General features: G+C 40.5%; 1 protein-coding gene across 11 annotated transcripts; it reads right to left on the bottom strand.

Annotated features, from left to right (window-relative positions):
* Positions 1–7,070: 7,070 nt before the first annotated feature.
* On the bottom strand, positions 7,071–73,339 carry MAP7D3 (MAP7 domain containing 3). Of its 11 annotated transcripts, none has more exons than XM_063432009.1 (22): positions 73,243–73,339; positions 37,607–37,705; positions 37,402–37,482; positions 35,019–35,182; positions 32,981–33,086; positions 32,301–32,351; positions 30,475–30,579; positions 29,729–29,827; positions 25,442–25,531; positions 23,377–23,397; positions 22,697–22,822; positions 20,801–20,949; positions 17,555–17,679; positions 15,279–15,532; positions 15,047–15,182; positions 13,429–13,609; positions 12,347–12,451; positions 11,934–11,987; positions 11,612–11,684; positions 11,270–11,465; positions 9,637–9,908; positions 7,071–8,227 (listed from the first exon to the last, which is right to left on the bottom strand). In XM_063432009.1, the coding sequence occupies exons 1-22, from the start codon at positions 73,337–73,339 to the stop codon at positions 8,220–8,222; spliced, it is 2,592 nt and encodes an 863-aa protein (XP_063288079.1). In that variant the 3' UTR covers positions 7,071–8,219. The 11 variants fall into 11 exon arrangements, with proteins under 11 accessions (XP_063288079.1, XP_063288081.1, XP_063288080.1 ...); XM_063432011.1 differs by having other exon boundaries at positions 20,801–20,925; XM_063432010.1 differs by lacking the exon at positions 23,377–23,397.
* Between the last annotated feature and the right edge of the window lie 28,851 nt (positions 73,340–102,190).

Raw genomic sequence — 102,190 nt, 5'->3', positions numbered from 1 at the left:
CAAAAAACCCTGCTGCAAGAAATCCAAATGACCGCTCAAGAAGACAGGCACCGACGAAACAATCTCAAGCTCAGAGGGGTTACGGACTCCATACCAGAGGCTGAACTACCGCACTTTGTCAGGCGACTCCTCACGGAACTACGGACATCAAAGGCGGCTAAAACTATCACCCTGGAGGACCTATTTCGGCTACCACGACCAGCAAAGGCACCTCAGGCTGCCACAGGGGACTTAATACTAAAATTTCATTCAGTCAGAGAAAAGAAGATGGTCCTAGATGCCACAAAAGGACAGTCCTCTTACCCCGGAACGCTGGCGTGGAGGAGATCCCTGAGCGCATTTACAGCCCTCCTGCGCCTCCACCAAATCCCAAGAGGCCGCAGGGGTGATGGGGCTACTGAACATCCCCACAGGCTCTCAGAATCAGGCAACGCACCTTGCAGGCCGTAGCCACCCACTAGACAGACGCACCGTACATGCTGCGGAGTTTGTATCCAGGAAGACACCCGCAGACACATACGCTACAGCCACGACATGAACAGGGCTGCGGACTACCCAACCAACCAAGGCCTACCCTGCCGCCGACAGAGATTGGCTGATCGCTGCAAAGGTGGCCAGACACAAAAGGCTAAACCACCAACTGACTGACACCACCTGCCTGGCGCAACATCAACCAACGGGACTGTCCAAAATATATGTTTAACCCCATGTTCTGAGTTTTGAGTTCACACTCAATAAGTTTAAGTAGAACTGAATTATTTTTATTTTTTGCATAGGTCTCAGCTTTACCAGCCTATCTTACTTCAGGGCTGGACACATAACCCACATGACCCCCAGGCGGCATCTCCCTGAGCCTTAACGCAGTTATTACACAAAAGCATCAACAATATATTGCAAGCGGTAGTTGCCCCCGATTACCACTATCTTTTGAACTTAAACTAACCTTGAGCAGGTCAAGAATCTCCTGCCCAGATACTCACCGCGCAGAACGTGTCCTTATTGTACTGTGACCAACATGACTTCTCCTGACAGGTTTATAAAATAAAAAGGTGAACAGTGCTAACAATATAAAAAAATGTATTACATACGTAGTTGAAGATACTTGTCAATGGTATAGCTTCAAAGAGAAAAACAGAATAAAATAATAGTGCAATATATTATAACAGTGAAGTGAATATTGAAAGAATATATGATCCACACTCACACTTTGGAGAGCTATACAAGCTCAATTGTAGGGGCCTGGACGGAATAATCCCCGTCTAAGGATTTCTTGATATGTGGTCTTCCTGGTAGACTTATAGATATGGGTATTCGTAATATATAAGACAAAAATATAATATAATAATAATATATAACCTCGAGGACCCCCTGCAGCAAGCATTCACTTTTGAAAAAGCCACGGCGAAAAGAGTCTAGTGAGGAAGAAATACGGACTTTTTTATTCTGACTGGTATTTTAGAATTTTATTTGTTATTTCACTTTTGAATATTTGTTAAAATAAAGTTTATGGTAGCGGAGCTCCCGACAAATTGAGCAACCGAACCCCTTATACAACGAGCAAACAGCTCACAACACCGCTCCAGATACCCATCGAGACCCACACAACCTCAATGTGTCGAAAAACTAAAAAGGTGAAAGCCGAAAAACCCCGACAGAGCATGGATATCGGTGCTCTGTGGAGGCAAGCACAGGCCGCGACCGAAGCGCACGTGGCAGCCATGCATGGCGGATGCTCCGATTTTTCCGATGAGACCTCTGAAGGAGAGGATGGGGACCCCCCACGGCCTGAGACCACACAGGTACAAACGCTGATACAGACACAGCCACCCATGAAAGCCCCCACCCCAGTGACAATGGAGGCTATAGGGGAACTCATGGCAGACCACCACAGAAAGATAGCAGCGGATGTGGCCCTGCTTAGAGGGGATCTTAAACTTATGACAACCAGGCTGGGAGCTGTGGAGGGCACCGTTAATACTCACACTACACAGATTGCTGAACTACAAGCGGCAATACATAGCCTACAGCAGCAAACCTTGCTCCACGAGCAACAACTGGCCTCCCAGGAGGATAAACTTCGCCGCAACAACCTAAAACTTAGGGGAGTCCTGGACTCCATCCCAGAGGCGGAACTACCACACCTGGCAAGGAGGCTTCTCACCACGCTAGTGACCCCGAAGTCAGCCAAAGCGATCACCCTCGATGGCATATTCCGCCTGCCAAAGTCTGCGAGAGCCCCAACTACCGCCACAAGAGACCTCATAATACGGTTCCAGTCCATCAGTGACAAGCAGGCAATCTTGACAGCTGTTAGAGGCCAACCAACACTTACCTTTGAGGGTATGACACTTTCCTTCTTTGCTGATCTCTCGGGGGGGACATTGGCGTGGAGGAGATCCCTGAGCCCATTTACGTCCCTCCTGAGACTACACCAAGTCCGGTACCGCTGGGGACCAGGACGCACCCTTCAGTTTGACCGAGAAGGCAACTCTTACACAGTTCATACCATGCAGGAGGCCACGGAGGCACTAGAACTACTGAACCTACCCACGACTGCACCCGCCACAGTGACAAGCAAGACCGGACCCACGCGCCCATTGGGGAGGAACGCAGCCGCTGCACCGGAGTTTGTCCCCCGACGACCCACTGCCAACTCTTATGCGACAGCCACTGCATGAACTTGGGCTCAGCAAGATTGGACCCACTTTCGGGCATACCATACTTCCCCTGTCGACCGTCCACATAGGACTCTACACAGGTAGCAGAGGAGAACTTCTCCAGTGATGATGTTGCATCACGGGAATAGTTTATTCTTATTTTCCTTATTTTTATTTTTTATTACTGTTACGTGACTCTCTACCCACACGGGCGGACTCAGTCTCTTCAGCGATCCGCACCCGATAGTTTTTCAGACTTACTTACAAACTCGAGGGATGCCCGGTATCCAATGACTCTACCTAATACCTTAGCTAACGCATCTTTTCATATTTTTAATGTAAATAAGTTTGTTATGATTTTTCTTTTGAAGTCCAGGCAATCGCAGCAAACCAGTACACGGTGCTGAGTGCGCCATGGGGTGGATATCAGCCTGTTGAATTACTCTATAATTGCATTTTGGTCACATACTTGTTTTTACATGTTAAGGTTCATAATGAAAAATATACAAAAATGTGCACAATTCTAAAACCTACGCAATATATCCACAAAGTTGCTTCGTATTAAATTGCTATTTAGCCTCAGGTCCAATAGCAGGTGACCAGAGAATACAGGGGCACAACCTCATACTGCACTCAGCCTAACATTGATACGGCGAACACACACTCTCATGCTGCCTACAAGAGAACCACTACCTGAGGCTTACTCAGTATGCTGTACACTCTTTATGCTCACACACAGTTGAGACATACCAATATAGTATATCCCTAAACACGCAACTCTTAAATAATCCAATTGCATTAACTTACCGCGACAAATAACATGATTATATCTACATCACTCATTAGGCTCCAAGAGCAGCATAATTTTTATGTTAACTACCTAACAATACAGTTACACGCAGGCCTTAACACACATTATTCATATAAAATGAGGCTGACAATGCTCGGAGATGATGTATCGTGAATTGTGATAACTGCATGTCGATTTATTGTCTCCCCATCTTTATTCTGTACCCATGCAATATTATGCCTCAATAAAAAGAAAGATTGACAAAAAAAAAAAAAAAAAAAAAGTTTATACATTTTATGTAAACCCAGTCTTTCTCAGTCCTACTTCCTAGTTCATCTTGCTGCTGCTACATTTGGGTCCACTATATCCCTAGGTGGGGATTATTCCACCTGAAGCTGTCTACACTAGAGCAGGTTCATTGCTCTAGTATATGTAAGTAGGATTACTTTTATCTGTGCTACACCTATACTTACAATATATACCATTGGTGTTCCTTTTCTTTTCCTTTTTGTCTTATATATTACGAATACCCATATCTATAAGTCTACCAGGAAGACCACATATCAAGAAATCCTTAGACGGGGATTATTCCATCCAGGCCCCTACAATTGAGCTTATATAGCTCTCCAAAGTGTGAGTGTGGATCATATATTCTTTCAATATTCACATCACTGTTATAATATATTGCACTATTATTTTATTCTGTTTTTCTCTTTGAAGCTATACCATTGACAAGTATCTTCAACTACGTATGTAATACATTTTTTTATATTGTTAGCACTGTTCACCTTTTTATTTTATAAACCTGTCTTGTTTTTCACAAGGTTGGGGGAACACCTTGTTGGTGAATTGCAGCTCATCTATAGATAGAGAGCACTTATTTCTGTTTTTTACATTTATAACTTCTCCTGCACTGCATAGACCTGCCTGTTAGTAGTTACACTCAGCATGTTTAGCCTGTGACCAGCTATTTATTTTATTTTATTAATTTATTATTTACTCTCTGACTACAGGCAACTATAATTGTAAGCGCTTCACCAGAGACTGGCACTGCGCAATCTCACCGGCGTTACCTACCTTAACTTTACATAATAGGTCTACACCTAAGCCATGAGACAGCCGAACAGGAAAATACCTCACAGTCTGTAACAAACCTGTTCCACATATATTATACTTCTGAAATACGAAAGCATGTTATTCCATTATAATTACATTAATATAGCTAACCTAGCACTGTTAAACATCAATTGTCCTCACCTGTTTAATTTACTTTTATTACGACAATATAACCGTTTAGCTAAGCGAGATAAAACTTTAAAAATGTGCAAATTTTCATGCCACTGCCTAACGTGTATTAATCTTGCAATAGGCTGTTGTGGCGTCTGTTGAAACCATGTAACCACCTGCACAACAAAAATAAAGAATTAAAAAAAAAATTATAATTTCAGGAAGTATTACTTTACTGAGAGGGTAGTGGACACGTGGAATAGCCTTCCAGTTGAAGTGGTAGAGGTTAACACAATGAGGAGGTTTATGCATGCGTGGGATAGGCATAAGGTTATCCTAGACTTAAGATAAGGCCAGGGACTAATGAAAGTATTTAGAAAATTTGGCATACTACATGGGTTGAATGGTTCTTATCTGCCGTCACATTCTATGTACACTGGTAACCACCTCTTCAGGCAGAAAATTCTACATAAATCATGTTCTTACTCTAAAAACTTTTCTTTTACCTTAGACTAAATCTCCTTTCTTCCAGTCCAAATGTGTGACCTTGTGTCTTGGTTTATAAAGAGATTTAAAGACAATGGTTTGTACGGAGCTCAAACAGATTATGAGTACGATGTTAGGAAATTCCCTTCTGAAGTGCCATTTTTCTAAACTAAAGAGATTTAAATTTGTTAAAGGATCACTACAGTCAACATATAAAAGCAAGAAAGACAGGTCCCCCGGCCTTCTTTCTTGCTTTTATATGAACTTGCCATAAAAAAAAAAAAAAAAAAATCCGAGCCCTTTTTAATAATAAAACTTACCTCCGTTCCAGCGCCGAGCTCCTGCTAGGCCACGCCCCCTTTTCCGTAAAAATGAAGAAATCGCAGGGCCCAATAGGACGCTTCTCTTTGAGAAGCGTCATCGCTATGTGGTGCGCATGCGCAATTTCGCGCTGCACCAATCGCATTCTTCATAGAGCGGCATTGAATGCCGCCCTATGAAGAAACTCAGCACTCAATTGCGCATGTGCGAGTAATGCACGTTCGCGAGCTGAGCTGTCTGACTGAGCTCAGCTCGCTTTCTATACCCGCCCCCTCTCTTCAGCCAAACTGTGTGTTTGCATAGAAACACTATATATAGATATCTCTATATATAGTGTTTCTATGCAAACACACAAGTAGTAAAAATTAAAGACATACACACACTCTCTCTCCATCCATCCACATTATCCATATCCATCCCCATCATCCATATCCAACCAGTCACCCACTCACCCTCCCTCAGTCACTCACCCTCACTAAATAAGTTTACTTACAGTTTGAATCCTCCCCTCCTGCTCTGTCTCCGGTCAGCTCAAGCCGACTTTATTACTTTGTACCCCACTTCTGCACTTTTTTTTTTTTGTTTCAGAATAGGTGCCCAAAATTGCACATCATATTCAAGGAGTAATCTTACTAGTGATTTATAAAGTGGCAAAATGATATTTTCATAATGGAAATTAATGCCCCCTTTTATACAGGACAATTATATATATATATATATATATATATGTCCTTATAAAACTTGATTAAAGATTATATTAAAAAAAACAATTTTTTTTGAGGTGATACTTGTCCTTTGAGTGACCTGGAAGGCTTAGTAACAACTGATGCGAACAACTGGGGTTTAATCTCCATTGAAGTTTCCTTAGTTGAATACCAGAACTTATGTATTTTGCTTCATGTAAATGTTTTAATATTCATTGACACAATATATAGCCAGTTTAAAAAAAAAAAAAAAAAAAAAAAAAAAAGGCCCCCTCTCCCCCCTTGATAATTTTAGTATTTCCCTGCCATAAATAGGTATTTTTTCATTTTGAGTTAAAAATTAAATGAAATATTAATTTACTCACAAGTATGCAAACAATATGCATCAAGAATGCGTGCTCTTGAATTTGCAAAGTTTATTTAACATCTCATATTTACATAAATAGCTGTAACTAGGCATTTAACAAGTAACAGTTGCACACAAAATATAAGCAATTTTATTGGTTAGATTGTCTGTGCTAGAGTTAAACATTATTTATACAAAAATACGTTTTTTGTGTGTGTTTTTAATTGATTACCTAAGGCACTGCTCTTAACAAGTTTACTAATGCTAAACAGATAACCTTTGAAATATTTTATTATGGAATGGAGCATCATGAAACAGATCTCAACTCCACAAATCTGAGAAAGGTACCAAGATAAAATGATCTTACTTGGCTCATGCCAATCCTCCAAATCTCTACCAGTTGTGAGTGTACAGGGAGTTTCATTGGTTAATTTGTAGTACACATCTATGGTTCTGATTAAACTCAAAAACCATAATGATCATGGAATTCAAGAAAGTTTAGCAAATATGCCAAATCAGCTCACCTTTGTAGTATGCACAGTTTGGTTGTCACAAGCTTCTAGTTTCTGCTCTATGATGAAATACACGTTCCATCATATGAAATACACTAAGTTTGGATAATATTCATTCTCCCTTTTTCCATGAAAACGTTTTTCTGTCTGTTATCATTTAGTATGTGACAACACTGCAAATAATTTAACAAAACTTTCTAAACAAATCTGCGTGGACACAAACATTTTAGGTCTACGTTTCGTCAACAAAATCAGAAATGAATAAGTTAATTAGGTTGCTGAATTGTTGTAGTTTTTTTTTTTTTTTTTTAAGGAAAGTAATCCTTTGCACACGAGAGGACGTAGAAGACTGTTCGATTTAGCAGGATAGAATGTAAAGTAAGTGGGTAACTTAAGTAATTATAAAACTGCTTACAATATAGAAAAAAAAAGTTAACGTCTAATACTGCTTATTTTTTTTATATACACCATAAAATAATACTTACATATGCAACTTAAATACACGTAACAAAAAAATATTTTTTATAATAAAATAAAAAAAATCAATACTAAAGCAAACATTGTGATAAACACATACTTGTAATGAACGTTTTTCTCCACGTACTATTAGTCACAGTGAACTTTTACTGTAAGCATGTTTTTTGCTTTTGAAGACCGTTTCTAAGCATTATTCTATTCCCTTCTCCCCAAGAAACTAAATTCTGCCTGTCATTGTTATGTATTATCGTGAAGCTTCATAACCAGAAAGGAACAAAGACTTGTATTACAATAGCCCGTAACTCGTTTTGTAAAAACTCTTAAAATGCTTTTGCTAGTCCTCTTTGCACTCAACAGTTAATCATATTAATTATAGTCCTATGGCATACCAGAGTACACTTAACTAATAGGTTAAGAAAATTGCTCCATAAACAATAACAAAGACAACATATTCTAAAAACATTGAGACCTTGCAAAACTGCTTGCTGCTCCAAAGCAAAATGTTATCCCACCATCATGCTCTCCCTGAAGAAATGACAAAAGTGTGATCTTGATTCCTTCTCCTGGATGGTGAATTACACAAACATATATATAGTTTGTTAAGTAACATGTTGAAATAGCAGCTTTTCACAACAAGGCTTCAGCGTTTCATTAAATACTGTAGAGCGAAGTGCAATCAGGATTTTCAGTGCTGAAAAATCACATTTCTGGAAAAAGAAAGGTGAATGTTTGGTTAATACATACTGGCAATATTAAAATAAAAATACTATATTCAGTGTGGATAGAACTGCACTGTTTCAATGGCCATACGGTGGGAGGATATACACAAAGGAAAGATATGGTTTTATTTTCGTCTAAAAACCACACACCAAATATACCATATAGTCAAAATTTATTTTAAAGGAACACTCTCTAAAGTGGAAAAATAAATACATTTGTTGTTAATGTTGGATTGTTCCTCTTAATGTTTAGGCTCAGGCTGTCCTCTCTTTCTCCATTTAAAAAAAACAAACAACAAAAAACCTCACCTGTATTGCAGCACCAAGTCAGTCTCTTCCTAGCAGCCGCTCCTAACCCTGGATAATCATTAGTAATAATGACTTGTCAAATTCAAGCATTTAGGCGGCTTGGCATCAACATGCTGTGCAAGTTGTTGCTGAATATGAATACCGTCTATTTTAAAATGTATCCATTACGAAAAGCCTAGAGTGGCTGTCAGTTACTAGAGTCATGACATCGGACAAATGTGAACATTGCGGTTTCTCTGAAATTGGCAATGTATCACACTGTCTGACAAAAAAGGTACTGATCTAACCACTAAAATAATTTCAGTAAAGGAACCATAGCAATGTCATGCTAATAAAGTTGTGTTATGGTTCCAGGAGGATTTGGGCACCATCAAACCATAATCAGTTAAACAATTTATGAATGGTTGTAAACCCAAAGTGTTTAAGCCGTCCACTTTACTTCCTGGTTTAAAGCAAGCTCTGAGGCTTCAATGAGGTGAACTTAGAGAAGGAGAAGACAGGACGTCACTCTATGTAAATGCATATGTGGGCATTCTCACACAAACCAGACTATTCAAAAAGTGTGAATTGAAAGAGAAAATTTATAGGTTAGGCTAAAACAGCAATTAAATACAGAATTGAATTGAATTGGGGGGAAAAAAATTCAAATAACGATTTTGGACTATAATTTTGAATTTACTTTTTAAATCCTGACACTTTGCAACTTTGTAAATCTTTGTAACAGACAGCCTTCCTCCTCCCACCTATTTCTGTATAGAATTAGGACAGTTCCTTAAAAAAACACACACAAAAAACAAAAAAACACAAAACCTGAAAACGTCAGGTTGCTTCTCAATACTTTTGCAAAAGATCGAGAAACAAGGAAGATCTAAACAAAAGATGAAACTAAAAGGAAACAAGTTTACATACGGCAGACCATCAACTTTGATACTCCAATTGCTTTCAAGTCTTATGGTTCTGACAATATATTTTCAAAGAGAATCTTTGAAATCTTAGCTAGGAAAAGGTTTACTGTAAAACATGTAGTTGATGTAATCATATAATCTGCAGTTTAAAAGTTCTACCCTAGTCGTACACATGAAACTTGCCTGCAGCAGAGTCAATGACCGTGGACAAAGAATTGACTTGCCCATCTTCAAAGGCCAACTTTGGGGTAGAAGCTTCTATAAGGGCCTGATTACACGTGTCTGTGGAAATGGAATCGGAGGACAAACTTGTTGTTTTGGAATGGATTCCCAGATCAATAATTTCCTCAAATGTCCACATGCTGGATTTTCCATTTATACTCTGCACCAGCTCCGTAGTTTCATGGTCCTCATTAAGCGTCATGCAATCTTGGCTTGTTCCATTAGTCACAAGGCTAAAATTGAATCAAAGATTTGCAGTAAGTAAATTGTTTGGCTTTTTACATTTTTTTATTTAGCTCAATTTTTTATGAAGGGGAACGGCCACATCTCTGGAAATTACGCCAATAAATGTAATTTTGAACATCATCATCTAGAACTAACATTAACCATTTTTTCACGTAATCCTTCATTTTCTTTTAAGTGTATATACATTTTTTTTTAAACAAATAACACAGTCAGGGAGCACATTGCATTGGAGAAGGAGAAAGAGAAACAAGGTGGGAGATTTATTAAAGTATTGATGATTAATCGGCACCATTCCTGAGATGCTTTTTTGGAGTGACTAATTTTTTGGCAGGCTTTTCAACTATATTACTTTGGTGACTTTTCAGACATAATTTTTTGTTACTTTTTCTGTAGCTCATTCTATTTATTCATAATACTGCCTATTCTACTATTACTTCAGTTTTATTCAGGAGTAGAAAAAAAACACAAAATACACACTGTATTCACATAATTCCAATAAAGACTTTTATAGATTTCATATCTCACAAATACTTGTTAAATATAAGCCATAAGTAAACACAGTATTACAATACTGAGAAGTTATGATTTCCCCTTTAAACAATTGTTAAACATAAGAAAAGGACTAATACAATGCAGTCTCACGAGAATGTGTAATGCTTTTATATACTTATATGTTGGTATACGGTAAAGTTGTTTGCGTGTCCTTTTTTTTGACTGATTACCTGTATTTATTGGTATTGAAAAACCACCAGTTTATTTTTATTTTTCATTTTTTGAAACTTGAAATCTTGATATTCTCTCAGTTTCTATTTTTTTATCAACATATAAGTGCCCATTAGCTATCCAATTTTAAAGTTTTCTTCCCTTTTTTTCCCCCACTTAATTCACTTCGTTATGTCTGTTATGCCAAATTGGGATTCGATCGAGTAATCATGTTTTACTCCTTATTATTATTTTCTTTACTATTATTACTTTTTGTTTTTGAGCTTTTGTTGAATATTTACTCTTCTATGGGTAATATTATTGGTATCGTGCCCTCACTTTTAAAACTTGATCCAATCTATTTATTAACACCCAGTATTACATCCGGTGATAGAATTACTCAAAAACAAAAAACAAATAGGGAAATTTTAAAATGGTCAAGCAACCAATGCTGGATCACTACACATTGAGTAAACACAAGCGTGGGATTATTTTTTTTGGAGGGAGGAGGGAGATTTAAAAAAAAAAAAAAAAAAAAAAAAAAGGAAAATGAGAAAAAAGAAGCAAGAAACAATATCTTCTATTAAAGAAAGAAAAGCAAAACAAAACACACACACAATGTAGATAGGAGTAAGCAGTTACTGACCATGGTTCTTCTGGTGTTTTTGTTTCTGAAGATTGCCCATTAAGCTTCTGATCAGTGGCTGGGCTATAACCAATAATAAATAATTCATTTTCCTTCTGCACTGAATCATCTGGTAATAAAGGACCCAGAGGAGTTAAAGACCTTGTACATTCTTGATCATCAGGATCCTCCCCGGAATCCAGTCCATTCAGATCTTCTAGAATAGAATAAAATATACATATTACATGGATTGTTTTTCTCTTTTATTATTGACGATTTTTGGTTTCATAACATATTTAGGGAAAAAAAAAAACCAAAAAATGCAACGTGGAAACACTCAAAATCAACGATGTCACTACTTACCATGTTGGTTATCTTCAAGACTGTTCATTTCTTCATCATCTTCTTCTGTGCCCAGGTCAGATCTATCAACATGCTGGAATTTAAAGAAGTAACTTGAAAAATCCATTACAGAAACAGAGTAAGACAACCCATGCAACTTTAACAAGTGTAGCAATACTAGATAAGGATCATGTTACCCTAAACCTTTTATCTGTATAAGGGTTACATTGCTTAACACTAGGATTTACTGAAACAAAAACTCCAATTTATATACACTTTGATTATCTTACCAGGGGATCTTAATAGGAAAAATAAAAAAACAATTTTAAAAAAAAAAACCTACTTTTGAATCCATTTGGTCGGTCTTTCTGGTTCTTTTCATGATTTCTTCAATTCTCTAAAACATATGAAAAAGCACTTAACTAAAACACACATTTAAAATAGAGAGTATGAACAATGTGCTTTATATTCGTGATCAAACTGTATGTGTAATATCTGCCTTACTAAGGAAGGCAAACAACTACAAACCTCCCTCCCCTCTGCTCCCCCCCCCCCCCCCCCAAAAAAAAATTGTGTGCAAATCTGTGTGTAAAGTCCCTCACAATAAAATTCTGTGACATTTTAAAAGCTTTGTGTTGTTGCGTAAGTGAATGAATCTGGTCTAAAAATGTGCGTTATTCTTTAGCTTAAACGTACAGCAGATTCTCGATAACACCAGCCAAAAGGTATAATATTTATTTATATTGCTAATAATACCTTCTTCCTTTCAAGTCTTTCTTGCATATTCTGCTGCATAATTTTCTCACGCTCTTGTCTTTGCTTTTCAGCTTCTTCAAGGGCTTTTGCTTCTGCTTCTTCCCTCTTAAAAACAAATACCAACTTTGTAGGACTTCATACAAATTCTGATCAGGTTTATTTAAGGTACCTTTTTTTGTAGAAATAAGAATGGGTACTTTGGCACACACACAGCTTCTAACTAAATAAGTAATTGCTAACTTTTGCCACCACAGCTGTTGGGGACTATGCTATACCAAAAGATTAAACAGCTTAGACAGAATATGTGTAAATGTACACACAACCCTTAATGCCGGTCATGTAATCCAGAGTTTCAAAACTGCAGTATGAGCATTTGAACTAAGCACTATAGGATTTAAGTCTCATCTAATGAGTTGGATTTATAATTGGACAGAGAAGATGACAGGGATGCAGTAGGTGCCGACTCTGCGTGTTAAAAACCAACCACCTCATGGCTGCCAGAGTCTGTGCGGAGATCACTGTTAAGTCTGTGGGAGCAGGGATATCTCAATGGCAATTCCACCTTTGGCTTAAAACAGTGATCTCAGAGCCTGGAAGCCGAGATGTGGAGAGAATGAGAATACTATGCATGGCAGGTATATACACACTGTTATACACAAACACTGACTATACAGAATTAAATAATAACCGATATAATAGACCACCAAAAGGATAGCAATTAAATATAAGTAGATGCAATATAAAACGACACATTATAGAAATGGCAGTATAAATGTAAACATTATGGACTTTGCATATTTATATTGTTATTGCACCAGATTTTTTTTTTAAATAGACAGAGGGCTACTATTGGTCCATTCTAATTATTGCATGGGATTTGAACTCTAGTTGGATTCTGATTAAACCAAACCATTCAGAATAAACTACTGATCACCAGAAAGTCATCTAGGTGTATTTTTTTGTCTTCCATGAACTGCTTTCATTAATTTACAATAAAAGAAAAAAAGAAAAGTTCCATAACCACTACACACACTTCTTCTATGGAACATCCAAAGTTAACATTTATTACATTACTGCCTTACTTGGAGCTGAAGCTCAGCAAGACGCTCCTGTTCTTCTTGCTCTTTACGGACCCTTTCTTCTTCTTCTTTTCGCTCATCTTCTTCCCTTTGCAGTTTTTGCTGTTCTTTTAAAAGCTCTGCTTCTACTTTCTGCTTTATTCTGTCTTCTTCTGCTTTGCGAGCCATCTCCTCTTGTTTGATCCTGATGAGTGCAGCAAATAAATTTAATTAATACGGATAATCTACTCCCTTAAACATATTGGATTTCATTGGAATTACAACCTATGTTTAATGTCCACAGGACATACTTGCAAATTAAAGGAATACTGCAAGCACAATAACCAATATAGCTGGCTACAGTAGTTCTGTTGCAGAAAGTGCCTTACCATAGTAAAAAATTAAACCATTTGAGAGCAGTTTAAAAAATTACCTGGGGTCCTGCAGTGCCACATACAGTCTTAGAAGCTGAATACTTACATTGGCTCCATTAAGCAAAACAATGCCACGCAGTTTCCATTTTCTGGTCATAAGGTAAGCCCTTTCAGTTAATCGTTTCTGAGTTAAACTACTTAACCTGTGCATTATTGGCACCATAACCACTACAGCAGGCTTGGAGTGTTATTTTAAGTACCAGGAATTTTTAATGATGTTTTATTTATTTATTACTGCCATTTATGGAGCGCCAACATATTCCACAATGCTTTTTTGGTGTCAAGACTCTGTACTGCACTCTAAAATTTAAGCATTTCTGTTTTTAAGATCAACATACCCAGCATAATGATGCCCAATGCAGTTGAATTTCCCCATAAAGATACATTTTATATGAGGAGAATAAGATTGGCTAGTTTGGCAATTACTGCCAGTGATCATTCATCTAAATGGCCAATGACCATTCAGCGGGATGAGGAGGAGGAACTTCAGTCCTGAAGAGACTGGGAAGCTGATGAATGACAGGTGCATTTAAACATTCTGTTTTTTACTATTACAGGGAGGAGGAATGATAATATAATCCCTTGTAGTAAACTGTAATGTTACAAATAAAAAGGCTTACAATGTCAGAGTTTTCCTTTAATAGTTTCATTTAATCAGACTTGATGTCTACTGAGAACTACTTAAAGGGACACTATAGTCATTTGACCAACTACAGCTTAATGCAGGCCTTTTAATCTAAACACTGACTTTTCAGAGAAAAGGCAGTGTTAACATTGCTCCCTAGGGACACTCCTCAGATGGCCACTGGAGGTGCTTCCTGGAGCAGTGCTGCACAATTTCAGCACTAACTTTCAGCATCCCCATGCTCAGCATGGATTCGCTGAACTTTCCACTGGCATTTGGCCCCAACCCCGCCCTCCTGGACAATTTCAGCCAATCCAATGCTTTTTCTATGGGAAAGCATTGGATTTGCTGAGATCATCAATTCTGATTATGTCAGTCAAGGAGGCGGAGCAAGGGCAGGGCCAGGAAATAAGGTACGTTTCATTACCTTTTAAGAGGGGCTAGAGGGTGTAGGGGGTGCAAGCCATCTAATACAGTGTCAGAAATACACATTTGCTTTCCTGACCCTAGAGTGTTCCTTTAACTATTACTATATATGTTCGTACAAAAATCTATAATAATATGAATGAAAACAATTCTTTACTTTTCTTCTTGCTGCCTTTGTATCCGTTCCTGCTCCTCACGCTCTCTTTGCTCTCGTGCAAGCCGACGCTTCTCAGCCAAGATTTTGGCAGCTTCTTCGGCAGTTGTGCTCCCTGAAATATTTTTACTAATGGGTTCTGCAAATAAAAATGTTAAAGAAAGAATAATAATAAGCTGTTTAAGTAGGGAGGGAGAAATCATTTATGAGCAACAAGGTAAGTTGCTGATTTTACCATCTTTGGTCTTTGTAGAAGTCACAGATGTCTCCTTCTCTGAGGTTTGTAAAGGTTTGGGTTCCAAGCCAGTCCCTTCGTGCACTTTTTCCTTTGGTTTAGCTTCTGGCTCAGTATTCTTTTTGGTAGCACTTAAGACACTTGGTGTAAGAGACGGACGTTGGATGGGAACAGGTTTGTGGGTCACAGTAGGTGAAGGAGGTCTCTGTTTTAGCACACTTGGTGATTGAGGCCGATTTTTTTGTATTTTTTTACTAGGAAAAAAGAAAAATGAAATGAACTTTAAACAAACTACACAAAACTCCCAAAAATAGTAACTGCAAAATGTTGGTTATGTTTTCCCCATTTCTTGTTTTATGCACCTAAGAATGTTTTGCTGCTGTGCTTAGTCTGTACAAGGACAAATATGAAATGCATGCTTGCATTCCATACATGAATCAATATTCTGATTTCCGTACTTTTAAAGGGACACTATAAGCATAAGCATTAAAAATTCTGTACTTTTAAAGGGACACTATAAGCATAAGCATTAAAATTTCTGTACTTTTAAAGGGACACTATAAGCATAAGCATTAAAATTTCTGTACTTTTAAAGGGACACTAAAATTTCTGTACTTTTAAAGGGACACTATAAGCATTAAAATCAATTTATCTAAATGAAGTAGCTTTGGTCCAAAGACTGGCTCTTTTTTTCTCACAATGTAATACATTGTCTAAACTAAGTCTCTGGTACCCGTGAGACTGACAGCCACTAGAGGTGATAGTTTGGTAAATACATAAGTCTTAAAATAGGAAATATTGTTGTTACACCAATTCTTGTAAAAAAAAACGTCTGTGATATTGCACTCTATTTGCTGAAATAACCTTACAGATTTTATCAAATTCGTATGATTTTAAAGATTGTAATAAGTGTTCACTCATACTCATGTTAGACAGTATAGCAAGACCAGGATCGTATAGAACGATGCTGGACTCTTGAATTAATTCCTAAGTGGAACGCGCGCGTCATGTGCCATGCGTTCCGATGATGTCAGCTATGCGCCCGAGTCGACGCAAGTGACGCGACCCGGAAATGAAAAGCATGGCGCCTGAATTGGAACGCACTGTGCGTTCCAATGTGAAACAGCGAAACCCGGAAGTAGACAGAAGAAACAATTTAAAAGGATGCCAAGAAGCCTCTGCATACTACTACCACCGAGGAAGCCCCTGGTACGGGGCGAAACGCGTTACGGACTACAACAGACACTATCAGCCATTTGGCTACACTGGTCTTTGGACTGATTCAGCCCTACAGTCTGTGTTTGATTATTTTTACTCGTATTCTTTTTTTATTGGTTTTATTGTATACTTTGGATTAATAAAGCTCTTAAACTTGATTCCTATGCTGCTTGACAATACAAGAAAATCCAGAAGACAGACGGGGACATTTAAGAGTCCCACTGCACTATTCATGATAGCCATATGATACTATTTGGCTCCAGGCTTGTGAGTACATGATCTCCACGTAATCCTACCTATATATTTATAGACAATATTGCACTATATGGTTTTATGTTTCTTTTTAGACGCATCAAGATGTGTGATCCACCATTGTATGCATTATACTTTTGTATTTGTCAGAGTGGTCTAAGGGGTCCCCACTCAGGTGGTCTATAGCATCCCTTGCTATCACACACATTCATCTCTGTTCACTGTATATATCTTGTTTTTATTATTACTAGAGGTGATATCTCATTAAATTTAGATTTTTCAAGGTTGTTATGTTCTGTGTCACCAACAAACAACACGACAACACTGAACACCGCTAATGTTTTCAATAGAGGAGCCCTGAACTGATAGAGTGCAGAGACTGCCGTGCATTTGCCATGGGTCTCTTATGCTTTCCTATGAGAAGCACTGGAGGGGGCCCGAGATCAAAGTGGAGCAGCTGCTGTAAGGAGCATGTCCCAGTGATGAATTATGGATGAGGACTTTCTGACTTCTGAATAAGTACTACTGCTGACGGCTGGCTCCTGATCAAATGCGAACTGAAAGTAAACCTAAAAAAAATAAGTTTAAACAGTTTTTTGCCCGGGCATCTTTAAACAGCACATTTCAGAGAAGCTTTCTTGGAGTGCACCTGTGATATAGCGGTCCACGTAAAGAGAGGGACTGTGGGTACTTTTAAAAATGCAACATTCCTTCTGAAAGCAGTCATCTGCTAGCAACATGACATTTATTTTAGTTTCACACAGGTTTCCAAGATTTCTTTTTATTTCAATATCAGATGAACTTACCTTTCAAGTGTTGGTGATGGGGCCCGTTTTGGAGTAAGGACAGGGGATGGAGATCTCCTACGTGAACCTGTTGTAGGAGATGGAGGGCGTTTTTCAAGAGAAGCAGGTGATTTTTCAGCATCTTTCTGGCAGAGACAGAAACATATCCCAATTCATAATGCAAGCACACATTCTCTGGGCATTACTGCAGCTGTGCAACTAGACATTTTATAGATTGCCTGTCTGGTTTATTAGGTTTGGGCCCCTAATAAACCAACATTTCCTTTTACAGGTTTGTGCTGGATCACTTTTGTACTTTGTCAGACTACTCTGTTATACTACTGGTGGAACAAAGATCAGAACAAATTCTTTGAACCTCTTGTTTTACAAAACAGTATACGAACATCAAATGCATTTGATTAACATAATACCAGTAATAAATACTAAATTAGCAAAGTATAAGTGGGCATGGTTATACACATGTAATTTTACAGTTATTTATGATATCATAACACAGTTCTAGAGATAAAAACTGGTTCCCATATATTTTGCAAAATTGATGGCTTTAGTTCTTGTTGTTCTTCATGGAAACTGCCAGAGAAATATCTGGCTGTGTGTTCACCCGATTAATAAGGAAAACTTACAGCAAACTATCTAGTACAATAAGAGAGATTGCAACATCACAGAACAGATGTTCTACTTAACCAGGGGTGCGCAACTCCAGAACTTAAAGGCAGAATAGAGACCAGAACTTCTGAAAATACATGTTACATAATGAAATTTAGGCCTTTATATGGCTCAATGGGAACAAAAATAAAGTGGCACAATCAGGGCAGGCCTGTCCATTGTCCACCCGGTGGCACTGTGACAGTGGCGGCATTTTGACACCCCTGTACCGTTAGAAATTTGGAGCAGGACACGATGGTGTGTATAGTGAAGAGAGAGCCCTAAGAGTAATCTTACATTCCCAGAAACAGCAGCAGGTATTCTTCTCTCACAAAGCCCATCATGCATTGCATGCTGCGAGGAGCGCTGCCATGGCAACCTGTGGTAAAGCTCTCGCGAGAGAAGAGTACTTGCTGCTGCTGCTGGCAATGTAAGATTACGCTCAGGGCTCCCTCTTCACTGTCCTCCAGCTCCACTGGACCACTATGGAATCATGTATCCCACTCCCCCGCCCACAGGTAAGAGGCAGAGAGGGGGGAATAAGTAAGTGCAGGGAGGGGCGTAACAAGTAAGTGCAGGGAGGGGCGTAACAAGTAAGTGCAGGGAGGGGCGTAACAAGTAAGTGCAGGGAGGGGCGTAACAAGTAAGTGCAGGGAGGGGCGTAACAAGTAAGTGCAGGGAGGGGCGTAACAAGTAAGTGCAGGGAGGGGCGTAACAAGTAAGTGCAGGGAGGGGCGTAACAAGTAAGTGCAGGGAGGGGCGTAACAAGTAAGTGCAGGGAGGGGCGCAACAAGTAAGTGCAGGGAGGGGCGTAACAAGTAAGTGCAGCGAGGGGCGTAACAAGTAAGTGCAGCGAGGGGCGTAACAAGTAAGTGCAGCGAGGGGCGTAACAAGTAAGTGCAGGGAGGGGCGTAACAAGTAAGTGCAGCGAGGGGCGTAACAAGTAAGTGCAGGGAGGGGCGTAACAAGTAAGTGCAGGGAGGGGCGTAACAAGTAAGTGCAGGGAGGGGCGTAACAAGTAAGTGCAGGGAGGGGTGGTAACAAGTAAGTGCAGGGAGGGGGGTAACAAGTAAGTGCAGGGAGGGGGGTAACAAGTAAGTGCAGGGAGGGGGGTAACAAGTAAGTGCAGGGAGGGGGGTAACACGTAAGTGCAGGGAGGGGGGTAACACGTAAGTGCAGGGAGGGGGGTAACACGTAAGTGCAGGGAGGGGGGTAACACGTAAGTGCAGGGAGGGGGGTAACAAGTAAGTGCAGGGAGGGGGGTAACAAGTAAGTGCAGGGAGGGGGGTAACAAGTAAGTGCAGGGAGGGGGGTAACAAGTAAGTGCAGGGAGGGGGGTAACAAGTAAGTGCAGGGAGGGGGGTAACAAGTAAGTGCAGGGAGGGGGGTAACAAGTAAGTGCAGGGAGGGGGGTAACAAGTAAGTGCGGGGAAGGGGGTAACAAGTAAGTGCAGGGAGGGGGGTAACAAGTAAGTGCAGGGAGGGGGGTAACAAGTAAGTGCAGTGCAATTTTTAAACTTTTTTTTTTCCAACTTAAGGTTAATGAAGCAGTTTTAGTATATAGGTCAGCCTCTGCAGTCTCACTGCTCAATAGGCAGTTAAGCATTAGATCTCTCTTTACAGGAAGTGTTTAGGGAGGCTGTGTAAATCATGAAGGGAGGTGTGAGTAGGCCTGCATAAACAAAGTGTTTTTACTCAAATGGCAGATAATTGAGCAGTGAGACTGCAAGATGTCTATACGCCATACATGCATGATCTACACACCAAAACTGTCATGTGACAGTTATTTTGGAGACTATAGTATCCCTTTAAGTTGCCATTTGATAGCCAACAGCAAGAAAAGAAAAATGCACATAAAATATATATCCCTTTACCAGAAAGAAGAAAAATAAACCTCACTACTGAAAGGAAAACTCCAAGCACCATAACCACTACAACCCACTATATGTGTTATGGTGCCAGGCAGCTCTCGAGCAGTCCAGGAGAAGGCATTCGGCAGACCCCAGGTAAATTGTCAAACTGTTCTTAAACAATTTGAGTACTTGCACTGGGAGGGTACCAGAGTACTACTGGCACCATAATCACTACAGTGGGTGGTAGTGGTTATGGTGCTATAAGTGCTCCTTTAATCATTTTGTTCACTTTTAAGTTCCCCCCCCCCCCCCAAGTTTCTTTTTTTTTTATATATTATTTAATATTTTTCATAATCACTTTTACATATACAATAATACTTTTGTTACAACCTCTTCAATCATATAACTAAACGAATGATACAACAAAAAACATAAAATAATCATATATCACTTTTTATATCAACGTAACCATTATATACTCTACTAAGTTCCTAAAGTGACGTATTACCAATCTATTTATGAACACACAGTAAAAGAAGAACAACTTGGGTATTACAAGTCAAAAATATTTGAAGAATAAAAGCCATTATGTTAGAAACTTGTTGTTGTTAAGTTTCTAACATAATGGCTTTTATTCTTCAAATATATTTACCTTGAACAAGTTTTTTCATGCTTGTACACAGTTAACTCTTTGGATAGTCAAATAATTTCAGAGTACAATAAATGGAAAAGATTAACATAGATCTACCTGGACAGGTTCGGTGGAGCCAACTCCAGAAGATGAGCTCTGAGGTGATTTCATTCTATCAATGCTACGGCTACGCATGGGGCCTTTAGAGACGGAGGGTGGGGTACTGATGGTAGTGGCTGAAGCTGAACGAGGACAGAGGTGAGATTCTATAAAGTTAAGAATTTGACCGGACAAAACAGAGAGCCAAGTGCAGAGCATAACAAGGGAAAGAGGAGAAAAAGAAAGAGAGAGATTGTGTGTTAGATGCTGCAGTAGAAGGCTCCCGGAGGAAGTGCAGCAGGTCAGACAGAACACCACCACCACATATTTAGTGTACAAAAGCAACAGTATCAGGAAGAAAGACCCCTTCAGAAGCCAACATTAAAATTACGTAAAAAATATATATTAAAAAAAAACAACAACAAAAAAAAAAACACGGGATTTCAGTTGGGATTTATTATACTTATGGAATTAATTTATCTAATCATTCTTCCCATGACTGACAGGGAACCATGAGTTATTGGTTCTTTATTATTACAGGTTCTGAAGATATCAGACCCCATTTTATTTATGTATTTATTTTTTTACAATTAATTAGGTGGCATAAAGCTATTTTGGGTGTGCTGCAGGAATTATGCTACTTACTTGCAATCCTTAAACTAGAGGACCTTCCCATGTGAATGTTTCATCATAACTTTTGCTAAAGGCATATTTGTGTTATTGGAACTGATATAGGGCCAACTTGTTCTGTTGTGTTTTAAAATATTATTAAGGGGACAAACAACAAATATGCATGATTTACATGCACACACAAACAACTCATTCAGTTTGTGGATTTCTATAGTGTTGAGTTGTTGAAAATGTTTATACAAAAGAGTTTGTATTTTTTTTTAGTTTGTGCTATTGCATAAAATGGGGTTATGTGTCTGGTTCACACAGTCATAGCGTATCTAAGGAGCAACAGAAAAGCAAAAATCTAGTAAATATAACATTTATAAAACCATCTACAGGATTAAATATCTGTTAGCCTGTAGATGGTTTTATAAATTTTCTTTTTAAACAAATGAACATGGTCAGTTAACTGTTTTGTGATTTATTTGTTTTTTTGCGTTTTCAGCTTAGCAGAAAATTTCTTAATTGAACATCTAGAGTTTTAAAAGCCATGGATAGTTTGCAGAAGGTCTAGCTGTTACTGCTGCAGTTGGAAAAACTATAGAGATTTATCAGTTACATGGTCTTTTAATAAAGGATGACCGTGCATCTGAATAGATTCTCCCCTGGCACTGAGCAAGAGAAAGACCTTTAGCAACATCTCCAGCTGACACCATGAAGCATGTTCATGTAGAAATAAATTAAAAGGAACAAGGAAAACAAATGTTTGCTCTTCTTGGATACGGTAAATTTTGTCTCTGGAGAGCATCACCAATAATCTCTCACAATCAGCAATGAAAGCTGGAGACATAATTGAAAAATAGGTGATTGGAAGCCATGTTACTTTAGATTTAGGTTTCATAAGAAGCAATGGGTTTATAATTAAGATCTTCATTAATGATTTCAATTACTCTTGCAAAGTAAGAATAAAAAAACAGGAATAGCAATATGTAGACGTAATACTCCATTTTCATTACAGTCTCACATGATTGGAAAAAAAGGTGGGAAAAAACTATGTTATCCAGGCTCTAGATGACAGCCCAGAATGCTCTGTGGATAGGCAATGCATTGCGTTTATGTAAGCATGGAGAAACAATGCATTTGCTCAGGCATGCAAAAGTTCTGGTTTATGAAGTAAGAGGGGGTGATTCTCCCTGATGCTGCTTGTCACGGAACACAGAATTTCAAACAGCTCCAGTACTGCAAAAGGCTTACTACTGGACTGAGGCAGTGCAAGTCACATTTTCAGGCTCTGACTGTTACCTGGAGAATCCTTTCCATCAGCTGATAATGTGGCTGCACTCTTACTCCTAGCTATGGAGGACTGAGTGGGGGCGAGGAGGCGACTGATTATATTACTGTCCAAAGGACTGCCCTGGGGGCGATGAGCTAAATGAACAAACCAAATGGGATTTGTCAACAAAATATACAAATGTAATAAATAAAAAAAATAAAAAAATTGTTAAAACAGACAAAGAATAGCAAATGTGCCCAAACACCATTAAGTGATAAGAATTAAGAAACCTTAGAGAAGAATATTAAAATAAACCGAGTATTAGAATTAATAAAGAAGCATTGTTTTTAGTGAGGACATTTAGATATTTAGAGCAAAAGGCTGAATGAAAATATGAATTATTTGTCAGAAAAACATTTCACGTTATTCAAAGCTGCAAACTGAGATGCTGGTTAGTAACACTTGACAAAAATAATTTCAGTGCTAATTGAACATGCATAAAAAGACCATATTAATAAACATGTGCACGCTTGCCAGGAGGTAGCTGAAAGGAAAGATCTGATTTTAAGAGTTGCAGGGAAATGCAATATTACGATATTATTTTACTAATCAATGTATTAAAAAAATAAAAATAAAGCAAATATTAGTTTGGGACATAACAAAACACTAAAGTGCAACACAGCCATTCTGGAAAATTATTTATAGTTACCATATGTCCACTCAAATGTTTCTAAATGAAAAGATAATTTAGGCTGCGAAGAGCAGAAAATGACTAACTACTTCTTATTAAATTCATAGTCTACTGCACACACACACGCGCATTATATCGATAAAAGTACTGGGACACACCTTTTAATTATTGTATTCAGGCGTTTAAATCAGACCCATTGCCACAGGTGTATAAAATAAAGCACATGCATTTACAAACATTTGTGATAAAAATAGGTCGTTCTGAAGATCTTAATAAAATCAAGCGTGGTACTGTGATAGGACCTTTGTAATACGTTTGTGAAATTTTATCTCTGCTAGATATTTCATGGTTAACTGCAAGTGGTATTACTGGAAAGTGGAAGCTATAGGGACAGCAACAACTCAGCCATGAAGCGGAAGACCACATAAAGTCATAGAGCATGGTCACCGGGTGCTGAGGCACATGGTGCGTAAATGTAGCCAACGCTCTACTGGCATTAACATCAGCACAAACACTGTATGGGAGGAGTTCTATGGAATGGATTCCCATGTCCAAGCAGCTGCATGCAAGCCTCACATCAAGTAAAATGGCAAGATCGAGTTGTGTAAAGGATGCAGACTCTGGAGCAGTGGAAATGTGTTCTGTAGAGTGACCAGTCACGCTTCTCTGCTTGCAGTCTGATGGGCGAGTCTGGGTTTGACAAATGCCAGGGGAACATTATCTGACTGACTGCATTATGTCAACTGTAAGCTTTGGTGGAGGAGAGATAATGGTATGGGGCTGTTTTTCAGAGGTTGGGGTAGGCTCACTACTTCCAGGGAAGGGGAATCTTAATGCCTCTGCATATCCAGACGTTTGGACAACTGGGAACAGTTTGGGGAAGGCCCTTTTCTATTCAAGCATGACTGTGCCCCAGTGCACAATGCAAGGCCCATAAAGACATGGATGGATGACTTAAGTGTGGAAGAACTTGACTGGCCTGCACAGAGCAATGACCTCAACCCCATCGAACACCTTTGGGATGATCTAAAACTGAGATTGTGAGCCAGACCATCTCGTCCAACATCTTGCCTGACCTCACAAATGCTCTACAGCATGAATGGGCAAATATTCCCCCTGAAACACCCCCAAAATATTGTGAAAAGCTTCCCAGAAGAGTGAAAGCTGTTATAGCTGCAAAGTGAGGACCAACTACATATTCATGTCTATGTATTTAGAATGCAATATCATAAAAGTTCCTGTTGGTGATATGGTCAGGTGTCCCACTACTTTTGTCCATATAGTGTGTGTGTGTATATATACACACACACATATATATATATACATATATACATATATATATATACATACACACACATACACACATACATATATTTATATAGATACACACACACACACTATAATTTGTCACACAATTATCCCTACAATACACACACCTATTTCTCTCTTAAGGAAATGTTGTACTTCCTATGTATTTTCAATGAAATAGGACTTTTCATCCCTAGTTAATAACAAGTTATCTGCTACTTACAAACTAAATGAAAAGTTTGCTCACTTCAGCTTTCCATATTACCCAAAATATCATCTGATCTTTTTCCACAAAATAAATTTGCGAAAGGGAAATATAAGAAAGCTTCTCCTACATAGCTCTGGAATTCCAGTTAATATTTGTGTTTTATTCACTAAAGTGTAAATACAAAGTGAAAATTACAATTCTCAAAACAATTCACATTTTAGTGAACAACCCTATTCTCGGTTTATATGGAGAAAAACATCTGTCCTCCTCTTGGAGTCATCCATCACCGCCTTCCAGTTTGAACCCTGTAGTTGAAAAACTGGTACAATGACCACTTCAGAGGACTGTAGAGGTTACAGTGCTTAGAGTACTCCTTTAAGGCAAATTAAATCTCATTGTGTTATTAAAATATTCCTTCTCATTTGGACAGATTGGCATGAGTTATGCAGGACTACGTGAGAGTATACATTTACAGAAAGAACAAAGTGTTACTCAGGTAAGTTTGTTATTGGCAGCAATAGAAATAAGACTCTGGGTAAGCATACAAAGCACAACTTAAAAAGACACCTGCTTTGTCTTCCTTTTTCACACCCTCTAGATGTGCAGGTTTATTATTCAGTCTATTCAGCGATGAGCTTCGCTTCTGGTCTGCTGAACCTAAATACCAAACCAACAGGATACAGTATAGCAAATTGAGAATTGCACTAGAACACATCACAATTAACAGTATTGCAACACACGGTTAGGCAGAGCAATGTGTTAATAGCCATGTTGGAGCTTTACAAGAATTACACTGTAAACTAAACCTGTATTCCAAAGCATACTCTATCAGAAAAAAAGCACTTGGGGTAATTCGTTTAGTTATTGGTGTAAATATATATATATTTTTTTTAAACAATTTATTTTAACAAACACAAACTACTTGGGAATTACACTACTTTTTTGAGCAAAGAAAGCACAGGCGAAGTGGTAGAGGTTAACACAGTAAAGGAATTTAAGCTTGCATGGGATATGCATAAGGCAATCCTAACTATAAGATAAGGCCAGGGACTAATGAAAGTATTTAAAAAATAATTGGGCAGTCTAGATGGGACGAATGGTTCTTATCTGCTGTCACATTCTATGTTTCTATGTAAAAAAAAAAAAAAAAAAAGGAAAAAAGTATGTAAATATGTAAACTATACTTAACCTAGTAACATTTTACATAAAAATTAAATATGGCAATAAAAGTTGTCATATATGTCTTATATATGAAATACTAAGTAAAAAACAGAGATAAAAGATGGCGCTAAGACTATTAAAATATCATATATAAAACCAGTGCAGCATACAGAAAATCACCAAAGTGTATAGTCACTAGATAACACTTACATACAGAAATAAAACAACAGGAAATATGGTGATTACGCACACGGTAGAGGATATCCTTGTATTAAATGAGATCCCAAGGTTCTGTAGGTACAAAAATAACCATCATAGGGTAATACATCTCAATATAAATACAATAATATAAAACTTGGAAAAACTCACAATATTTAGAGCCTTTCTGAGTTGGCTCTAAACTTTAGAGGCAGGTACATCAATCAGATGTGGGTTTCAGTATTTGGGTCCCTTGGAAATGTCTGGGGTCTTCTCTCTCATAAAAGTCAGGAACCAGGTTGCCAAATGGATAAACGGTAAGTACTTTTATTGAAACAAAATAAGAATAAAGCACAACGCGTTTCGACCTAATGCAATAGGTCTTCCTCAGGTGCATAACATAACCAGTGCCACAACTTTCTTATATAGTATACATAATAAATAAAATTACATTACAAACATTAACGGCTGTGGACTTGATGGTCCGTCCTCTTTGCCATATATGGAGTGTTTCCAGCAATCATCTAAATTTGTCTGCCTCTTCCAAGATGTCCACCGTGCCATTATCCTCTATGGAGGTACATATGACCTTCCAAAGATGGCCGCGCATCTTCGCCGTCTCGCTAGAAATGGTCACTTCCGGTTTTGTCCGGCTCAGATCACGTGGTTAGAGAGGGCGTGGACATGTTGGTTTGTATGTCTCTCATACGGCCATATCATAAAGTGAACACAATCATAGTGTTCCCATAGGAACAGAGTCCGTTTTTCATCCAATGTTTTTAATTGGATGAAAAACGGACTCTGTTCCTATGGGAACACTATGATTGTGTTCACTTTATGATATGGCCGTATGAGAGACATACAAATCTACATGTCCACGCCCTCTCTAACCACGTGATCTGAGCCGGACAAAACCGGAAGTGACAATTTCTAGCGAGACGGCGAAGACGCGCGGCCATCTTTGGAAGGTCATATGTACCTCCATAGAGGATAATGGCACGGTGGACATCTTGGAAGAGGCGGACAAATTTAGATGATTGCTGGAAACACTCCATATATGGCAAAGAGGACGGACCATCAATTCTACAGCTGTTAATGTTTGTAATGTAATTTTATTTATTATGTATACTATATAAGAAGGTTGTGGCACTGGTTATGTTATGCACCTGAGGAAGACCTATTGCATTAGGTCAAAACGCGTTGTGCTTTATTTTATTTTGTTTCAATAAAAGTACTTACCTTTTATCCATTTTGCAACCTGGTTCCTGACTTTTATAAGAAAGAAGACCCCAGACGTTTTCCAAGGGACCCATATACTCAAACCCACATCTGATTGATGTACCTGCCTCTAAAGTTTAGAGCCAACTCAGAAAGGCTCTAAATATTGTGAGTTTTTCAAGTTTTATATTATTGTATTTATATTGAGATGTATTACCCTATGATGTTTTTTTATACCTACAGAAGCTAGGGATCTCATTTAATACAAGGATATCATCTACCGTGTGCGCAATCACCATATTTCCTGTTGTTTTAATTATATATGAAATACTAGTTGCCATACAGGTGCTGTAAATAAAAAAACAAAAACAAATGGTGAATATCTTGCTTTTGCAGCTATTCAAGTTAGAAATGTGGCCATTTAACCCAACTAATCAGAGTGCACTAAGCCAAATTGCACGTACTTGGCACATTAGCGGCAGGCGCCCTAAGTGGGGACCTTGTTACCCCCACAATCCCAGTTAATTAGATTAAGTGGTGCCCCACCATGGGGGACCTGTGTCAGGTTCATTCCCCTTTATGGATGAGGGAGGGGGGTGTCTTATTTTTTTTGCAACAGTAAGCAGCACTGGCAACACTGGCTGCTCATTGTTTAGTATACATGCCCCTACTAGCAGCACAGCGAGTAGGGGCAAGAGGGAGAATTGAACCTCCATTATTTATTTACAAATACCAAAGTAGTTTTTTTCTTAGTATAAGTAAAGTTATGTGATAGCTCCCTAATACTTCTGGGATTGCCAATTTATAGTCCCTATTTATCTTATATTTTAAAGAGAGCTAGATCAGAAATAAAGAAAAGAACAGATTCTGAAAGCAGAAGAAAAGAGGAAGTGATTGGGAAAAGGTACGTTTGGTGTGATCGTGCGGTGGAAACCTTCCTGCATGAAGATTACTTATCCCCCCCCCCCCCCCCACACACTCCCTAGGTATTTGTGTTATTTAGGGCCCCTACCAGATGGTAATTGGTGGTGGCTATGGGGCCTGTTTAGTTCAATTGCACTCACTTGTGAGGCACAGGTGGGAGATGGAGGGGGACACTGTGCCCTTCTCCCTCCCCTTGTTAATTATTTTAAAAGGTGCCCCACCATGCGGGCAAAGGGGACTTAGGCTAGGTTCCCCTTTATTGGATATAGGGGTCTTTTTTTTTTTTTTTTTTTACAACATGAGCAGCCACTGGCACGGCGAGTAGGGACAAGAGGGAGAATTTAAAAATGTTTATGCTAATTATTGGAAGCCTTGGTCAAAGATTCAAATAAATAGGGAAAGTATTCAAAGAAAGTCATTCTGATAGTGCTGCAGTGCATTGATGTATTTTAAGTGCTGCAATATATTTTTAGGTAAAATAATATAAAATAAAACAGACATTTTTCATAAAATTCACACACTCATTTAACTGTACAAACAGACTCTCGTTTGTTTACAGCATAACCAAGTGTTAATATCAATTAAAGAGATTATGCTAATTTTTTGCTTTGTGGTAGGAGTGTAATAACACAATCAGTGGTTGAATGATAACTTTTAAGATTCTAAAGCTTCCACTTATGTACTGTACTAGTCATTGGACTCTTTATTTACTTTGAAGTACCTTCCTGTTCCTGTCTGGAAGCAAGGGCAAGAGTTACTCAAGTGCTTGTATATGCTCAACGTTTGCTCAAAAACAATGGGAGAATAAGGGTGTGTTGAAAACACTAATTTCCTGTGATCTGCAATAAACTGTGGACATTCAGAGGCATTTTTTTTTTTTTTCATTTTCTTTAACATTTAAGCACTTTTTTTTTCTATACTGAATTAAAAGGGATGGGAAACAACTGCAGTCAGGCGTGTCTCTTTCATGGTCATTGGTTTAAGGTGGCTAATATCACAAATGGTTTTAACCCCCCATAAAAAAAACTGTCAATATGATGATAATTTTCAAAGTTCTTTTTTGACTATACAAACATATTTTATAATATTTGTACCAACCCAGACTTCCTGTTGGCCCTCAGCATCAAATACTACATTTTTAGAATGTTGACTTGAATAAAAATAGCCATATGATGTTGCAATTACAGCTATAGTTGCCATAGCATTTTAGCTACAATATTAAATACTGAGTATTTTTAATGGATTTATGAAGAGAAAATTTGTAGTGACGTAGCCACTTTATATTTTCATTTTATGGAATACAAACAAAACAAAAACAGAAAGACAAATATAGAAATCATCAGCATTCTGCACCTTTCTTTTCCAAGCTGGAAACCCTAGACGAGAAGGTTTGAGAATTGGAAGGATTTTTGTTACTCAGTCTGCTTAGTGATGAACTTCTCTGTTTGACACCTGGAAAAGTGCAGAATTGTTGCATTTAAAAGCTTCAAACAAAGATAGTGCAGGTAAAATGGAAAATAACTACAAAGATATAAAGTATTGTTAATGCTTAAAAAGAAATATAACTTTACAGTTAATGAACAGGTAAAGCTGCTGACCAATTACATTTTCCTGTGAACTTATCCCATACAGAGAGAGGGTTCTGTTTCCTGTTTGTTTCGATGATGTCACCAAGTCTCATGCTGGTGATCAACAGTTTAACACACAGTCAGCAGAGGGCAGTGGTAAAGCTTTTTCTTTTCCTAAAGTGCACTTGTGCTAATGCTAGTCTTAAACAGCATTAAACAACATTACAAATCAAGTATGCTATAAAAGGTACAATCAATATTTAGCATTGTATGCTAGCAGGGTGTAAATCAAATAATACTGAGTGACAGAGAAGATCAAGACTCCCCCAAGCAGTTCTCTGCATCCTGTGTTAATGCCTAGCAAGCGTTTCTTATGATTGCAGAGGACTTTCTGATGTTTATTTACTAGCAGTGAAGGCAGTCAGTAGGGAAGTGTCCTCAAGCATTGACAATGCATATCTCCCTCGACAGACGCACCTAAAGATTTCAAGTAAAATCAGGTAAATAACTTCAATCGATAAATATATTCACCTTTTTCAGAAGAGCTCTGAAGGGTTGCAGAGGAGGATGAAAAACGTTTGTGAATGGCAGTATCTGTATTCTTCAGATTGGTTGCTGAAGAAGAAAGTTTGCTGACTGCAGATATCAGGACATATGAAAGAAAAAAAAAACGAAATCTTACATTATACAAATTTACATTTCTATGTATTGAACTTTTTAAAGTCTTTTTTTCAGTGGACAGTTTTTGTGCTTTAAGACGATAGTGTTAGACAAAAGCAGAACGTACATTTGTAAGTTATAAAAGATCATCTACAGTCATTTTTTACATGTTGTATAGAAGCAAGTGTGTGTTAAAAATACACATGCATCCATGCAGGGAGTATTGACAATAATTAGAATATGACTTGAGAAAAAAGAAAAAAAACACAACAAATTGAAATAGATAGGAATCAGGTAACGACCATAACATCTTTAATTGGAAAACAACGGAACGAAGATTTGTATATGTAACTAAGGCTTTATTAGTGGCAGAAACTGCATAAAAGAAGATTATGAGACACAAGGATTGAAAAGACACTGAACATAATTTACAAAAAGACCCATTAGTAAAAACTTGGGAGGGGAGGAAATATGCATTTAAACTATGCTTACTAAGGTTAACAACGAGTTTAAAAGAGGATCATGGGAGTTGAAACTCAACAACAGCTGTAGAGCTACAAGCTGCCAATCCCAGGGGTCACATAAACAAACCAGAACACCATAGGGAAGTGGCTTCCTGCTGCTAAAATGTCCAAACATAATATTATATACTCCTACTACGTTGTAAAACCAACTAACAAAATGGGACAGGAATATTATTCAAAATATTAAAACGTATATTCTCAGAAATACACATAATTCAATAGTGAGAACTACAGGCTGTAAGTAAGGCAGATTAACAAATACATCTACTATATTAGGATTTACGAATACTGTGGAACGGTTGGGCCGAGAACAATACGGCTACATGTAAAATGTGCTGTGTGTGCATGGATTTATTTCCTATATCTTATGTACCAAAGTGGTGTCACAATAACAAACTTAAACAAAATTGGAAACCTTTATAAAACAGTTGAACATAACCATTAAAGGGGAACTGACACTTCTGGGTATTTACACCACTGGATAATATGATTACATCACAATCCAGCTCAGAAAAGGCCAAGCAAGGGCAAACATTGCACATGAGCAGGAAAAATAGAAACATTGGTTCATATCTCCTCTACTGTATCCTTTCTCTGTGTCCCCTGCTGGGAGCAAAGAACAGACCTTATAACAATGAGGGGCTGAGGGCACTAAGATGGCAGCACCCATTTACAGGATAAAGAAGTGTGGAATTCTGTATTGAGAAATACACACACTTAAAAAAATAAAAAAATAATAATAATAATAATGGTTTTTAAAGTTAGTTATACATTGTGATAATTGTTTTGTATAAAATATCTGTTATTTCACATATCCTATCACTCATTAATGTCCCGTGATTTGTGTGTACATAGCTATCAAATCCACATGGGCGAGAAATGAATGGGAGCATGATGTCAGAGCATCATGGGAAAAGTGATAGCAGGCTCATGCAGAGCATATTGGCAATAGCTTCATGTGTAAATGAATTTGCACTCCCAATGCACATTTCACACCAATAAACAGTGTTACTGACAGAACCTGTCCAAACACTGTACAGATACAACCTATGCTGTTCAGCAACAAATCAAAGCCAATCCTTGTGTACCCAAGATGCAAATTGTTAAAAGTTTAACAAAAAAGGGGTTAGCAAATAAGCACACAGGACAGTAAACACTCTAGTAAACAAATACCGCCAGATCCACTTTTCTCTTCAGGCTGTGGTTCTGTAGCACAAGGTGTACCTATGCAAGAACAAAATTTAAATGTAGCAAGAAAATATTTGGGCACCTTAGGTTGAGGTCTTAGAAACGGTGTGCTTACTTACAACAGTACAACATTTTTTTTTTGTTTGCTTGGACATACCATTCAACTGGGTATAATTGGTGGTCTGTGTAGAAAGTACAGGGAATCTCTCTGTATGCACATGCAATATGTTTTGACAAAGTAAAAAATAGAGATTGTGGGGGAAAATGTTTTCTCAGTCTTATCTTGATGTAGACAATGTATACAGTACACAAAGTGCTTTATTCACTAGATATTGAGCTGTAGTGAGCAGACAACCAGAATTAAGACCAGTGATTCCCACACTGGTCCTCAAGGCCCAGCAATAGCCCCAATTTTGATAATCTCAGCCAAAGAGGCGGATCGAGGGAGTAGCCAGCAACGAGGAGACATGTGCGGAGCTGGAATAAAAGTAGTTTTCACCCTTTTTAACTGGGTGCGGGTGACCTAAATAGTTTTTTTTAACACGATAGTGTCAGGAATACACGTTTATGAGTTTTGTCTTAAGCTATTATAACATGAGATTGATCATTTTTTGAGATTTGTTTTCTTTTGGAAATAAGCAAACATGTAATATTGAAAAGATTACCTGGTTTGTCTCCATCTACCGATCCACCCCAGGACCACCTCTTTTGCCGATTGTCCAACTGGCTACTTCTCTCCTGGGTACGTCGTACATTTGCTTCTCTGCGTTCCTAGAATTAACAATTGTTTGCTATATCAAATTATTACTGTAAGAGAAATCTTACATTTCTGTCTATGTAGAGTAAACCATAATAAATGCATGCATAAGAAACTTAGCATAATTTAATAAACACCATAAAACACAAAACAGTGCTATGGCCAACCCATATTCTAGATTACATGTACTACTACTGGATATATTATAAGAACAGATAAAAAAAAAAAAAAAAAATATTAACCCTTACATTTTGTGTTATATAAAGCTTGCAGTGAGCATTCTAAAACTATGCTGTACATGGTACTAGCTAGTTGTCAAATTTGGTATTGTAGTACCATTTTACTATGGCCATAAGCAATATCTTAGGAAGTCGCAAGTTCTGTATGCTCCTTACACTACACCCTTTGTACGATGTTCTAAAATACTTTGGCTTTGGGACAGAATGGGCAGGATACATCAGGGTGCTTCATGGGAACTTCTGCTATGCATAGCAGACATGTTATATAGGACTACTTATATATAAGCGATTATTAAAGCGGCTCTGTCACCGTCTCGGGTCTTTGCATAATTTGCAAGGACTCTCGACGGGGACACTGCCGCTGGGGTCCATTGGCCATGGGAGGCGGGGAAAGGTAGGTTTTACTTTCTGAACCTGTCCCTTGTTGGTGCCACCTTCCTTTTCTGTCCAGTCCTCTTTAATATTTTTATTAGTCTCTTTAATATTTTTATTAGTGATATTGCAGAAGGTCTTGATGGTAAAATGTATTTTTGCTGATGATACCAAGATATGTAACAGGGTTGATGTTCCAGGAGGGATAAGCCAAATGGCTAATGATTTAGGTAAACTAGAAAAATGGTCAGAGTTGTGGCAACTGACATTTAATGTGGATAAGTGCAAGATAATGCATCTTCCACGTAAAAACCCAAGGGCAGAGTACAGAATATTTGATAGAGTCCTAACCTCAACATCTGAGGAAAGGGATTTAGGGGTGATTATTTCTGAGGACTTAAAGGTAGGCAGACAATGTAATAGAGCAGCAGGAAATGCTAGCAGAATGCTTGGTTGTATAGGGAGAGGTATTAGCAGTAGAAAGAGGGAAGTGCTCATGCCATTGTACAGAACACTGGTGAGACCTCACTTGGAGTACTGTACACAGTACTGGAGACCATATCTTCAGAAGGATATTGATACCTTAGAGAGAGTTCAGAGAAGGGCTACTAAACTGGTTCATGAATTGCAGGATAAAACTTACCAGGAAAGGTTAAAGGATCTTAACATGTATAGCTTGGAGGAAAGACGAGACAGGGGGGATATGATAGAAACATTTAAATACATAAAGGGAATCAACACAGTAAGGGAGGAGACTATATTTAAAAGAATAAAAACTACCACAACAAGAGGACATAGTCTTAAATTAGAGGGACAAAGGTTTAAAAATAATATCAGGAAGTATTACTTTACTGAGAGGGTAGTGGATGCATGGAATAGCCTTCAAGCTGAAGTGGTAGAGGCATAAGGCTATCCTAACTATAAGATAAGGCCAGAGACTAATGAAAGTATTTAGAAAATTGGGCAGACTAGATGGGCCGAATGGTTCTTATCTGCCGTCACATTCTATGTTTCTATGGCGTTTCAGCTTCCAGGAGCCGATGTCAGCGTTTGTCCAAACAAGAAAGTGCAACATTTAGGTCTATGCAGGATTCCACAAGATCCTTCATGGAAAGAGCTTTTTCTTTCCCTGCAGCCATAACTGGTGATGGCTGGGGGGAAAAGACAAGCTTGACCGAAGGTAGCTCTGACGTTTGTCAAACAGAAGAAAAAACTGACATGAAGTAGTCCCTATTTTGTCTCAAAATATCTTCATAAAGATTAAATTTTTATGAAATACTCATTTGATATGGGGATGACCTAGCAGCTTTAAGTATAATGAAAGCAAAGACAAACCTTTTCTTCCATCAGTTTTTGTTTTCTCTTTTCTTCCGCAGCTGCCCTCTTCTGTTCATCTTTCTGTTTTTGCTCTTCCAGCTTTCGTTGCTTTTCCTCCATTTGTTTCTCATACTGGAGTTTTGATTTTTTTTCTTTCTCGATTAGCTGAGATTCTTTAGCAGCTACATTGGAAAGGTAGGGAAAAAACACAATTCATATATAGGAACAGATGCGTGGGAAGTTTAATTTGTTCATGAGAGACTAATAGGAATAATAAAGATAATTAAATGGGATTGTTTTAATGAATGTGAAATCATTATTTTTGTTCATCATGGTTTTAATTAACGTGAAAGTACAATGAGACCAAAGAACAGATTACTGACGCACACAAAGCCTGGCTTATAGTGCTGTGACACTAGTAATTGTTATGATAGAATTTGCAGACTTTAAAAAAAACCAAAACACAAAACCCAAACCCACCCCCCCCCTAAAAAAAAAAAAACAGGACAGTACACTTCAATTGGACATTCTAGACTATTGATGTCCCATTAATGCATTTTATTTATTTATATATAACATAATAAAGACACACATCTCTTTGAGGATATGCTGATTGGCTTGTGCTAGCTCTACCCCTGATCTGCCTTTTTGATAAGCTCAGCCAATCCAATGCATTCCTATGGGAAAGCATTGTGATTGGCTGACATTATCAAATGTTATGATCTGAGCCAAACAGGCAGATCAGGGGTAGAGCCAGCAGCAGCAGACTGGAATAAAAGGCAAGATTTTACTATATTTAGGGGGGGGGGGGGAGGGGACAATGGAGAGCCAGGGAGATTAGATGGTGTTTTTAACACTATACGGTCAGGAATACAGGTTTGTGTCCCTAACCCCATCATGTTCCTATAAAACCACAAATAAAATATCCCAATTTGAGTGTGTAAGTCATATAACTCTATGGTTAGCTTACTTTGCAATGAACACCTTCACAGCCTTCTTTGGTTGTAAGCTAATTGGACTACTTGTACATAAAAAGTATACACTCCTATGAAATCACCTTGCCTTTTGATAGATAGCATTTTCAAGATCACCACAATTATTAACTGCAAAAGTCAAGATTCTGAAGAAACCAGGGACTGACTCAGCCAATCAAATGCTCATATTCAACAGCACTATTGAGCTTATCTTATAAGCAGAGCATTATGGACCTAGCAAGAGTCAGCTTTCTGGCTCGCTGTTGTAGAAATGTTAAGTCTGTTCTCTTGGTCTCTTATGCCTCTATCTGTGCTGCGAAGCCTTAAAGAGAGATACCACTGACAATCATATAACAGAAGCACCCGATCATGAGATCATAATGCACACTGCAATGGGCAGTGACAGGTAACTGAACATTGCAAAGGATCAGATGTCTTCCTCCTTTTCAAACTGCTGGGAAACAGGGGACTCTTAGCTCCCTTGTTTCACTCTGGCTGCTCCTGGGTGTCAATATGATTGGATGGCATGCAAATAGTGCAGGTGTCTCTTATCATTCAAATCAGATGGTGAAAACTGTGGGGATAAGTATCATGTGCTCCCTCTCCAGTCAAACCTTGTAAGCCAGATTCATGAACCTAGTCAGCCTATCTGGCCCACAGACTACATGAAGCGCCCCAAGTTTGTGTTGTCAATTGTCTGCATTTAAGGGACCACTCTAGGCACCCAGACCACTTCAGCTTAATGAAGTGGTATGGGTGCCAGGTCCAGCTAGGGTTAACTAATTTTTTTATAAACATAGCAGTTTCAGAGAAACTGCTATGTTTATCAATTAGTTAAGCCTTCCCCTTTTTCCTCTAGTGGCTGTCTCACTGACAGCCGCTAGAGGCGCTTGCATGATTCTCACTGTGAAAATCACAGTGAGAGCACGCAAGCGTCCATAGGAAAGCATTATGAATGCTTTCCTATGCGACCAACTGAATGCGCGCGCAGCTCTTGCCGCGCGTGCGCATTCAGCCGACGGGGAGGATCGGAGGCGGAGAGGAGGAGGAGAGCTCCCCGCCCAGCGCTGGAAAAAGGTAAGTTTTAACCCTTTTCCCCTTTCCAGAGCCGGGCGGGAGGGGGTCCCTGAGGGTGGGGGCACCCTCAGGGCACTCTAGTGCCAGGAAAACGAGTATGCTTTCCTGGCACTAGAGTGGTCCTTTAAGCCTAAGGCACACAGGTAAAGGCAAAGTAAAAAGAATAAAGGCAAAAAGATACCACAAACTACACACCACATGTAATGCAAAGTTGATTAATTATCTTTTGTTAAAAGGTTTTTATACTGAAATATAATTTCAGCATTCCAATATACATGGGAATGACTTGTATAAGTAATCGTGTATGTACATATGTGTAGTGCAAAATGGCTCTTGAGATGAAAACTTACCATTTTGTCTTTCACGCTCCTCCCTGCGTTCACGGGCTAATCTCTGTCTCTCATCAGTCCTTAAGGCTGAGCCATCAATTACTATAAAAAGCAAAATAAAGGAGGATAAGCTTACTGCAGCATTGTCTAATTGCTTATAAAATGTTTAACAAGACAGAGAGATTTCAGGTTTAGCTTAACAATGTTTAACAAAAAAGAAAGATACCAGGTTTAGTTGTCTTTGTGCTAGCCGCGGAAGGAACAGTAACCGGGCTGGATCCACTTTGGCTTCTTCGTTCATCTGCAAGTGCTTGTGCTACAGCAACTGTGCATAAACAAAAGAGAAAACCAAACTGTAGGTGAATACAATTTCCTAAATTTTTTTAAATCTAGCAAACACCAGAGCAGGGTTGAGGAATAGTTGTGGGACGGTGTCTTCTGAGCCATAGTTAGTGAGCCACAATTGGGTTTATTCAATAAAAATACAAAATTGCAGTTAATTGTAAAGCCTCTTGATTTTTATCTTATTAAAATTCCATAGCTTCACTGCGTTTAAAGGATTACTCAAAGCATCATGACCACTTCAGTGATTGAGAGCTGCCACGGTCCCCAGAGTCTGCATGTGCACCATTTCAATATGAAGTTTTGCACATAGGGGGTTTAACCCTCAGAGGTGTAACTCCACCTCCGGCGTCATTGGGGCATCAATAGCAAGCATGGTACAAAGGATCGAGGCTGGCTAATGTCTGTTTGGTGCATATATCAATGTCCAGTTGCTCATTCAACGGTTGAAAATTGTTAACTTTTCTTCTTACATGGCATCAACCTTGGAACAGCTTCCGCCATAGTAGAGTTGTATGCCACTGTTTAGTATCTTCCGCTAGCTCTCCTAACTGAGTTAATTGAAGAGAATCAGATAATTGTTCTCAGCCTATGAACTAAGCCCTGCAATGCTAGCTTACGTCTCTCTGACGGAGGTATTGTAGGCAGGAAGCGAAGTCTGAAGGACCCAAGATTGGAGGTAATATCTATCTAATATAGATCCTTAAAAGGAGGGGAGTGGGGTTGTAGTGGCTATGGTACCTGGAATGCTACTTTAAGTACAGTCATTCAAACATACACAAGTAAAAAAAAAAATAAAAAAATAAAAAATATATATATATATATATATATATATATACACACACACACACACACACAATATATATATATATATATATATATATACATACACACACACACACACACACACACACACGCAATATATATATACATACATACATACATACATACATACATACATACACACACACTAAAAAAACAAAAAAAACATTTTCAAAACACATCAAAAAGAAACAACCAACAATTACAGAAGTAGATGACTAAAACTTTGGTGACATGACTTGAAAATCCCATCCAACCGCCAATAATATTCCACAGAAGACAGCCAGCCATTAGAATCACAGGTTGGCGAAGAATGAAGAATGATAACAGGAGGAGTATGACAAGAGGAGGAAGAGGACAGACCCTTGCCTACATCTGCAATAAAACATTCCTAGTCTATAAAATATACAAATGCCAATACATATATCGAGCATGGCCCTGGTGTCACGCATCTCAACAACTGGATATACATCATTATCGTGTACATAATGCCAACATATTCCTAAGTCTCAAATCACTGCAATTCCTATACCCTAAAGACAAGTAAATCCTGGAATACAACTAAAATACTGAAGGTGCAATTCTCAAATAAAATAAATATGCATTTCTGTCTCTAAGGGCACTGCTGGAAAAAAGGTTTCAGTTTACTATACCATCATGTTGGTATAGTTGATTGAATTGTTTCTGTCGTCTTAAAGCTGGACAATGAGACAGCCACTAGAGGATTAGGGGGAAGGCTTAACCAATTTATAAACATAGCAGTTTCTCTGAAACTGCTATGTTTATAAAAAAATTGGGTTAACCCTAGCTGGACCTGGCACCCAGACCACTTCATTAAGCTGAAGTGGTCTGGGTGCCTAGAGTGGTCCTTTAAAGGGTCATTATGCCTGTGTAGCATTAAAAAAAATGACACATAAAATAGCAGTATAACATACTGCTTGGCACATGAGGGCAAGGATATAACATGTAAGGTTAGAACATGTGAGGCTAGGTTCCACAGAGATGGTGCGAGCCGTGGTTCTAGGGTGAGTATTAAGACCAGAGTTTAGCCCACGCCCGTCAGAAAATGGGAACTACGTTGACATGCAACCTGACCCACCAGCCCAAGGCCCCCTCAAAGCCCCATACACCAGTCTTATGAGTCCTAGCGTTGGCTACGACCAGGGCTTGTTCTCAAGGCCTCTGAAGAGGTTGCTGCGGTTCGCGTGTTGGAGAGATCCTCTGAGGGAGTGAGTGGTGTCCAGGAGACGGTCCCGGTTTGGGCCATGGCCCAGGAAGGTAGTGGGTTTGTGCCGGTCCAGGTCTTCTGCGACGAAGTGATTGCCGCGTAACCCTGCTGTTTCCCGGCTTTTGCGTGCTGCGCCAGCATGTCGTCTTGGGGTCGCAGTAGTGTGATGTAAAGATGGTGCCAGTGGCACTTCAGCAGGTGTGTGCAGGCGACTGGTCAGCTTGGACCAGAAGATCTCAAATAGGGCGTCTAGCTTCTCCAGGATGGTCAGTTGCGTGCCCTGAGGTGCTGGTGTGCACCTGGCGTCCACCATCTTTGTTGCTGCAGGTTGGCTGCTACAGATGAGTAATCGCAATAGTGATTCCAATGAGGCACGGATAGAATGTGCTGGAATAACATTCACCGGTTGGGGGGGAGGAGTACAAGTTAGGTCTCCGTACGAGGTGTGGGCCATCGAGCTGAGGGATCGGCCGCCTCCCTTGCGGTCACTGTGAGTATGCCTCTAATTGGCCTCAGTTCCTCTGGAGAATGCCGCCGGTCTCTGTCACGAACGTAGGTAGGTGAGATGCAGTGTCTGTCTCTCCACTTACTAAATTCACGGCAGTAATGTGTAATAGTAGCTGTTTTAGAGCCAGTCTGCACGGAGCTCACAAAGTGTGCGACCAGTCGGCTTCAACCCTGTTAGTTTTTACATGTAATCTGGCCACTAAATTGGTATTTTCAGAATACCAATTCAGAACCAAAGCGCTAAGCAGGGTAATTTACAAAAGTTGTAAGTGTCTGGTGTTCAAAATAAGTTTCATATTTAAAGGGAAACTATAGGCACACAGACCACTTGCAGAACAGCAATGTTTTCATTGCAGGATTTAAATGCATCTAGTGGGTGTCACTTCCGATGAAAGAGTAAAACTCTGCTCTATTAGATGGTCTGACAGAAACCACCTTACTGGCGCAGTGTGGTGTTTTTCTACGCATGCTTACCTGCCTCTTAATTATGTCCTGTGGGAAAGTATTAAATTGGCAGATAACATCATTCTTGATGATCTTAGCCAAGGAGGCAGAGTTTTCCTAACTCTTATATACCTTTTTTTTCCTTCTCCCAGCAGGTGGGGTACATGGTCCTAAATGGCCAACAGAGCGCAATTGTATCACTAATGCTATAATTTTTACTTAAAGCCAAAGTAGCTAAACTGGAAGTATAGCAGACTTAGGGAATTTTTCACGTTTAACTATTTTGGCCTTAAAATTGGAATTCGCTTTGCAACCACCATAATGCTCACTTTAGTGCAGGGGTAGGAAACCTTCAGCACTCCAATTGTTGTGGACTACATCCCCTTTGATGTTTTGCCTGCATTAGGCTATAAGAGCATTGTGGGAGATGTAGTTCACAGTATCTGGAGTACCGCAGGTTGCCTACCTCTGTTCTAGTGCGAATACCCCAGAAAATGTTCACTTATTTCACATTAATCCTTATGATCAGTGCTAAATCACAAAACTGAAAATGTCAGCTTGGAAGAAGGATGAAACTAACAGGGGAGTGTCTGTAATTAAATCTCTTCAATCAAACAAAACAAGTATTTCCTTCATTTATACAGATGGAAAGAAAAAAATACTTGCAAACACTTTTAAAGCATTTGAGTTCATTCACTTCTGAGGAAATAGCAGCGAGGAGAATAAAAAATACCTTCGTTATCCAGTTTCCAGAGTTCAAACATGACCCAATACTATTAGATCCCTAAGTGGATTCAATTCTGAGGTTAGTTACACAAACATTGGTAAGACTACAGTGGTAAGCATTCTGGAAGCAGGCATATTCACTTGTGAGTTAGTATATCAGTAAATTAATTTGTGTAAAATAGAATTGTAATAGTGATGCTTAGAAAATAAAATGCTTGGGGGCGTGGCTAGCTGAGCAAGCAACCAGACGTGCTGATGTGGAGCTCCTGTAGGCCCCACCAACAAACACATTATTTAGCCACAAAGAGTGGTCCTGAAAGACCCACAAAGAATACCTGCACAAAGCAGAACCCCCACAGAGAGCAATGGGGAGGAAAAACCGCAAGCTGACCCACTCGAGCGGCTCTAAACAGCCCGACATCCGCGCGTCCTTCGACAGGCCGCAACAACAAGCGCAGACCAAGATGGCGCCCGAGCAGGCCGAGACTCCAGCTACTCTGATGAATCCCCGGAGGAAGATGACCACAGACCTTCGCTGACTCCAAACCGGGTATATGCGAGGGAAGATTCAGACTCAGATACCTCACCCTCCACTAAAGGGGACATAAAAAAACTGCTGGTCGACCTGCGGGAGGTCTGGAAGGCCGACCTGGCGGGAGTGCGGTCTGAAGTGGCGGGCATAACCACGCGGATCAGTGCGGTGGAAAAGAGGGAAGAGAAGAGAGATCTAGAGACGGAAGGAGTGAAAGCCCAAATGGAAGCCATGTCCCAGCAACTCGCTAGACTCACCCGCACGGTCACCTCGCTGGAAGCGAGGCACCGCAAGAAAAACGTTAGGATACGCGGTGTCCCAGAGAGTGTGGGCACAGAGGCCATACTAGGCTTTGCCAACCTGGTTGCGGAAACACTGGGAGTGCGACCCACAACAGGAGCCTCACCCGTTACGGCGGCATTCCGTATTAGAAAGGCCCCGACGGCACCGGCTGACGCCTCAAGGGACGTCATAGCAGTGACACGGGACATTTCCACAAAAAGTGCAATCCTGGCCCGCTCCAGGAACAACCCTACCACCATGGTGCAAGGCAACCCAATCCGGATCTACGATGACCTACCTTTCACGGTGCTACTGGAGAGACGGAGGTTCCTACCTGTAACAAGGGAGCTCCGCGACAAGGGAATACGCTACAGGTGGGGCGCATCAGGCACCCTCATAGTACAACAAGAAGATGTGATACTCACTTTATCAGCGAATGAGGATCCAGCAGCATTTCTAAAGGCGCTCCATCTGCCGACGCAAGTCTCCCCTACAGGGAAAGTAAACGCAAGCCTCACGCCCGAAGGACCCAGCCGGGCAAGAAAACTGACCACTGACGCCGACCAAGCGCAGCGCAAGATGAGAACTGTACACCCACCAAAGAGCGGGACATGAGGCGGTAAGCGGGACTTCTAATGCCCCAGGGGACCTGCAAAACACTCACGCTGCCCCCTGACCGGGTTTTAACCCGTCTCTCACTCCACAGCCTTATCGAGACTCTCCCTACAGCTGTGAACTGTCAGCATGATAACACTCCCGTAATTTTTATTTTTATTATATATTATATACCTTTTACTTTATATTATATACCATTTCTCATACAAGTTACCTTTTCCGAGCCAACTGCTTTCCTAATTTTCAATGTGGAAGGGGGAGCAATTCCTTAATCTATGGATAACTGGCCGAATGGACATTATATTGGACAGCAGTCTTTGTGTAGGGTTTACGTTCCGGCTACCTGCTAATTTGACTCTGAGATACAAGCGGGCACCAATTGGTCTCGGAGCAAATAAGGGATTACACTAACCTGCCTAGCTCTAGACATGATATTTTCCGGTCTGGTTCCTTTTGTGGTCACCATAGAGGGCTTCTTGCCATTTGCACCTATGTTTAGTTTGTGGGAAGTTACCCAAGTGTGCGACGACAAAGTCAATGCATGTCTCGCTGGTCCAACAAATTAGCCCGACAATAGCGATACAAGCCATCGACGGAATTAGGTCCCTCACACATGCACAGTAAGGCACTTCACCACACAGTACATCCAACGGGACCGAGAGGGCCGCGCTGTAAAATTCAATGCTCGCTGCATAATCATAATTTAGGGGCAACCTGGACAATGTAGAATATAGGTAACACATATGCGGACATAGAGGCCTTTAAAACCGCTACCAGATTATAAGATTATTTTACCGATCTCGAGCAATAAGGCCTGCCCGTATAAAATCCAGCCACCTTGGCAGGACAATGGGAGGGATACTACCACACGAATAGGTGATATGCTCCACATGCAGGCTCAATGTCTTTAAGGGACCCTGGCTACCTCAATAAGAGGCCGAACCGAACGTAGTATTGTCTGTAATTGCAGCAAGAAAATATTGAGCGACACAAATGTATGCTATGCCCAGTCGTCCAGACCACACTTATGGCCCAATTGAATCTCACAAAGATAAAGCCCCCAACACACACTATTATCACATCGAAGGTAGAACAGCTAGACTCCTTCACTATAATATGTTTATTTGTAATGTCTACAATGGTGACCATGTTAATTCTTATACCATAATTAAAAGTGCTCTGTTTTTCTTCTGACATGTTATTATATGCTAATGAACGGTTCGCTGCGCTATTGTGGCACAGCGAGACGACCTGTAATTTCATGCACAAACAAAAATAAAGAATTTAAAAAAAAAAAAAAAAAGAAAATAAAATGCTTTTGATGACGTAATTTAAAATAAACTGATTTCAGTCAAACCAGTAATTTAGAATAGCTTTTTTTTATATTAGACTGCACATTGCCATTTCTACAAAGTGTTCAAAATGTAGAATTTCTTCTAACAAAGATGACATCAGAATAAATAAAAGCATTTCTTGCTGATTTAGAAGACTACTTACAAACAGCACAAACAAAAAGACCATTTTAGTCATTGACAGGAAAAGACCCATTAATGCAACAAAATACTGACAAATAACTTTTTATAAATAGAAATCTTCATTTAGACCAGGGGTAGGCAACCGTTCAGCAGCACTGTGCCAATATAAGATTGTGATGTCCCGAAGCTTGCCGGTCCTATTTTTTTTAAATTGAGGTGTGTATACTGCCGTATTCTGCTTGTGTTATTTATACTGTAATTGCTTTGTATCGTTGTATTTGTGCGTATATGAGCCATTATATTGTATATGTTCAGGAGTAGTTTGTGGTATTGTGTAGGATACATTTAAATGTGGGCTGTGTATGGGGGCTGCTTGTGGAATGGTGTGTGTGGATGGATGTGTCACATTGTGTGTTTGGTATTGTGTGTATGTGTGGGAGCTGTTTGGGGTATTGCATGTGAAAGGCTGCATGTGGGGTTGTGTGCATGTATGTGGATTGTTAGCGGGTTACGTTTGTGCAGATTATATGTATGTATGTTCGTTTGTGGGCTGTTCGTATTATTTGTATGAAGGGAGGGTTATTCTGCATTTCTGTGTATATCTAGCGGTGTGGGTGGCTTCCCTGAGCTCCAGGCTGGCCAGGTACAGGTCAAGGACAGGAGCTGCAACAGCAGCTGCAGGCTGCTTTACTACAATGTTGATTCCCATTCATAAGTGCTGGGAAGAAGTGATCTGAGATCACTTACTCTATGTGCTGCAATGCATAAATTGAGGATTGTCCTTCACCACCTTTTCGTATTAGCAGGTATCTGAAGTTTCACTGGGACTCCTGATAGGCCATAGTCTGTTTGGCTCTAGCAGCCTTGAGTGCCGTGCAAAGACACCTTGAGGGCCGTGCATGGCACTAGTGCTGTAGGTTTGCCTACCCCTGATTTAGACAGTAGCATATATAACATATGAATATAACACTTGCCAAAAAAATGTCTTGACATGTTAAATCTTATTTAAGCAATTTAAAAAGTGCATGTAAAGGGTCTAGAACACGCTACAAATAATCAGTAATTGTTATATTAAAGGAACACTATAGTCACCTAAATTACTTTAGCTAAATAAAGCAGTTTTAGTGTATAGATCATTCCCCTGCAATTTCACTGCTCAATTCACTGTCATTTAGGAGTTAAATCACTTTGTTTCTGTTTATGCAGCCCTAGCCACACCTCCCCTGGCTATGATTGACAGAGCCTGCATGAAAAAAAACAACTGGTTTCACTTTCAAACAGATGTAATTTACCTTAAATAATTGTATCTCAATCTCTAAATTGAACTTTAATCACATACAGGGGGCTCTTGCAGGGTCTAGCAAGCTATTAACATAGCAGGGGATAAGAAAATATTAATTAAACAGAACTTGCAATAAAGAAAGCCTAAATAGGGCTCTCTTTACAGGAAGTGTTTATGGAAGGCTGTGCAAGTCACATGCAGGGAGGTGTGACTAGGGTTCATAAACAAAGGGATTTAACTCCTAAATGGCAGAGGATTGAGCAGTGAGGCTGCATGGGCATGTCCTATACACCAAAACTGCTTCATTAAGCTAAAGTTGTTCAGGTGACTATAGTGTCCCTTTAAAGGGACACCATAGTCACCAGAACAACTACAGCTTGTTGAATTTGTTTTTGTGAGTAGAATCATTACCTTCAGGCTTTTCAGATAAAATGCAGTGTTTACATTTACAGCCTAGTGATAACTTCACTGGCCACTCATCAGATGGCTGTTAGAGACCCTTCGTGGGTCATGGCTGCCTAAAATGCATCCAAACATTCAGTGTCTCTTCCCTCTGCGTGCAGACACTGAACTTTCTTCATAGAGATTCATTAATTCAATTCATCTCTATGAGCAGATGCGGATTGGCCAGGGCTGTGTTTGAATCATGCTGGCTCTGCCTCTGATCTGCCTCTTTGTCAGTCTCAGCCAATCCTGTGGAAAAGCATTGTGATTTGATCAGGCTACCACTTCTGCTGATGTCAGCAGGCAGTGGGCAGGTCTAAAGGAAACAGAACCAGAGCTAGCTGCTCTAGACTTGAAAACAAGTAAGATTTCTTAGGGAGGCATGAGGGGATCAGGGTAGCTAGATGGTGGTTTTAACCCTATAGGGTCAGGAATACATGTTTGTGTTTGACTCTATAGTGCTCCTTTAAAATAAAAGATCAAATGTCGACAGTAGGCAGAATTAGGGATCGACAGATAGCATTTTTCTAGAGCCGAAGACGATACAGATCAGTCTCCTTTTGAGTCAATAGCCGATAACCTGTGACGATATTCTGTACATTTAAAATTCCAACAAAAATAATACAGTTTTTACACAGACTGGCATTAAATGAACATGCTGTCAGTAATCACACGCCTATCACTCTCAGACAGCCAGAACGTGTTGGGACCACTGAGATTCCAGCATGTACTGTGCTGTTACTAACAGGAGTGTGATTACAAAGATAAATCACACTCCTGTTACATTCAGGCAGCCAGCTTACTACATTGTAGTACTTATTCACTTCCCTGCCTTCAGCTGAGCTCCACATGATCATATAGCATTTAGTCTAAGTAATTCAGAGAGCCTCAAGATAATAATGTATATTATCATGATTGGTTCTTTTTAAATGAGAGTTGATAAATAGTGGCCCAGCAAGCTGTTATATCACTGTGAAACAATTCGCAAATCCAAACACACCTTTCACTACACACATCTTTAAACTACAACATGATCCGTTCATCAGTTACTGTTCTTTAATATATTTACAAGGCAAATAAAAAATAAAAAATCTCCCTGATAATGAGCTGCAAAAATCGTGTCAATTCTCCAAAGAATGTTGCTCTCAAAGGGCCATAGTCTATTTGAACAAGTCACTAAGCAATAAAGGGAAGGAAGGAAGCATTTCTCCATGGAAACTCACATTACCATGATAATCACCCAACCACATGGCTAAATTGAATGAAGATGCACCTGTATTTGAGGAATAAAATGGCAATTAAACACTATTGTTACATAAGGTGGAATATTTTCAAACAGCTGCAAGGATGCTTCGATTACATTTTTCATGGCAACAAAAACAATTATCTAGCACACAACTTATTGAGAAATTTTGTGCGTTATATAAGAACAATTTGCTACAATAATTAATATTACTTTTATATTTTATCCTGCAATGAGTTGGTTTGAATTAATCGGGACTTCACAGTTCTAAGGGAGTGAAGGCCAAGTTTTAATTCCAATCATTTCAGAGCCCCTCACCAGTAAGTGTTCTAGACAAAACAAGATATACAGGTGATACTCGAAAAATTAGAATATCATGCGAAAGTTCATTTATTTCAGTAATGCAACGTAAAAGATGAAACTAATATAGGAGATAGACACATAATATGCAAAGCAAGATAGTTCAAGCCGTGATTTGTCATAAGTGCGATGATTAAGTCTTACAGCTCATGAAAACCCCAAATCCACAATCTCAGAAAATTAGAATATTGTGAAAAGGTGCAATATTCTAGGCTCACAGTGTCCCACTCTAATCAGCCATAACACCTGCAAAGGGTTTCTGAGCTTTTAAATGATCTCTCAGAGTGATTCAGTAGGAATCACAATCATGGGGAAGACTGCTGACCTGACAGTTGTGCAGAAAATCATCACGGACACCCTCCATAAGGTGAAAAGGCCTCAAAAGGTAATTGCGAAGGAAGTTGGATGTTCCCAAAGTGCTGTATCAAAGCACATTAATAGACATTTGTATGGAAGGGAAAAGTGTGGAAGAAAAAGGTGCACAAGCAGCAGGGATGACCGCAGCCTGGAGAGGATTGTCAGGAAAAGACCATTTAAAAGTGTTGGGGACTTTCACAAGGAGTGGACTGAGGCTGGAGTCAGTGAATCAAGAGCCACCACACACAGACGGATCCTGGACATAGGCTTCAGATGTTGTATTCCTCTTGTCAAGCCGCTCCTGAACAACAAACAATGTCACAAGCGTCTTACCTGGTCTGAAGAAAAACAGACCTGGTCTGTTGCTCGGTGGTCCAAAGTCCTCTTTTCTGATGAGATAAAACTTTTGCATCTTATTTGGAAACCAAGGACCCAGAGTCTGGAGGAAGAATGGAGAGGCACACACTGCACGATGCTTGAAGTCCAGTGTGAATTTTCCACAGTCTGTGTTGATTTGGGGAGCCATGTCATCTGCTGGTGTTGGTCCACTGTGCTTCATTAAGTCCAGGGTCAACGCAGCCGCCTACCAGGAGATTTTGGAGCACTTCATGCTTCCTGACTTCATTTTCCAGCAGGACTTGACACCTGCCCACACTGAACAGATATTGTTCTATGTACACTCCTTGTTTTATTGATTGCATGTAATATTCTAATTTACGGAGATTGTGGATTTGGGGTTTCATGAGCTGTAAGCCATAATCATCGCACTTATGACAAATCACGGCTTGAACTATCTTGCTTTGCATGTAATGCATCTCTCTCATATCTTAGTGTCCCCTTTTACGTTGCATTACTGAAATAAATGAACTTTTGCACAATATTCTAATTTTTCGAATATCACCTGTATCCACCTACCTCAAATCCTCAGAGTGCAAGCTCATTTGAGCATGACCTTCTGCAAAATATCCCCTTTCTACAATTGTAAAGCACTGTGCAATATTGTGGCTTTATTAATGCTAATAAAAATATCACACAAAAAAAAGCACCATTACTACACAAAGCAAATAAACACATACATCACCAGTAGAAAATATATACATTTTCCTCATTACTACACCTATAACCCAAAGAATCCTCAGTAGTAAGCAGCTACAATACAAACTGCACCAATTACAGCCAGATGCAAAAAGCAGAACAAAGATGAAAGCACAGTTTGTTCTCAAATGCAAATTAAAGAGAGAGAAAGAGGAGAAAAGGCATGCCTTGTGTGAAGTATTTAGTATAGACTTTGACACAAAGTTGTGGCAGAATTGGAAGTGATGGTGTTGCTTAAAGGGACACTAGGCGCCTTAACTACTAGTGATTATGGTGCAAGGACTCCCAGAGTGCAGTCTCAGATTCTTAGCCAACGATTTCAGTCTAAACCTCGTACAAATTAGTATGTTCATGTGAAAGTTGTAAATGTTGCTTTATCAGACTAACTTTACAGGCAAAAATTACAGGCACTTTCAGTGCAAATAAAGAATCAGACCATTCATAAATCGTTTGACATATAAGCAACAGACCTTATATGGGGAGCACTGGCACTATAACTACTACAGTGTGTATCTATCTCATTGTTCTGAGTCCCCATCTAATCACTGAACCCTTGTGTTTAGTACTGCTTTGGGTAAAGTTAATATATCATTAAGATGTTCTTATTATAAACAACAAAATGATATAGCAAAAACACTATTTGGCAGTCCTAAAAATACATCACTTACATCTTGCTGAGCAGCACAATTAAATACATTGCAGTGGACAAAGTCCTAGGGAAGTCCTGAATATTTTGGACCCTTCTTTATTTTTAGAGAACTAATTCTGCAAAGTCACTACCCTCAGAAGCAACATCATATGTGAAACAAGTTCATAGAAGGCACCACTTCCTGTTAGAGATCCCATGTTCAGAATCATCAGGAGATATTGCTGCAGAATAGTACTTAGAAACAAATAGGTAAAACAAAACGCTTCTTACCTTAATACTAGTCTACCACTGCACCTTATAGCATTTACAACCATTTCAGAACAATTTTGTTTAGAAGAATAAATTTTTTTTACAAATTAAAAAATGTAAGAGTAAAAATTTTAGAAAAAAAGGGTTAATGTTTAGAACTATTTTTGATGGCAGTGTTCTCAAAACCATTGGACTTAGGTTCTAAGAGGGCACTGTTGGCCATGTCAAACCCAAGGAAGTCAGTGCTTTTTAAAATTATACTGCTGGTTCCCTACATTTGCACTGTTCTTTTCTTGACTATTAAGTAGAATACACACAATTTCGGCTCCTGTTTGCATTTGTCCAGTCCAGGGCACAACAAATCCCAGACGGAAGATCGCCATGGGGACTAGAAAATTTATCCTGGCGCCTGGGGTTTGTCGGCCCATTCAGCGGACGCGTCAAAGGAATGTGCAGGAGTCTGGCAGTCTGTGGGAGAGCAGAAGTGGCCGGCCGGTGTTGTCGGAGAGCAGAGGGTCCCGGTCGGCTTGCTGTGGGAGAGCAGAGATGCCCAGCGGCGACAGAAGGAGCTGTCGTGTTCCTGCTATACTCCCTTTTGTGCCCTACAGTGATTCTGGGAGGCGGAATAGGACGTCACTCCGGACCCAGCATACTAAGCAGTGCACAACAAGGAGCAGGGCATGGAGATGACGGCAGTACCACTGGACACCAGGGAAAGCCTATGTCCAGCTCTCCAACGGTAGGGAGGCTGGGTGGATTTTTTAAATTTATTTTTTGAACACAAAGTAATCAGTTTATTCCCTACAGCCGAGATTCAAACTGAATCTCAAATTTTAGAGCAAAGTATTTGTTTGTTTTTTTCTTTTCATTCCAAGGGTGCTGGGTGGATTTCAATTAAAATATTTATTTGTTTTTTTAAAATCACAACTTCTGAATTTGTGTGTGAGTCAATGTGTGCGTGTCGGTCAGTGAGTGTGACCGGCTCCCCTCTGATTGCATGGGGAAAGTGATATTACTCACCTTTCCACCCCCAAGCCGTGCCACTCTTGCCGTTGCTGGTTCTGTCACCATGTCTGAGATAATGAATCTTGATGATCTCAACCAAACAAATGCTTGATGCTATTGCGCATGCACTAATCTGCATCTCCTCAAATATCCATTGAATCAATGCATCTCTATGGGGAACATTCAGCACCTCTATGCAGAGCGTGGAGACACTCAACATAGGTGCTGCACACTGTGTAGCACTGGACTAGGAAGCACCTCTAGTGCCAGTCTTAGTGATGTTACTCGGCAGTAAAGCCAGTGTTTACATTCAAAAGCCTGAAGGGACAGGCTATAGACATCAGAACAAATACATTACGCTGCAGTGGTTTTGGTGACTGAGGTGTCCTTTTACGAATTGTATTTTTGTTGCTGAAAACGAAGCTTCGTTAGTTAAAAAATCAAGGGGGAAAAAAAAAAAAACTGGCTCCTAACTTTTTTAGCTGGCTCATAGATTCCAAGCAAATTTGTCAAGCCCTGATGTATAGAAAATGTTAAAGGCTGTACAAATTAAATAAATCCATCATCAGTTCACTTTAACATTAAGTGTACCAATATATATATATTCCAATAGACAAATGTTTGGGAACACTATGCAAAAAAATAAATATACAAGTGGAACGAACACGAACAAACACACACACACGAACACACACGCACGAACACACACGCACGAACACACACGCACGAACACACACGCACGAACACACACGCACGAACACACACACACGAACACACACACACGAACACACACACACGAACACACACACACGAACACACACACACGAACACACACACACGAACACACACACACGAACACACACACACGAACACACACACGAACACACACACACCCAAAACCAGCAAGCATGCCCAACCTAAACCATGTCATTTCATTCGGTGATGGTTTTTATGTATCAAAGCTGAATTGCACTTAATAATTAAAACTTATATTTTATTTGTACTTTTAAAAGGACAACTAAAGGTAATCAGACCTCTCAATTAAGTGGTCTGGATGCAGTGGCGGTTTAATTTTATCCCGGCGAACTAAAACATTGCTGTTTAGTAGACACAACAACGTTATGATTGCGGGGTTAAACACACCTCTAGTGTCTGTCTTCCTGGCAGCCCCAAGAGGTGCTTCCGCTAAACAACAGTCAAACTCTGTTATACAAACACTGGTCATAGAGAGCATTTGATTGGCACAGCATTTTACCTCACATGCGCACTAGCCTCCCAATTCTTACCTATGGGAAGATCATAAATCTTAAGGAGCGGGACACATTCATTCAGGGAAAAGGCAGTATTTTCATTGTCCCTAGGGACACCTCCAAATGGCCATTCCTCAGATGGCCAATAGAGGTGCTTCATGGCTCAGTGCTGCACAGTAGGCAGCACTGTCGTTCAGCGTCTCCAAGCTCTGCATGGGGGTGCTTAATTTTCCTCAGAGATGCACTGATTCAATGCATCTCTATGAAGAAGTGGTGATTGGCCAAAACAGTGTTTGGCCTTGCCCCCATGCCAATTTCAGCCTATTAAATGTCATGTGGGAAAGCATTGGACTGGCTAAAAATCGCCAATTCTTATGTGGTCATCAAGGAGGCGGATCGGGGCAGGGCCAGCTCCAGCAGACCCGTGTGGCACTGGAAATAAGGTAAGTTTTAAAAGGGGGAGTGGGTCTCAAGCGTCCTAAATGGTAGGTTTAGTACTATAGGGTCAGGAATACAGTTTTGTGTTCCTGACTCTATAGTGTTCCTTTAATAATGACTTATAATGCATTATAGTAAAAAATATTTGGAAGTTACAGTACCCACTGAAAACTAATATCTGGTTTCTAAATTCTAATAGCTGGCGCATAACTCTGATAATCATAAAACAGTTCTAACAGTCTCCAAAATAAAACAAAATCGTAAAAAAAATAAAAATAAAAAAAATAAACATTCACTATATATGCAAATAGATACCTCTGCTAAATAAGAAGTACAAATGTTTAATCTTAACTCATTGCTAACAGGTGCATAAAATCCAGCACAAATGCATGGAATCTCCATAGACAAACATCAGCAGTACAGTGCTCCGTATTAAAGAGCTTGGGGACTTTAAAGGTCTGCCCTACTAGACCTTCCTCTGTTGATTGTATGTACTCTTATATGTTTCCCTGGCACTGGAGAGTCCCTTTAACTCCTAAATGGCAGAGAATTGAGCAGTGAGACTGCAGGGGAATGAGCTACACACGACAACTGCTTCATTAAGCTAAAGTTGTTTTAGTGACTATCATGCACATTTAAATTAAAGGAAAAAAAACAGGCCTTGTTGAAAGTCCACAGCCATTTCCTTGTCAAAGAGCACATTACTGCATCATGAAAAGAGAAAAGGGGGGGGCGGGGCCGGACCGCCAAGCTGGATGGCAGCATGCAAGCTGAGCTCCTGCAAGCCATCAAACTTTATGCTTTGAATTCAGGTTTTCCAGCTCCAGAACCAATCACCAGCGGCGGTCCACAGAGCTAAAGGGACACTGGATCCAGGGTGAGGCTGGCTCACCGAGCTGCAGTCCCCTGGAGGAGAGGGCACGGATGCCCCAATCGAGGCCTACTCCGGCGGTGAGGGGGGCAGACGGCCGCTGCCCCTCTATCCTGCCCAACAGAACCCAACCTGGGGCCCAAACGAGCGTGAACAAGGCCCCCCCTCCCCCCCCCTCTGGACCGGTGGGGATGATCCCAGTCCTCACCCTGAGGCCCTGACGAAAATATGGCGACTGAAGCTGTGGGGCCTAAGAGCCAGGCCCAAGATGGCAGATGCCATGTGCACAGAAGACATGGGGAGAAACAACTCACTCCCAGTGCTCTCAGCCGACACTGTAACCCCTGCCTTCAGACCCTGCCCAGGGAAGCGAGACAAGCACTCCGCATCACGGCTGCAACACCAGGGAAGCCGGCAAACGGCTCAGAGTGCGGCAGGGCTGGACTGGACTGTGTTTTGCTGCCTGCTCTAGTGGACACTCACCCACTGCCGCATGAAACGGACAGAGCAAGCACCGGACAGCAACAGAACTCCCCCTGTCTTGAAGGCTCAGCAACACCACAACGACGGTTCCCCACAGAGGCAGCACCGGTAGCTTCTAACGGCCGTGGTGAAACCAGCATCAAAGCGACATCACAAGACCCAGCCTGAATATCAAATATGACCAAACTACACTAGCCTGTTTGTAAAACTACTGCTATCTAGATGCATCAAGCAACCTTTCATAACTAGCAAGTATTCTGAGCATAAACTTAACCTTGATAAAGAAATTAGATGTGTATGTTTAGCTTAAGCAAATATGCAAATCTTCTCTATATCACTTTCTTGCCTCCCTCATGTCTCAAACTTGTTTTAAAAAAAAAAAAAATAGTGCAGCATCTCTTGACTATCCGTACTAACTGTTTATGCTGATCCCATGTGTTGTATAAGTCAGTGTTTATGCCTGTAATTTGCTCTGCACTCAAAAATAAAGAATTAAAAAAAAAAAAAAAAAGAGAGAAAGGGCATTCACTTTAGAATCAGAATATTATGCCTGCAATGTCCCTTCAACAAAGACAGGCTTTACATACAGCAAATTAATTTTGAAACCTTAAAGGACCACTCTAGTGCCAGGAAAGCATACTCGTTTTCCTGGCACTAGAGTGCCCTGAGGGTGCCCCCACCCTCAGGGACCCCCTCCCGCCCGGCTCTGGAAAGGGGAAAGGGGAAAGGGGTTAAATCTTACCTTTTTCCAGCGCTGGGCGGAGAGATCTCCTCCTGCTCTCCTCCTCTTCTCCTCCCCGTCGGCTGAATGCGCACGCGCGGCAAGAGCTGCGCGTGCATTCAGCCGGTCACATAGGAAAGCATTCATAATGCTTTCCTATGGACGCTTGCGTGCTCTCACTGTGATTTTCACAGTGAGAATCACGCAAGCGCCTCTAGCGGCTGTCAATGAGACAGCCACTAGAGGACATAGGGGGAAGGCTTAACTCATTCATAAACATAGCAGTTTCTCTGAAACTGCTATGTTTATGAAAAAATGGGTTAACCCTAGAAGGACCTGGCACCCAGACCACCTCATTAAGCTGAAGTGGTCTGGGTGCCTAGAGTGGTCCTTTAATACAAGCTGAATAATGTAGTATAACTTTGCAGTGGTAGGTCGGAGGAAATGCTGGCCTATAGTACCAGTAACATTCAGCTTTGTGAAACTTCCTGCTTATGAGGAAATCAAACCAGATGAAAATAATGGCTCAGCACAATAATCCTGCACTTTAAAACAACGAATATTACAGGAACAGAGGTAATTAAAGGATCACTATAGGGTCAGGAACACAAACATGTATTCCTGACCCTATAGAGCTAAACCCACCATTTAGGTGGCTTGCCCCTCCCCCCCTTAGCCTCCCTATAAATGTTTTTTTTTTGTTTTGTTTTGTTTTTTTTAAACTCGCCTTATTTCCAGAGCTGCATCATCCAAATGGCCGATTTTAGCCAATCCAATGCTTTCCCATAGGCAAAGCATTGGATTGATTAAGATCGGCTCGGGGCTGGGCCAATTGCTGTTTTGGCCAATCAGGACCTACTCACAGAGATGCACTGAATCAATGCATCTCTATGAGGAAAATTCAGTGTCTCTATGCAGAGCGTGGGGACGGTGAACGGCAGGGCTGCTTACTGTGCAGCCCTGAGCCAGGAAGCCCCTCCAGTGGCCATCTGAGCAGTGGCCACTTGGAGGTGTCCCTAGGGGCAATGTAAACACTGCCTTTTTTCTGAAAAGGCAGTGTTTACATGAAAATGCCTGAAAGGAGCTATTATACTCACCAGAACAACTACATTAAGTGTCCCTTTAACATTTGCAATCAAAGATATTTGAGGTTATACAGCTTGATCCCCCTTCAGTGATGACTTTTACCCAATCATATGCTTCTATTACAGAAGCACTGAAGGGAGACGCAATCAGCCTATCCAATGGTTCTCCAGGACAAGCAATGAATTCACACACAAAGTCCGGTGTCAGCATACTGTACAAGACGACACCAGTTGTCAAACAAGTTCAACAATTTAGTCTTATGTGTCCAAATCCCAGGATATTACGTATGCTTAGCCCTATAATTATAAAATATATATTTGAGAGGCAGGAAAAATAAAAGTAAACAGTACAAACACTATAAGCCCTGTAACACTGTTGTTGTTAGGGTACTAGAAGTGCCCTGGTACCCAACTGCGCCCAAAGTTGTCATACTTTTCTACAATGGTTAAACTTTTTACCTGGGGCCTTCTGTGAACTGCTCCCCAACTCCAGTGCCTTAGACAGTAAGCTAGAAGTTCTCGGTCTCAGCTATGCCCATCAATGCAAGGCTCAGCACACTAGCTGAGAGTGAACAGCAGGAGCTTCCAGCTCTCTGGCTGAAGTAGTGTAGGCGGGGAGTGGCACCTAGCAGTTCTAGAGTCTAAAACAGTATGACTCCTTATACTGGGTGTGCGCCATGGCACTCCTTGCACCATAATGACTACAGTGTGCTGTAGTGGTTATGGTGCTTGGGACGTTACTTTAAATGTAGAGATAATGAAAATGGGAGCCACCTCCCTGCCAAACATTATTGTAAGTTCTGTTTGCACCTAGCAGTAAGCACTGAGTAAGCATAAGCATACAGAGAAAAGTAAAAATGAAGCAAGGTTTCTATTTTCTCCTACTCTTTCATAATAAGTGACATGGCTTTCCCTTGTCTGAACGGATTAATTATGTAATTTTCTAAATGTTATTTTTTTTTTTTATTAAAAAACTGAGCATCTCAAGAAAAATATATTAACACAAGCTATAAGTACTTGGCAATGTTTTGATCAATGGTATTATTTTCAGACAAGTGGCCGTTCCCCTTTAAAAACCTGAGAGACGAGAGAGTGTTCATAAAGTTATCTTTAAACATCACAAAAAGCTTTATAAGAAGGAATCTTCAGCTCTGTATTTTTTTTTACTCTGATACATAAAGCATAATGTGTACTCACTCTGGCTCATTGGATCCATTATATGATTATAAATGTCCCATTAGTCTTGGCAGTACCCATTCACTTTACAGATCCAAAGAACAAGGAGTTCAATTAATCCTACATCTGAATGAATTCAGTCACATGCTCTCTTGGAAATCAGTACACAATCAAAGAATACATTGCCCTTTGTCTATTTTATAATAGAAAATTAATCTACAGGATTAGGAAGTGTGTCTGGCATGCAAAAGTAACACATTGGCCCTCTAAAGATAAAAAGTTCATCTATACCAGCCAAACTGCTAGTAAATGTAACTATGTTACAGTAGAAATGTATTTTTAATATTTTAGTTTATCATGTATTAATTAACCCCTTAAAGACTGAGCCAATTGAACAAGTTGTAATCAAAACAAAACCTGGATACACACACACACACACAACCGTAATTCACCTCTTTCATATTAAAGGGACACTATAGCCACCAGAACCACTACATATTAATGTAGTTGTTCTGGTGCCTATAGCCTGTCCCTGTAGCCTTTTCAATGTAAACTCTGCCTTTTTTGAGAAAAGGCAGTGTTTACATTGCTGCCTACGAAAACCTCTAGTTGCAGTCACTCAGACGGCCACTAGAGTCCGGTGTCAGTGCTCTGCATAGAGGCGCTGAATGTTACCCATAGAGGCCATGCGTAATTTCCTCCCAATGCTTTCCTATGGGAAAGCATTAGCTTTGCTGAGATTATTAAGATCGTAGCTATTGAGGCGGGACAAGCCACAGTGGGAAAAAAAGGTGAGCAAAAACACGAATCATGTGATCGGATGGGGGCAGGTACCTAAGCAGACACACTTTCTGACAGACAAACACACACACACGCGCCCACACACACACACACACACACACACACACACACACTTTTTCTAGCACTCACAAATTTATATTTTAAATTCGAATCCACCCAGACTCCCTACCTTTGGGAGAGCTGAGTGGACTTTCCCTGGGGTCCAATGGGGCTGCTATTCCTGTGTGGGAGGGAGCAGTGATCCTCCTGCAGCTTCCCTCTGCTCCCTCTCACTGTCTGCAGTGATGCTGGGCCTGGAATGACGTTATATTCCGGCTCCCGGCATCATTACACAGTGCAAGGGAGCAGAGAAGAGCTGCAGGAAGATCACTGCTTCCTCGCGCGCTGCCCCAGCCTGCCGCCTCCATGCAGGTTAGGGCGGCCAGCTACAAAGCTGCCTGAGCTGGCCAACTCCATGGCGGCCGGCTACAATGCTCCCTCATCAGGCCGCTTCCATGCTCCTGCGGGCGGGCAGCCGGCTCTATTGTTTACCCAGCCGGCCACTTTAGATAAAAGGTTGTCAAATCCCAGGCGCCATGGAAAAATTTTGTCGCCATGGCGACCAGGATTTGTCAAGCCCTGACCCAAGGTATTACAAATGGGGTATGTCCAGTCTTTGGCTGAGCCAAATTCTCTGGACTTTCTGACTGGGTTGTCGGACCGGTCCCTCAGATTGTAATTAATAAAATGACTTAAATATGTAAAAATATTATATAAATATATTTGTAGAATTTAAATATATATACACAAACACTTTTTTAAAATGTATATATAATGTCATTCTAAATGTATTTTAAATTTATGATATGTATATTAATATCAAAATATAGTTAGAACGAATTTAAACCGGTATATAATAAAAAAAAAAAAAATGTATTGATATATATATATATATATATATATATATTATATTATATTTATTAATATATATATATATATATTATATTTATTAAAATACACTTAGACTAACGTTATATATAAAATTAACGTCATTCTAGGTGTATTTTAATATTAATATATATTAATTCATTAATTAATTAAAGGGACTCTATAGTCACCAAGACAACTTTAGCTTAATGAAGCAGTTTTGGTGTATAGATCATACCCTTGCAGTCTCACTGCTCAATTATCTGTAATTTAGGAGTTAAATCACTTTTTTTTCTGTAGCCCTAGTCACACCTCCCTGCATGTGACTTGTACAGCCTTCCTAAACACTTCCTTTAAAAAGGTAATCTAATGTTTTCACTTCCTTTTTTGCAAATTCTGTTTAATTTAGTATTTCTTTTTTTTTGTAAATTTTTATTTTGTCGTGCACGAAAATACATCAGAGTCTGTGTTGCCACAACAACTAACACATACTCTTTCAAGTACATCAAGATATAGCGATGGTGTGGCATGGGTAAAAATGGCACATTTTGGTTTAAAGAGATTCAAGATGCAGCATATCACATAAGTTAACTTGATACCTGGCACTGTTCTGTGAACCGTTGCTATTGCTAGTTGTGTGTGCAGGAGAGACCAAGTCGTAATGAAGTGGCTCAGCGTCGTCTGCTTTACATTACAATAGGGAGCGTGAGTATGCTGGTTAGGGTGAGGGCTGGTTAAAATAAAGGGCTACTCTGTGTGTGTGGCACATCATAAAACGAAAGATATAACTTATGAACATAACAGAGCATAACTGTACATGCTGAAATGTCATAGCGAGTGATGGCTTTAGGGTCGGTGTGTGTCCTCGTGAATTACTAGGGCTATGTGTTAACACTGTTTGTCGGTTTTCTTTTTGTTTTTGTTTATTTAAAAAAAAAAGGGTACATCTATTTCAATCCTGTATAGCGTGGAGCCTAGAGGTACCCGCCGCTAAGTTGCTATAGCATAAGTCGCGGCATGGAATGGGTTATGTATTGGCGGCTCTCTGTGTGTTTGTCCCCATTTCCCAGGGGTGGGGTTTATCACCGGAGCAGTTAAGGTCAACCCTGTAAGGGTGTTGTCTCCACCTACGGTATTTTCTAAAACATAGTGAAATGGAACATTAACTAGTGAAACAAAAGAGAAAAAACAGTTCTGTATGGTCTGAATTAGACCAGCGGGTCGCACAGGTGATGCTGAACAGGTGACACAGTTCATGTCTGTGGCGTCCCCGTCGCTCTGGATCTAAAGACTGTCTCTTTGTCCGCCGACTTCAGTTGAGGGCGAGGATATGGAGCTGTTGCATCGTTTTGACTTGAGAGTCCCAGTATGTCCAGTATAGCGCTGCCGTCTTGGGGGGTCATAGCTTTGTGTTGTTCACCATTGACATTCACCCATAAGGTTCTGGGGGTTGCCCATTTGTAGGGTATTCCAGCTGTGTGAAGCGGTTTGGTTATCGATTGCATGTCCCTGCGCCACAGCAGTGTGGACCTGCTTAAGTCCTGAAAAAATGAGAGTCGGCAGGACTCAAATTCCAGTGGGGTCTTCCCCCGAAGTGCCGCCAGCAGCCCGAGCTTGTCTGACATTGTTTGACATCTGAGTATAATGTCTCTTGGGGCTGCGCTTGGGGCCTGCGGTGATTTGGAGATTCTGTATACCCCATCAAATATAAAAGATTTAGCCTGTCTTGTCGGCAATACCTCTGTCACCAGGCGTCTTATGTAGTGGGGCAGTTCCTCCAGCGGTACGGTCTCCAGTACCCCTCTGATTTTTATATTTTTACGTCGGCTCCTGTCGTCCAGTAGATGGACTTGGTTGGAGAGATTTTCTTGGGCAGTGTGCAGTTGTCGGATCTTGTTGTCCATGGTGTGTATACTGTGTTTTAGGTCTGTTATATCCCCTTCTGTCGTTTGAGTACGTGCTGTCACTGGTTGTACTTGTGTGGTGAGCGCCGCTAAGTCTGCTTCCCACATTTGTTTAAGGTTGCGTTGGAGGCCTGACAGCATATTCTGAATGTCTCCTTTCGTGGCTGGGGTGCTGTCCTCTGGTACCAGTGATGGTTCTGGTCTATAGGGGCCTGGTGGGGGACTGTCATGGATAGATTCCTCATCCGAGGGTGCTGGAGAGGCCTCGTGTGGAGTGGGCGCTTGTCTCACCCTGGGCGTTTGCAGCATTTGGCCAATGTCCTGCCGCGATTTAGTGGTGACTGGGGTCGGTTTTGGGGTTTTCCGTCCCATCTCACCTGCGGTTTGATGGCTGGTCTGTTGGTCCGCTGTGGAAGGTAAGTGCCACGGCCAGTCCCACTACACTGTTTCCGTGCTGTCCGCCCGCGCGGTAGGCCTTAACGCCGCGTTTTCGAGTTTTTACTCCGGGTGTCACAAAAAATGGCATCAGCCTAGCCGGTGAGTCTGCCCGTGGTGCTGCGGTGTCGTTTGAGATCACGGGTGTCGATTTGTGGCCCCGATGTCGGCGGATTGCTGTGGTTTTTCTCGGAGCTCCGGGTAATGGCGTCTGCTCCGGTGCGGTGTTAAGCTCCGCCCCCCTAATTTAGTATTTCTTATCTCCTGCTCTGTTAATAGCTTGCTATACCCCGCAGGAGCCTACTGTGCGTGAATAAAGCTCAATATACAGAGCAGGAGATAAAAACTTAAAGTAAAACCATTTTTTTTTTTTATGCAAGCTGTGTCAGTCACAGCCAGGGGAGGTGTGGCTAGGGCTGCATAAACAAAAACAAAAGTGATTTATCTCCTAAAGCAGTGAGGCTGCAGGGGCATGTTCTATGCACCAAATGGGCTTACGTATACGATAAAAGTACTTAGATATATATATTCTAAGTACTTTTACTTTATTAAACTTTTTAACAACTTATTAACTTTGAAAACTTTTTTCCAGGCACTATGGGGACAGCCTGAGAGCTCAGGCAGTCCCCCTCCAGGCACTGCATAAGCTGGCTATTCCAGCCATGTGATCACATGGCACGGGAGGGTCGGATAATGCAGAGGGCGGCTGCTTGAGCTCCCAGGCAGTCCCTAGGATAGCCACCACCGGTGTGGGATCGGTGGGGACGTTCTATGCCACCTTCTGGTGTTTAGAGCCACCCAAAAAAGGACGGCATAGAATGCCCGCCATCCTTAAGGGATTAATTCCAACACATTCTTTGTAAGTAATTTATAAAAATGATTTCTGTATGTGGACAGGGGGGTATTGACAGAGGCACTTTAATACCTACTTGAAGGGAAGTTACCAGTTTGCACATGTAGGTGCAAGACACACTTTTGACTTTAAAAGATAAAAATATAAACCACCCAGGTGCAGTGTATGTACAATGAATACAAAATCGTAATTACCTTTTTTTTTTTTTTTTTAAATGTAAGATATAGCAAAGGATTCCTCTCAATCCTCAAATACAAGTGGCAAAAAGCAAAATATACCTAAAAACATAAACCGGAAAAGAAAAAAAAAACAAAACTCATAGGGTAATAACAAATAATAGAAAACCCCAGATTTTAAGGTTGCACTCACAAAGTAGCAGAAAATTCAGGCTCATCAATAAGGTAGTTTGCACAATACTGATGTGGATAGAAATAATAATAATAGTTGAGAACTCACATTTACCAGAGCTACTGTCCTAGCTCTGGAATAAAGCGCATACAGCGGTATAATCCCCGCTTATGGGATTTAAATGGGTTCCTCTCTGTGTTCTTGGTGTCCAATTCTCAAAAAGATAAAAAGAAACATCCGATAGTGCTCACTGTTTGGCAAAGTGAATAAAATAATAAAAGGGTATACTCACAAACCAAGAGCAGACCGACTGCTCTGTGTAGACAGCTTTGGTGGATTGATCCCCACCTAGGATTTCTTTAAAATGCAGGAAACTTCCAGGGTTTTTATCAAGGTGTAATAAAACCAATAAAGATTAAAAAGCCAGGGTAAAATAATTAAGTTTCTATAAAAAAGATATTTTGGCACAAACAAATGTCCAAAAAATACTTTAATATATTATAAAAACACAAATATAAATATCCATAACGCGTTTCGTCAGAGACTTTTTCAAATGGATTAACAGAAATTACCTGGCTAATAGATGTTATATAGGAGCATAACTGGTTTAAATTTGGCGCCAAAAATTGGTCTGACCAATCAGAAATAAGAACATATTAAAAAGCTTTAAAACGTGTGTTTAAAATAATCATATGTAGTTTATAATAGTATAACTTATTCCTGATATTTCTGAAGAAAAACGAGGGCAGGAAAGTATAGATTTAATCCTTTAAAGATAGTCATGTGACAAGGTACTTCCGCATTTTCGGAAGTTTTAAAAGTGTATAGTATTTATGTATAGTATTTATGATTTTATTTGCTGCAACACAAAAAATGTGATTTACCTGCTTGAGTGCCCATGTGGCCTCCAATATGTGGGGATGACCACAAGGTGCCTGAAGATAAGACTGAGCGAACATTGCAGGAATATAAAAAATGGATACTTAAATCATACAGTATCCAAACATTTCATTATGCACAATAAAGACCCACGCCTACTAAAATGCATTGGTATAAAAAAATGTTCCACCTCCTGGCGTGGAGGTGATATAAAAAAGCTGCTTGGAAAAACAGAGATGGAATGGGTGTATAATCTTCAGACTCTTATACCCCATGGTCTTAATGCAGATTTTGATTTACACAACTTTTTATGATTTTGTATGTTTAACTATGCCTGTACCTTTAAATGTATATGTTCTTAATGTTTTCCATATAGACTTATAATTTTAAGCTGTTTCCTAACTTCCATTTTACTGCAAAATAACTTGCTCTTATTTTAAAAACTATTTGTTTTTATCCAATTAATTATTTAAGTCCCTATTTCCTTTAATATCTCTTATCATTCATCCAGTTTTTAACTGCAGTGTTTAACTCCCTTAAGCAATTATTATTGGCCAGTTTTTACTGACTCTGGGATTATAACTACATTTCCCATGAGTCAGTTCGGTTTAACTTCCGTTTTGGGAAAAAAAAAAAAAAAAAAAAAAAAAAAAAATTTAACTACAACTCCCATAAGACATTGCGGCTAAAACTTCCGAAAATGCGGAAGTACCTTGTCACATGACTATCTTTAAAGGATTAAATCTATACTTTCCTGCCCTCGTTTTTCTTCAGAAATATCAGGAATAAGTTATACTATTATAAACTACATATGATTATTTTAAACACACGTTTTAAAGCTTTTTAATATGTTCTTATTTCTGATTGGTCAGACCAATTTTTGGCGCCAAATTTAAACCAGTTATGCTCCTATATAACATCTATTAGCCAGGTAATTTCTGTTAATCCATTTGAAAAAGTCTCTGACGAAACGCGTTATGGATATTTATATTTGTGTTTTTATAATATATTAAAGTATTTTTTGGACATTTGTTTGTGCCAAAATATCTTTTTTATAGAAACTTAATTATTTTACCCTGGCTTTTTAATCTTTATTGGTTTTATTACACCTTGATAAAAACCCTGGAAGTTTCCTGCATTTTAAAGAAATCCTAGGTGGGGATCAATCCACCAAAGCTGTCTACACAGAGCAGTCGGTCTGCTCTTGGTTTGTGAGTATACCCTTTTATTATTTTATTCACTTTGCCAAACAGTGAGCACTATCGGATGTTTCTTTTTATCTTTTTGAGAATTGGACACCAAGAACACAGAGAGGAACCCATTTAAATCCCATAAGCGGGGATTATACCGCTGTATGCGCTTTATTCCAGAGCTAGGACAGTAGCTCTGGTAAATGTGAGTTCTCAACTATTATTATTATTTCTATCCACATCAGTATTGTGCAAACTACACTATTGGTTGTCCATCTCTTCCCTTTTGTCTTTCATATGAGAGGAACTACTACATTGGTAGAGGACACCACCAGCAAAGACCTCCTGTAAGGACACACCAGTTGGACTTTTTCCTCCCTTTGGACTTTACACTGTGTCTGCTTTTATCGTAAGCGCAGCCTTTTTATTATTTTTTACTTATCTAGCTCTAAAGGGTTTGAGGGATCCCCTTTTAATAGGTTGCTGCTTTTTAGTTACCTAGCGCTGTCTCATTTTTATTTATTTTTGTTACCATTCTTTAATTTCCCTTTTGGGATAGCTGCTTTCTAACTTTTTTTACAATATGTCTATCTTTGAATATAGGAACAAATATACAATTGATGTTAATAATGTATTTAATACAGAGGTGATTAATTCCATACAAACAATTCCTCATCACTCCAACCAACAAGATTTGTTTATGAAATTAGAAAAAGCCCTATCCACAGAAATTAAGCTCAAATGGGAAATTGCCACTTTTAAAAAATATATAGATGAGCAAATTACCCCCCGTGGCTTAAGGCTTTTAAAATTACCCACCTCTGACCAAGATGACCTTGAGTTCATGGAGGAATGGAACAACAAATTAGAGTTATGCACTTTTGGTTTAATGGAAACGTTAATAATTAAAAAAGTAAAAAATTGTCTATTTTAGATATTGAGATAAACGAACTTAGAGAGAAACTCCTACCATTTACCGAAACCAAGGCTTATAAACAAAATTCCGTACTAATTCAAAATAAAATTGAAAAGGTTGAAGTTGACACAAAGCATCTGAAAATCAAAAAATACATTCGAGACAAAACCGATTATTCAAATAAACAAGTGAGAACTTACCATTTTAAAAAAAAGTACACTTCAGAGAACTATTCCTCTAGACCAAACTACCAAAATTATACGCACAACAATTCCCACTCTTACAACAATACGCTACACCAACCTCCTTCCAAATATCAGAATTACACCACACGGAGATCCTATCCCCAATCCCCACCCGCAAAAAGGCCCCAAACAACTTTCCCTCACCAATCTCATGGTTTTTCAAAATTACCATATCAAAATAAAACCAACACATATCAATTACCCTCACATAAACAAAGAAAATTCCCTCAACAAAATTATAACTCTGCACCCCGATCACCAAGATACCATAATCCCTCTGATTTTAATTTTTCACCGAAACCACAAAGATCTAGGTACACCAATGATCACTCTGCACCCCGATCACCAAGATACCATAATTCCTCTGGTTTTAATTTTTCACCGAAACCACAAAGATCTAGGTACACCAATGATCAAAATGAGTACTTTAATTATTCCAAATCACCCACTATCCCAAATCACACTAATAGGTACCAGTTGCTATCAGTCGATTCAGACCTTGACAACGATGACCATTTTTTAGAAATACGTACTCACCAGCCTGCACTAGCCCAGACACCACACCCATCACGCTCCCAAAAAAGAATTCTAAGCCTAGAGGAAGACGAAGTGGAAGACGGGAGCAAAAGAGAAAGATTGGAAAGACAATAATACCTGTCACCAATTCCCATAATGGCATCTTTAATCTTTCTCAAAAAGTTTTATCAGCTGCACAATTGTCCGTTTTAAGTAAAGGCCTTAAATTTGCCCCTACCTCATCTTTTAATTCATTTCAAGCCTTCCTTGATGTAAATAAATTTGTGAGAAAGGCTACACTAAAAAGATTCTTTATAAGTAAAAATGACAAAGAATCTAATCTACCAACCCCACCCGTCTCACCTCCCCTTCCAAAGACAGACAAAAGTCCTTTTTTAAATACACATCTCAGAACAAAATCTAAGTTTTATCCTTCTCATTTTAAATCGGCTCCTTTGGTTTTATTCGAGAAACTTGTTCACAAAGATTTAGAAAAAATTAAATATAAAAAATATGACACTAATAATCTTACACATGCCGAAAGACAGGCAATTAAAGAACTCCAAAAAGACAGAGATATCGTCATTAAATCAGCCGACAAAGGCGGTGGAGTAGTTATCCAGTCCAGTAAGATGTATATCGATGAAGCCCATAGACAATTGAAAGACAAAAATGTATATGAACAACTTTTAACAGATCCTACCAAAAATATTAAAACTATTTTACTTAATTTTTTAAATAAAGGTTTAAATTCAGAAATTTTAAATAAACATGAATTTAACTTTTTAAATATAGAATTTCCGATCACCCCTGTTATTTATTTTCTTCCCAAAATTCACAAGAATGAACAACACCCCCCAGGTAGACCAATCGTTTCAGGGATTGGTTCACTTTTATGTAACCTTTCCCAATATATTGATATCCTTCTCCAGCCTTCGGTTAAACTCATGAAATCTTATTTAAAAGACTCTATGTCGCTTTTAAAATTTTTAAATGATTTTACTTGGAAAACCAGTTTTATATTAGTCACTTGTGATGTACAGTCTTTGTATACCATTATTCCTCATGACATTGGTTGTCGAGCTATAAAAGAAATTTTAACTAATGAAGCTAGGATTCCTGACACTCAAATAGATTTTATAATAGAAGGTATCAATATTATTTTAAAAAATAATTACTTTTGGTTTTTAGATTCATTTTACTTACAAAAGAGAGGTACTGCTATGGGGACTAGGTTTGCCCCCAGTTATGCCAATTTGTTTATGGCTGACTGGGAATCTATAGCCATTTGGGGCAACCACCAATGGCGGGCAAACCTAGTCTCTTACTTCAGATACATAGACGACCTCTTTTTTATTTGGGATGGACCAGAGCACCATCTTATTGATTTTATTAATCATTTAAACAATAACGATAGGGGTATTATTCTTACACATGAATTTAGCAATAAATCCATTAATTTTTTAGATCTCAATATTTTTATTAACAAGGGACAACTTCAAACAAAAACGTTCTTCAAAAAAGTATGTGTAAATACGGCTATAGACAGATCAAGCTGCCATTATAAGCCTTGGCTCGAGAGTGCCCCTAAAAGTCAGTTTTTACGCCTTCGTAGAAACTGTTCTGAACTCACTGATTTTAATGAGCAAGCAGATTTTTTAAAAAGTAAATTTATGGAAAAAAAATATTTAGAGTCAGATCTAAATACTACAATTAATACAGTTAAACAAAAAGAACGAAAAGAACTTCTGACGTACAAAAATAAAGAAAATATCGAACCAATAGCACTCCCAATTATTTTTAATTTTAATAACAAAAATAATGATGTCAAAAAAATAATAAGAAAACACTGGCATATACTGAAACACGATGAAATACTTAATCCCATCATACCCAATCATCCAAATATTGTTTTCAGAGGAGCACCTAATTTTAAATCTATTTTAACTACAAATTTTACTAAAAAATCTCCTCCCAGAAATCTATCCTTTTTTCCCCAGACGAAAGGTTTCTATAAATGTAAACAATGCATTGTGTGTAAAACTACAGATAATTTTATTCCATCCAAAGTCACAAATTTTATGTCGAATCGGACAAAAAAAGTGTATAGTATTTATGATTTTATTTGCTGCAACACAAAAAATGTGATTTACCTGCTTGAGTGCCCATGTGGCCTCCAATATGTGGGGATGACCACAAGGTGCCTGAAGATAAGACTGAGCGAACAGTGCAGGAATATAAAAAAATGGATACTTAAATCATACAGTATCCAAACATTTCATTATGCACAATAAAGACCCACGCCTACTAAAATGCATTGGTATAAAAAAAATGTTCCACCTCCTGGCGTGGAGGTGATATAAAAAAGCTGCTTGGAAAAACAGAGATGGAATGGGTGTATAATCTTCAGACTCTTATACCCCATGGTCTTAATGCAGATTTTGATTTACACAACTTTTTATGATTTTGTATGTTTAACTATGCCTGTACCTTTAAATGTATATGTTCTTAATGTTTTCCATATAGACTTATAATTTTAAGCTGTTTCCTAACTTCCATTTTACTGCAAAATAACTTGCTCTTATTTTAAAAACTATTTGTTTTTATCCAATTAATTATTTAAGTCCCTATTTCCTTTAATATCTCTTATCATTCATCCAGTTTTTAACTGCAGTGTTTAACTCCCTTAAGCAATTATTATTGGCCAGTTTTTACTGACTCTGGGATTATAACTACATTTCCCATGAGTCAGTTCGGTTTAACTTCCGTTTTGGGAAAAAAAAATAAAAAAAAAATAAAAAAAAAAAATTTAACTACAACTCCCATAAGACATTGCGGCTAAAACTTCCGAAAATGCGGAAGTACCTTGTCACATGACTATCTTTAAAGGATTAAATCTATACTTTCCTGCCCTTGTTTTTCTTCAGAAATATCAGGAATAAGTTATACTATTATAAACTACATATGATTATTTTAAACACACGTTTTAAAGCTTTTTAATATGTTCTTATTTCTGATTGGTCAGACCAATTTTTGGCGCCAAATTTAAACCAGTTATGCTCCTATATAACATCTATTAGCCAGGTAATTTCTGTTAATCCATTTGAAAAAGTCTCTGACGAAACGCGTTATGGATATTTATATTTGTGTTTTTATAATATATTAAAGTATTTTTTGGACATTTGTTTGTGCCAAAATATCTTTTTTATAGAAACTTAATTATTTTACCCTGGCTTTTTAATCTTTATTGGTTTTATTACACCTTGATAAAAACCCTGGAAGTTTCCTGCATTTTAAAGAAATCCTAGGTGGGGATCAATCCACCAAAGCTGTCTACACAGAGCAGTCGGTCTGCTCTTGGTTTGTGAGTATACCCTTTTATTATTTTATTCACTTTGCCAAACAGTGAGCACTATCGGATGTTTCTTTTTATCTTTTTGAGAATTGGACACCAAGAACACAGAGAGGAACCCATTTAAATCCCATAAGCGGGGATTATACCGCTGTATGCGCTTTATTCCAGAGCTAGGACAGTAGCTCTGGTAAATGTGAGTTCTCAACTATTATTATTATTTCTATCCACATCAGTATTGTGCAAACTACCCTATTGGTTGTCCATCTCTTCCCTTTTGTCTTTCATATGAGAGGAACTACTACATTGGTAGAGGACACCACCAGCAAAGACCTCCTGTAAGGACACACCAGTTGGACTTTTTCCTCCCTTTGGACTTTACACTGTGTCTGCTTTTATCGTAAGCGCAGCCTTTTTATTATTTTTTACTTATCTAGCTCTAAAGGGTTTGAGGGATCCCCTTTTAATAGGTTGCTGCTTTTTAGTTACCTAGCGCTGTCTCATTTTTATTTATTTTTGTCATCAATAAGGCTCATCAATAATCGGGCAGTATTCAGGCTTTTGACTTTACATGCATTCTACTGTGCACTGAAACTATGTCAGGCTGTCAATGTGTTTGTTCTCTGTATTGCTCTTCTATACAATATAGAGAGCAATTAGTTCGCCCACGGCTTGACAAATTTGCTTGGAATCTAGCAGCCAGCTAAAAAAAAAAGCTAGGAACTAATTAAACTAACAAAGTTTTAAATACAATTCTTAAAAGGACACAATAATCACCAGAACCACTACAGCTTAATGTAGTGGTTCTGGTGTCTACACTCTGTCCCTGCTTGCCTTTTTAATGTAAGAACTGCCTTTTTTTCAGAGATCCATCGTGTCCCTAAACTATGAAAGGGGTTTATTCAGCAAACCATCAATTGTGGAGAACTTACAATGGAATTGCAAATGTGTGGACAAAATTATTCCCTTGTTACCAAGTTTAAAGGACCACTCTAGGCACCCAGACCACTTCAGCTTAATTAAGTGGTCTGGGTGCCAGGTCCAGCTAGGGTTAACCCATTTTTTTTTTAGAAACATAGCAGTTTCAGAGAAACTGCTATGTTTATAAATGGGTTAAGCCTTCCCCCAAAGCCTCTAGTTGCTGTCTCACTGACAGCCGCTAGAGGTGCTTGCGTGATTCTCACTGTGAAAATCACAGTGAGAGCACGCAAGCGTCCATAGGAAAGCATTGTAAATGCTTTCCTATGCGACTGGCTGAATGCGCGCGCAGCTCTTGCCGCGCGTGCGCATTCAGCCAACGGGGCGGAACGGAGGAGGATCGGAGGCAGAGAGCTCCCCGCCCAGCGCTGGAAAAAGGTACGTTTTACCCCTTTTCCCCTTTCCAGAGCCGGGCGGGAGCACTATAGTGCCAGGAAAACAAGTATGTTTTCCTGGCACTATAGTGGTCCTTTAATGAATAAACCTTTCACAGTTTGACATACACAGACCTCCAAACTAAAATAAGTTTATTAATTGTCGAACAAATGGTGGGCATCGGATATGATAATTTTACAATACAACCCAGTACGGCAGATAAAAGCTTATACAGAAAACATAGCAAAACGGACAGACAGAGCACTTATAAAGTTTTTATGTGAAAATAGTCAATTGTGCCAAGCAGAAAATTGTGATGACACTTTAAGAGGTGATGGTGGCCTTTGTATAAACATGAATAGTAAAATAGATCATATTAACGCAAAATCAATTGTACTAAAAATAAAAAGACATGGGGATGGGTAGGTATCATGAACTTTAGAAAATTTGTCGATGTAATAGAAGAATCCCATTTTACATTTTGGCATGATGAAAAGGAAAAAAAAAAGGTCAAATAAAAACTGAAAATCTGCTGCTGCAAATCTCAATTCAAAAAATTCAATCAAAATTTGACTAATTTACATTCTGTATAGTCTTCTGCACTCCCTATAAGATTTAGCTCCTCTGATGTCTAAGTGACCCATATTACCAGCTGGATTGGGTATTACCCTGCTGTCACAGATGACAGAACAAATAATCAGATTGAGATTCCACTCTTGAGGATAAGGAGGAAGGAAAACAAAAGGGATCAAAACAAGCACATGTTGGCAATGATCTTGAAAAGCTTAACTATCTGTCACAGTTTGAATCCCTTTGGAAAACAACCCCTAGGTGAATGTGAGCAAATTATGTTGACCGCTAGCTAAAAAGATTGAATGAGACTTGTATACAAGGTTACCTCATGCACTTTATAGGGATAACATTTTTTACTTCCGTTTTCTGACCACGCATCCCCTGGTGCCCAGTCTGCTTTTCCCCCCCGGTTGTTTACAATGGAAATGATAATCTTTGGATTGTAAGCTCCTTTGGGTAGGGCCTCTTCACCTACTGTATGTCATACATGTTTTGTTAGAAATAAAATATAGAGCTCAATTTAAAATTCTGGTTCTTGCGTTCAAATCGCTACATAATGCTGCTCCCACCTATCTTTCCTCCCTTATACACAAGTATGTCCCGTCTAGGCCCATACGATCTGCTGAAGACTTACATCTATCTTCTGTCTGTACTCCCACCTCTGATGCTCGCCTTTAAGATTTCTCAAGGGCTGCACTGTTCCTGTGGAACTCACTTCCCTCCTCCGTTAGATGCTCACCTAGTCTCCACTCCTTCAAAAAATCGTTAAAAACCCACTTCTTCATAAAAGCGTATTACTTAAACTGTTAATAGCTCCTGACTGATTCCTCTTCTGCAACTGTCACTAGTCTAATACTATCCTTATCTTTTTGTGTCATTTTACCCCAATCCCTCTAGCATGTAAGCTCATTGAGCAGGGCCCTCAACCCCTCTGTTCCTGTGTGTCCAACTTGTCTGGTAACAACTACATGTCTGTTCGTCCACCCATTGTAAAGCGCTGCGGAATTTGATGGCGCTATATAAATAACATAATAAAATCAAGGTTTGTCTTGTTTCCTGTTATACAGCGCAGTGGAATAGGTTAATGCTACATACATAATTTTAACAGTATACCACATCTTAGGAATTAACAGTTGCATAAACTAATAAAGGAAAGGCTCTGGTCAGTTAATGTCCTAAATTATTACCCAATTATTGAAATCTAAAGTAATCCTGCATTAACCGTTTTAGTGTCAGAATTAATGAAATCACAGTGAATAGTGTTGCCACAAACACCCATCTTTTCCTGTACAAACCACTCCTCCAGGCTATTGGGATGAGCATGAAAAGTGCTGCCTAGGAATATGTAGCATTCACACAGTGTTTTAGTGTGCTAATCAGGTAATCAGGGAGTGGGTTACTGCATGTTAACTGCCCACATTAACCAACTGATGGATCTCCAGCACAGAATGGATAACCCATATTATTACAGTATGTCATAGGGAGGGCTGTGAGGAAAACACCATCAATCTGGCACTCAGTGGGTTACACAGGAGAAAAAAAGGGGCAAATATTCATATTTACAGAGATATAGGACCCCAAAAAAACTTAATGTAAAAAAAAATAAACTCTTCTCTCACAAGGCAGCCTGAGGACAGTGACAGTGACCCCCCCAGCTCCCATCAGGAGAGGCAGCCAGGGGCTTGGTGTGACAGGATGTGAGGGAGGCCCCCGCTGGCCCCCGGGCCAGGCTCTCAATGCAGGGTCAGGACAGCCCCTCCTGAGCCTCCCTCCCTCCATGACAGGCCACGTCTCCCTGCAGCTCCTCTCACCCAGCACACCCTGTCACAGCGGCTGCCTGCTCTATCCCCTCAGTGGGCTCCCACCCGGCCAGCCTCGCCCGGCTCACCCGTTACCCGTGCCCGGCTTACCGATTTGTTCCCGGAGACCCTTCAGTTTGCCGCTACAGTCCGCCATCTTTCCCTGCCCCGGGGTTGCCGCTCTCTGTGTCCGCCCTGCACTGCGCATGCGCCGCCGGCTGGGAATCACGCGCCGGGGCTGCTGTTGCTGCTGCTGTTGCTAGGGAGAAGTGTTTGATTTGGGGTTAACCCCTGCCTTGCCGCGCAGCGCAGTGCACACCCAGCTCTACCTTACTCACTGACCTGTGTGTCTGCAGGCATTGTTATTGTGCTGCTAATGGCCACATAGGATGTCATCTTGTGCAATGACATGTACTCACAGTATAATGGTTTAAATGTGTACCTGAAAGGTTTATTTTTTTTTACATTACTATTCACAGGTGTGTCCAACATTTTTACCTTAGAGTGTGCATCCGGAGAGGGGGGAGAATCCATCTATACTTTACTAAATAATACTAATAAAAAAATGAGGTAAAATTATTTTAGAATACAAAAAACAGTCACCAACAAAGTCACCAATGGACCAGTGACAAGGACTTGTGACGTGAGGGTGACCCAAAATTAAAACACAGACAAAACAAAATAAAAAAGAAAGGAGTATCTAAGAAATAAATCTCTATAAAGATATAAATAAAAGATAATCATTTTAATTCTTTTGATACAATAAAACATATTTTTGCACCTGTCTACAGGTGTACAGAAAATATAAACATATACCTTCTTTAAAAACGTAAACTAACGCAAACTCACAAATGGGAATGAACAGCGAAATCGGCCTTGTATGTACATTTTCCCCCGGTCACCTAGCACCCTCTTACACCATTTATAAATTTTACATTCTGTAAGGCTCAACTCAGTAGTATAAATGTTAAATAACTGTTATTCATTTCTTAGTGCATCTCCTGACTTACCATTGCAATGTGCAGGCAGCCATCTTTAGACTCATTTGATAAGAAGCAACACTTACCTGTTGGACCAAGAACAATTTGCAGTTCTGAAACTGTCCAAACAAGCGTTTTTGTAAATTCCTGAGGTGAGGAGTAGTGAACAATAACTAAGGTTTCACTGCATGGTTGTTAACTGAATAAACTGTGCTTATGACCAAAGGGAACTTAAAAAGACACTAAATTCACCCAGAGCACTTCATCTGAATTAAGTGGTCTGGGTGCAGTACCCCTGTCGTTTAACCCCTGCAGAGGAAAACATTTCCATTTGCTACTCATGCACACTTGCTAAGCAATACTTTGGTGAATAATTATATATATATAATCAATCAATAAAGGATATATAGAAGACTTTTGTGAACAAATATGATCAGTGCATGAATACCTTCCAATAGTCCCTGGTACAGTAGAACTTTAGGGTCCTGTTCCACTGACCCTGATTTGCTTTTTGGTTTCCAACATCTGGGGACACCAAAAACAAATCCCCATAAAGCACAGCATGTGGACATCATTAAACAACTCGCACTGCACAAACTACGGTCAGCTCAAGGACAGAACCCTTTAACTGTCCTCTGTGCATTTGCAGTGTGAGTAGGGCTGTATTTTATCATTCTTGGACAGCCCCTACCCCCTTTTGGATGAGCATGTCCATTTATGGTGTCACCTTGTCAGGGGAACTCGTCTTCGCGATTTGTACCCTTTTTTGGTTCCCTAGCTCCCAAGTTTAGAATATGGCACGTGAATGTCAGGAAAGTAATAAACTATTGAAGGAACAGTACTCTGTGGCTGAGATTATCAATCTTGATGATCTCAGCCAATCCAATGCTTCCCATAGATGTGCCAATCAACATCTCCCCTTAGAGATGCATTGAACGTTTAGCGTCTCTGTGCAGTACTGGACTAAGTTGTACCAGTAGTAGCCATCTGAGTGAAAGCCACTGGAGGTGTTACTAGCCAGCAATGTAAAGAGAAAAGGCAGTGTTTGCAGTGCTAAGGCTGCAGGGACATGACACCAGAACAGCTACATTAATCTTTAATGGTTCTGGTGACTATAGTGTCCATTTAAAGCTTGGTTTAAATAGGCCAAAGTTCTCATCTCTTTATCCTGCATCAATACGTTTGCACAACAACATGCTCCTATGCTGATGCGGATATGAGTTCTCACACTGTGTGAGTAAAATAGATAACCCTCTTGCATCCATAAAAGATGTAGAGTTGCAACATCTTGCGTTTATACCAGCTGGCTGGAGTAGTGACATGGTGGATTTTACAGGTACCATGACAATGACATATACCATACAAAGAAAACTTAACACACAAGATCCATCTGGCAGTATGAAAATATTGATGAGCAGAGCTTAGAAAAAAAAGGAAAGAGTTTAATGTATTTGAAAAGTAAAAAAGATAAGTTACATGTTCAAAAATTCAAATATAAATAGGACATTCCAGATTTATAAAAATTCAAACGACGCCTTCAGGGTATCCAAAGAAAAGAGAGGATATATGCACATACATGCATTAGACCAAATACACTTTTCTAATATGTATAAGTATACAATATATATATATATATTAAGTTTTAAAATGCAAATAAACAGGGCCTCATTTGCAATCTGTTTGTAAACTTTCCCAAAACCAATCCAGGCAACGAAGAAAAAATTTATATTATTGAGGCTATTTATTTATATTTTGTGTGTGTGTTTATGTGTGCGCACCGTTCCATTAATCTGTATTTTGCATATAATTTTGTCTTTACAGGAGCATTGCTACTAAGAAATGCATGTTCTGGGTGTGCCCCCAATTCCCTTTTTACTGTGGGACATTTGGGATTGCACTGGCAGTCTGGCACAGGATCTTTGTATTAGCGTTTACATTTAACAGTGAAAGGGTACCTAAATAAAAAAAAGGGCTTTTAGAACTAAACTCAGAGCTCAATCGCAGATCAGCACTTCCCAGTAAAACCCTTGCATGCACCTCTTCGTATGTTATCAGTTTGTGATCAGTCATGTAGAACATTGTACGTAATAAATCTGATGCATTCTAATGGGTTTTTTTTATACTTGAGCAGAACATTGCATGTGACTATTTGTTTATCTGCAATTTTATTTGATTAGAAATGAGAAGTTTCATATGCCTATACTAACATAGGCTATAATCCATATTTTTTTGGAATGACATGTTTTTATTGAGCAGCTTTATATGGACACCTATATTTTTTTACATGAAACATTGTAATTTTATAACATGACAGGAGGCTTCGTATTTGCTTAAGTCTCTCTTTACTAGAACTCCACAGCAGCACAGAAAAACAACCAATCAGAAAAAAGTTAGGTACTATAAAACTCCCCTCCCCATGCATCATTTCCTCTTTCTTTGCTGCTCCGCATCAGTACAGGTCAGAGTACCACTGCCTCATGCTTATAGTGGGTGGCTTTGGGATTTTATTATGATATATTTATGATTTATATTGATTATATTTAGTTGTCATATTATTTTTTTATATTATCCATATTATATATATATATATATATATATTATTTAGTTATATTTAGTTGTCATATTATGTTTATCTATTTATTTTTTATATTATATAGTTATATCTTATTTCTATCTATTTGTTTCAGTTTGGTATAACTTTCCTATTGCCTCCTCTTTGCTTCCCCTGTTTCTTTGGGGTGTGTGCCTTTCAGGGTGGTGGTTTATGGGGTTTCCCTTGCAGTCAGCTTCCCCCTTTGTATTTTACCCTTCCTCCACCCTCAAGCGCCTGCCTGTTAGCCCTCCGCGGGCTATGGGCGCTCCGCTCGGGTTGTCAGGAGATTAGCCATTTGGCTGCCTCCTCTGACTCCCCGAGCTGCAGTGTGAGCCTGCCGGCGGCCGGATCCACTCACACACGTGGCCGCCTAGCCGCGGCCGGCTTTTCCGCGGACCGCATGTCCGCCGGGGGAGTAGGGAGCACTAACGCTGCCCCACCTCCTTTGGTTCCTTCTCCTCCGGTCGCGGGTGCTACGATACCGCCGACCGGAGGCTCGACACGTGGCTGCCTTCCGCGGACCGCATGTGTCCGCCGGGGGAGGTGAGAACAATCACCTGCTCGCCCCCCCCCAACCCCCTCCTCACCTCACTCCACTGTCAGAGGTGCACCGGGAAGCCGTTAAAGGCAGAGGCAGGCTTCCCCTCCAGGGTGCTGGCAAGTACCTTTGATTTCCACCAGTGACAAGTCTGTCTAGTTTAACAGTCACATAGTTTAGATTCTGCAGTATTTTTATATGTTGTGTCTATTAGAGATAGTTTACATGGCTTGATTTTTTGTATTTATGCTATACTGTGTTTATACTGTACCCTATTTATCTCTGCATCAGCTTTATTTTACTTTCCAAATGACACCACTGGCATTTTATTTTGTGATTTGTTTAGGATCAAGTCACATGTTAAATGAGGTATCCATGCTGGTGCTGGTTAAACGACTTTATGTCATACATTTTAATCTTTATGTCAGATGGAGAAGCTTTGTTCCCACTTCCTTTAGTACTTCTCTGGTGTGAAGGCATACTTACTTACATATAAGTAGTGTTTCATATTTTAAAGGATGTGGGCTGTGAATATACTGTTCCTGCCTTCAGATTAACTGTTGGTTTCTACATGTGGTTGTGCAGGGGTGGACAGTTGTAGTTGTCCCACACAGGGTGCTACACCGTACTTCATGCACTTGCTTCCAGTGGGAGCCTGTAACCTGCATGCACCATAACTACTGTATCAGAGACCTACATCTGCCCCATTTGCGCATGGTGCCCCAGGACCTATTATGACACAGATTTGGAGCACTTCCTTAACAAGGACCCTTGCCGCTGAATGATACACCACCGATAGGTGGCTTGGCCAGCTCTGTCTGTGCCATTTTTGCTAGCCTGCTATGTCCGTGCCCATTGAAACGGCCTGCTATGTCTGTGCCCATTGAAACGGCCTGCTATGTCTGTGCCCATTGAAACGGCCTGCTATGTCTGTGCCCATTGAAACGGCCTGCTATGTGTGTGCCCATTGAAACGGCCTGCTATGTCTGTGCCCATTGAAACGGCCTGCTATGTCTGTGCCCATAAGATTGGCCTGCTATGTCTGTGCCCATAAGATTGGCCTGCTGTGTCTGTGCCCATAAGATTGGCCTGCTGTGTCTGTGCCCATAAGATTGGCCTGCTGTGTCTGTGCCCATAAGATTGGCCTGCTATGTCTGTGCCCATAAGAACGGCCTGCTATGTCTGTGCCCATAAGAACGGCCTGCTATGTCTGTGCCCATAAGAACAGCCTGCTATGTCTGTGCCCCATTGATTGGCCTGCTATGTCTGTGTCCCATTGAATAGCCTGCTATGTCGGTGCCTACTTGAATGGCCTGCTATGTCTGTGTCTATTTGCTTGGCTAACCTTTCTGTGTCCATTCGTTTGGCCTGCTGAGCCTGTGCCCTACTGGCGGGCCTACACTATTGGTACCGAACCCCCTTTTTTGGCCGCAGGCCTGGGGTAATATCACTGAGGAAAGCCCAGTGCCCACCAGTAACATGGAGATAGGCAGGTGTCCAGACAAACACCATTGCCACCGTGTTCAAGAGGACACCAGTATACGGCCATCTGAATTTGGTGGGAAGGGTGAAGGCCCTACACCTCATGCCTGAAGGGCAAGGTTTCTTATGAAGATCCTGGACACATCCGCGGTTTATTCCAAACCGGCGACGGTACGTCTCCAAGGTGAACTTCGCACAGGCAAGGACCGGTACTCAGACTCCTACAGGAGAAAGCGGTGTTTTCCTTGCCTTTACCAACTATTCCGTATCTGCCTCCCGGAAGCCTTATAGGTTCAGTTGTTTTTTCCTGCGTTAGGTTAGCTCCTGGCCCGGTCCAGTGGGATTTACTTTTCTTACCTTCCGGACTGCTGTTTTGCCTTCTATCCGGGATAGAATTGGTGTATTTTCTCTTATCTACGTTAATTGTGGCTTTTTTGTTTTTTCATGACTTCCTTTTCCTTTTCGCTCGGGTCGTCGTGAGGCCTGACTTGACCTCCTCCGACCTCCCAGGCACTCGTGGATCGCGGAGAACGTCTCCAGCTTTCCTCAGACTACCAACGGTCTACCTGGACCCCGCGCGCGCGCACGGGATCCGGATAGTCGGTTGATAGTTTTCCATCGTTGTTTCCGTAGATTGCCCTCAGCCTTATGCTGACATTAATAATAGGTACGCCCTACAGTTTGGTCACCCTGAATCTCTAGGCACTCTAGTTTGCACCACGGGAGGGTGCGGCCCTCCATCACCTCGATCCGAGTATATTTATTTTCAGGAACAGAGGGCGAACCCTCTCATACAGAACCGGATGCTGATTTGTTACTAGTGGGCGCGGCCCGCACTCGTCCTCAACCAGATACTGGGCTGGATACAGAGGACAGGTTGGGAAGACCCATTCTCATTGAGAGAACCGGTCACGGATGTAGACTCTGCTGTTGGTTACTACGGGTTGGCCCGCTCAGGCTAGCAGCCGGACGCTCTCACGGTATGCGATCACAGTAGTAGAGAGCGCGGCTCTCTCATACGCTCGGCGCTCTACAGTACCGGCCATTTGTTCATCACACAGGCTTGTACCTGTGCAAGACATTGACTTCATAGAGGGGCGTCCCTCCTGCATTCAATTAGAGCTGACATCCACGCTACTGACTTCGTTCTAGAGGACTGCCTGGTCATGCAAGAATTACATGTTTAGACTAGATCCCTCTATTCGATCTCCTGTAATGGATCTACTGGATCCAGACCGCTGTAAAACACGCAAGGAATACTCAGTGATATAATGGGGGGAGTCTCCCACTTATTACACACACTCCTGGAGTTGGTACGGCTAACGGATGGCCCTCCGGTATTTGAGAGTGCAGGTTTTTTGGCATATTCTGCACCATATAATACAGTGATTGCTTTCTGTTTTGGATATTCAGACCATTTTGAACAAACTGCGCAGACAGTTTCTCCCATTTCAGGATGTCAGGTGATACGGAGACATTCATGGAGCAAACGGGCACTGCCTTGCTCGGGTAACAAGATTATGGACGGCCTAGCACCCGGTCTGAAGGTATAATCGTACGTATGGATCACATGGTAAGACCGGAAACCCCGTTTGTCTTGACTTCCCCGGTCATTATGATCTTGGGATAAGATGGCAGGACTGCCCCGTCTACTCGGAGCGCGTACCTGGTGAACATGGTTCGAAGATAGAGGATCCTCCGTCCATGCTCTATTTATCCCTCACGAGAGCTGTTTTGTTGGTTTCGCGCTAACCTATTTTTCAACTACCGTCGAGGAGACTATGGAAGTACCTGGTGTGCCCCGACTCCTACACAGAGATCTTTCACTTTTGGACGAGGGCATTTCTGGATGGAAATCTGCGTTCCGGTTTGTTTTTTCCATTCCTTTGTAGATTTCTGTGATTCACTATTCTCAGAGTAGTCGACCACCGTTTCCTCCACACAAGTTCAGTTCGGAACCCTGAATGGACGTCCTTTGGAGTCTTTTCTCTACTGCGTCCGAGGATTACACAGTCCATTTGGTATATTGGTATCACTTAGAATACGGCTGGTTTGGTCACACTCTTGCCTGCATTGTGAATTTATCCTCGGATGAGGCATCTCACCGGGAGGACAGGAGGGAACGGAAGACCCTTCCCCGGTTTTCTATGGCGATTTTGGTGGTGGACTTAGGCGCATTCCTTGAGGTTGTAGATCTACCCGCAAGGTCGCATCGCCGAATGACCCTGGCACAATCGGAGGAGCCGCCTTACGGATCGTGAGTTGAGACATGGTGGCAGTTTCTTCTCGCGACCCTAAGTCCGAGATTGACCTTCGATATTATACAACTACAGGAATATGGCTGATAGGTCAGCTTGCCAGCTCATGGACCGACTGCTAGGAAACGGGTCGCAACATCACGTTCAATGGATTTAACAGCGGATGGTACTTTTTTCCGTAATTGAGATGCTTCGTCGGCTGGCATTTTCTTTGATTCGTCTGCTGTCATTTATCGTACATGGAATGTCCAATTAGGTTTACTCTGATATTTCCTGGAATAGATACCAGCGACACAAACAGCGTTGGATTTGTTGTCTGAGCGTTGAAACAGCAAATACGAAGCCTCCTGTCATGTTATAAAATTGTAGATTATGCTAGCTTTAGTGTACCTATAATCTTAATTTTATTAATGACAGGAGGCGAGTATTTCCCACCCATTCTTGTCCCTCCCTTGTTTAATGTTATAGTTTAGATTATCAGGTACGTATGCAACTCTGTTTGTTGTCTCTGCTACCTGTCGCTTGTTCCTTATGTCTGTGTTTTTTCATAAGTAGGGTTGGGATATCTACATATTAAGGTACTTTTGGTTGCTACATTGGGTACCTACATGTTTATTCAGAGTACACTTCATTGGATAATCAACCTGTTCGATTCTGTTTTTCTCTCGTTTCAGTTTACAGTCCATCAACACTATCTAGTTTGACGGTTACTCTCGGATGGTGGACATCGTTATATTCATCGTATCTAGGACTTCGTTTCTTCCCCATGATGTTCGCTGCCTTTTATTCTGTTCTTGTCGCAGCTTGAAAGAGGAAATGATGCATGGGGAGGGGAGTTTTATAGTACCTAACTTTTTTCTGATTGGTTGTTTTTCTGTGCTGCTGTGGAGTTCTAGTAAAGAGAGACTTAAGCAAATACTTGCCTCCTGTCATTAATAAAATTAAGATTATAGGTACACTAAAGCTAGCATAATCTACAATTTACTAGTAAAAGAAACTTCTGTATCCCTGAGTCTTGCAGGCAGAATGGAGGTTTAATATATATAAATGTATGAAAACTAAATTGAGCCTGCAGGCCTTCAGCTCGACAACAATGCACAAAATTACATTATGTAAATTTGATTGTGTTTTTTAATTAGAGAGCTGTTTGATTTTAATTCAACATTGTTTGTTGTAGAATTGTTTTACCTGTTTAATGCATGAATGCTTTCAGGGGCTGTTAATGTATTGTAAAACAGGTGTATTCAATATACTCATAGCTTTTATAATAATGTGTGCAAAAATATCTCAGGGCCACAGGCTGTGACCTCTGACCGAGCCAAGTTAAGCCAATGGGACCAATATGGCTCAGCAAAAAACACACATGGCTGACATACCCTAGCAGTTCATTCCTGTCCCATTAGCACCCAACAAGGAGAAACCATTCTAAATGTGGTACAAGACACGTATGAAGACTCTCTATGTCTACACTGGTTGGGGTATCTATGACACTGCAAATACATACTGATGGATACCTGACACACAATGAATTGACAAATACTGCTTGATATCTGATATACTGATCAGCCACAGAATTAAAACCACCTGTCTAATATTGTGTAAGTACACTCGTAATGCCAAAACAGCTCTGATGCGTGGACTCCACAAGACCTCTGAACATATCCTTTGGTATCTGGCACCAAGACATTAGCAGCAGATCCTTCAAGTCCTGCAAGTTGCAAAGTGGAATCTCCATAGATCTGATTTGTTTTTCTAGCACATCCTACATTGAAGGCACTTTTCGGGAATGGACAGGGGTCATTAAAGGCACTATGACCAGTCTGTGGCTATGCAGCCCCATATGCAGCAAACTGTGATGCACTTTGTGTTCTGACACCTTTCTATCACAGCGAGCATTAAGTTTTTCAGCAATTTGAAACCGGACCAGACTGGATAGCCTTAATTTCCGACGTGCATCAATGAGCCTTGGGTGCCCATGTCCCTGACTCTGGTTCATCACTTGTCCTTTCTTGCACCACATATGGTAGGTACCAACTACTGCATATCTGGAACACCCCACAAGACTTGCCACTTGCTATTAGCAGTCATCTAGCTATCACTATTTGGCCCTTGTCACTCAGAGATTTTCACTTGCCCATTTTTCCTGCTTTCAACACATGAAATTCAAGAACTGACTGTTCACTTGCTGCCTAATATATCCCACCCCTTGAAAGGTCCCATTGCAACAAAATAATCCATGTTAGTCACTTCACCTGTCAGTGGCTTTAATGTTGCAGCAGATCAGTGTATGTAAAATAGAGGATATCTCAAACTGGATATACATTATGGAGGATCTCTGGCACACACTGCATATACATACTAGAGGATTACAAATTAGCGATGCTGTGAGATGTTAGAGATTTATGCCAAGTGATCCATTTAGCTGAAATCTCGCAATTTGGTTTATGATCAACTCCAATTCACAATTTGTTGAATAAAATCTTGTGTACTGAATGACCTCAATGAATATTGCTTTAGGTCAGGGTTCTCCAAATTTTGGCCCTACCGATGTTGCTGAACTTGAAATCCCATGATTCCACTGAAAAATACCTGCAAAAATAAAATTCTTGTGTATATCAAAATGGCTCACTAATTAACGGAATATTCCTTAACATATGAGAAAGTAGCTTTGCTCTAGAATTGTGCATGTTTAGTTAATCATATAACGTTCTTTGGTATCATTGTTAATCTATTATATATATTGTTTCGGCTGCACCAATTACTATATAAAAAAATGTTTTTTTTTACCCCTTTAAGCTAATCAATTTTTTTCCAGTTTGCATGGCAACGTCTTCCGAGTTCCAGTATGTGCTCTGCATTTACAGCATATTAGCAGCTGCATGTCTATAAGGACATGTATATTTATATTCTGGGCTGCTACTCATATCTTTGTATTATTTAAAGTAGATTGCAGCCACTCTTGTTATCGTCTGGGCGGTTTCTTATCCTCTGTAAACATGATTAGCTTGGAAACCAGGGCAGTGTAGCTGCTGAGTGAAATGTCTTTATGATTGCCATTTAACTGATATTGCTCACAGCCATACGCCATTTCCTTGTTGACCTAGCTTTTATTTAAATTTCTGATCATACCAAGAATGAAAAGTACAAACTCCACTCCTGAAACTGTCTTAATGCTGTGCATCTACTGCATGCAAATACATCACTTCCTCAGGCTACGATTTCTTTACTCTATGGATTCCTATTAAGTGTTTCCATATGTAGTCCTAGTTAACCCACTCATTGCTAAACATTTCAGAAAAATAATGGATTTTGAGGCCAAAGGGATTGCGTAGTGTCTACATATAATGAATGTTGACACATTTCAAATTAAAGGCTATGAGTGAGATACATTAAAGACCCATTAATAGAAAAAGTGGAGCAATTACCATGGCAACCAGAAGATTTAGAACTAAAGTTTTGTTTAAATATTTTCTACACTTCAGAGCTGATCAGTACATATTTGATCCAACTACAGTAAGCATATCCCGATCCCTGCTCCAAAAATCCAAACATTCTTAAACCAGCACTAGATTAGTGAGCTGACATGCTGAATTAAAGATTTTTTTTATTTTTTTTTTGCTATATTTTATTGTCTGCTTTCCACAATACAACGTTTAGTAAATTGTCCCACTGGAGATCTATTTTCCATACATACTGGTTGCAGTTTACAGTACATTAAAGGAAGGATTTTATATAGATACTAATATAAATCATAAATAAAATGCAATGTACAGTCTTCATAAAGATTGGGTCCGCAGTGTTGTACTATACTATAATTTATACGAGAGAGCGTGTTCAGCAACTACATGCATGGGTTAGATTTGTTCATTAAAAAATATAAGCTGCACTGTAGTTTGAAATCCCAGTCACTTCCTGAGAGAGCTGCAGATTTGTGGTAAACAAGGGAAATTCAAAGATAATATTGTTTAATCTTGATATATTTTAGCATTTATTTCTGCAATTAGCAGAACTGCAGTTTAAAAATGAGGTTGAAATTCTGCCTGAAGTGTCCCATTAGTCTAAGCACCATAACCACTAAAGTCCTTTGTAATGGGTTATGGTATTAGGAGTCCCCTGGGCCCTGGCACTGACCCACAGTAAGGAATCAAACCATTTTTGAATAGTTTGACACTTATTTGGGTCCCGCAGGCTCCTGTGGTCCTTCTGTCTTCTGGATATGGCTAATTTAGAAGTTCCCATTCTGCTATAACAATGAGAGTTTTGAAAAATTGTTCTATGCTATTGAAACTTACAGTGAAACTCAAACTGAAACCCTTTTCTTATATATTAGCAACATCTGGCCTCATGTCATCACTGTGACTTACCGTACATATCATACCATCCACTACATATATTATCAACCTCTGAATAATTTTTCATAGCCCTTCATTCATCACCACACCAAAAATAAATAATAAAAAAAAAAAAAAAAAAACACCAGAAATTAGTCTCTTATGGACATATTAAGGGTAAAATAAGTTTGTAATTTTGGAAATATTGGTCCAAGGTAATAGGTGACATCCACATCTGATCATTTCTCGGTATAGTTCAGGTATCTCAAACTGTGCCTCCACCCCTAAGAGACCCAGAATTCTTTCAATGCAATGGATGGCAGAGGATCAAGAGTTGTAGTTTGAGTAACACTTTATGTGCCAATATTTGAGATGCTTGGTATTGTGTGCCAAGAGAGCATTCTAGCAGTAGAATTATATTTCTGGTACTTGTAGCATGTGGTTTCTGGGTTTCTGTGGCTGAAGTCATGAATCATATTGAGCATGTCATACTGTCCCTCTTTCCTGCCCTGTGTACCTTTTTTCTAGAAGTTTAGAATCTTATATGATTAAACAGCAAATAAAACTTACAGAAATATGTGTTTAAACTGCAGTAAACATGTATCAAATTACATTTTCCCCCAAAACAAAAGCAACCTTCTTTGGCTGTTGGGTTGTTGGGAAGCATTAATGGAGGGAATGCTTCCTGTTTCAGTTGGTGAATTTTGTCCCTCATTTAATACTTTCAGGATAATCACTATCATGAGAATTCAAAGGGAATTTACTTTCAAATTTAATAGGACACTATAGTCACCAGAACTACTACAGCTTAATGTAAAGTATGTTCCTGCGGGTTTTTTTTAGGAAAAAGGCAGTGTTTACATCTAGTGCCTAGGAACACCTCTAGTGGCAGTCATTCAAACTGCCAATAGTGGTGCTTCCTGGGTCAGTGCTGCACAATATGCAGCACTGACGATCAGCGGCTCCACGCTCTGCATGGAGGCGCTGAACGTACCTCATAGAGATTCATTAATTCGATGCATTTCTATGAGGAGATGCTGATTGGCACAACAGCGTCCAAATGCTATCCTACGGGAAAGCATTTTGGTTGAGATTGTCAAGTTTGCCAAGGAGGAGGAGCGGGAACGGGGTCAGCTGCAACGAGATCCGTGTGTCACTGTAAGAAAGATGAGTAAACACACCTTTTACTCATCTGACAGGTGGAACAGGGGCCTAAATATCGCTATTAGAACTATAGAGTCAGGAATACATGTTAAACCCAGAGTAGCCAAATTGAAAGCATAGCTGACTTGTTTCCAGTTCTGCTATTTTGATCTTAAATTTGAAATTCACTTTGAATACACTTTGAAGTCTCACTTTAGTGAATAATCCTGCCTGAGATTGCAATTATTTGCAATTCCAAATATAACCACAGGAGGCATTATCTATAAACTAGTCTAATTGGTTTTCTACACATTATTATTTATTGGGTTGGCTTTGTAGTCCCCTTGGGAGCCAGCTATATGTATTTACAGGTTGTTACAAAAATGTCCACTTTATGATATACTAGGAATGATACGGATATGGAAAAATTTGTAATGCTATTTTTTTTTTCAAAGAGAACTATTTATATAAATGTATGGCATTTTCTAATTGTATCTGGAATTAGTTTTTTTTTATATATAATGAACTCAATTCTCATTTATTTCTTCATTATCTTCATTTTTCATTTTCGGTTTCAAGTCCTATTCTTGGATTTCTTTTTTTTAAATAATTCTTTATTTTTTGTTGTGCATTGCAAAATCGAGAGCCATTAAAGCTCGTATAGATATATCCTGTAGCATGTAACATTATACAACAGCGAACTTAGGACAGGCATTGCGTATATGTACTTTTCACAGTTATGTTGGAAATAAACAATATAAACATTTGCGTCAGGCATCACAGCTCCGATCATCTGTAATACAATACTTACAGCAGGACTGATTCGTAATCTCCGCACATTAGTACAATTTCTGCAGTACCCACATGCCTCTGTCATTTACCAATGTGCTTTCTTTATATTTGTCGTGTACGGCAGTAATGCAAGTCAAGAAGGCCAAGACACACTCCCTATAACTTGTAACAAGAATAATAGTATAGATAACTTTTCGTGGACTGTCAAATATGACTGTGCATTATTAAATAGTGTGTCCAGACCGTAACATAGATTCTCAGTTAGCTATAGAAATTCTGCAGAGGTAACCGGACACATGGGCACCTCGCAAGTCTTATTTCCTAGTGGTTACGACTAAAGGTCCCTGTATCAGTAATCTATTCTTGGATTTCTGTGGAGTTACTGCCACCTAATGGCCAAACTAAATAATTTAGTTCTTCTGGCAAAATGAATCATTAATATAAATTGCAAGATTTTTTAATACACTGGCAAAGTCGGAACAAATCTGTCTACATAAAATACTAAATAAAACATGAAGTAATTATTAGATGACAGGTACATAGATGGAATCTAAATAAGTTAAGTCTAAGCTTCCTATAAGAAACATCCTTAGCTGTAAGTGTTAGTGAGGACAGCGTATCAATCAGTGCTGTTGATATATACTGTATATTATATACATCCTTACTGAAGCCATAATGTATTTAAGGACTTGGTAAGTTATTTAATTAACTTAAAAGTTAATATTGTGTTTTAACCCCGAAGTGTATCCTAATCTTACTGCCAATTTTCCCACGCTGTGTAATTTGACTCATAACTCTCTGATTGGTGGATTAAGTAACCAATCAGAGAGTTATGAGTCAAATTACACAGCGTCGGAAAATTCCAAAGAACTTTCCCACGCTGTGTAAAATGACACAGAGCACTCTGATTGGTGGATTTCCAACCAACCAATCAGAGTGCTGTGACAGGTAAATGTAGAGACTTACCTGTCAGTCTCTTCATTTACCTGTCAGAGCACTCTGATTGGATGGCTTAAACCCACCAATCAGAGTGCTCTGAGCCTAATTGCAGGGCGGGGCAAGGCTTTAGAAGCCTTCCCCCGCCCTGCAGAGCTCAGTCTGCGCGGAGCCCTCCATGAGTGAAGATGTTTTTTTTTTGGTTTTTTTTATAATTGCGTCGGTTATTATGGTTTTTTTTATTTGGCCTTTTTGGGGGCTGAAAAAAGAAGATTTAAGAAGAAAGAAAACATTGAATGGTAAGTTTTTTCTTTTTTTTTTTTTTACAGGTACTTAGTTAAAGGCCCCCCTCATTAGTTTTTAAGGTAAAGTGGGTAGGTAGGGGGATAATTTTTATTGGGGGGGGAGGGGGTGACTAGGGGATTGGGGACCCCTAGTCACCTGGGGGGGACATTTATTTTAGGGCCCCCACCCGCCGCTCAGGGGTGGGGGCCAGGGGGGAGGAAACTAGGTCCCCCCTTATTACAATTTAGGGCCCCCACCCGCTGCACAGGGGTGGGGGCCAGGGGGCAGGACATTAGGTCACCCCCCTTATTACAATTTAGGGCCCCCACCCGCCGCTCAGGGGTGGGGGCCTGGGGGAAGGACATTAGGTCCCCCCCTTATTAATATATAGGGCCCCCACCCGCCGCTCAGGGGTGGGGGCCAGGGGGAGGACCTTGGGTCCCCCCCCTTATTTTACTGTAGGGCCCCCACCCACCGCTCAGGGGTGGGGGCTGGGGGGAGGATATTATGGCCCCCCCTTATTAGTATTTAGGGCCCCCACCCACCGCTCAGGGGTGGGGGCCAGGGGGGAGGACATTAGGTCCCCCCCTTATTTTACTGTAAGGCCCACACCCACCGCTCAGGGGTGGGGGGCAAGGAGGGAGGACATTAGGTCCCCCCCTTATTCTGATTTAGGGCCCACACCCGCCGCTCAGGGGTGGGACCCGGGGGGTGCTATTTTTTTTTTTAAACGGTGAGCAGCCACAGGCAGCTCACTGTTTACTAGACATGCCCCTACTCGCGGTATAGCGAGTAGGGGCAAAATTTACTAATACTAAGTAATTTTTACTTAGTATTAGTAAATTTGGCTGAAAGACCAATTTAGGTCTTTCAGCCTTTTGGTAGATAACTCCCTAATACCGTGGGAATTAGGGAGTTATCTACCAAGCGGCTGCAAAGAAGTCCGAAGTGCCGAAGTCCCGAAATGCCGAAGTGTTAAAGTGCCGAAGTTTCCGAATTTCCGAAGTGTCGAAGTGCCGAAGTTGCCGAATTTCTGGAGTGTCGAAGTGCCGAAGTTCCGAAGTGCTGAAGTGCCGAAGTTCCGAAGTTGCCGAAGTTCCGAAGTCTTGAAGTGCCGAATTGCTGAAGTCCCGAATAGCGAAAATCCCGAATTTCGGAATGCCGAGCCGAACCGAACCAAAAATTTTCTCCATGCACATACCTAATGCGTAATACTCACAGAACAATAACTGTTAGTGATTATGGTGCCAGGAGTCTCCCAGTGTTGTCCTTTGGTAAGTTGTCAAAGTGTTTACGAATGGTTTGATACTTATGTGCCTCTGTCTGGTTTGCACTGATATACTAAATCAGAAATTCATACTTCAGCAGTGGCAGTAACAATACTGCAACTTTGGACATTATACTTTGGCTAAAAGGACCAGCATAATGCCCCTCTCTGAAAGAGTTATCAGTAGACACTGACAGTTTCTCCTTACCACATCCCAATCAATCTGTTTAATCTGGTGGGCATATAGCAGAGATACGTATAGCACACACACGTCTTGGTGTGAACATTGCCATCTCACAACAATCTTCAGACTTATGAACTGCGGTATCAATGCACCAATGATTTGGTATATCTTCCATTGGAGGGGAGATTTGGTACAAGCAAGTAGAAAGTTTGGCAATTAAATTTGTTTGAGGATGTCTTTTTTTATTTGGTGGACACTGGGGACAAAAAAACATTAGCAACATCTGGCCTCATGTCATCACTGTGACTTACCGTACAAATCATACCATCCACTACATATATTATCAACCTCTGAATAATTTTTCATAGCCCTTCCTTCATCACCACACCAAAAATAAATAAACAAATAAAGACAGTAACACCCAGTTACCCAGTTCAGGGGATAGTGTACTGCAGGATTTGGACATAAGAACAGTGAACTGCCCGGAAGCACTTAAAAACAAAATAAAAACCGCGAACGTTCAGGATTTGAGAACACCTGCAACTCCAGGAATGTAACTTGCCCATGAAATGATCTAACTTGTAACAGCAAGTTCTCTTGAGAAATCCATCTGAAATCCCGAGAACCATCCTCTGTCTATAACACATTCTATTCGTAATATTCTAAATCATTTATAAAAATATTTTTTTATTTTACCGTTTACCGTCACCATACAGCGTGCTTCTGGGAATTGACAACGAACTTGCAAAATGTAGACAAAAAAAAAGTTGACTATGAAAGATTCTCCAACACAGATACACTGAAGGTGTGACATTTTGCTGCTTGGTTATCCATTCCTTACAACTCACAGTTAAATGGAAAATCCCCAGTATGCATCTTTCACCATCCTCATAAATGGTGATAAAAGCTGTGCCTTGCATACGTTTTCATTTTGCAAAATGCTTTGGTTGATTTTTACTGTACAAAAAAATGCCCCCCTTTTTCAAATGAGTTGAATGTTGCATTTCAATATGTTAGTACATTGTATTCAACCAGGTTATTCAATAAACTATGAATTGTTGAATATCAGATTTAAGTCCAGAATAGCAAAAGTGAAATGTTTCCAAGTAGGATTTTCATCCTAAAAATTTAAATTCTTGACAATTCACACTCTAGTGAATAGCCCTGTGTTTGTCTGCTGTTGTCGTGTAGCTGAGTAAAAATTTCCTGTCCTTTGACTGACTCATTTCCTGTGTTATGTGTCTGTCTTTCAGTTTATACTCAGCCATTTCCTTCCACATTGTTCACGCTAATAATCTGAATCTGTCACTATGTCGCACATACAGAAAAAAATAAATAATAATCGGGTGAAGAATTCTACAAAACAAAATGACAATATACAAAGTGTGCTTAATAAACTCCCATCAGCCTTTGTGCTGAACTTCCTGCAGATATAGAACATAAATGGAATGTCTCCACACACAAAGAGAATTCTGGAAAGGAATGACATTATACCCCAATACACATGTAAATACAAATGACAGTGGAAAGATATTTGGTATTATTTATATTTACAAGCATGTGTAGAAACTTGGATATGATCCTGACTGGTGACATTGTTTAGAGAGAACATGTAACTTCCTTGTAACGGACACTGCCATGGGGCCAGAAAGTTGGTGTTTTGTCCTCTTAAACTCACCGGTGAATTTCACAAGAGCTAGTTACAAGCTCCCTATTAGAATAAGGTCTGCATAATGCCTCCACATGGTGTCCTCAGTTTGAAAACTACTGCTGGTGTCACCCGTCTCTAGGGTAAAAGCTATAGTCCAGGAAATGGTTGAAAAAAGATAAACTTGCAACCAAAGTTCAAGAAAGCCTAAGCACAAGTCTTGCAACAAGAACAGTGAATGTGAAAACTCTAAAAACGGGCAAAAGCTTAGAGAAACTCAATAGATTGACCACTGGTTAGTTCCTGCTCGGGTCTCAAAAATGATTTTTCTCACTTCTACCATTACAAAGATAAATATATATATACCATTTGCATATCAGACTGGTCCCACCCATAAGGGAAGTCCAGATCCCAAATGCCGACATTTTGTCTCTGCACAAGAGATACAGCAACCCTAGACGATAGTTTCTGACTTCTTTATACCTTTTCAGTAAGTTGTAGACGATATCCCTCTAGGCTCAGTGAGCACGGCTTCCACGTCTGGACAGCAGCAGAACTACTCAGGGAGCCCATCGGGTGGCCCATGAACTTAGGACCACCCAATGGATAGTGCTGAACATGGGGTCGGGCAGGTGCAATGGCCCCTAAATAGTGCAACTAGGCCCCTGTAGTATTGACTATGCCAGGAGGAAGTCAAAGCCAGTTGCTTCCTCATAAATTCATAGGGAGCTGTGTGGGAGGCAGAGGAGGCACAGGAGTAGGGAGGTGCAAGGAGAAAGCCAGCTTCAGACCCACACTCCTATCAGCCTCAGCCAGCATCAGCAGAACCCCAAAGATGCCATAGTAGCTCTGCATGCTGTTTGCCTCAGAAAAGCAAGCTGTCTGCTGACATCATCAGAAGTAGTGGCCTGATCCAGTCACAGTGCTTCTCCATAGGATTGGCTGAGACTGACAAGGAGGCAGATCAGGGGCAGAGCCAGCATGATTCAAACACAGTCCTGGCCAATCAGCAACTCCTCATAGAGATGAATTGTCCAAACAAAGTGTCAATATTTTGTGTGGTCACCATTATTTTCCAGCACTGCCTTAACCCTCATGGGCATTGAGTTCACCAGAGCTGCACAGCTTGCCACTGGAGTCCTCTTCCTCTCTTCCATGATGACATCACGGAGCTGGTGGATGTTAGAGACCTTGCGCTCCCCCACGTTCAGTTTGAGGATGCCCCACAGATGCTCAATAGGGTTTTTGAGGATGCCCCACAGATGCTCAATAGGGTTTAGGTCTGGATATATGCTTGGCCAGTCCATCACCTTTACCTTCAGCTTCTTTAGCAAGGCAGTGGTCATCTTGGAGGTGTGTTTGGGGTCGTTATTATGTTGGAATACTGCCCTGTGGCCCAGTCTCTGAAAGGAGGGGATCATGCTCTGCTTCAGTATGTCACAGTACATGTTGGCATTCATGGTTCCCTCAATGAACTGTAGCTCCCCACTGCGGGCAGCATTCATGCAGGCCCAGACCATGACACTACCATACTTGTCTTTGTACTCCTCACCTGGTTGCCGCTACACATGCTTGTCACCATCTGAACAAAATAAGTTTATCATGGTCTCATCGGACCACAGGACATGGTTGCAGTAATCCATGTCCTTAGTCTGTTTGTCTTCAGCAAACTGTTTGTGGGCTTTCTTGTGCATCATCTTTAGAAGAGGCTTCCATCTTGGATGACAGCCATGCAGACCAATTTGATGCAGTGTGCAGCGTATGGTCTGAGCACTGACAGGCTGACCCCCCACCCCTTCAACCTCTGCAGCAATGCTGGCAGCACTCATACATCTATTTCCCAAAGACAACCTCTGGATATGACGCTGAGCATGTGCATCAACTTCTATGGTTGACCATTGCGAGGCCTGTTTTAAGTGGAACCTATCATGTGAAACCACTGTATTGTCTTGCCCACTGTGCTGCAGCTCAGTTTCAGGGTCTTGGCAATCTTCTTATAGCCTAGGCCATATCTATGTAGAGCAAAAACAGCAAATTTACACTGTTATACAGGCTGTACACTTACATTGTAGCAGAGTGTAATTTCTTCAGTGTTGTCACATGAAAAGATATAAAATATTTACAAAAATGTGAGGGGTGTACTCACTTTTGTGAGATACTGTACGTAGCAGTGTATGTGTTCATGTGCATAGAACCCAGCAATCAAACACCAACACAACATGCAAACACATCACTGCAATCAAACTCCAAAATTATATATATCGAGCTCACAATGGCACTAGCCAGCTACCCAAGTCATGGGGAAAAAGTCCAAGAAGCAGCAAGCGGATCCGGGCATGGGCTCCCGAGATATCGGGGGTTCTCCTCTGCTCGACCCCGCGGCCCGGAGTCAACCAAGATGGCGTCCGCTGAGGCCTATACCTCGATGTCCTCTGATGAGGATAGTGATAAAGCTATGTCCTCCCTCTGCCTAAGGCAAGCACGGTACCTCGGACACCTGGGACTCTGCCCCATCCACCAAAGCCGACATTAAGGCTTTAATTGCAGAAATCAAAACTATGTTTAACGCAGATATGACTCAGGTTCGGAAGGCAGACAACACTAACTAACAGAATGCAGGCTATTGAAGAAGACATGGAGGGCACAAAACTAGCCCAAACACCTACTGACGCCGCCATCGGGGCACTGCAAAAACAAAGCCAAAATAGGAAAAAACAAAAAGTTAGCATTTAGTAATTATAAAAAAAAAACAGAGTGAGGAAGACAAAATGATCTATAAGATTAGGTAGAAAGAGGCTAAACAAGTTATAAGAGCTTCCAAATCACACACAGAAGAGAAAATAGCACAGTCAGTAAAAAAAGGGGACAGAACATTTTTTAGATACATAAATGAGAAAAGGAAAGTAAAACAAGGATTAATTAGATTAAAAATAAAAGAAGGAAGGTATGTAGAAGGGGATAAAGGTCTAGCTGACTGTCTCAATGAATATTTTTGTTCAGTATTTACAGATGAAAATGAATGAAAGGGACCTCAGTTAGGAAAAAAGACAAATTAGTAATTTATTACATGTGAGTTTACAGAGGAATAGGTTCTATTTCAACTGTCAAAAGTAAAGACAAATAAGTCAATGGGACCTGATGGAATACACCCAAAGTTATTAAAAGAGCTTAGTGTGTACTAGCCAAACCATTAACAGATTTATTTAACCAATCATTGCTAACAAGAGAAGTCCCAGAAGATTGGAAGTTAGCGAATGTTGTGCCCATTCACAAGAATGGTATTAGGGAGGAGTCGGGCAACTATAGGCCAGTAAGCCTTACTTCAGTAGTGGGGAAAGTAATGGAAACCATGTTAAAGGATAGGATTGTTGAACATCTAAAAACACATGGATTTCAAGATCAGAGACAACATGGGTTTACTTCAGAGAGATCATGCCAAACTAATCTTATCGATTTTTTTGATTGGGTAACTAAAATAATAGACCAGGGTGGTGCAGTAGACATTGCTTACCTAGATTTCAGTAATGCTTTTGACACTGTTGTACACAGAAGGCTTATCAATAAACTGCAATCTTTAAGTTTGGATTCCAATGTTGTTGAATGGGTAAGGCAGTGGCTGAGTGACAGGCATGAGAGGGTTGTAGTCAATGGAGTATATTCACCAGTGGGGTACCTCAGGGATCTGTACTTGGACCCATTCTCTTTAATATTTGTATTAGTGATATTGCAGAAGTTCTTGATGGTAAGGTATGTCTTTTTGCTGATGATACTAAGATATGTTATAGGGTTGATGTTCCAGGAAGGATAAGCCAAATGGCAAATGATTTATTTTATTTTTAAGTTCGACGGGTATGATGGCTTTTTATTTGGCCTTTTTTGGGGCTGAAAAATTAAGATTTAAAAAAAGAAGACGTCGAATGGTAAGTTGAATTTTACTTTAGAGGGTAGTAATTTTATTCCCCCCTCACTATTTTTTAGGGTGAGGAGGGTAGGTAGGGGCTTTTTTATTTGGGTAGGGGGGTGGGTGACTAGGGGCTTGGGGACCCCTAGTCACCTTTGATGGGGGGGGAATTTTCATTTAGGGCCCCCACCCACTGCGCAGCGGTGGGGGCAGGGGGTAGGACAGTAGGTCCCCCCCCCATTGTAATTTAGGGCCCCCACCCGCCGCGCAGGTGTGGGGGCCGAGGGGAGGACAGTAGGTCCCCCCCCCTTATTCTTTTATAGGGCCCCCACCCGCAGCTCAGGGGTGGGGTGGGGGCCGGGGGGGAGCCACAGGCTGCTCACTGCTTACTAGACATGCCCCTACTCACAGTATAGCGAGTAGGGACAGATCATTTACTAATACTAAGCAATTTTTACTTAGTATTAGTACATGTGGCTGAAAGACCAATTTAGGTCTTTCAGCCTTTTAGTAGATAGCTCCCTGATACCGTGGGAATTAGGGAGTTATCTACTAAGCGGCTGCAAGATGCAGCCACAGCAATGAATAGGATCAGAGTTTCATTCATTAGAATGAAATTCCGATCCGAACAAAGTCCCGAATTGCGCTCTAACACGAATGGAGAAACTGTTAGAACGCAATTCGGCAGTTTTGCCCGCGTCCTGTCTAAGTGACAGTAAGCATCGCGGAAACAGATAGGAAAGCAAAGAATTGTGGGAAAATTGCTGTGACCACCGGAAACGAAGCACACTTTACTCCTCCGCTGGTCACCGCTGGTCACTGCGTAGGAAACCTCCATAGGAGAAATAGTCCCTACTTTGTCTTATGTTTTAAAGAAAACTAGAGCAGATATGAAGAAAAGAAGAACAGATCCTGAAAGAGGGAGAGAAGAGGAATCTTTTGGGGGAATGTTAAGTTCGGCATGACAGTGCCGCTTTAAAGGTAGGCAGACAATGTAAAAGTGCAGCAGGAAATGCTAGCAGAATGCTTGGTTGTATAGGGAGAGGCATTAGAAGTAGAAAGGGAAGTGCTCATGCCATTGTACAGAACACTGGTGAGACCTCACTTGGAGTATTGATACTGGAGATCGAATCTTCAGAAGGATATTGATACTTTAGAGAGAGTTCAGAGAAGGGCTACTAAACTGGTTCATGGATTGCAGGATAAAATTTACCAGGAAAGGTTAAAGGATCTTAACATGTATAGCTTGGAGGAAAGACGAGACGGGGGATATGATAGAAACATTTAAATACATAAAGGGAATCAACACAGTAAAGGAGGAGACTATATTTAAAATAAGAAAAAGTTCCACAACAAGAGGACATAGTCTTAAATTAGAGGGACAAATGTTTACAAATAATATCAGGAAGTGTTACTTTACTGAGAGGGTAGTGAATGCATGGATTAGCCTTCCAGCTGAAGTGGTAGAGGTTAACACAGTAAAGGAGTTTAAGCATGCGTGGGATAGGCATAAGGCTATCCTAACTATAAGATAAGGTATTTAGAAAATTGGGCAGACTAGATGGGCCGAATGGTTCTCATCTGTCGTCACATTCTATGTTTCTATGTAAAGCGCAGAACAACACGTGCAAATAGCCATTATGGAGGACAAGGCCGAGCACGGCACCTGAAACAATCTCGGGTACGGAACTCCCCCACTATTGTAGGAGACTGATTGCCACTCTGCTGATGCCGAAGGAGGCAAAATAAATGGCAGTAGACTCATGCTTTCTCCTCACCAAGGCACCCAGCGCAGCCCAAGATGCACCCAGGGATGTTCTGCTGAAGCTAATGCAGGACTCCGACCATGGAGTACTTATGGGGGCCCCTATGGTGGTGTTTGAAGGGGCCCCTTACAAGTGGGGCCCACACCGGCTTCCAGTTGACAAGGCTGGTAAGACACATCAGATGGCGCATCTTTTGGAAGCACCGACTTTCTTCCAGGCTCTTGGCATAGAGGAGAACTTTCCAGCAGCTGCTAGCCCATCGTGGAATATTGCGGGAGTCACCCCATTCGTGTCCAGAGGGGGAGTGCTTAATATGCACACCTACCCCCCTGAAGTTCGAGGCGGCAGGCAACTTTGTCTACATTATGCAATGTGCCCATATGCTAAAGTTGCCCTGCTTACTATTGTTTACTTTTGTTTACTTTGGTTATTTATTAATAACCACACTGCTTATAACTTGGCTCCGTAAGCCACTGTTATGCCCCATCGTCCAGTCTTCTCCCAACCCTAACTCTAACGTGCAAAGAAATGACACTGTACACGCACAAGCAATGCCCTGCACGCTAGGCTACTGCTCCCGGCCTTCTAGATAGGCTTACATAGCCCCCGAGGCTGGCCCTGGTGTCACCGGGTGGGCGCGCGGGCAGGCTGGCGCACGCGCGAGGGAGCACTCTCCCCTGAGTGCTTCCTCTATAGCTCCTTCGCGCACCGCACTGATACCAGAGCCGGAAGATGACGTCATCTTCCGGCTCCGGCATCAGTAAGCGGCGCGCGAGGGTGCTGAAGAGGAAGCACTCAGGGGAGAGTGCTCCCTCGCGCGCCAGCCAGCCCGCAGGACCGGCCGCCGGGCAGCCCCACTGGACCCCAGGGAATCCCCTCAGCACTCCCTAAGGTAGGGAGGCTGGGGGATTAATTTATTTTTAAAAACGTGTGTGTTAGTGTTAGTTTTTGTATCAGTGTGTGTGTTAGTGTGTGTGTATTAGTGTTAGTTTTTGTGTCAGTGTGTGTTAGTGTTAGAGTGCGTGTGTGTTAGTGTTAGAGTGTGTGTGTTAGAGTGTGTGTGTTAGTGTTAGAGTGTGTGTGTGTGTGTTAGTGTTAGTTTTTGTGTCAGTGTGTGTGTTAGTTTGTGTGTGTCAGTGAGTGTGTTACTGTGTGTGTGTTACTGAGTGTAATAGTTTGTGTGAGTCTGTTAGTGAGTGTGTGTTTTGTAAGTGAGTGTGTATGTGTCTGTCTGTCAGTGAGTGTGTATGTATGTCTGTCACTGAGTGTGGGTCTGTCAGTAAATGTGTGTGTCTGTTAGCTAGTGTGTATGCGTCTGTTCGTGAGAGTGTGTGTGTCTGTTAGCTAGTATGTATGTGTCTGTTCGCAAGTGTGTCTTAAGCACTTGCCTTTCTCCAGCGCCGGACTCCCTTGGCGCTGGGGATCTCTCCGCCCTGATCCGCCTCTCAGGTCCGAATGCGCATGCGTGGCAAGAGCCGTGCTCGCATTCAAACCGTCCATTGAAAAGCATTACTCAATGCTTTCCTATGGACGTTCAGCGTCTTCTCACTGTGATTTTCACAGTGAGAATCGCGGAAGCTCCTCTAGCGGCTGTCAATGAGACAGCCACTAGAGGCTGGATTAACCCTCAGTGAAACATAGCAGTTTCTCTAAAACTGCTATGTTTTCAGCTGCAGGGTTAAAACTAGAGGGACCTGGCACCCAGACCACTTCATTGAGCTGATGTGATCTGGGTCTCTGTAGTGGTCCTTTAAGTGTATGTGTATCTGCATGCACTGGCGTACATACGGCGGTCACCAGGTTCCCGCCGCCATGTGTTGCGGCCCCAGCATGCGCAGAGTAAGCACATGGGGGGGGGGAGGGGGCCCCAAATTAGTTTTCGCACCAGGGCCCCATGGGTTGTGTGTACGCCACTGTCTCTAGCTGTGGAAGGCAAATACCCTCAATCCCCACCTCTTATATGCCTTATGTAAGTCCGAGTTTCATATCGCACCTATAATAAGACCAAAGGCGCGAAGCCCACTCTCTGCCCCCCTCTATATATAACTCGCTTTGCCTCTACTAGACGTGCGAGGGAGCATAGCCACAATAATACAACAATGAGTTGATCTCAGCTATGTGCTATCAATGCCAAGATTAATGTTTCCAGCATGTATTTCTCTGATTTGCATGTCTTGTTATTTGTTATGCTATAACTCTCAAAAATAAAGAATTCTTTTAAAAAAAAGCTAAAATTACATAAAACACCCCTTCATTCAAACACCAACACTACAAACAAAAGCACACCTGCATATAAAAGTCAAGACTGCATACAAGCACACCCCAGCAGTAACATGTAAACACTACACACAAGTAAAAATCTAAGAAAAAAAGTTACCTGCGCTCTTTCCACATCCCTATGTAATTTTAAACAAATGGAGGTTTTTAGTTACCTCCAATGGCCATGAGAGGGTATACCCACCTGCCACGTCAAGGCAGACCTCTTAGGTGGGTCCTAACTCTAACTATTCGCCTTGCTTCCTTGAGCTTCTTGCAAAAATATCTCTAATGAGACAGAAAGGGGTATTTTTTATAAATATCCCTACATGCTTATTAACCCTTAATAGGGAACACAGGGGATGGGCAGCAGCATTGCAACATAGCTGTGTGATACAAAAGTGAATACAAATACAAAGAAACGAGTCCTGCGCTCAAACTCCCATTACTCCTGGGCGGCAGCAATAGTAACTAAAAACCTCCATTTGTTTAAAAATACATAGAGATGTGGAAAGAGCGCAGGTAACTTTTTTTCTTTGGTTTTTACTAAATGTATTTTGGCTGATGTGTACCATAGTCATTGCTGCCGCCCAGGAGTAATGGGAGTTTGAGCGCAGGACTAGTTTCTTTGTATTTGTACTACACACAAGTACACCACTGCATTCCAGTGGCAGCAGTACATACAAATACACCCATACATAACACATACTCTATGCAAAAACATGCTTACAAATGCACAAACACTGCTCACAAATACAATCCTGCAAGGATGGTCATATGGTAAATCCCCAACTGGCAGAGCATCATGGAAGTTCGATAGATGTGGATCTACCTTCTGACCACCCTTGTGCTAGAGGCATCCCAAAAAACTTCTTGCACCAGGGCCCTCTCTGCATTAGTTCTGCCACTGCACATGGATTTTTCTTTTAGGGTTAGGTAGAGCCTAAGCAAATGCATTGCAACAAAAATAGAGATTGTGCAAACTCTGAGAATGGGCAAATACTTTGAAAATCTCAGCAAAGTTGAAAAATGTTTCAAATATTTTTCTGAAAATCAGAAAGCCAGTCAGATGCAACTTAATGTTTTTAAAATGCCAAATACTCTTACGAATTAACAACATAAAACACATGGTTAACCTCTAAAGCAAGCTGAAGTTGTTAAATCATTACAATAATGCAAATAAAACAAACTGTCTCTTTAAAAACACAAACCAAAGTGGATTTGCAATGTTTATTTTAATTACAATAAATCAGATGGCTTATTCTAACACAAAGGGGAAATATAAAAGAAAAAGAAAATACTTATTACGAAGTGAGTTGTTAATTGTGATTGATTGCAGAAACAAGAGACAGGCCGCGTCTTTAAACCGACACTCTGTACCAGGGCCGCCATCAGGGGGTGACAACCGTGACAGTTGTCATGGGCCCGGCGGCCCTGGGGGGCCCGGACTGCTCTGGCAGTCCTGGGCCCCACTTTCCCTCTCTGCACACATAGATAGCGAATATCGCTATCTATGTGTGCAGCCGAGGGCCCCCCGCTCCCTGTTACCGCAGAGGGGGCCCAGGCAGCACACAGCTTCTTCTCTTCTCCTCCCTGCTAATAACTCTCGCGAGACCCGGTCACCATGGCAACGCTCCGCGGGTCTTGCGAGAGTTATTGGAGGAGAGAAGAGGAGAAGCTGTGTGCTGCCTGGGCCCCCTCTGCGGTAACAGGAAGCCGGGGGGCCCCACCATGCCACCGGACCACCGGGGATGGAATCTCCCCCCTCCCTAGACACAGGTAAGCAGGGAGGGGGGAGAAACAATTGAATTAATTAAATTAAATTTTTTTTTTAAATAATGTTAAAATGCCCCCCCTCCCCCTCCTCATTGGACATTTACACACACACACTACATACACTGACACAACACACACACACACACTACATACACTGACACAACACACACACTACATACACTGACACAACACACACACTACATACACTGACACAACACACACACTACATACACTGACACAACACACACACTATATACACTAACACAACACACACACACACACTACATACACTGACAAAACACACACACTGCATACACTGACACAACACACACACACACACACACACACTACATACACTGACACAACACACACACTACATACACTGACAAAACACACACACTGCATACACTGACACAACACACACACACTACATACACTGACACAACACACACACTATATACACTAACACAACACACACACACACACACACTACTAACACAACACACCCACACACACACTACATACACTGACACAACACACACACACTACATACACTGACACAACACACACACACTACATACACTAACACAACACACACACTACATACACTAACACAACACACACTACATACACTGACACAACACACACACTGCATATACCAACACAACACACACTGCATACACTAACACAACACACACTCTGCATACACTGGCACAACACACACTGCATACACTAACACAACACACACACACCGCATACACTGACACAACACACACACACTGCATACACTGACACAACACACACACACACTGCATACACTAATACAACACACACTGCATACACAAACACACACATTGCATACACAAACACACACACTGCATACACTAATACAACACACACGGCATACACTAACACACACAATG

This window comes from Pelobates fuscus, chromosome 9 (genome assembly GCF_036172605.1).
Source record: "Pelobates fuscus isolate aPelFus1 chromosome 9, aPelFus1.pri, whole genome shotgun sequence".
NCBI lineage: Eukaryota > Metazoa > Chordata > Amphibia > Anura > Pelobatidae > Pelobates > Pelobates fuscus.
Note: the sequence above shows the minus strand (reverse complement) of the source record. Positions and strands in the feature narration are given on the sequence as shown.

Coding starts and splice junctions, on each gene's coding strand:
- MAP7D3 (XM_063432009.1), bottom strand. CDS start 73,339: ATGCGCAGTGCAGGGCGGACACAGAGAGCGGCAACCCCGGGGCAGGGA. Junction 29,828..30,474: donor TCAGAGCTCTTCTGAAAAAG/GTGAATATATTT, acceptor GCACTTTTCCAG/GTGTCAAACAGAGAAGTTCA. Junction 11,685..11,933: donor CCGACCAAATGGATTCAAAA/GTAGGTTTTTTT, acceptor TTTAAATTCCAG/CATGTTGATAGATCTGACCT.